Source organism: Apodemus sylvaticus, chromosome 9 (genome assembly GCF_947179515.1).
Source record: "Apodemus sylvaticus chromosome 9, mApoSyl1.1, whole genome shotgun sequence".
In the NCBI taxonomy this organism is placed as follows: Eukaryota; Metazoa; Chordata; class Mammalia; order Rodentia; family Muridae; genus Apodemus; species Apodemus sylvaticus.
The window spans coordinates 48,674,720-48,818,898 of NC_067480.1; the positions used below are offsets into that span (position 1 = coordinate 48,674,720).

At 40.4% G+C, this 144,179-nt stretch overlaps 2 protein-coding genes across 14 annotated transcripts; one reads left to right on the forward strand and one right to left on the reverse strand.

Moving 5' to 3' along the window:
* Positions 1–9,724: 9,724 nt before the first annotated feature.
* Mettl21a (methyltransferase 21A, HSPA lysine) lies at positions 9,725–21,501 on the forward strand. 5 transcript variants are annotated; one of them, XM_052193681.1, is made up of 4 exons: positions 9,725–10,093; positions 10,827–10,994; positions 12,062–12,173; positions 16,631–18,294. In XM_052193681.1, the coding sequence occupies exons 2-4, from the start codon at positions 10,848–10,850 to the stop codon at positions 17,026–17,028; spliced, it is 657 nt and encodes a 218-aa protein (XP_052049641.1). In that variant the 5' UTR covers positions 9,725–10,093; positions 10,827–10,847; the 3' UTR covers positions 17,029–18,294. The 5 variants fall into 5 exon arrangements, with proteins under 5 accessions (XP_052049641.1, XP_052049645.1, XP_052049640.1 ...); XM_052193685.1 differs by lacking the exons at positions 9,725–10,093; positions 16,631–18,294 and adding exons at positions 10,100–10,364; positions 21,380–21,501; XM_052193680.1 differs by lacking the exon at positions 9,725–10,093 and adding an exon at positions 10,100–10,364.
* A 191-nt stretch (positions 21,502–21,692) lies between these two features.
* Positions 21,693–92,712, reverse strand: Creb1 (cAMP responsive element binding protein 1). 9 transcript variants are annotated; one of them, XR_007979570.1, is made up of 10 exons: positions 92,522–92,617; positions 75,161–75,282; positions 68,515–68,661; positions 67,767–67,808; positions 61,301–61,401; positions 57,665–57,807; positions 53,693–53,875; positions 51,626–51,776; positions 27,021–27,430; positions 21,693–25,681 (listed from the first exon to the last, which is right to left on the reverse strand). XR_007979570.1 is itself a non-coding variant. In XM_052193676.1 (10 exons), exons 2-9 carry the CDS (start codon positions 75,272–75,274, stop codon positions 51,636–51,638), a joined length of 927 nt encoding a protein of 308 aa, XP_052049636.1. In that variant the 5' UTR covers positions 75,275–75,282; positions 92,522–92,617; the 3' UTR covers positions 27,333–27,430; positions 51,626–51,635. The 9 variants fall into 9 exon arrangements, 7 of the variants coding, with proteins under 7 accessions (XP_052049634.1, XP_052049633.1, XP_052049635.1 ...); XR_007979569.1 differs by having other exon boundaries at positions 26,821–27,430; XM_052193676.1 differs by lacking the exon at positions 21,693–25,681 and adding an exon at positions 52,703–52,758 and having other exon boundaries at positions 27,333–27,430.
* Positions 92,713–144,179: the final 51,467 nt, after the last annotated feature.

Sequence of the window (144,179 nt, forward strand, 5' to 3'; positions counted from 1 at the left end):
TGATGGGGGTTGGGCTGGGAGTAGGGTCGCTGGAACTCCATCTGGTTAGCCAAACTTCTGTGGAGAACTTCCAGGTCAATGAGAGACTGTCTCAAACACAAGTGGAAAGTGCCTGAGGATTGCCACCTGGTCTTCACATGCACTCCTGTGGAAGCTGTGCACACATGAGCACACACACATGCACATACACATATATATACATATACACACATTGGTTTAAGTAAAATTATTTTCTTCTATCCCACTGCAATAACTTGCCACAGTAACTTGATATTTATAATCATGTGACCTTAACCTAGAAAGTAAGCTATGGGTGCAAAGTTTACAGTTTAGAGACTGACAGCTGAGCTTTGCTCAAGTACACCACCATGCTTGATTTAGGCATATATTTAAAGTATTCTAATGTTTTTAAAAGCTATGATCCTAAGTGACAAATTAGAAACAATTAAAACAAAACAGTGATTCAGCATTATTATCCACTAATACTACGAGTTAATCATCATAGAGTCCAGTGGAGTAAGTGGTTATTGTGTGTAAGGTGTTCCTTCCATGTGGCAATTGACACATTCCGATTTGTCATCACTTCCCAGTTCTCCAGCGATGTAGATGTTGCTGTCTCATGTTTTACAAAGGTGAAGAAGTGATCCTGTGACTTAAACCCAGACACTGATCCCATGTACTTGAACCCTGGCCTATGTCTGTTTCAGTATAAAATTATAGAGTTTAAACAAATTCATAGTTCATGAATATTTTCATTGAATTGCTGTCCTTTCCTGTTTGTCTTTGCAGTTTGGGTTATTGGCTGTTTTGTCTCCCTGCCTCAGAGAGATGCAGAGAAGTCCTAAGAACCCTGTATCTGTTATATTTCTGTTGCTGTGATAAAATATCATGATCAGGCTGGAGAGATGATGGCTCAGCAGTTAAGAGCACTGACTGCTCTTCCAGAGGTCCTGAGTTCAAATCCCAGCAACCACATGGTGGCTCACAGCTCACATCTGTAATGGGATCTGATGCCCTCTTCTGGTGTGTCTGAAGACAGCTACAGTGTACTTACATATAATAAATAAATCTTAAAAAAAATCATGATCAAAGCAACTTACAAAAGAAAGAGATTATTTAGGCTTATGGTTCCACAGGGAGAGCCCATAATGGTGGGAAACATGGCCACTGGCAGCCAGAAGAGCTGACAGAGCATCTCCATCATAGATACGAAGCAGAGAGAGCAAACTGGGAGTAAGACTCTAAACTCTCTAAGCCAGCCCCCAGTGGCGTAGGTGACATATTTCCAGCAAGGCTGATCCTCCTAACAGTTCCAATACCTACTCCAAACAGCATCACTAACTGGAGACCAAGTTAAACACTTGAACCTGTATGAAAATTTTCTCATTCAAGCCGTCACACACTCAAATCTGTGAACAAAGCATTATTTGCAAATATAGATATTTCTTAATGTGTGGGGTTTGCTCCCTATACAGATCAGTCATAAGTTGAAAATATTTTAAGTCGAAATGCTTTGAAGAGATGACACGGTGGTATAGGCCTGGAGTCTCATGACATGAGAGGCTGAGGCAGGAAGTTCAAGTACAAGGCCAGCCTGGGCTAATAGGGGCTAACCTGGGCAACTCAGTGAGACCATCTCCATGTCTCCAACAAGTAAAAGAGGGCTGGGATAACTCAGCAGTAGAGTGCTTGCTTGCTTCCCTTAGTACCAGAGAGAATACTTGAATAATACCCAACCTATGGACTATCATAGCTTGCAGAACAATGCACTGGTGTGTACACTGTTTCTCCTTAAGATCAAGATGTTGACTGTGAGACACTGGCCAGCATCTCAAGGTACTTACCAGATACTGCTAGCCAGGGAGAGGAACAACTGAAGTCGTTTCCCTTGCATGCACGCTGCTGTCCCCAATGCTGTACCCGAATCATTGTAAGTCAGGGACCATCTGTACTTACTCACAGATATAACCAAGTAATGATGAGGTAATATGGGGTTCAGGTGGGTCTGAAGCCCAGTAGCTGGTGTCCTATAAAAAGAGGGGGCTTTGGAAACAGCTGTAGAAGGAGAACACACATGTGAAATGGGAGCTAGAGCCTGGGTTTCTCTTGCTACAGTCCAGGGACACATGGAAGGCCACCAAGGGACACATGGAAGGCCACCAGAGACAAGGGAGGACCCTTTCCTAAACCTCTGGAGAGACCATGGCCCTGCTGATTGTGACATCCAAAATTCTTTGTGTGTACATGTACATGTTTTAAGCTAACTTGTTTGTTGTCCTTTTTTTTTTTTAAAGCAACCCTGGGAATTAATACAGTGGCTTGCTATCCTGGAGCCAGTTGAACGTAAGATCTGGAGGACAGGTCATGACCTTCACTGTCCTGCTGTGGCAGGATCAAGTAGATTTTTCCGGACAGATTGCCATGGAACGAGCAGGAGCTAGAATGAACTGAACTCATAATCTGATGCTGTATGACTTTCCTGGGAAGACATAAACACCCCACCTAGGGCACTGACGACAGACACAAGGAATGATTCCCCCCAAGTTCAGTGCAGAGAAGCAGTGAGATTTTTGGGCTTACTCACAGGAGTGTGGGTGACTCAAAGGCAGCTGTTACTAGAAAGCCCACCCCAGCCTGAGTGGTGATTCAGGAAAACCACATCCTGGGAGGTTGTGGTCCAGCTGGAATGCAGTACCCTGCTGAGAGACTCCTCTCTTAAGAAGTCTTGCTGCTTTAATAACCTTGAGAAGGGACCTTTACTAATCTTGTAAATTTTGTTTGCTCTCTGGGTCTTACTAGGTCCCAGGAGGGGGCTGGGAATGTTTCATTTTGGAGGAAATAGCTGCTCGGCATCTGGTCCTGACTGAGCGGATTTTAATGGTGTAGTTATGGAGTGAGGTCATTGAGAATCTTAAAACAGCAATGAGATATTGCTTCGGGTGTAAGGTAAAGAATGGCATATATAGCAAGTTCTTACGATTGACAAAACATGAAGGCAATGAGGAGCCCCTGAGGAGAACGACGGGCTCCTCATTGCCTTCATGATGGTTTTGTCAAAGGTCCCATGAAAGAGAAAAAGAGCCAGTTGTTTAAACGTGTTTCCCTGATTCTTGTTTCTGGTCTGGGTTAGGATCAGTGCGCTCTGTGCTGTGGGGTGGGATTTCCTTACATTGCAAGATGGACCTCATCACTAACCGTCCTTTCCAGAACAGGAAACAAGCTCAAGGAACTTTAGTGACTTAGAGAACAGCACAAGTTCAGGCCCTGCCATATCAAACTCCCTGTTCTTCCCGCGGCAGCGCTGCCTGTGGCAGAGGACTTGGAACAAGTAACCCAGGTTTGCAGGGTTGTAGGGAAAACCTAGAGGCAGCACGGAGGAAGCAGGAGAAAAAGGCGAGACCAGAGACAGCTGTTCCAGATGTCCCAGAGGAAACTGTGAGGCCAGAAGGACCCCTTGGAGTTCTGTGGGAAAGTCTGAGGGAGAGGGGGCGCTGAGGCTGTGCCAGGATCTGGGGGCTGGCTAGGTTTGGCTCAGCACCTCTCCCCGCCCCCAAAACAAACAAAACAAAGGAAAAAAATCTGAGCCGGGTTCAGAGAGCAGAAGATAGACTACAGGTCGGGGACCAGGTCGCAAGAACTCCAAGGCAAGTCTGAGCCACTTCCAATCCCGATCATCTCGATCATGTCGGAAATGAAAAGAGCACAGGAGAGGAGAAGGTTGAGAGGACACTCGCTTGGGGGCCTGAAGGGAACAGGAAACAAGTTGGATTACACTTCCAACAGGAGCAGGGAGGGACAGGCTTTTGTGCTGGCGTGTGTGCTGTTTTGTCCTACACTGGATGGAAAGGTGGAACAGATCATGCTTCTATGCCACAAGTTTTTTATTTTATTTTATTTATTTTTTTTTGAGACCATCTCACTGTGTAGGTAAGATCCGCCTGGCCTGGAACTCCCTGTGTAGACAGAGATCTTCCTGCCTCTGCCTCCTGAGTGATGGGATTAAAAGCCTGTGTCGCCACACCTGGCAGGCTGAGCCAGCAAGCTTTTAGGAGCCTTTCTAACGCTAGCCATTTGCTGACTTTGTGGGAGGAATGGGAAGTCTTTCTAATACATATTCAGGGCAGGGTTGTTTTGGCAAATGTGACGTCCAGTTAGCATCACTAAATCATGTATGAGGAGCTGATAGAATGTTTGTGTTCTGTCTACATGATTTACTAAAAACAAAACAAAAACCCCACAATTAACCCATTTATTAGGATCCTGAGTAGCATGTATCAGACACTCAAGTAACATTACACAAAAGAAGGGCAGGCACTTTATCCCATTACCCTGTGCCTGTGGAGTCCAGTTGTCCACATGTGTCCATGGAGAGCTTAGGACTGACTGGGAATACCTTGGATCTGGCAGCTCTGCCCCTAGGTTTCCGCAAGCCTCTAGGTTTCTGCTTCTCTGATTATACAGCACTCTGACAACGGCCCCTACAAGTGTGATTTTATAGCTTCTTTCTTCACGGGATCAGCCAGATTCAGTGTATTAGGATTGTTTTCCTTCTTCAAAGCACACCACCAAAAACAACTCAAAGGGCTTAATCTAATTAAAGAATGTAATGGCTCACACAGTGGAAAGTTCTCGGTTGGCCGGATCCAGCTGGTTAGAGGTCACTAACAGAAGCTGCCTCTCCATCAGGACTGAAAAAGTGCCCTTTTTTTGTCTAATGTTGCTTGAGCGCCTGATACATACAGCCCAGGATCCCAGTGAATAGGTGAATTGTGTGTGTGTTTTACGTAAATCACGTCGGGGTAGACAGAACATAAACATTCTGAGTCCTCTGACCAGTTCTCTACCAGCTCAGTTCTCTTGGGATCAGATAACTGGTCTGATTCAAGGTTCTCTCCTTCACCAAGTCTGTCTTCTCGGGGTGCCAAAAAGCCACAGAATGGGCTCTCATCAAGCCTTGGCTTAGCCTCCCTTTCACTTCTAATCCATGTGGATTTTGGCTGGAAGGATGTGCCCAGAGGCCAGGCCCAGGACCAGTTTTAGAACTGGGTCCTAGGATAGCAAACCCCAAATATACAGTAATAACAGCAATTGTTGTATGCGGTGTCCTGTTTGGGGGAGCAATTCTAAGTAGGAACTCAGTTCCTTCTTCATCATCTCCTTATTTGATAGAAAACTGAGAAATAAATCCTCACGACTAATACAGTCTCCAAGTTGTAATAGTCTGACCTTGCGACAGTGTAAAAATGATGTGCATTTAATAGAAACCATACTTTGAGTTGGAGCTTTTCCCAGGCTGGTGATCTATGCAGCAGGGACCTCCCTTGAGATGGTGTGCAGGGCAGCGAGCTGCAGCTTCCAGTCAGCAGCACCATCCCAGCGAGGCGCAGCGGGCTGCCTGCAGCAGTCTGTGTTGCTAAGCTTCTCAGTATTTTCACTGGCAGTGGGCTTATGTGCACGTAACCACTTTGTACGTAGAGGGACATTTGTAAATTGTAGATTGGGAGCAGACTCAGAACTTGGACCCCAGAAGCTGGGATTTTGATCATTAGCAGGAGAGACCTGTTCCAGGAGAATAGGAAACAGACCGTGGGCAGGCAGCGAACGCAGACGCCCACAGCAACTCTGAATCCTTCCCAGGAAACTCAGACAGCCACAGTAACTCTGAATCCTTCCCAGCAAACTCAGACAGCCACAGTAACTCTGAATCCTTCCTTGTAAAGCCCCAGGTTGGGCTTCCAGCGTGGTGGGAGGTGAGGAGAAGAGTAAGGAATCAGGCTGTAGAAGGTGACTGCTGCTTCTGTAACCTCAAACATGGACAAATTCCAGAAAACAGGAAGGACAAAAGAAGTATCCTTCTCTGTGACTCTTCTTGAAGGTGCTGCGTGACCCATGACGGCAGCAGGCAGTTTTTGTTTTGTTGATAAGAATAAGAAGGTGTTGCAGGGTAGAGGTGGGGCCAGGGATGGTTCGTGGGTAAACCCACCTGTGAGGGATCCCAGTGTGAGGGATTCCCCAGGACCATTAAAGCCAGGTGTCTATAACCTCAGTGCTCTCACAGTGGGCTGGGACCCGAGGACTCCCAAAGCTTGCAGGCCAGCCGACCTGGCACAGGCAGCTGTGGACAACAATGACATCCTGTCCCAAGTGAGGGCTACACCCAGGGTGTTCCTTTGACTCCCAGAGGTGCCCTGGCATACATGCAGCTGAGCACGCAATACCCCGCCCCCCATCTCCCGTCCCTCTCTCCCTCCACCCACACACACGGGGGCGAGTAGCAAATGAGCCAGAGAGCTAGATTTACTGCAGCAGGGAGAGAACTTCCCACTTATCTATATTTAATAATCGTGTCTTTGAACAAGCTGACAGCACACAGCAGCAGAAGAAAAGGCGATCTTATTATATGCATGGGTGAACCTGAGTTAAGGAAAATGGAACCCCCCTAAGCCTCATGAGATCTGGAAACTTAGAGAGGATCCTGGAGTACAGAGAGCAACAGGAACACAGGCCTCCCTGAAGAGGATGAGCTGTAGAGGATGGAGTGCGGAGAATGAGCTGGGGGGGGGGGGGTAGAAGTACTTGTCTCCTGAGACACAAAAGCTCCTGAGAAAGTGGCTCAGGGAGGTGTCAGAGGGCCGACTCTGCCAACTGAGCATGACAACTAGCTTCTCTAGTTAGGCTTCTCAAGAGGGAGCCTACATGACCATCAGCTTCTTTTCTGAAAGCTACCCAAAGGGATGAAGGGAACTCCAGAGAAAGCCCCCAGTAATGTCAGTTGAAACTAGCATCCCCAGACTTTCCGCTTCAGCATGGCATTCCCTTCACTGTCAGGGACCTACCTACCTCTGGCCTGTTTGTGTGTAGCCTGCCCTGGGAGTACAAGGAAGGTGGCCAGCCACTACTCTGCGAAGGAGCACAGGTGTCTGGAGGGGGAACCACACTTGTCCCCTATCTGTTCCATAATATCCCTGGAAAAGACCACAGAAGGGAGTCCAGGGCATCTTTCTAGAAGGAAAAAGCACAATCATTATATTTAAATATGCTTTAGAACCACACTCAGACAATGTAAAAAGTAAACCCTTTTGCATAACTTCAGCAAGGCTGAAAGGAAGGCTAGGTATAGGTTCACACATATAATCTCATTCAGGAAGCAGAGGCAGGAGGATTGTCATGAATTCAAGACAAGGCCAGGCAGCAGAGCAAGTACCTGCCTAAAAGAAAACTGGACAACCAAAACCAAAGGAGACTGCCAGTGAGGTGTCCTCTTGGTTCTTAGAGGCACACTGTGATTAAGGAGCTGAGTCTTCTTAGACGACGCTTGTTGTGGTTTCGGCATCGATGTTGTGATCATAAAAAGAAAAAGAGGTTTAGAGAATGTGGTATATGGCGGTGTGGGGAAGAGGGTGTCCCAGGTATCCCTTCCCCCAAGGGACCAGACACACACAGACATGGAGAGAGTAGAGTTTATTCGGGGCAGAGGATGGGAGTTAATGGGGTAGAGAGAATAGAGAGTAGAGGCCGGCCATGACCATGTGGAGAGAGGGGAGAAGGGAGGAGAGCCCAAGAGGGGCAAGAGAGAGGCTGAGAGTAAAAGTAGCAAGAGGCAAGAGAGGGAGGAGGGGTTGAGCAGCCCTTTTCATAGTGGGCCAGGCCCTCCTGGCTGTTGCCAGGTAGCTGTGAGGAGGGGCAAACCTGGCTGTTGCCGGGCAGTTGTGGGGTGGAGCTTAGACAGAATCCTAACAACGCTGACACTTGGGAGTCAAGAGGATGAGAAACATCTTACAAAGACTTCCCACCTTACCAAACAGCTCACACTAAACCATGTACATACATCGTTTAAACTTGTCTAATAATTTTTAATTTGTTCCGTATGTGCACTGTATGTGTGCTTGGTGCATAAAGAGGCCAGAAGAGGACATCGGGTCCCTGGAGCTTAGATTATGAGCCATTATGTGAGTGTTGGGTACTGAACTTGCATCCTCTGCAAGAGCAACAGGCACCCTCAACCACTAAGTCATTTCTCCAGCCCCTCTACCTCACACCAGAAGTCTCCCGGTTGTCAGCACCCCGCTCTGGCACCACCTAAGTAATGCTGCAGCATGCCCCGTTCTCCATGATTATGAAGGTTTCTCTCACTCCTGTTTCAGTTGTGAAGCTCCGACCGGGGACCTGGTAGGAAAGAGAGCCTGAGTGTTAAGATACAACCTTTAATCCCAGCACTTGGGAGGCAGAGGCAGGCAGACCTGAGTTCGAGGCCAGCCTGGTCTACAGCCAGGGCTACACAGAGAAACCCTGTTTTAAAACAAACAAACAAAGTGCTGGTGTAGTGAGAAAGGCACAACTACACAGTTGCGAGAGGCTCTTTCACCCACATTCTGATGGTCAGAGCAATTTTTTTGGTCAAGAATGAACTAAGGATATGAGAATCCCCGTGAAGGGTCATCAAATCAGGTGTGTAGCAGGCTGAGCACTCAAACATGTACTCTCTCAAATACTCATTTCCCCCCAAGCATTAGACAAGTCTTTTTTTCTCAGATATTTAGAGGCTCACCAGTGGTTTATGTTTGTGCTCTCCTTAATGTCTACAGTGCTACAGATTTTCCTAAGTGCATGTGTGCCCTTTCTGAGCAAGTCGGTAACAATTACAACATTGGGATCGAAGGCAGGGCAAAAGGAATACCGTAAGTAAATGTAATGTTGCAAATGCTCTTGTTGGCGGTGGGCTGGAGAGCGCTTGGGGACGTTTTAAAGTCACACACACACACACATATATCTCTGCAATCCTCCCCTGTGTATGTATACATTTTTAGTGGAAAGATGGAGAACAGGGAAACAGAATGGCTAGCTAGATCCCAGGAATCTATAGAGGTCAATCCATTTAAATTTTTCAACGTTTTTCTGGCCACAAAGCCTATACATTCTTGTGCCTAGTGTAGGTCCCCAAAAGAAAGAAACGAGACAGAAAATACACGGAAGAAAGGTATTTCTTCTTCTAAGAACTACATATCAATGGGGTGTGATCTTTTCATTTGTGCTTATTCACTGATGAAATCAGATTAAGTCTCCTAATGCAAAAAATCCCAGCACTCTGGGAGGCAGAGGCAGGTGGATTTCTGAGTTCGAGGCTAGCCTGGTCTACAGAGTGAGTTCCAGGACAGCCAGGGCTATACAGAGAAACCCTGTCTCGAAAAAGCCAAAAAAAAAAAAAAAAAAAAAAAAAAAGTGAAATTTAATCAGAAAAGGAAAAGGGGATGCTGAGAGGCCGAGATTGCAGAAAGCCATGGGGCAAGTAAGGAGAAAACTTACCAAGAGAAAAATGGAGTGGAAGAAAAGACCCAAACAGAAAACTCAGCTCCCTGGTCTCCAGTTTCCTGCAGGCCACCTGTCCCCAGTGTCCCGCAGCCGGTGCGGGAATGCGGAGGCCAGGCGCGCCCCCTGCCGGCTGGGAGAGCCGAGGGCGGCCGCGGCTCCGCACGGTCCTGCACGCGGAGACCCTCGGGTGGCCAGGCCGGGGATAAGTATTTACAGCCGAGGCTGAAGGGCAGGATTGGGAAAGGTGGCCGCTTCGGCCAGCTGGGAGTCGGCGTGGAGCGACGGGAGCGCCCGAGTCGGAGTTGGCTGCACGTGGTCCGGCTCAAAACCCGGCCTGGGCGCCGCAAGTCCACGCCCCACCCGCGCCGAAGTTGGAGACTAGTGACTCCCTCTTCATTGCCACCAAACGGACGGCGACTACGCTTAGTACGCTTAGTACTTTGCTACATATTCTTGGGAGCCAACGTCTCCGACTAACTGTCCTCTTTAAGGTTTGCACAAGAGCTCAGCCGGTGCAAGGCGGTGGCCTTTCTCCCTCACAAGGCACCCCTACGCCCCTATGCACTCGCCCTCCCAGGCGCTCCACGCTCATAGGACCTTACGAGATAGGAACGATACAGCACGGGTCAGGGGAAAGAAGCGCTACTGGAGAAGCGGACCGGAAACCCGCGTCTCCCTTCCGGGAACCAGCTTCCGCCTGCTTGCCAAGCAAGCCTTTTAAGGCGGAGCTCTGCGCAGCATTGGGCAAGGCTAGTGCGCTTGCGCGGCACGGGTACCCGGAACCGTGAGTATTTACTTGGAGGTTCAACAGGATGGCCTGTGACCTGTGTCTGCGCGGAGCCTCCACCTGAGGGTTCCAAAGGAATCTCTGCGGAGCCCTGCGCCCACCCGCGCCGGGTTTTCGGGACTCTTTCGTGGGCGTGAGGAAAGCGCATCTGTGTCCCCGAGGTGGCGTGCGGGACGGGGAGTCCCGCAGCCCTGCTTTTTGTCCCGCGCGTTGTTCGCCAGTATTGTTGACTCCGGTCCCCAGAGTAACTCATCCACTCTGCCATAAGGTCATCTAGAGTGAAAAGGCAGGGCGAACCGTTAAGATTTAGCCGAAGTATACATTTAGCTCCCTTGTGCTTGCTGAACGTGGGTTTATAGGTTCAAAAACAAAAAAAATGAAAATTAAAAAAAATGTGGGAGCCGGGTCCGGACAGATCAGGTGCCCAGGGCTGTCACTGTCAGTTCGTGTGCCTTTATGTAGCTACAAACCCAAGTAGTAACAGGAGCCTGTAGGCTGCCTCGGGAGTTGGAGATGTCTAGGTGTTTCCCCCCTCAGAGTCATTAGTTGACACCAGTTCAGAGCCAATTTTCACTTCCCATAAGACTCGGAGGAAAAGCTGTTGAGGAAATTGGATGCATCTCAATCTGTTTCTTTGAACTTGTAGCTTCAACAGATCTTTCCAAGTTACTTAAGATACAGCGCACGACTTCTGACTCTGGTGTCACTCAGGATTCCGTTTGCATGACAGGTCTCAGCAGAGTTAGAAGAAATGGCCCTGGTACCCTACGAGGAGAGCGCGGCAATAGGGCTCCAGAAATTCCATAAGCCTTTCGCCACCTTCTCTTTTGCAAACCATACCATCCAGATCCGTCAGGACTGGAGGCAACTGGGAGTTGCTGCAGTGGTTTGGGATGCGGTAAGTCAGCACTGCAGGGTCTTGGGAAACATCCACAGTGCAAGACTGTATTCTAAAAAGGAAATTGATGGCTTTATTGAGATATGATTCATATATACTCTCCACCAATGTAAAGTCTGCAAAAACATTGGGTTCAGCACTTTCATAGCAGTACATCCATTACATTATTTAAGAGTTTTTCATGGTTTCTGCATCTCCTTGTCCACCAGTCATTCCCTCTGCCCCCTTACATATATTGCACTTTGCAAAGCTGAGGGAAGTGAAATGACCTAGTTAGTTACCCAGTGAGGACTGGAAGACTGAACAGTAAGCGGGGGCCTGATTGCATTGGGCGCTCATTAAGTTAGTTTCTGAATAGCCCACAAAAAATCATGTTTTCAGTTTTTCATGGTTTGAAAAGATTATTGCTTTTCTGCTTCTTATGAAGAGTCTGCCTTCAGCTGTTAAATAAATAATTGGCATAAAGACTTAATTATACCCCTAGGATATAGCTCTTGGTGTGTGTCAGGGAGTAAAAAATTATTGGATTGTAAGCAAGTGCTCATCCAGCATGTGAAGTTCCAGAACTTTAGTGAAAACCTACCTTCTGATGCCCAGAACATGCACAGGGTCCCTGTGGGACAGTGACAGCAGCAAGGCTCGCAGCTGTGAGCACTGCAGGGCTTCTTTCTAGCATGACTTAGGAAGCAGACAGTGCTTTGAAGGAAATCAGAGCTGCACGTCATTTCTTCCAGAGTTGTTTTGTAAACTTCATGGCGATGTGCTGAGACACGGGAGGAGATGAAGCTGGCCCACAGACTCCGTGAGAGGCTTGGGGGCACACTGGGCCTATGTTTGCACTACCATGCAACCTTATATATAGCAGCAGCAGCAGCAACTAAGTTCCTGTGCATTGGAAACTGTACTTTTCAGGCAGGCAGGGAGGGAGAGGGGAGGGAGGCGAGGAGAAAGGACGGGAAGAATATAAATATGTTCGTTCACCGTTTCTTCCTGCCAGCATTCGGCAGCTACACAGCTCTTCAAACCCTTGCTGACCCTGATTATGTTCACGTTGTGTTTTGACTCAGGCCGTTGTTCTTTCCATGTATCTGGAGATGGGTGCTGTGGAGCTCAGGGGCTGCTCTGCTGTGGAGCTGGGCGCTGGCACAGGGCTGGTGGGCATAGTGGCTGCCCTGCTGGGTAAGTGCAACGGTCTGGCTCACCCCTTCGCAAGCACAACTCACCAAGAGCTGCACTTACTGTTGCCTTAGCGGAAAACCTGTGCTTGGGACTCCCCTTTCGAGTTCACTTCTCTCTCCTGTATTCTAGACAATAACCCTTGAATACAGTCTCTTTGGTTTAAAATATCCCTAGACCCTTGAGGTAAGCACAACAGATAATCATAGTCTTTTACTGTTGAGGAAACAGCTGGTTTTTTCCTCCTAGGGAGGCTGGGCCCCTCAAGTATTCCCCACTGACATTCTAAGACATTATAAAAACGGTCTATAATTCTTAGTTAATACAATCTATCAGCCTTCATCTGATACAAGCATTGATTTTTCCCTTGCCGGAGATGGTGTCTTCCTTCCAGTGCTGGCTGGGCTGGCTTTGGTTTTGTAGTTCTCCCATCTCAGCCTCCGGAGTAGCTGGGATTACGGATGTGCTGCGCCGCTGTGTGTGCCTGCTGTGAACATTTTAAAATTTCATTGTTTTCTTTTTTCCTCACTGTTGACTTCTTTCTACAACTTCTTTCCCATTGTTTAAGTTGTCCGCGATAGGACAGCACCTGTCATGCCAACCACCTAAGTATTGTCACCTGGGGTTCTTCTTACGGTTGTGGTCTCTGATTCAGTGGCTCTGGAATGGGGCATTCGACCTTGTTTTGTAAAAAGCTCCCAGGCCAATTATGCCAATGCTATAGGTTCTCAGAGCACACTAATGGTGTGTGTGTGTGTGTCTGGAATTATAGAACTTTGAATTATTTGTGCTATACCCATGCCTTAGGCTCAACCCGAGCCCCTCTTGTCCTACTTTTTTTTTTTTTCTGATTTTTTTTTCTGTTTCAGTGCTGTGTTCTGTGTTACCTTGTTCAGTTTTGATTAGAGAGCATCTTAGAGGCCAGGGAGGTGGCTCAGTGCTTAGGAACCCTGGCCGCTCCACCATAGGACCTGGGTTTGATTCCGTCACCCACCTGACTACTCAGAAGAGCCTGCAACTTCACTGCCAGGGGATGCAGCATCCTATTCTGGCTGTGTGCAAACTCTGTGTAAATGGTGCACAGACACACAACCAGGCAACACACCTATACACATAGAACTTAAGGCTAATTCTTTTAAAGTACACATTGATTCTTCTGTCTGTTTAGAAGTAAAAGAAGCCATTGGTGAGACTCCTGTTGGCCGTGTGTCATATTTTACCCTCCAGTGGTCCTTATAAACACTACCATGGATGCCATATATTATTTTTAATTTTATTTTTCAACTGAAGCTGGCATTTTGAGATATTAAGTCACATTTAGTGTCCGTATCAGCAGAGATCCAGGACTCAGAGAAATGCCAGCTCAAACTGAGGCTCTTGGTGTGCTAGCCCTGCCCTTGCTTTCTACTCTAAGCATGGGCTTCTTGCAAAATGTTGTTGGCTAGTATAGAGACATGTTAGTGCGTACATTTTTGTCAGTGTGGGTAGCATGCAGTAAACAGACAGGCAGACAGCCATCTTAGGAAGCTCACGTATGTGAGTCTGGAGTGAAGGACAAGGTAAAGACAGGTAGAAGAAAAGGTTAAAAGACGTAAAGGGCGCTCTGCTGAATGTCAGGATTGGGTGTGAGGCTGTCAGCATGAAGGAGCAGTTCCCGTGGGGGATGACTGTATATTCAGGGTCATCAGAGTAGACCTGTGTCATAAGTAGGTTTGATCGTGAGTTCTCAAGTATCGACAAAGGGTTAGTAAGTAAGTCACTTTCCCAAGGTTGCAACCTGTGGATCATGGTGAGGCTTTGAATCTGACTTTCAAACTCAGAGCTTTAGTTTAAAGATGCCCTGGGAACTATTTCTAGAGGGGGAGGGGGGAATCCCTTTTCTGAAGACAGGGTTTGTTAGGTTGGGTTGGGTCAGAGTATTTGCATTAAAAAAAAAAAATCTGTAATTTGATGCCCAGTTAAATCTGGAGACCCTGTGGTGCTTAGGAAGGTCAGTTGACTAGCTGCCACTCTGTCACAGCTTCTGAAAACGAGCATCGCTCTCTGCCTCCTTCCTAGGACTCAGGCAGTACAAGACAAGTGAACATCTGAGGGATAGGCTGTGTATTTAGTCTTATTCTTTTATTTATTTATTTATTTATTTATTTATTTATTTATTTATTTATTTAATGCAAATGAGTACACCACCATTGCTCTTTTCAGACACACCAGAAGAGGGCACCAGACCCCATTGCAGATGGTTGTGAGTCACCATGTGGTTGCTGGGAATTGAACTCAGGATCTCTGGTAGTACAGTCGGTGCTCTTAACCACTGAGCCGTCTCTCCAGCCCTAGTGTCATCCTTATAGCAGCCTTCCGGGACAAGGAGACCTGATCGACTTACTGTTCTCTTCACGTGGGGTAGTGAAGGAGACCACAGAGTTGATGGATTGTGGTTAGATTTCAAACTCAGCCCCCCTGGCCTCTGTGGAGTCTGTCTTAACTATCTCTAATGCTGACTTCAGCAGACCATAGCCGCCTCCCACCTGGTCCTTCTGCTCTCTCAGACTCACTTCCTGGAGTAGCTGCCAGACGTTAATTAAAATGTACAATTAACTGATCTTGTGATCTGTGTTTAAACACATCTTTCTGTGGCTATGAACTCCATCCTGGGCTTGTGGGCAAGGCTTTGTAATCTCACTCTGAGAGCTTCCATGTTTTGTGTAGTTCTCAGGACCACACTGCTTATGCCTGGTACAGTTTTACCTAGAATGGCCCTTTCCTTTCCCAGCTCATGTGGCCCCAGCTTACACTTAAGTTCAGGTTCTCCTTCCTTTGGCCCCTCCCCCTTGAGTTCTGAACGCGTGCTTTCTGGTGCACTGCGCGCTCCTGCTGCTCCGCTTCCCACTGCAGCCTGCTTGTTCTTAGCTTCCTCACTCAGGAGGCTGCGCTCCAGCTACGGAGTTCCTTGCTCAGCTTTGTGGAATATGTCTGAATGTTTAATCAAAAGTAAAGCAGCATTTATAAACACTAAAGAACTAAGAGCGATGACAAAGACTTATACATTGTTTTTCCATTCCTGAGTAACAGCCCACCTGTGTCTTTACTAGGTCCATTTTCACTGTCATTTATGGACTAAATTAGCTTGCTTTTCTACTAGCAGTTCTTACCATACAGGAAAACATTTTATCCCTGTCTTCTTACTTGCTCCAACATCGTGCTCTTCCTACCTTATTCATGGGGCTGTAACCAACCTAGGTAAAATGCAGGTTCTCCTGCCAGGGCCTGTGCTGGGGCAGCTGTGCTGGAGTGAGCACTGTCCTGTATCTCCCCGGCTGGTGGAGGTCACTTAGATATTTGTAAATTGGTAGATGTTTGGGTAATATTCAGTTGACATTACAATCCTATGTCAGCTCCGGAATACCTTGTAAGATAATAGTGCTTAGTTGGTAGAGCTCTACTTGCTTTCCTCCCCAGGATAGGCATTAGAGAGGTTATCAGAGTTAAGTGCTGACATGACGCTTACATGAGTAGAGTAGACTGCATTGTATCCTGCTAAGAACTACACAGATATAAGGATACAGTCAAACCAGGAAGGCTGCCTGCAGTTTCATTATGAGAGAACAGTCATTGAATTCCGCTTATTGGGCAACACTGTCTATGAATCATTAGAGTGGTATAGGCCCAGGCTTGAAGACTCGGACAGCTTGGCAGCACCATCTGTAAACATGAGATTTAATTGCATACCACCTTAGTGTTGTATCAAGATAAGAAACACCTGGTGGGAGCGGCCACTGGAAAGGAGTTGGGATCCCTTGGGAGATTAGAAAAGAATGCAAAAAGATGCATTTTTTTTTCTTTTAATAACTTGTATGAGTACACTGTCGCTGTCTTCAGACACCCCAGAAGCGGTCATCAGCTCTCAATTACAGATGGTTGTAAGCCACCATGTGGTTGCTGGGAATTGAACTCCGGACCTCTGGAAGAGCAGATGGTGCTATTTCTCCAGCACCTGAAAGATGCTATTACGAAGGAATAAAACAATTTTAAGTTTCGGACTTTCTGATGTCAAAACTATACTTGACTCTACTTTTTAATGGTTGGATATGGTTCAGTCTTCTTTTACCCATATCTGTTTAAAACATATATTACAGTTCATCATCCAGTAACCCATAAAGACAGGCAAATAAAATACTGGTCCATCAATTTCTTCCTCTGCAGGTAGAATAGCATTTTGGAGACCATGAACTGCCTTCTAAGATGTTACCTTGGGCAAACAGTAGGTGCGCCACAGAAGCAAGCTGATGTTTATTTTTATTTATACAGCATAAAAAGTGTTCTGTTCTGTTTTGGTTCCCTGCCTGCAGAAGGGTGTGGTGTTCTGCTGGGTATTTAGACTGCCCTGTGTTAAGTAGACAAGACTCTCCGTCTGCTACGGCTGTATGATGTTCACCTTACTTTCTGTTTGTTCCACATTGTAGGTGCTCAGGTGACTATCACGGATCGAAAAGTAGCGCTAGAATTTCTTAAGTCAAACGTTGAAGCCAACTTACCTCCCCATGTCCAACCTAAGGTTGTTGTTAAGGAGCTGACTTGGGGACAAAATTTGGAAAGTTTTTCACCTGGAGAATTTGATCTCATACTTGGAGCTGATGTAATATACTTAGAAGATACCTTCACAGACCTTCTTCAAACACTGGAACATCTCTGTAACAACAACTCTGTCATTCTTTTAGCTTGCCGAATCCGCTATGAACGGGATAATAACTTCTTAACAATGCTGGAGAGGCAATTTACTGTGAGTAAGGTTCACTACGACCCTGAGAAGGATGTGCACATTTACAAAGCACAGAAGAGAAACCAGAGGGAGGACTTGTAGTGAGCAGCATTTTCTAAGGATTGAATGTGCCAGTTAAGGTCTTACAGCTAGGACCCTTGACCATGTTAATGATATGACTGACTGCAAGTCATTCTGCTGAGCTCAAGGAGCAAGGCACATGTGTACTTTGTAGACAGTGCCTTGCCTCATTGCTGTAACTGTCAGTCAGATTGGCTCCCTGCCACAGATGGACATGTGATGTTGGCTGGTGTTCTCTCCTTACTGTGTGTTCCCTTGGTAAGCAGTTCCCACTGATAAGAGAATGGTGTAAAAGTGTCAGTCATACATCCTGGGGTGTATTTTGTCTACTTTCCTTGTCTGATGATTGTAAATGGATTTATTACATGTATTCTCTAAAATGTTTGTACTGTTGGCGTCTCTTACTCTTTTTTTGTGTTAGATAAGACCTTACTCTGTGGTCCTGGGTCAGTCTGAAGCTGGCAGCCAGGCTGACCACAAGCTTACAGTAATTCTCTTCCTCTGCCGCCGAGCTGAGGGTTGGGATTACTGGTGTGTGCCATGCAGCTGGCTGACCATCTAGTTCTTAAGCACCTCGAGATGAGAATGGGTTTTCTGGGTCTTACATCCTACCTTTTTACCAGAGTTCAGGGGTAAGTATATAAGCAAAGAAATAAATAAAAATAAAATTTTACATTTGAAGTTATGTAAACTTGTAGGTTAACAATGTCTCCTAACCCCATGCCTTTGTTTGTGTCAGCTTTGCAGTCTCATTGTTGCTGTATCTATTTCTTAGGTTTTTTTTCCCTTTTAGTATGTCAGTTTTTAAAAGTTAAATTTCATTTCTTCACAAGGGTGAGCTCCCAAGGTGCAAAAAGTGTGCACTGTACCTATAACCACTCATCTGATTTCAGGCTCCCCGGGAGTTGCAAGCCGAGAGCTGCTGGGAGGCCTCTCTCTCTCTGCTTCCCCAGGGTCCAGTGAAAAGTGTAACCAAGTCATCAAGATGAATTCCAGTTAGAGGGAACTGATGTTTTGTGGTGCTAGGTATCCAAACCAGGGTTTTTCAGACGCTGGGCAAATACCATCCTTAGGTATTACATCCCCAGTCAGAGGTTACTAGTTTTTTCATTTTCTCTGGGTAGACTTTACGAATAATGTTATCAATACAAGCTTCTCCTTTCATATTAAAGCTCAAGCAGTTAGAGCATAGGTGTTATAACCACACAGTGGCATTTGGTAACAGAAATCTGTTGAATAGACTAGGACCTCATTTTTCTTTCATTAAATATTTTGGATATGAGAGTACCTGTCAATGTTGTCTTCTATATCTATTTAAAATGGTAACTGTATTATTGATCATGGTTGCCTCTGGGAAAACAGAAGAGTGTGTGTGTGTGTGTGTGTGTGTGTGTGTGTATTAGGGTACAGAGAGTTTAAATGGGAATACTCCCAAGATGACATCCCAAGAGGGAGAGTGAGAACAGCAGGCCTGGGATGGAGATTTTGTGTGGCAACTGGAAAGGCACTCTCCTTGATTTTACATTTATGTGTCCTGGTCATTGGCTGTTAAGGGCACAGCCATGAGCTGAAGAAAATACCCATAAAGGGGTGCAACTGTCAGTCAGAAATGGTATTCCTTTACATAGATATCAGAATTGTAATTCACCCAATTACAATGAACTGAATATTAGATTTTTAAAAATTGGTATTTTAATTATGTGTGCCTATGTGCAGATATGTGCATATAGTACATACAGAAGCTAGAGTTGTTGAAACCTGTGTAGCTAGAATTACAGGCTGAGAGCTGCCTGGGTGCTGGGAATTGAACTTAGTCCTCTGAAAGAGCAGCAAATGTTCCTTACCACTGCAGCCACCTCCCTAGGGCCTAACTGTTACTACTATTTCAGACAGTTGAGCCATGTCGCCAGGCTGACCAGGAACAAGTCCTACCACCACCTCCCTAGTGATGTATGCAGATGTATGTATGCCGTCACTCCCAGCTTGCCTGCGATCTTGTCTCAGCAGATACAGTTTACACTAGAGACAGCACACCACTGAGTTTTAGGTGGTGTAGGCAGCTTAGTAACACAACTGCATAAAAAAAACCCAACTCCATTCTGATTATCTAAATGTACCACCTTATGTCTGCGTTTCTCTCCTAATCCAATGTCTCAAGAAACAGATTCTCAGGCTGTTAAGATAACAAAGCATACTCTCAATCATGAAGTTACCTGAATGTGTATAAGATTTACCAATCAATAATCAATTCCATTTCACTACTATACTTTTCTTTGCCCTTTGAGATCTGGTCTCACTATATAGTTCAGGATGATCTTAAACTGATCCTCCTGCCTCAGTCTCTTGCACTTTGCTATATATACCCAGATAATTGTTATTTATTGGAAGCATTTTCTACTAGTTCTTTAACAGAACCCTAAAGTGCTTAAAACAAAACCAACCCAACACAGTATTGCCAAGTTGTGTTGGAATCCAGAACTTGAAGAAGGCATGAGTTTCTGTGTTGTAACCTTTCTGCTGCTTGTAACTGTCCCATAGAAAAGTAGCATTCAAGTTCTTTACAGAACAAGGGGTGTCACTGTGTTGAGAGGCTGCATTAGTAAGCTAGGGGAGTGTTCTCACACTTTAATAAACTGAATAATCTAGGCAGTCTTCAGTTGTGCCTCAACATTTGAAGACTTGTTAACTCATAGGTTCTTAATGCTGTAAAAGTGTAAATCCTTCTTGGCATAAGTCAGGAAAGGGTTAAGTTTTAAAAATCCCAACAGTCCCAGGAAAGAAAACCAAAAAACCAACCACTGTCAACATGGGATGCTAATTACGGGGGCAGAAGGGAAAACTAACAGACTAGAAAAGTCTATACACATCATAGCCTCGTGTAAAACTGGCTCTGCTATTCCAATTTTTCTTTCAAAACCAACAAAGAGTCAGACATAAAAGTTAAGGGATGCAGCTCAGTGTTAGCTTAGTTGCTTAGCGTGCTAGATAGAACCCAGGGTTCCATCCTGGCATATGTGAAGATGGAGGATGTGGGAGAACACTGGACTAGTATGAACAGGTACTGGGTTTAATCCCAGTGTCATAGAAACAGGTTTAATGAAAAAAGCTAGACACAAAGTCATACACTTATTATGATTCCATTTATTTGAAATTGCTAAATTCACAGAAACAGATTGTGGGCTGCCAGAGGCAGGAGGGAAAAGGGGAAAGATAACCATTTAGTAGGTGTAGGATTTTATCCAGATGATGGAAATGTTTGTGAACTGCACAGGAATGTTAGTTGCCCAAGTGTGTGAATACAAATGGTCCACTTTGGATTTTGTTAATCATAATCAGTTAAAAAGCAAAAATTGTATTCATCCCTGGAAATAAGTCTCCCTTTCACTTGATGTTAGTCCTTATCTGGAGAATGTTTAAAATGTGAAGACAATTCGGTATCAGGCAAGGTTATGGATGACTTGGGCCTGACAGTCAACTTAAGGGGAAGTGGCACAGTTTATGACATGGAAAATGCCTGAAGGGACGGATTTGGAGGAGAAATTTGTTCTGTTTGGGACCTGTGCTTCCCATGTAACAAACACATGAAAGTCTAGAATTCATTGTAGAGGAAAGGGATACCAACTATACAAAGATATATTCTTGGAGGAATGTTTTCGATTTTGAGAAGTACTTTTCTTCTGTTACTCTAGTCCCTAGGTCCTCAAATGAACGTCAAGTGACAACTACAGGAAGATGAGCATTATTATCTTTCTAGAGGTCCAAAGCTTACAAGTCATATGAGCACAGGACTGAACTGCTTGGCACACTTCTTGTCCTTATAAAACTGACATCTTCCTTTCAAGTTGTGTTTTAAGGTATCTCACTAGGCAGCTCTGGCTGTCCTGGAACTCACTATGTAGTCCAGGCTGGCTTCTGTCTCCCAAATTCTGGGATTAAAGGTGTGTGTCACCAGCCAGCTTCCATCCTTTCCCTCTTTAAATATGTCTTAGTAATTCAGTTAAGTGTGGTTGCTCTGCAGAAAGGAGAAATAGGAAATCCAATGTGAGCTTCAAAACCACATTTGACAAGCAATCAGGAAACATTACACAGCTTACTAATAAGTTCCTAAATTCCAGAAGTTCAGAATATCATAGGGATGTTATTCTTAGTTCTCTGGCAGTAATAGATACATGCACTCCAGGATTCCCTTGTTCACAGTCTTCCCACATTTCCCACAGGATCTCTACCAGACAGGCCAACCTAGCCTCTGGCTCTGCCTTCTGTCGCTGAGTCTGGGATTACATGGGCATGCTATCGTACCCGCCTTCCTTTTGCATTTTATACAATCATATAATTCAGAATAGGTGATCTGATTTTTTTATTGTTCTTTCAGAGCATGCACCCACTTCCTAACTGTAAGCTGCGGGACAAGTCTCCATTAGTTATTCAACCGGAGAACAGCACTTGGGAGTTTTAGAGCATTGCTCAACGTTACTGAAAAAAAAAAGTGCTAAAAATTCATTAAAATTGAGTGTTTAGATGTGTGGCGTGAATTAGTTTTCTGTTGCTAAGCATTACAAGCTTGTGAGTATTCAATGCAATCTTTGCTCATTTGACAAAATAACCTCAAGTCCAAGAAAATGAGGGTAATAAATACTAGCTTGGGGATGGGGTGGGTGTCCCAGACCCAAAAAAGAGACTTTACAGAGTTTTTAAAAGCATGTTTATGTGACTGCACATAAATGTCTGTGTAAAAAGGGCATTATGACAGTTGATACCACAAAGATTACAGTAAGAAAAGCACTTTATGACAATATTTCACAAATTCACAAGGATCACTTTAATATACAAAGTAACTGCTACCATTCTGAACACAGAGCAGCCAGTATATACATAGTGTTAATAGAATGCATGGTGTCTTGGTATTTTATTCTTTACACATAAAGCACAAAAAGATTTAGGTAAAAAATTTAAACAGGGACGTTTCTAGATTGTAGGGAAGGTTGTTAGAAATGTGTTTCCCATCTCATAGTTATTAGTACTCTACTCCAGTAGGAACATCAGAGTTAAAGCTGATACCCTGTTTTGTGCTGACAGTTCTGGGAGGTATTCTCTACTCCAGTACTCAAGAAAAAACCCAACAGCCAAATACCATTCTAGGACTTCCCTGGTTATTTTGCTTTTCAAAAGTTTCAAGTGACATGTCTAGGTTCCACTGGGGCATTATAACCAATGTGTACAGATCAGCTGAAGACAGCTTTACACTGAAAACTGCTAACTAGCACACTTCTTCACCATCCTAATAAATCTACACACACAGAAAAATGTTGACAAAGTTTCCCACTTTTAATATAAATAATTTTATTACATACACATTGAAGTGGCACCTGGGTAAAAATACGTCTATAAAGCACTTACCAATTCAATTTTAAAAAACATAAGAAAATAAAACTTCCCAAATATAATAAATCATTTCATGTGGCCAACATAGATTATGATCTGCAGTGATCTTTCTTCCCTACTGATTTTTTTCAACACCTCAGACTTACTTTTATCTCTTGAGATGTCCCTTAGACAGAAGCTTAGAAATGCTATACTTCTACGGGCAAGTAGTAAACCCTGCCTGGGAAGATAGGACTTTCCCACATCCTGACCCTTCTCAGATACTTCTTTTCTTGCTGGTAACAATTTAACATTTACCCAGCTGGGGCCGCCCCACTGTAGCAGTGGGACAGGCCAGCTCATAATCAGCTCTGCCTACTCTCATACTGTCAGCTCACCAACTCGCTTCCCAAACTTTGCTATTTTTTTTTTTAATTTTTCTTTTTTTAAAAAATAAATTTCAAGCTAAAACACCTGAAATATAATTCCTCCATTCAAATGTTATCTGGTCCTTGTTAAAGTTGCCTGCCCCTGAGGACACATACAAAGGCTTAAAACTACATTCACTAAGCATACCATGAGCAGATGAGTCAGCCGGAACTTCAGCACCCTGTTTGATTTGTTTGAAATTCTTCCATACTGACTCAACTTCATGATACCTTCAACCCCTCAAGGATTATATGCCTCTCTTGGCCATTGATTCTAGAAAGTCAAGGAAACCAGTTCCTAGTACATAACAGTGACTGTTAACTTAAAAAGTCAACATTATTAACATTGAAAGTAATCAAGACACACACAAGCCACCCAAAACTCTAGTTGTGCTTTGTACATCTCAGTGAACAAGTTTATTCTAGAATGATTCACCTATAGGCCTAACAAAGCAGACTTTACTCCCCCTCAGTCAGAAGCCAGTCAAGTTTAGGCAGCATTTCTTGAAAGTTAACAAAGCCAAATTAAAATGATTTAGTAACAATGATTACATGGTTTCCCATGATGACAATAAATTGCTTTAACAAGGTTTGTAATCTGAAATTTTTTTTTTGCATGCTCTACATAGAACTAAAGTTGGAGTGAGGATGAAATTTGAAATTATAAGTACTTATTTTTCCTTCAGTATTAGTCAAATCTAATTCCCAGATATTTAGCTTTTATAACATGCTTAAGGCTAGCTATGATATTGTAATCAATGAAAAGCTTCCATTAAGGAATCATGATTTGAAGAGGAGGAAGACAAAAGGGTCAGCTGAGAACTCATTGGTAAGGAATTTCCCAAGTTGCTGATACCCAAACTGGGTCATTAAAAAAAGTGCAAGTTACATTACAAAGAATTAATGTAAATACAACCCCAAGTAAATATACAACCTTTGTATTGGGCCCCGGGGAATGATATGCCAATAGTTTTCAGTGTTACAAAGGCAAAACAAAAGCCTCTGGAAGGAACTGAAAATAAAGCAGCTATTGGTAGAGAAACCAATTTGTGTTACTAGCTGACTGGAGTCGACAGAGAATCAAAGCTTCCTAAATAGGAAAGGCGACATTTAGATTGAAGTCACTTCAAGTAAGTAAAAGCATTCTGGGTTATATAAATGTTAGTTTCTAAGCCCCAATATTTGTACGATTCCATGTCACCCTAAATGGTGGAAAACAGTAGGGAGGAGTCCTGAGAGACAGAGACCACTTCAGCCAAGAGGACTTCTGATCGGACGGCCTGCCTGACTGGTTTGTGCTTTAGACATTAGCACTGCTTGCTGATCTACCATCAAAATACATCATGACAAAAATCCCTGTTCAAATGAAACACAAGAAGTCTTTGCCCAAAATGATTCTTGAAACAAGTCTCTTAAAAGCTATTTTCAAAATGTTCTTACCAATTTTATAGCTGCCAGAAACAAAGCAGGGGAGGGGGAAAGCTTTGGGGTTTAGGAGTTTACAAGTGACTGGTAACATACTCAAAAGCATCAAGCCAAACAACAGCATCAACAACAAAAACCTAATAAAAAACTGGAAGAAAAGAGAAAACCCAGTTTTGAGTGCTGGAGTAATACAGTCACTGAAACACCAGAAGAGATGCAGGAGAATGCAGAGAAGAGTGGAATCTCATCTGACCTCAACACGCTATAATACTCAGCATTCCTGACATAACAGCTCTCAGAGCATTTAGATGATATACTGTATGTATGTATATATGTACACATATATTACAAAATGCCACTTCCCCACCCACTCTATAACATCTAAACAAGCACAGCACCTAGGACAATATGATGGTTGCTAATATGGTACTTGCTTTTGATAAAGAACTTAAATTGTATCTCATATCAATTTTTTAAATATGAACATATTGGATCTAGCCCTTTCTAAACCATTTTTCAGTTAAACACTATCAAAGCTTGAAAACTCAGAAGAGTAATATATCAAAAATAAACCCCTCCCCATTTCATTTTTATTAGAGTTAATCTGTCCTATAGATAAAAGTGCCACTATATATATGCAAAGTGAGCAGTACCAAACTTGCTATTCTCTAGGCAAATCAGTAGCATATGTACAGATTCCTATGACATTCTCATTCCCTTTTGGCCAACAGGGAGAGAAAACATTACCGGTAATGTGGCCACATACAATTTTGGATATAAGAGTTTAAAAAAAATTATGTCATTTTCTTAATAAAGATTCTCCACGTAGCTCAAAAACAAGTTTGTTTTTTCCTTATTCTCATGTTAAAAAAATTCAACTTGCATTAAAGAGGCTTGATTTCTTTCTGTATCAACTGAAATTTTAAAGTTAGATTTCACAACACCATATATTTCTTACATTATCAAGTAATTGGTGTCAAACTAGTACAGTCATGCTCCAAGCATAAGAGCCCAGGCCTCTGTAAATTAATATCCATCCAACTAGTAAGTATGACTGAGACTGCCTTGGTCTCTAAAGATCACCAATTTCCTCTTTTTGTAGAAAGCCTCAACTTTTGAAGGTAGACACTTCGAGATTACAATTTCTACATACTAGGAAAATTTTCCACTTGTGACATTTAAAATGCTCAATCTGACATTCTAACTTAATGTGAAGCAATTCCAGTTTGTTGACAGATTTGTGATTCTGCTTCATTTTTGTTACACCAAGTTTAGCAATGATACATCTACATGCTGGTACAAACAATTTTTATGCTATTTCTTTCCCAGTAAGCTCAGCAGGACAAAGATCAAACTTTAGTCGTTTGAAAGCCTTCTGGAGAATCTGGTGAACTGTCCAGACTTAAGGATTATTACATCACTCAACTCTTAGAATGATGTTCCTTCACAAACTGTTCATCCTTGAAAAAAGACAATGATTTGTTACAAACAGATAACATTTACAGATAACCACCTAAAATCTTACTTTAGAAATGGGCCAAACATCTTACGCTCATACATATACTGACATTAACATTAGCTTTCTTAATATCCCAAAGCAAATATAAAACACCCTTCTGAGTTCTTCCTCAAACGTAAAGTAATCTAACATGCCAGTCTCCACTGTCCTCATATTTGCCTTTTAAAGAGGTAACCCTTAGATTTTATAAGGCTTAATGAAAAATAAAAGTTATTAGTAAGACTTATCAGAAACAATGTAACACATAAATGAAGACTATGAGTCAAGATTTAAGTAGAGAGCATCTTTAGCAATAGAACAGCTTTTGGATAGTTAAAACAGTACCACCTTTTTTGGGAGGAAAAAAAAAGTGTTTTTGCCAAATATTATACCACAGCACACACTCCAATGTCTGAAGAAAATGACTTTTCTTGTGTGCATTTAACACAATGTTTTAGAATCACATTCTTGTAACTTCTTTGACATAAAAAATTCCAAGAGATTTTCTGATAAAAATATGTGAATATAGAAAAGGTTGTCAATTTAGTACTTTCTGAGGCAATCACTTTGCTTGGAGGTTCCTGTTGGTTGCACAGCATCAACACAACAGTGAATTAGAAATAGCTTTTCAGGTAAATGAGTGACAGTATAAGATTTTGAAAGCAAGGACAAAAGTTTTTATTTATTAAAAACCTTATTGTATAACCCAGGGAGTGGCTTCCTGGTCAGCACCTGACCATTAAGATTCTAAGCACTAACCAAAATAAGCTTTACACTATGATTTAACTTAATTCAAAAGTCAACATGACACTTCCCATTCAGCTGGTCACTTCCTTTAATGTATTCAAATGCTGAACACACAGAAGGGAATTAAGAAGCAACAGCTGCCCTACAGAAGAGCTGTAGCTAATACCTAATGCTTCTCAGAACCAAGGACCCCCTGTCAGTACTGAAGAAGAGAACATGCATAGGAAGTTCACTCCTCAACATCACACTAAGATCCTTATTTAAAGGATGTCTTTAATAGTTTTACATAATTCACAATGAAAGTATAAAACCATCAATTTGGCAATCAACACTTCTTCATTGCACCTTACTTACTTTCCTCGTGTGTCCCACACATTACTTCAGCTCAGGAGGCTGGGTAATTGTCCCTAAGGCAATCATGGAGCTCAGCACAAACCTTGAAATCATTAAAAAGAAAAGAAAACAAACAAAACAAACCTAAAACAAAAATAAGAAAGCCAAGATTTCATCTTCCTCGTTTCCCCCCAACAATTTACAAATAAGCAAATGATTACTTCTTGAGGGCGATGGAGGTGGAGGGCGGAAGTCTCCTCATGATTCCTGGCGCTGCACATTTCTTGAGGGCAGAAGTGGAAGTAGTTGTTGGAACATTCACAGTTTAATGCAAAAGCAGAAATGAATGAAATTCTGTAGTTGCTTTCAGGCAGTTTTGCGCATAGAAAAAAAGAAATGTTTAGAAAATAAATGTTTATTTGTCTTTCTGGTTGTGGCCAATCCAGTCCATTCTCCACCATAACAGGTGAAAATTTAAATCCCAAATTAATCTGATTTGTGGCAGTAAAGGTCCTTAAGTGCTTTCAGCTCCTCAATCAATGTTTTGTTTTGGTTCTCAAGAACTGCCACTCTGTTCTCTAAACATTTCACATATTCCTTCTTCTTTCTACGACATTCTCTTGCTGCTTCCCTAAAAATGAAAAAAAAAAAAAAACACAAAAAAATTATGTTCATAAACTCCATTCCACTAATTTTAGAACAGAATATGTTTTCTAGAGATACAGCTGAAATAAGCAACTGTTCAGTAGTATACAATAAATGCTCTGAACTGGCCTGATGAGGTGGCACGCTGGCAATGCCCCTTAGTGCTAAGCTCAAGTGGAGCTCAGCCCCTGCCGTCCACATGGGTGAGGGTGAGCACCTACTTCTTAGTTATCTGCTTCCATACATGTGTACATGCGCGATGTAAAAACATATTCTCTATGCACTCACTAATAAGTGGATATTAACCTAGAAAACTGGAATACCCAAAACATAATCCACACATCAAATGAGGTACAAGAAGAAAGGAGGAGTGGCCCCTTGTTCTGGAAAGACTCAGTGAAGCACTATTTGGCAAAACCAGAACGGGGAAGTGGGAAGGGGTAGGTGGGAGGACAGGGGGAGAGAAGGGGGCTTATGGGACTTTCGGGAAGTGGGGGGCTAGAAAAGGGGAAATCATTTGAAATGTAAATAAAAATATATCGCATTAAAAAAAAAACAGAAACAAAAACATATTCTCTTGACTACCTAAAAATAGCTCAGTAGGCAACGTACCAGACGCATTAGCAGTGCTGGATTCACATGCCTAGCACTTAATAAAAGCCAATGTGGGCTGGGACAGAGGGCAGAAGGCTCCATGGAATTAACTGGCCATAAGGTCTTGCTCAATCCTCAAGCTCCAGATTTAATGAAAGACTTTCAAAAATGAAAGTTGGTGGGGCCCGGCAGTGGTGGCACACGCCTGTTAATCCCAGCAATCTGGGAGGCAGAAGCAGGCGGATTTCTGAGTTTGAGGCCAGCATGGTCTACAGAGTGAATTCCAGGACAGCCAGGGCTATGTCTCAAAAAAAAAAAAAAAAAGAAGAGGAAGAAGAAGAGGAAGAAGAAGAAGAAGAAGAAGAAGAGGAGGAGGAGGAGGAGGAGGAGGAGGAGGAAGAAAGAAAGAAAGAAAGAAAGAAAGAAAGAAAGAAAGAAAGAAAGAAAGAAAGAAAGAAAGTAAGTAAGTTGGTGGGAAGTTTGTAGGCTAACTTCAGATTTTCTCTTTTTTCCCTCTGTTCCTCCAAACCCAATCCCCGGTCTCATCCCCAGCTCTGCAGCAGAGTACCTGCCAACGTGTTCTTCGTTCAACACCTGCTAACCTCTCTCCCCAACTAATTACCTTATCCCAGACCCCAACTCTAACAGGAACTCCCTAGGAATCCACATGCCATTCTGACCAGGGAAACAGGTAGACTAATTTTTGATCTTCACCTACATTTCCTTTCTTCCAAACCCAATCCCCCCAAGACTCATCCATAGCTATGCAGCAGATCACCTCTGAGGTCTCCGTGCCACCTCCTGCCCCCATCTCCTTACCTCTCCCTGCATTCCTTCAAATCTAGTCCCCCCAGTCTCTCCTCCAAGTGTACTCCCCCAGTTTCAGCCCTCCCCCCCCCCCACTCTATAGAAGACTAATTGTAACTATGCACTCTAGCCTCATTCCCAGGGGTCTAAGCAGATCCTGGTGGAACAGCCTACTTTGGTCCTCCCTGTGCACCCCACCACCAGGACCATCTTAGATAAACTGTCAGATTCCAGAAGAATTTCCTGAGGCAACATACAGCAACTACACTATCCTAAGAACCAGAAGGAAACAGAAACCAAGGAATAAATCACCCTCACAACAAACACAAGATCAGGTATCAACACCTAGAATTACATTCTTCTCAAACCAGATTCATAGATATCATCATAAAAATAGTAACAGTCAGGGCAATGTATCCAGTAGGGCCCAGCAGACCTTGAGTATTTAAACATAGCTCAAACACAAGAAAAAGACTATAAAAATAGCCCTTATTACTATGCTAGAGGGCCTGAAAGAAGAAATGGATGCATGCCCCTCCCTTTTTTTGGATTTGTTTTTTTCGAGACAGGGTTTCTCTGTATAGCCCTGGCTGTCTTGGAACTCACTCTGTAGACCAGGCTGGCCTTGAACTCAGAAATTCGCCTGCCTCTGCTTCCCAGAGTGCTGGGATTACAGGCGTGCGCCACCACCGGCCGGCTGGACGAATGTATGCCTTAAAGACACCCATGAACTCACAAACAAGCAGTGGGATGGAAGGGTCAAACAGCTCAAAGCCTGAAAGTGGAATCTCAATCAATAATGGAAACCCAAACTGAGGGAAATCTGCAAATAAAAACTTTAAAATTTCAACAGGAATCAGGGAGGCAAGCCACACCAACACAATACAAAGATGAAAAGAGAATCTCAGGTTTTGAAGACAGGACAGAAGGAATTGATCAAAGAAAATGTTAAATCTAAAAATTCCCAGCAAAAGATATCCTAGAAATACGGAACACCACAAAATCTAAAGGAGGACAGGAAAAATAAGCAGTTTCCATCTGGGTCCTGGAGCTGACTCTGTGCCAAAACCATTCGCTCCCTAATCCTGACTGGAGAGAGCTGGTCTCCCAGGAATGCTGACACCTAAGATCACAGCTGAAACCTAAGGCCCCAATACCCGGGACCTGTGGGACCCAACCAGAGCCCACAGGACCCAGGAACCAGGGAACAGGATCCTTCTGGTTTCCATCTGCCACAGCTATCTGAATCCAAAATCCGCTGCTAGAGAGCTTGTCTCCCGGGAATGCTGACAAACCTAAGGAGGGGCAAGCTCCAGTCAGAGACTGCAAGACCAACTAACACCAGAGATAACAAGATGGCAAGAGGCAAGTACAAGAACATAAGCAACAGAAGTCAAGGCTACTTTTCTCCCACCACAGCAAGCCCTGGATACTGCAACACACTTAAAATGCAGGATTCTGATTTAAAATCACATCTCATGATGCTGATAGAGGACTTTAAGACAAACATAAACAACTCCCTTAAAGAAATATAGGAGAGCACACAGGTAAACAGGTGTTTACCTTAAAGAGAAAACACACAAGTCCCTTGAAGAAATACAGAAAAATGCAACCAAACAGTGAAGGAATTGAACAAAACCATCCAGGATCTAAAAATGGAAATAGGAACAATAAAGAAAACACAATGGGAGACAACCCTGGAGATAGAAAACCTAGGAAAGAGATCAGGAGTCACAGATGCAAGCATCACCAACAAAATACAACAAGAGATAGAAGATAGAATCTCAGGTGCAGAAGATACCATAGAGAACATTGACACAACAGTCAAAGAAAATGCAAAACGCCAAAAGCTCCTAACCCAAAACATTCAGGAAATCCAGGACACAATGAGAAGACCAAACCTAAGGATAACAGGCATAGAAGAGTGTGAAGATTCCCAACTCAAAAGGGCCAGTAAACAACTAGAATAAAATTACAGAAGAAAACTTCCCTAACTAAAAAAAGAGATGACTATGAACATACAAGAAGCCTACAGAACCCCAAATAGATTGGACCAGAAAGGAAATTCCTCCCATCACATAATAATCAAAACACCAAATGCACAAAATAAAGAATATTAAAAGCAGTAAGGGAAAAAAGTCAAGTAATATATTGGACCAGAAAAGAAATTCTTCCCATCACATAATAATCAAAGCACCAAATGCTCAAAATAAGAAAAATATTAAAAGTCAAGTAATATATGAAGCCAGACCTATCAGAATTACACCAGACTTCTCAACTGAGACTCTAAAAGCCAGAAGATCCTAGGCAGATGTCATACACACACTGAGAGAACAAAAATGCCAGCCCACACTACTACACCCAGCAAAATTCTCAATTATCATAGAGGGTGAAACCAAGATATTCCATGACAAAACCAAAATTAACCAGTATCTTTCCACAAATCCAGCCCTACAAATAAGAGATAGAAAAATAGATAACAGATAGAAAAGGAGGGAAACTGCACCCTAGAAAAAGCAAGAAAGTAATTTTCTTTCAACAAACCCAAAAGAAGATAGCCACACAAACATAAAAGTAACAGGAAGCAACAATCACTATTCCTTATCTCTTAAGATCAACGGACTCAATTTCCCAATAAAAAGACATAGACTAACAGACTGGATACATAAACAGAACCCAATATTTTGCTGCAAACAGGAAACTCACTTCAGTGTCAAAGACAGACACTACCTTATAATAAAGGGCTAGAAAATAATTTTCCAGCAAATGGCCTCAAGAAACAACCTGGAGTAGCCATTCTAATATTGCATAAAATCAACATATATATTAAACATTTTAGTATATATATATATGTGTGTGTGTATGTGTGTGTATGCGCACCATATTCTCAGCACCTCATGGAACCTTCTTCAAATTGAGCATATAATCAGTCACAAAACAAGCCTCAAAAGAAACAAGAATATTGAAATAATCCTATGTATCCTATCAGATCACAACAGATTAAGGCTGGTCTTCAATAACAATGAAAACAAGAGAAAACGCACATACACATGGAAGCTGAACAACTCTCTACTTAATGACAACTTGGTCAGGAAGAAATAAAGACAGAAATTACAGACTTTCTAGAACTTAATGAAAATGAAGGCGCAACATTCCTAAACTTACGGGACACAATGAAAGCAGTGCTACGCGGAAAACTCATAGCTCTGAGTGCCTCCAAAAAGAAATTGGAGAGAACATACACTAGCAGCTTAGCACACCTAAAGTTCTAGAACAACAACAACAACAACAACAAGGCAAATACAACCAAGAAGAGTAGACTGCAGGAAATACACTAGGCTGAAATCAACCAAGTAGAAAGAAAGAAAACTATACAAGAAACCCACAAAACCAGGAGCTGGGTTTTTGAGAAAATCAACAAGATATATAAACCCTTAGCCAAACTAACCAGATGGCACAGAGACAGTATCCAAATTGGCAAAATCAGAAATGAAAAGGGACACATAACAACAGAACCAAAGAAATAATAAAAAAAAAAAAAAAAAAAAAAAAAAAAAGATCCTACTACAAATGCCCATACTCAACAAAACTAGAAAATCTGGATGAAATGGATAAGTTTCTAGACATACCAGGTACCAAAGTTAAATCAGGATCATATGAACCATCTAAATAGTCCCATAACCCCTAATAAAATAGAAGCAGTCATTAAAAGTCTCCTAACCAAAAAATAAAAAAAGGGCTAGATGGTTTTAGAGCAGAATCCTATCAGACCTTCAAAGAAGATCCAATACCCACAATTTTCAACAAAACAGAAATAAAAGGAACACCACCGAATTAGTTTGATGAAGCCAGTTGTGCCGATACCAAAACCACACATAGACCCAACAAAGAGAACTTCAGACCAATTTCCTTTATGAATAATGATGCAAAAATACTCAATAAAATTCTCACAAATCGGGTTGGAGAGATGGCCCAGCAGTTAAGAACACTGACTGCTCTTCTAGAGGTCCTGAGTTCAATTCCCGGCAATCACATGGTGGCTCACAACCATATGTAATGGGATTCAGTACTGTCTTCTGGTGTGTCGGAAGACAGCTACAGTGTACTCACAGACATAAATCTAAATTCTCACAAATCGAATCCAAGAACACATCAAAACGTTTGTTCATCATAACCAAGTAGGCTTCATCCTAGGGATATAGAGATGGTTTAATACACAGAAACCCATCAACATAATCCACTATATAAACAAACTCAAAGGAAAAAAAAACACAGATCATCTCATTAGATGCTGAAAAAGCTTTTGACAAAATTCAACACCCCTTCATGTTAAAAGTCTTGGAAAGAACAGGAATTCAAGGCCCATACCTAAACATAGTAAAAGCGATATACAGAAATGAGTTGCCAACTTCAAACTAAATGGAGAGAAACTTGAAGCAATCCCATAAAATCAGGGACAAGACAAGGCTGCCCACTCTCTATCTATTCAATATAGTACCTGAAGTTCTAGCCAGAACAACTGGACAACAAAAGGAGGTCAAAGGCATATAAATTGGAAAGGAAATAATGGAATTTTTGTTGTTCCAGATGAATTTGAGTTTCTGTCTCTGAAGAATTGAGTTGGAATTTTGGTAGGGATTGCATTGAATGTGAAAATGGGTTTTGGTAAAATGGCCATTTTTACTATAAACCCTGCCAGTCCATGAGCATGGGATATCTTTCCATCTTCTGAAGTCTTCTTCAATTTCTTTCTTGAAAAGAAGCTAAAGCCATCCAGTGGATGACAGACAGCATTTTCAACAAGTGGTGTTGGTTCAATTGGTGGTCAACATGCAGAAGAATGCAAACTGACCCATTGTTATCTCCTTGTACAAAGCTCAAGTCCAAGTGAATCAGAGACCTCCACATAAAACCAGATATACTGAATCTATTAGAAGAGATAGTGGGAAAGAGCCTTGAACACATCGGCACAGGGGAGAATTTCCTGAACAGAACACCAATGGAATATAGACAAATGGGACCTCATAAAATTGCAAAGTTTCTGTAAGGCAAAGGACACTATCAATAGGCCAAAATGCTAACCTACAAATTGGGAAAAGATCTTTACCAATCCTAAACCTGATAGAAGGCTAATATCCAATATACACAAAGAAGTCAAGAAGTTAGACTTTGGAGAACCAAATATCCCTGTTAAAAATGGAGTACAGAGCTAAACAAATTATTCTCAACTGAGGAATGGTCAAGAAGCACCTAAAGAAATGTTCAAATCCTTAGTCATCAGGGAAATGCAAATCCAAATGACCCCGAGATTCCACCTCACACCACTCAGAATGGCCAAGATCAAAAACTCAGGTGACAGCAAATGCTGGAAAGGATGTGGAGAAAGAGAATATTCTTCCACTGCTGCTGAGATTGCAAGCTGGTACAATCACTCTGAAAATTAGTCTGGCGGTTCCTCAGAAAATTGGACATAGTACTACCTGAGGGCCCAGCTATACCACTCCTGGGCATATACCCCAAAGATGTTCCAACATATAACAAGGACACGTGTTCCACTATATTCATAGCAGCCTTATGTATGTATAATAGCCAGAAGCTGAAAACAATCCAGATGTCCCTCAACAGAGGAATGGATACAAAAACTGTGGTGTATTTACACAACAGAATACTGCTCAGCTATTAAAAACTAATTCATGAAATTCTCAGGCAAATGGATGGAACTAGAAAATAATTATCCTGAGTGAGGTAACCCAATCACAAAAGAAGACACATGGCATGCACTCACTGATAAGTGGATATTAGGAGAAAAGCTCAGACTTCCCATGATACAACTTACAGACCATATGGGAATACCCACAAAACAACTTACTGACCATATGAAAATCAAGAAGAAGGAAGACCAAAGTGTGGATGCTTCAGTCCTCCCATACCTGATCTTACCCCACCCAATCTCTCTCCCCTCCTCTCATCCTTCCAAGTGCCTCCTACACTATTAAATATTTATTTTTTTGTTCCCCCTGGTGATTATTTTGTCTTGGAAAGATGAGAGATGGAGAAGATGTATAGAGGGTCAGTAAATTGAACAGAGGTGTGTAGCATTGGGGGATGGGGGTAGGTAACAGTCCCAGACACCAGGAAAGCAAGAGGCTCCCCAGGACCCAATGGGTATGACATTAGCTGAAGTACCCAACAAAGCGGGGAAAGAACCTGTAGTGACCATATGGAGAGGTTAGCCACAGCCCCCAGTTGAGGGATGGGGCCACCTACCCTTCTCAAAAATTTTAACTCCATAGGAAGAACAACAATATCAACCAACTAGACCCCTCAGAGCTCCTAGAGACTAAATCACCAACCAAAGAATACACATGGAGGGACCCATGGCTCCAGCTGCATATGCAGCAGAGGATGGCCTGGTCGGATATCAATGAGAAGGGAGGCCCTTGGTCTTGTGAAGAATTTATGCCCCATCATTGGGGAATACTAGGACCATGAGGTGGGAGTAGGTGGGTGGGAAGCACCCTCATAGAAGCAGGGGGGAAGGGGGAAGGATAGGGGGTTGATGGTGGGGAAACCAGGAAGGGGGATAACATCTGAAATGTAAATAAATAAAATAACCAATAAAAAAATTTAAAAAAAAAGAAACCCAGATCAAAGACAAAAAGTATTTTCAACAAAATCCTAGAAAAAAAAAATGCCCCTAATCTAAAGAAGGACACGCCTATCAAGGTACAAGAAGCACACACCAAATAGACTGGGATAGAAAACAAAGTCCCCTTGGTACATAATAATCAAAACACTAAACATATAGAACCAAGAAAAAGATACTAAAAGCTATAAACAAAAAAGACCAAGTAACATATAAAGATAGACCTATTAGAATTATACCTGACTTCTCAACAGAGACTCTAAAAGTCACAAGGGCCTAGACAGATTTTTTACAACTCTAGGGACCACAGGTACCTGCTAAGACTAATATATATCCAGCAAAACTTTATGTCACAGTAGATGAAGAAAAACAAATTTAAGCAATATCTACAAAACTAGGCAACAGAAGGTGCTAGAAGGAAAACTCCAACATTTAGAAATTAACTACACACCCAAGAAAACACAAAGAATAAATAATCTTATCCAGTAAGTCAAGAGGGAAATACATTTCCCACACCCACACCCAAATCCGCAAAATGACATTTTAATTCTTAACACCTATGCACCAAACACAAGGGCACTCAAGTACATAAAAGAAACACTACCACAGTTTAAATCACATACTGATTCATACATGGATAGTGGGAAGACTAAAATATCCACTTCACCAACTTTTGTCAGTCATCAGTTTTGTCAGTCATCCAGACAAAAACTATAAGAGAAATGCTAGAACTAACTGACATCATAAACCAAATGGACTTAACATATAAGTTACAGAACATCCCACCCAAATGCAAAAGGACATTCTTACTTCTCAGCACCTCATGGAATGTTCTCTAAAACTGGCCACATACTTAGACACAAAGCAATCCTGATACAACACCACCAACACCACCAACAAAGAAACAACCCCGTGCATTCTATCTGACAAACATACATTAAAACTGGATATCAACAACAGAAGTAACAGAAAGACTGGGCAGTGGTAGTGCACGCCTTTAATCCCAGCACTTGGGAGGCAGATTTCTGAGTTCGAGGCCAGTCTGGTCTACAGAGTGAGTTCCAGGATAGCCAGGGCTACACAGAGAAACCCTGTCTCGAGAAAACCGGGACCCTCCCACCCCCCCCCCCCCCGAAAAAAAAGAAAGAAAGAAATAACAGAAAGATTTACAAACTCATGGAAACTGAACAACATACTATGGAATCAAAGATGGGACCACACAGAAATAAAGAAACTAAAGACTTCCTAGAATTGAAATGAGAATGAATACACAACATAACCAAACTCATGAGATATGATGAAGTTGGTTCTAAGAGGCAGGTTCATAGCATTAAGTACTTATATTAAAAAAAGAAATTGTAGAGATCTCATACAACGTAACTTGATAGCACACATGAAAGCTCTAGAACAAAAAGAAGAAATCCTACCTCTGGCCTTTTGGCTAATTTTGTAGGTTCTTTTCCTTCTACCCTTTCAACCCACTAACACTAGACAGGGGAGAAAAAGGATGGAGGGGGAAGTGGACATCATTACCTTCAGACTACTTCCTGCTGATTAGGGGCTCCAATTCCTTGGGGCAAGCTAGGTATCTGCTGACAGAAATTTCTTCTTTTTCTTATTTCTTCTTTGTGCATGACTAATAAGCAAACTGCAACCAATAGCAACCACTCAACAATCCACAACACTTCTTGGGTCCCTAGCATTTACATAGCCCAGAATTCTAAACATCGCACACTCACAGAAACTATCTATAGTTGGCAAAAACCATGCCTATGGTAGAGCACAAGGCAAATCATAAATGCTGTGGACAATCTGAAGCAGCTCCATATCTCCACACCTGGGATTAAAACAAAACATATTCCTGTGGTTTTTTTTTTTTCCAAAGAAACCAAAAATTTCAGAATTTTCACTATACACCTCAAAGGAGTCAAGAGAAAGAAATAATAAAAATCAGGACCAAAATCATTAAAATAGAAACAAACAAAACAAAGAATCAATGAAACAGAGTTGGTACTTTGAGAAAAATCATTAAGATTGACAAACCCTTATCCAAATTAACTAAAGGGTCGACAGGATATCCAAATTAATAAAGTTAAAAATGAAACATAGGGCATCACAATGGATCCAAGGAGATCCAGAGAATTATAGGACATACTTTGAAACCCTTACTCCACCAAATTGTAAAAGTCTAAAAGAAATGTGCAATTTTCTCAATAGGAAAATCAAGATCAGATATACAATTTAAACAGACCCAGTCTGTCATTCAATGTCTCACAACCAAAAAACCCCCCAAAAACCAACCAACCAACCAAACAAACAAAAAACAGGCCCAAGGCCAGATGATTTTAGTATACAGAATTCTACCAGACTTTCAAAGAAAATTTAATGTCAGTAATTCTTACAATTCTCTACAAAATAGAATCATTAACTCTTTATGTCATCCCTGATATCCAAACCACATAAAGACCCAACCAAAAAAGAGAATTAAGGACCAATTTCCCATTATGAACATGGATGCAAAAATTCTCAAGAAAATACTTGCAAACTGAAACCAAGAACAAATCAAAGAGATAATCTACCATGACCATGTAGGCGTCATTCCAGAGATATGGAGATGGATCAACATATGTAAGTAGATAAATGTAACCCACCATATAAATGAACACAAAGACAAAAATCACAAAATATTTTCATTAGATGTATAAAAGGCCTTTGACAAAATCTAACACCTCTTCACAAAGTCCTGGAGAGATTAGGGATACAAGGGACATACCTTAATATAATAAAGGCAATCTACAGTAAGCCTATATATATATATCCAACACCAATTTAAATGGAGAGAAACTCAAAGAAATTCTACTAAATCAGATACAAGACAAGTCTGTCATTTGCTCCATATTTATTCAATATAGTACTTGAATTTAGCTAGAGCAATAAGACAACTAAAGGAGATCAAGGGGATACAAACAGGAAAGGAAAAGCCAAAGTATCTTTACTTGGAGATGATATGATGATACACATAAGTGATTCAAGAAACTCCACCAGGAAACTCCTATAGTTGAGAAACACTTTTGGCAAAGCTGATGGATACAAAATTAACTCACAAAAATCAGTAACTCTTCTATCCGAATGACAAATAGACTGAAAAGAAATAAAGGATACATACACCACCTTTCACAATCGTCTATAAATAATATAAAATACCTTGGGGTAACTCTACCCAAGTAATTGAAAGGCTTATATAATAAAAACTTTTAAGACATTAAGAAATTGAAGCCCGGGTGGTGGTGGTTCACACCTTTAATCCCAGCACTTGCGAGGCAGACGGATTTCTGAGTTCGAGGCTGGCCTGGTCTTCAGAGTGAGTTCCAGGACAGCCAGAGCTACACAGAGAAACCCTGTCTCGAAAAAAAACAAAACAAAAAAACAAAAAAGAAAAAAAGAAAAAATAAAGAAAGAAATTGAACATATCAGAAGATGGAAAGATCTCTCATTCTCATGGATTGGTAAGATTAATACAGTAAAAATGGCCATTGTAGCAACAATATCCTCATCAAAATTCCAACACAAATCTGCACAGAATTTGAAAGGACAAGTTCCAGTTTTATATGGAAACACAAAAAAGCCAGGATAGCTAAAACAATCCTGAATAGTAAAAGAACTGCAGGAGATATTGCTATCCCTGACCTCATCTTGTACTACAGAGCTATAGTAATAAAAACAGCATGGTAATGGCATAAGAATAGACACACTAATCAAAATACTCAAAGACCCAGACATAAGTCCACACATCTATGGACACCCGATTATTGATAAATACACACTGAAACAAAGACATCATCTTCAATAAATGGTGCCAATCAAACTAGACAGCTACATGTGGAAGAGTCCAAATAGACTCAGCATCACACTGCACAAAACTCAACTCCAAGTGGATCAAAGACCTTAACATAAAATCTGACACACTGAAACTGACAAAGAGAACGTGGGGCATAGTCTTGAAATCACTGGCACAGGTAAAAGACTTTCTGAACAGAAAAACATTAACACTAAGGTTAATAATTAATAAATGGGACCTCATGAGTAGAAAAACTTGTCATCACCAAAAGGATGACATTTTTCAGACAAAGTGTCAACCTGCAGAACGTTGAAAGATTTTTTTTTTACCAGCTATACATCCAATAATAGGCTAATATCTAAAATATATAGAAGAACTGAAAAAATACTAGGTATCAAGAAAACCAATAACACAACCAAGAAATGGATCTGAGTGGGGATGGCACACACCTTTAAATCCATCACTTTGGAGGCAGAGGCAGGTGGATCTCTTGACTTCGAGTCCAGCCTGATTTACCCAGTGAATTTCGGGACAGCCAGGACTTCAGAGAAAAACCAGTCTGGAAAAACTAAAGGGGGTGCGGTGGGGTGGAGAGTATAAATCCAAACAGAGAATGCTCAAAAAAAAAAAAAAAAATTCAACATCCTTAGTAATCAGGGAAATGCAAATCAGAGCTACTTTGAGATTTCATTTTATTCATGTTAGAATGGCTAAGATTAAATAAAACAAGCAGAAGCTTATGCTGGTAAAGATGTGGAGTAAAGGAAGCACCCGTCCATTGCTGCTGAGAGTGCAAACTTGCCCAGCCATTGTGGAAACCAGTGTGGTGTTTCCTCAGAAGTTGAGAACCCATCTACTTCAAGATCCAGCTCTATCATTCTTGGGCATATACCCAAGGGACACTTAGTCCTACCACAGACATACTTGCTCAACTGTATTTATTTGGCTCTATTCATAATAGCTAGAAATTGGAAACAGCATAGATGTTCCTCAAGAGAATTGATAAAGAAAATGTGACATGTTTGTATTTATTTACTCAGCTGTTTTTTTAAAAATGAAATTTACAAGTAAATGGATAGAAATAGAAAAAAAAATCATCCTGAGTGAGAAATCCCAGAAATAGAAATATGGCATGTATTCCCTTATGCATGGATACTAGCTATTAAGTCAATGATAACCAAAGTACAGTCCATAAAAGAGGTGGAGTAAGGGACTGTGCAGGGGACAAATAGATCTTACAAGGAAAACAGAATAACTTTTGATTAATGGAGGAGTGTGTGTGTGTGTGTGTGTGTGTGTGAGTGTGTGCGTGCGTAGGCACACCAGAGCACAGCTGGAATAGGAGTATCATGTAGGGAGAGACAGCTAAAATTATGGGTCATTTGAGTACTACAGAAACCTAATATAGTTGTAGAAGCTTCCTAAAATATATACATATATGAAGGTAATCTATATGAAATTGCCAAATTATGAGGTGACAGAACCCCACCTGGACATCTCTTGTCACTAAATGAAGCTTCCAGTACAGAAACTGGATTGCATCTGAGTTGTTGGCCAAAGCGGTCCCCATAGAAGTTCCCCAAACAACTCAGTCCATTGGCCCTGCTCTCCACAAACTGGCAGTAGTGATTCACTGCTGAAACCAACATCTATACTACTCATTCATTCATTCACCATGTAGAAGTCAAGCTGATCCTACATGGAGCCTTCAGGATGCATTCTAGCATCTTTTGTACAGAAAGGTACTCTGTAAGCAACCAAAGGAGAAACAACATCAAAAGAATCACAAACCTTCCTAACTACAATGGTGTCCTGTCTACAAGATAAGCTAGAACAATGTGGTACAAATCCTGTGGGAGTAACCAACCAGTCTCTGATTTGACTTAAGGCCCACTCCTGGAGTTAACATAAATCTGGGACTAAATAACCCAGAAACTTAAGAGTAATTCCAAATACTACTGTTCTTTTAAAAAAAGAGACAATAAAATAATAACATTCAACTATGCTCATAGATCAGTGCTAGCTCAGCCAGCATCAAAGGAGATTCTTCCTGCAGCAGATACAAAATACAGAGAAAGATAAACAGCAGAGAATATACAGTGTTAGACCTTGGAGCACTCATTCCTAATTAGGATGTCTCTATCAACTCTGTGCCCTCAGGGTTCAGGGAACCCTGCAGAAGATGAAGAAGCAGAAAGACTGAGAACCAGAGGGAACTAAGGCACTAGGAACAAGGCCCTCTAAATCAACAGGATGACACACTGAATTCAGAGATGCCACATTCACAGGGTCTGCATATGTTCCAGGTCCTCTGCATATATATTCTAACTTCCAGCTTAGTGACTTTACAGAAATCCAGAATGTGTGAATGAGGGGATGTCTGGTGCCTTCTCTTGGGCTCTTTTTCTTCTGTTTGTTTTGTCCAATTCTGGTAATTTTTTTTAATCTTATATTTTATTATAATCGCTCATAATCCTGTTTCCAAATGAGAAACAGAAAGGGAGTGGATCCAGAAGGGAAGGAAAGTGGAAAGGAACTAGAAGGAGTAGGGGGAGGGGAAACTAATCAGGATATATGTGAGAAAACATCTATTTCAGTAAAAGGAAAAACCACCACCACCACCACCACCACCACCACCACCACCACCACCACCACCCACAATTCATGTTGGCAGGGCTAGAGAACTGGTGCAATGGTCAGAAGCACTGGCTGCTCTTCAAAGGACCCCGCTCCCACATGGCGCCTATTGACTCCAGTCCCAGAGGATCTCTGGCCTCTATAGATACTACACACACTATGGTTTGCAGATAGATACACAATTAATATACTTATATATATTATAAAAATAAATCAATATTAAGAGTAAGTTAAATAGTAATTAAAGAAAAGTCCTGATGCTACCCTTTACCCACCACACAAATGCATGTGCAAGTGTACATATACTTACAATAACATCAACATTCAAAGAATAAAAATAAGTAAATGCTGTTAGGAAAATTGGACATCCACAGGTAAAATAATGAAGTTTTCTCCTTGCCATTTAGCATATATAAAATTTAACTCAAAATGGATCAAAGACCTAAATGTATAACACTTTTACAACAAAATAGTTCTCAAGTTTGTCTTAGTAGTGATTTCTTCTGTATAACACTATAAACAGTCAAAAACAGACAATGAGGATTTCATCTCATTTAAAGTTTCTGTACATTTAAATATACAATAATCAATAAAAAAAGGAAGACTAAAATGAGACTATTTTTGAATAACAGAATTGACTAATTAATAATTATAATTTGACAATAAAATAATCAGTTTAAAAAATAAGCTCTGGGCCTGGAAGATGGCTCAGTTGGTAAAACAACTACATAAGTATGTGGCCTGCGTCTGATCCCATCTATGTAGGTGCACGCCTGTAATCCAGTGATAAGGAAGCAGTGACAGGTAGGTCCCTGGGGCTTGCCAGGTAGCCATTCTAGCTAACTGTCGAGCTCCAGGTTCAATGAGAACCTTTTCCAAAAACAAAAGTGAAGAATATGATTGGAGAAGCCACCTGACATCAAGCAAAGAAATACACATACACACACACACATACATACACGAACAAATGCATGTAGGCATGCACAAAATTTTAGCACAGACTTGGATGATGTACAGACAGCCAATAGGCATATGAAAGGTGCTCAATATCAATCACTAGGGGGAATGCAAATCAAAAATCACAACATAGTACTTTACAACTACTAGAATAGCTATGCTAAAAATGATAATCACTATCATAATAATTAATAAATTATTAATAGAAAGGATATAAAGAAACTAGCAGTTTTATCTACATTTGGTAATATAAACTGCTATAGCTGAGCAAACCTGTAGAATGCATAGCATTTATAAATGGCCCAATTTCTGCCAAGGCTAACAGAACAGAATGGTGTGTGTGTGTGTGTGTGTGTGTGTGTGTGTGTGTGTGTGCGTGTAGAACATTATGAATAGAATTAAGCATACAATTCATCAATCACACTACATCTTAAAGAAAATCTTTATACAGATGTGTCTATAAACACTCTTCACAATATCCCTCATGTACAAAAGCAATCCAAGTGTCCCTTAACAAATGGATGAATAAGGTGCTTACATACAATAAAATGTTACTTGGCCTTTAAAATGAATAAAACATTGGTATGAGCTATAATATGAATACTGATTTGTGAAGTAAGCTAGTCATAAAAGACAAAACTGTAGAATTCTGCTTCTAAGAGGTAGTTAGAGTAAAATTTTATAGGATTGGATGTGTCTGCCAAAAGACAGGAATGGGGGTAGTGGAGAACTGTCTAATTCAGAGTGGGTTTGGGGGTTCTTGTTTTGAGATAGGACCTCACTCTACATTCCAAGTTAGCAAGGAACTTACTATGTAGCTTGGGTTGGTCTCAAACTCATAGCAAATCTACCTTAATTACGTGGGTAGTATCCTCATGAATTTTAGGCATTACCATCAGGTTGAGTGTTTTGCAAGATAAAAATGTTCTGGAAAACTATTAAACCATGAGAGGAATATATATAGTAGTCCTGAACTGTACACTTAAAAATGGTCAAGATATTAAATTCTGCTGTTTTTTTTTTTAAGGATTAAAAGGGAGATTTGAAAAATCTTAACAAATTAAGAGGATAAAAATTTATTATTCAGCAAGCTTCAAAACAAACTCATAAACTCAAAAGCTGTGTCTATAGTTCAATAATCCTAGCAGCAGAAAGCAAAAATATCTTAGTTTTGTAAAACATGAAAAACGGAGGAATTTTACAGACAATCATTTGTAACTTACTTGGGATAGAGGCAACTAGATAACAGTGAACATGTTTTATCATTTCACTTTAAGTGATGTCTGCTGAGAAGGGTAGTTTTAACCTCTGCAGAGCATAGAGGCTGTAGGAATTTGCATGCTCTTATGGTTTTCTTCTCTAGGAGCCCCCATCAGGTAGTAAGGAAAGAACATAGCGTCCTAAGAATCCTATGTGGTACAGACATGGAGGAAGGAATGCAGTTGGCTGGGAGAATAAAAGAAATGGGTGCATTATGTGCACAACAGCCTGCTCTGTCTCAAAGTCTTGCTGAGTAGACTGGTTGGCTTCAAACATCTCAGTCCTTGGCCTGAGTGCTGTGACTTTAAAAACCCACCACACCCTGGCTGAGTAAGGGTTAAAGTGATGAAGGGAAGGGCAACACTCTTGGCCTTAGGATAAGGAGGAGGGAAATGTGGGTAGCCCAGCTCTTTTAGTGAGAAGTTTCATAATCTTGAGACTAAGAGAGAGAGAGAGAGAGAGAGAGAGAGAGAGAGAGAGAGAGAGAGGCCAGAGACTGAGCCTTAATCAGAACAGGCACTCCTAGAAAATAGCCCTAAATACAAACCCTTATGTAAGCCACAGGACAGAAAGATGACACCAAATGAAATCAAACAGTTATTGCTCTGGAAACTGTTCCTTACCCTAAAAACAAGCTAGTTCTCTATACGCCTGAAACCTGTGGTACAGTGACAGTGACCCTAACAGAATAGCCTAACTCCTCCCCTGGGCAGTAGTAATGCCCTCCTTCCACACAGGAGAAAAATGTGCCTACTTTGAGGTTTAAAAAAAATGACCTAACCCATCTTGGTATTTAAAGTTTTGCCTTGTGTCTAACTTTAAATTACTAGACAGATTTAAATAAGCAAACAAATTCATAAACTATGACCCAGATGTTGGAAATATTTAATAGAAAACACAGGTAACTGTGATAACACAGGCTAATGTTTCAGAAAAGATGCATGCTATGCATATCAGAGGGTCAGCTCAGCAGTAAAGTGGTACCTCACCGCAACAGGGATAACAGAAGTGTCAGAGCTGAAGAAAGCTCAGGGTGGCTAAAGACAGGACACTAGAAATTACATATACTGAAAAACAAGGGGAAAATAACCTAGAGCTGTCATGGTCTCAAATGTTCTAAAATGTGAAATGAGATCTCAGAAAACTATTTGAAATGCTATTGTGGTTTGTATATGCTTGGCCCAGGGAGTGGCGCTGTTGGGAGGTGTGGCCTTGTTGGAGTTGGTGTAGGCTTTAATACACTTCCCAGATGCCTGGGAGCCAGTATTCTGCTAGCAGCCTTCAGATAAAGATGTAGAACTCTCAGCTCCTCCTACACCATGCCTGCCTGGATGCTACCACGTTCCTACCATAATGATAATGGGCTGAACCTCTGAAACTGTAAGCCAGCCCCAATTAATTGTTTTCCTTTATAAGTGTTGCCTTGGTCATGGTGTCTGTTCACAGCAGTACAACCCTAACTAAGATAGCTATTAGGATGTTTCAGAATTAATTAGAAGGATAAATGTGGTAGGGTAAAAGAGTAGAGGAAGGGAAGAGGTATAATATGGAATTTCTAGAAATCAAAGATAAAATTGAAGATAGAAAAAGAAGGAGGCAAAACTATATTAAATGTGATAAAATATTTTCTCAAAGCTGAAAAGAATTCACTACCAATAAATATGTATTTCTGAGAAATAAACTTATAATTATGTTTAAGGAAAAAACAATATATTAGCCTAAACCATGATGTGTGAGAGAGAGAGAGAGAGAGAGAGAGAGAGAGAACTAAAAGATAAACATACTAAACTTTTCCAATTGTTTTTAAATATTCCAAATAGATGTCTGTCCTATGTCCTATGTCTGACCCATAGGCTGCTTGTGTCCCAGGGTAGTTATGAATGTAGACCAACATGTCTGTACATTACAATGTCATGTCACAATGTCAAAAGGCTGAATAGTCCAGGATTGGGATATGGCTCAGTCAATAAAATGCCTGCTGTGCAACCAGGAGAATTTGAATTTGGACTGCCCACCCCCACCTCCATGTAAAAGCTATGGATGAATGCACACATCGGTTTATAATCCTTATGCTGAGGAGGCGGAAACAGGAAGACCTCCCCAAGCTCACTGGCCAGCCAGTGTAGCCAATCAATGAGCTCTGGGTGTATACATATTTAAGGAGGACCTACACACACACACACACACACACACACACACACACACACACACACACACACACACACACGCGCACGCACACACACACACAGAGAGAGAGAGGATTTTAGTACTTTAGATGGATCAGTTAGAGGCAATTATAATTTTTGCTTATGCTTTCTAAGTTACTGATAACAAGCATACTTTACTTGCTTTTTTTACTTATACTGATTTGGAACCATGAATACATAATCTGCTTTTTTTTTTTTACTACAAAGAACATTCTAATCTCAATAAAAATAGTGAACTCTTATACAGCTAATGGTGAACTGTATACAGTTGGATAGATACACCTTAATATCAAATTTAGCTGGGTGGTGGTGGCGCACGCCTTTAATCCTAGCACTTGGAAGGCAGAGGCAGGTGGATTTCTGAGTTTGAGGCAAGCCTGGTCTACAGAGTAAGTTCCAAGGCAGCCAGGGTTACACAGAGAAACTCTGTCTCAAAAAAAACAAAACAAAACAAAACAAAAAAAAACAACAACAAAAAAAATCAAATACATAGTTTGCAATTTTTCATATTTTTTAACCATATCCACTTTCTGTAAATCTGCCAATCCATATCTTCAGCTCTAATCTGACAGTGTAAAAAGCCCCAGTTTAATGTTTAGTTTTCCTTTATTCTTCACTGAAGTAAGGTTTTAAATGTAATAATATAAAATCTATTTAGCGGTTATTACCTCCATCTTTGAAAACCCTATTTAAAGCCCCTCTACACTGTAGGCTATCAAACAGTAAGGGAAGTAAACTGTATAACTCTTACAATCATCCCCTCTCCATGGAAAGAATCCCCACCCACAGCCCACTGACTTTGGCTTGTCTTTCCCAGAGTTGTAGCCAGTGGACACAAATGGACATGGTTGTCATCAGAGCCAAAGCATAAAGACCAACAGCAGCCTGGGGAGATGTCTCAGAACATAAAGCACCCACCCAACAAGCCTCACTGTGCCATCCCACACCACAGCACTCCTAATGCAGAGCAGTGGCAGAAATGAGAGACTGTGCCTCAAAACAAGGGAGAAGCAGAGTGCCAGCTCCTGAAAAAATGTCTGATCTCTACACTAGGTCCTGTTCCTTCCCCATTTGCCACGGAAAGAAAGGCTAAATCTTGAAAGTGCTGTTCCCTCAGTGGGGATCCAGGAAGCAGCTGACGAGAGGATGAGATATGAAGGCGAGTTGACAATGCACAACTTATGATGAGAGGACAGGTCATGCTGTTCCAAGACGCGGACATTTTATGACTGTTGCTGTAGTAACAAAATGTTTGCCAATTATCTTCTCTTTGAAATAATTGACAACTTGTACACCACAGAATTTGGGGGGGGGCCTCAACTTTTTCCTCCCCAGTTCAGAGTGAGATGGGCTGTGTTTAGTGCATACGAGGGTCATTTATTCTGGTCAATGATACTCTAATTTGTTTCCTGAAGAACTTACAGTAACAATGGCACCAATATGGTGATTCTGGAGATACAGCTTAAAGCAACTACTATAGAATTAATTTCTTTTGAATTTATTTCCTCTTAAAATTGGAGTTTGTTCCTCTTGACTCTGAGCAAAATGGATATCCCAGGAAAGCATCTACAGTTATTTCCTGGTGCTATGTATCCCAGCACAGTGTGGTTTACTCTGATTAGAGGTACAGCAGGATGAAACAAGCTCATGGGATTTGTCACCAGACACAAGTTCAAATTGTCTTACAGATTTCTTAAAATACAGGACATCTGACTGCATATTCAGCTTTTCTCTGCTATTTGCTTTCTTTCTCTTCTGTAAAGTGGAATAAGATCTTATCTGGCTATAAGAGATAGACTACGTGTGAAGGTTAGTGCCTAATACACACTGTAACCTAGAAGAAACCAGAGAAACTTAGGGTACTGAGCATTCAGAAGCTGGCTAACCACAGAGGTAACAATAATTGAGAAGAGTATTGCTAGACTTGCCAGGTGTATGGGCAAGCCTGAACTTTTCTAGGCACATGGAAGTGATATGGTCAGAAGCCAGATTCTAGGAAAGCTTAAAAAGTGCCCTAAGAAGAGGAAAGAGAACTACTTCAGGGGGTAGGAAACTTCCCTTTGATGATAGTCTAACTAAATCTAAGCAAAAAACATCTTATTACGGTTCCAGCTTTTAAATCAGGCAGCTTTGTAGACCTCAGGTAAGCATCTATCTTTAGAACTGCTTTCCTAATTTGGTGTGTGCCGGACGTAGTAACAGTAGTAGATTATTGTTTTATTGGAATGCTCCTGAAAACGCTCGGCTGCTAATAAAACCAATGTTCTGAGAATTTTCACAATTATGAGGATCCTGACCTCATTTATGGATTAATCCATGGACAGGTTCATAACTGCATAGGAAGATATGGGAAACTTGGGAGGTAGAACTTAGCTGAGAGAAATGTGTCATTGAGTTATGCCCTTGAAGGCAAGGCCGTGATTTCTACTCACTTACAACAACTTGCACTTACTCATTCATATCAGTGTGGTGTAAGCATGTGTAATGTTTACATGTGCATGTCTGTACAGGAACAGCTGCCTCTGGAAAGCAGGTCCATGAGCTGTTTTCTATCACTTCCTACATTATCACCCTTTTACATTGACTTATTTTTGTGAGTCCAAGGGAGGTAACTGGGGGAATATATATATATATTCATGCCACAGCACACAGAAGGAGAACAGAGGACAATTTTAGAGTGACTTTCTTTCCATTGTGTGAGATCCAGACATGTTTTTCTTCTGTGCCTCTGGTCTGCTAAAGTGTGAGCCCCTCTGTTCCACAGAGAGGGCAGGCTCCTGGCCATGATGTCCTGCCTCACCATGAGACCAAAATCAGTGGTCCCAAGTAACCACGGACTGCTGAAGCCGAGAGTCTTTGGATAATGCTAGTAGGTCTGACTGGCCCAGCTTGTAATCTCAGCTACTCAGGAAGCTGAGATACAAAGACTGGAAAAAGTAGCCTGGCTACTTTTTTTTTTTTTTACTGAAGCTAAGCTTGGCTTCAGGATCCCAGAGATGGGCTAGGAATAGGTATGTGTCACTGGATTTCAGGGTGAATTCAGTCAACCTGGATAACAGTAAGACTGTCTGGAAGTTTTAAACATTGTAAAAGGGCTGGTGGAGTATAAATCAATGGTAGGGCTTGCCTCGCAGAAACACGGCCCTCAGAACAGTGCCCAGAACTGCATGGAAGGGAAGGAAGAAGGAACCTCGTGCTGCTTCCCCCACACATGGTCCCACAGCCCCTCTGTCTTTCTCTGTAAGATGAGCCTTTATTCTACAGAGTCTTATTACGCAGACATAATCTCAAGTCTTTAAAAAAACATTTCTGATTACTGTGTGTCTTTAGAATTGTTTTCTTTAGTAAGTGCTGCTGTCTTAAATTTTATAAGTACGTCTTTCCTTGAGACTTCTTAAACACCATTGTTTCTTATTTTAGAAAAAGTCAACTATTTCTTAACAAATAGTTTAAAACTGAACAGATGAATGTGTAATTTAATTTGTATTTCCAAACAACATTTAAATAAGAGTTAGGCAGTACATTTCTATTATAACTTAACTACTTATAGTTGTTTGGTGCCCATAAAGGTCACAAAGTTTCTTTTCAAGTTTCCCCTAATATCTCAGAACAGGTTTCTCCTTTTTCATAGCTAGATATAATTTACTAAGACTATGACAGTTAAGACTCTTTCAGGAACAATGATGCTGACCTACCAAACATAAAATTGTTTGAAGAGAAGGAGAAGTACAGATACCATGTGCTATCTTACCTGACCCTGAGAGCCAAACTTTGGGTGCAAAGAGGGACCTTATTTTACTCAAAGGCAGAAACCCAAGTTTAGGAAATTAATGTGTTCTTCCAAAATCATAGCTAAAGGGTGAATGCAGGACTTGAAGTTAGGTCTTTTAACTTCAATTTCTGTTTCATTTACTTTATCATAGTATTTATACTCTTGGGGTAAAAAGAAGAAATTTGTCAATTTCAAACTGTTTATTTTATACACCTTGATTCTCTTTTAGTTTTCACCTCCCTCCCCCATCATAGCCCCTGGATGTTTTTTCCCATGTTTGTGTGTGTGAAGGTGGTCTTCCTTAATCTTGCTTTCAGCTTACTCTTGAGACATGGTTTCTTTCAACCCAGAGCTTACAGCCCAGCTTACCCTGGGAACCCCATCTCTGCCATCAGACTGGAATCACAGGGCCATAGCCAGCATTTTATATGGGTTCTGGGGATCTGAACTCCAGTGTTCTTGCTTGTGTGGTGAACATTTTAACCAAGGAGTGGCCTTGTTTTGCTTTGATCATTTCCACATTAATAACTTCCATTTGTTTTTAGATGGCAAAACCACCTAAAAATATCTGAAAGCAAGTACGTTTCTAAGAAAGGCTTTTCTATGTTCTATGCCTCCCTTATGTAACACTTTAATTTCTGAAGACTAACATTAACTGTGCATTAAGGTTTTGTCAGGAATACCTTACTTTTTAGAATTACTCTATTTTAAAAGTGTCTGGATGTTAAATCATTATTCTGAGTAAAGAAAGCACATACCCCTTAAGGCCAGGCATGGCAGCACAGGCTTGTAATCCTAGCACTCACAGAGGCAGGAGGATCAAGAGTTCTAGGTCACTCTGTCCACACTGCGAGACTCTGACCCACAAACAAAGAACAAGCAGGTAGCTGACAACCACCTGCCACTCTAGTTCCAAGAGATCTAATGCTTTCTTCTGCCCTTTGTGGTATGAATGTGGTACATGTACAGACATATAGGCATTCACACCTATGCATAAAACATGCACAAATAAATCTTTAAGAGTATAAAAATGCAAAAGAAAGTATTCATTAAAACACAAATGGCTACCGTATTGTTACAAATAAACTAGAGTCTAATGTCAGTATATATGACATTTTGATGAATAATTTATGAAAAAAATTTTAATTAACCTACCCTATTGGCTAGAATAAAGTACAAATTCATTAAAGCTATGTATTTCTCTTATGGAAAATCTATGAAAAAAATTACTTCTTTGATTGAAGACTGACCTAAAGTCAGTTTTATAGTCCTATTAAAGTCAGTCTTATTAGCCATCTTATAAGTGCAACTTAATAAACAAAGAAGGTTTAGCAAGATCTACTAATTCTACCCGAAAAAGAAAATCAATGCACAGAACCTACTGTTTGCAGATGTAAAGGCACGAATAGAAGAGTTTAGAGACATACTTGACCAACAGCCTTAAGTGTCTGGAGTATCTATACCTGTTCTTCATTAGCCGAACCTCTCTCTTTCGTGCTGCTTCTTCAGCAGGCTGTGTAGGAAGTGCTGGGGAGGATGCCATAACAACTCCAGGGGCAATGGTGCTAGTGGGCGCTGTGCGGATCTGGTATGTCTGTACATCTCCAGAGGCAGCTGCAAAGAAGAGCGAACAAGGTATAAGACACAGAAACACTACAATTTAATTCTACTGTGTCTCAATCAATATAAACATACTTAGATTACAAGGGAAACAGAGAACATGATTCTAGAAAAAGAAGATCCCAATTTACTGTACTACTAGTACATGTACAGGTCAGGATGCCTTAGTGTCTCTGCTAGGTCTTCTATTTATGTTGGAATGGAATGGAGAGCTATTCTGTGGTTGACATGCTTGTCAACCTTAAGTCTAAAAGGGGCCCAGCATAGATGGTCCTCCTAGATACAAGCCTCAATGTCTTCCCTTGATTTGAAAAAATTCACATTAAAAAAAAAAACACTCAAGTAGACTCTTGCCACGACATAAAAACGACCATGATTTTTCACAAAATAGCAAAATAGAAGAGAAAATAAGCATACAAAAACTATTATAAATTTCTAATTGAAACAAAATGCAAGGCATGAAAAACTGGACATTTTTGCCAATCATGGTATATGTAAAGGTCTTAAAATACAAGTGATTATAAGTAAAAAGGTAAAAGCTGGATTTTTTTTTTTTCGTTTCAGGTTTCTAAGATAGGGTCTCACTATGTAGCCTTGGCTATTCTAAAACTCACTCTGTAGACCAGGCTGGACTGACTTAGAGACCCACCTGCCTCTACCTCTGCCTCTACCTCTGCCCCATAAGTGCTAGGATTAAAGGTGTGTGCCACCTGACTCAGCTTTGGATACAATCTCCATATATGAAAAAAAAATCACTATTTGTCCACTATTTGCTTCTGGAAACAGTGTCATGCTGTGCTTTAATAGGTAGCCTAGCTCTACGTGAAAGATGTTGAAGGTCTTTATAAAATCATCTGTATCAGTTAAAAATATCAATTACATCGTTTGAGGGACAAAGATTTATATACTAAACATGTTACCATATCAAACTGACGTTGAGAATTCACTGACATCTGCTTTACAATTTTTTGAGAACCTGCATGTAAAGTGAAAAGGTGTTTTACTCCCACTAATAAGCAAAATAGTTTTTCAAATATCATTGGTCTAAGAACAAGATATATAGTATAAATATATTAGGAATTGTTAAACAACAGATGTTCTACTTAGTGTTTTGGTATGATCCAAAAATAATTATCCATGGTCAAGGGATATAATTCATTAACACAGACAACATTAGTTATTATTAACAAAAATATTTTTAGAAGCAAATATTTTCTTAGTCTATAAATTTTTAATCTGGTATAAACTATGAATTGTTCGATGAATTAAGGGAGAATAGTTAACACTCTCCAGACTCCTGAAATTTTTTGGGGAAAAAAAAAGTCAAAATCCTCTAGTCCATGGAAGACTTAAGGACACCTTGTTCTCCAATGAGAAAAGGTCTGCATAATGACTCATGTTCTTTTGGAATGTTTTTAATCCAAAGTCAAAATTGACGACTTTAGAAAAACTCTATATTCCTTTTAAGTAAAAATTAAAAAAGTAAGGCAAAACAAATCAAACAAAGAGCAGAATCCACTAGAACCCTTTAATAGTGATGCAGCACACGATGAGTGGGAAGAAAGAGGCCCAAGGGAGCTGGCGTTGCTTGAGGCCGTTCAGCCTGGGTACAGCTTCCTCCGTTCTCTGACACCCTGGCTCTCCCAACCCTGACTATGGAAGGCATTGAAGATAGGTAGCACCTTTTTTTAAGCTAAAAGATAGTTGTTTTTATGCCATGACATTTTTGTCCAAGTGGAAAGTTTCATGAGAAATATTCATGTATTAAATACATATCTAAATTGTTAACATCTAAATCTATACTAAAGAAAACTATTCTAGTAGTGCTTTGCAATATACTTACTTTTCATGAGTACATACATTAATTTTTAAAAGAATGCACCATATGTATGAATTCTTAATTCTATTACCTTGAACAACAACTTGGTTGCTGGGCACTAGAATCTGCTGTCCATCAGTGGTCTGTGCATACTGTAGAATGGTGGTACCCGGCTGAGTGGCAGCTGCATTGGTCATGGTTAATGTCTGCAGGCCCTGTACCCCATCCGTACCATTGTTAGCCAGCTGTATTGCTCCTCCCTGGGTAATGGCAACTAAAACCCAATGAATTTTATTGTTACAAGTTTAATTTATACCACATATGACTTTTAAAACACACTAAACTCATGCAATTAGCAAAGCATAATCTAGCAGAAATTATTCTAGAAAGTAACATCACCAAGAAAGACTTGGTATATTCAAGTAACTGTTTACTGAGGAAACCATATCCAATTTCTGTGAGAGAAGTGTACTCAATGAACTATACTACAATAAATAATGCATGGTAACAATATAAAAGGTGAAAATGCAAACTCTTTTTGAACTTATTTAACTCCAAGGAGGGCCTGCTTTACAAGGATATTTCCTTTACAGCACTGTGAACTTCCTCATATGTTTTTTACTATCTGCTGCTTTAACTGTAAATACACTTTTGTAGGTAGAAAATTAATATAAGAAGCACCCAATAAATATTTGTTAAAAATATAACTAATAAAGCCACCTCTCTGTGAATTATATTTTCTAACTCTCAGAGCAATTTACAAACCCTGTCAGTGGTGCACTTAGACGCCATGTGAAAGCATGACACTTCTCACAGGGCTAAGGCAATAAATAAATAAATAAATAAATAAATAAATAAATAAAATCACTTGAGCAAGGAGTTTAAGACTAGCATGGGAAAAATAGTAAGACAGCATTTCAAAATAAATAAATGAAACCAGTAATATTTAAAGAAAGAACAAGAAGAATCAGTAATACATCAATGTCCAACGCCCTGGGTTCAGTCTCTAGCACTGACCACCCATCATACCCACCAAAAATCTCATCAATGAAAGATGTGAATACCCCTGGAGCTCAGTTATTATGAGTGTCTCATGAAGTTTAAAATTAGACCCAAGACCCTCATTTAGATGCACCTCATCTAGTCCTAAGACCCATGTCTGGTCTTTACAGAGTCTTCTATTGATTGATAAGTAAGCACACTAGCTACTATCTGGCAAATGAAAATTAATCAATACCCACCCAAGTTACCCTTATACAACAGTACACAGAAAAAGTTACTTGAAAGTTAAGTTCTTATCTTTTTTGGAATACATAATCTTTAGATACCAGAACTGAAAAATATGATTGACTCCTTAGATAAATATAAGGGTCAGGTTTTCCAAAAAAGACAAAAAAATTATAATTTTATCTGCTCAATTTCATAAAAGTGTGTATGTGTGTGTATATGCATGGGCAAGTGCTGAGAATCAAAACTTCGCTTCGCTTCGCTCATGGTAGGAATGCACCCTACTGATTAAGGTTTGTTCCCTGCTTTCCGTGAGGAGTTATAATTGCATTAAAAGGAAAGTAAAAAAAAGTGTGGTATCAATGTATCTAACTATGTTACTGTTTAACAGAAGTGAATTAGTTTAGGACTATTAGTGAGCTCTGGGTAATTATACCATCCTGAGTGGTGTGTGCACGGAAAATTGATAATTCACTGTTCAATCAAGAGCTATGAGTCCATTATTATTTAGTCACTTTATCAAGGTGATAAATTTGTGGAAATTAACATACTAGCATATATAATCCTCCTATGTCAGCTAATTGCAGATATTACTATCTTAGACGTTAAAAAAAGTCTAAGAATTGTTCTACAATTAATTTTGTAAGATCACTTGGAAAGGTCTGGAGAAATGGCTGCTCTTTCAGAGAACCTGGGTTCTATTTCCAGCACTGACAGGGAGGCTCACAGCCATGTGCAGTGAGTTCTAGGGGACTGGAGAGCCTCTTTTGTCTTTTGCAGGCACTGCACACATGTGGTGCACACAGAAAACATCCATACACATAAAATGAAGTACACGAGAAGGATGGGGGAAAGAGGACCTTAAAGAATCAGAGGGCTAACAAAACCTCTTCATCTCTCATAGAGGTAATTTGCAAATTCAAATGTATTTAATTAACACTCTACTTTTTTCTTGATTACACAGCAATAGGCTCAAAGTGAACTGAAGGAAAAAAAAACCTACACAAGGAAAGATGTAGGCTACTCTGTTAAGATCATTTGATTTTGTTATTTTTTCCTAGAAATGTAAAAACATCTGCTCTTATGTAACAGATATATAGTTGTTTTAAATACTACACAAGCTCACTTTCTCTCTTTGTCTCTCTCCTCATACACACATACAATTCTTTAAAAATAAGAAATAAGTATTATCTAAGATTTAAATATATTTTTAACTATGCAATATTTACTTGTACATTTGATTACTTTAAAAGTATACGATAATTTTGACAAAACCAAATTCATTAAAATAAGAAACTCATTATCTTTAGGTATAACTAAATTACTACCAAGAAATATGAACAAGGAAATATAATTATGTTAAATTTTAACTTAAATAATCTAAATACAATTAAACTGTATTAGCTGAGAATCTGTACAGGACTGCTTTTAGAAAAAATAGACTAAAAAAGGAGGGATATACACAATCCTTCCTGGTGGGAAAGGATAAGAAAAAGATTTTCAGCTTATAGATATTATAAATACAACTCTTAAAGTTTGGCAACCATGTTAACTTTACAAGTTACAAAATATAGGGCTATAAGAGATGACTTAGAGGTTATGAGCATTGACTACTCTTCCAAAAGACTCAAATTAAATTCCTAGCACCCACATGGTGGCTAACAACCACCTATAATTTCAGTTTCAGGGGATCCAATGCCCCCCTCTTCTAGATTTTATAGGCTCCACATACATGTGGTGTTGATACACATGCAGACAAAGCAACCACACACATAAAAGTTTTTTTAAAAATTAAAAATAAGTTACAAAATAAGTAGTATGCCATACATGTGAGCATCCACTATGCTGTTTCTTAGTGGAAAAGAAAAATCAAGAACATAATGCTAAATCAGTTTTATACAAATGCATGTATAAAAAGGATAGTACATAATGAATAAAGGTTTAAAAACAATCTCAAAGTACTAGCACATTTAAACTAAAGTATCTAAGGGAACGGTAGGCAATCCAATACTTCTCCCAATCAGCTCCTATATGTCTTTCTAAAAATTATCTCAAACTAAACACACGCGTACACACACACACACACACACACACACACACACACACACACACACACGACATGGAGGTGGGGTGGGAAAGATGCACCCTTTTACAGTCACCAATAATTTAAGGGGAAAAAAAAATCCATCTAAGCTTATTTAGCTCAGTAATCATATAAAGACAGTTTATCAAAAATACCATCCCCAGGGCTCACACAGATGATGCAGTGCCTAGGAATGCTTAATCCTCCTGTAGGGGACTTTGGCTTGGTTCCTGGCACCTATGTTAGCTGGCTCACAAGTGTGTGTCACTCCAGTTCCCAAGGATCTGATCCAAAGGCTTCCAAGACCTGCTACACACATGTGATGCATATAAACTCTGGCAAACATACAAGGCAGGCACACACACTCATAAATTAAAATAGCAAATCTTAAAAAATACCCTTCCTTATAAACAATACTAAAAGTTTCAGTGTTGGAAAAGCTAAAAATTTTGCTTTAAGAATCTACTTTAAATAAAGCTGGAATACAAATTATAGGCTGGCAAGCCAACATCAATGCTAAAATTAAAAATAGTAATTTGTGTGTGAATCATGTAAGAGACATGGGAGAAGGCAAGATAGGGTAAAGACAAAAGAAAGTGACATATCCATAAATGCCTTTGAACAATTCTCTAATAATGTCTGACAGTAGGGCAAACAATATTGGCAGCAAAAGCCTTGGCATTTATCACTTTCTTAAAGAGAATCTAACAGTCTTCCTTCTCATTTTTCATAATAGAAAAACGTATTACTCACTATACTGCCCACTGCTAGTTTGGTAAATTGGGGTTGGCACTGTTACAGTGGTGATGGCAGGGGCTGAAGTCTCCTCTTCTGACTTTTCTTCTTCAATCCTTGGCACCCCTGGTGCATCAGAAGATAAGTCATTCAAAATTTTCCTAGAAAAATAAGGAACTATTTTAATTTAAACAAAAAAATTCAGTAAGTACAAATAAAGTTAGAAAATTGCTAATGTATAGGAGAAAAATACAAACACATGAATAAACTCCAAACAAAGTAGGAACTTCAAATGCAAGAATTGTGTGATTGTATTGGGAGTGGGGAGGGGGTTAAAAAATAAAACCACATATGTAATTTAATTTTTTTATTTTATGTGTTTAGGTGTTTTATCTGCACACGCCTGGTGCCAGCAGAGGCCAGAAGAGGCCACTATATACCCTATGACTAGAGTTACAGATGGTTGTGAGATGCTATGTATGTCCTTGGGGATTGAATCTGGATCCTTTGTGTGTGTGTGTGTGTGTGTGTGTGTGTGTGTGTATGCATGTTTTTACTTTTTTTTTTTTTTTTTTTTGCAAGACAGGGTTTCTCTGTGTGGCCCTGGTTATTCTGAAACTCATCCTGTCATCCTGTATAGCTCAGGCGAGCCCCAAACTCAAGAGATCTGCTTGCCTCTGCTCGCTAAGTCCTGAGATTAAAGGCATGCACCACCACCACCTGGCTTATTTTGGTTTTTAAGACAGTATCTTATGACTCTCAGGTTGGGAAGATCACACTCCTGCCTTAGCCTCCCCAGTACTGGGATTACAGTTACAGATCTTGCATGCTTGGCTCTAAACATACATACATGTATATATACATACATACATACATACACACACACACATATATATGTATGTATGTGTTTATGTGTGTATGTGTGTGTGTGTGTGTGTATATATATATATATATATATATATATATATATATATATATATATATATAAATTGTAACATGAAGAAATATTCCTTATTTAGGATTATGGTTGAAGCTTAAATATTATCAATTTAAGTTTAGTCTCAATCTAATCTAGCCCCCCTTTGTATGAGAATCCAAACACACAGCTAAGACATTACTCACATTCTAGTTCTGTTTGCTTTAGATCATACTGGCTAATGAGAATAAATAACTGTTTTTCAAATAAATTCTTCATCAATAAATCTAGAACCGGATATTTGAAAAACTGGTTTATTTTGTAAGTGGTTTTAAAGATTTTACAGATGTCACTACAGTTTCACCTTATTTTTTCAGCCCACTTCCTTTGCCTTCTGTGATTTTTCAAGGTACTCAGGCTCCTAGCACCAGAGCACTTTATTAAGCCTTATGGTTCTATCATTTGCAAATCTGATATACATGGCTTCTGGTTTCTCAGAACAACTACTGGTGAAAATATCAAGTCACATGAGACTGAATGGAGCACCTTTCTGCTGTATACAAATTAACTGCTTTATTATGATAGGTTGTTCCAACAAAAATCCATTTTGTATAATCAATTTCATTTTTCTAACCTTGCAAGCATACTATAAGCATCTGTTAAATAGCTTGCTATAATCTAATATAAAGGCTACATTTCAGGAACTCATAAACTCATACAAATAGTATCTCAATGTGAAAGTTTGACTATAAAGTAAGGTAACATTATCCTTTATAACCCTTTCTCTACATATTTTCTCTCGAGAGCTTTTATTTGATTAGTAAAGCATGGTTGATTTAAATAACACTTTCTGGGATTTTGGCCAGAAAAATATTAAGGCAAACATAAAGCTGGTATTTTTGTGGGTTTTATTTGTTTTTTTAATTTGTTTTTTTAAATGTGAATGTGGTAGGAGGTACATGTGTGGCGGTCATAGAACAACTCTGTGGAGCTGGTTCTTTCCCCCCCACCCCTCCCCGTGTGCGGATGAAACTCGGGCCACCAAGCACGAGCAAGCAAGCTTATCTGCTAGAGCCGTCTGGCTGACTGGCAGCTATGATTTGCATCGGATTTAGGAGAAGTCATGTGACTTGCTTAATACTTTGTTGGATTTGCTTCAGGATCAAAGGTATTATATATTAACATAAGACATACTTCAATGTCTCAAAATCTAACATATGCTATATTCAAAACAAAAGAGAAGAGCTGGAGATATGGCTTCAACTCCCAGCAACATTAGCAGCTCACACTGTAACTCCAGTACTGGAGGACCCAACATCATTTCTAGCCTCATGCACATGGTGCACAGAAATACAAACACTCATATACACAAAATAAAAACAAATAGAAAAGATTATATATATATAAATGCCTATAATATATATCATACAACATAAAATTTCTTAAATCCTCAAAATTAATTCACTAATAATATTTAGGATTTATAATTGGGTGAGGATAAAAACGAGCTCAGAAGTAACTATACGTAAGTACACAGAGGAAGGTAGGGCAATCAATCTTTTTAAAAAAGGAGCAAGGCTAGAGAGAAGGTTCAATGGTTAAGAGCACTGACTGTTCTACTGTAAGACCGTTTTATTTTTGTTTTTGTTTTTGTTTTTTGTGACAGGGTTTCTCTGTGTATCCCTGGCTGTCCTGGAACTCACTATGTAGACCAGGCTGGCCTCGAACTCAGAAATCTGCCTGCCTCTGCCTCCTAAGTGCTGGTATTAAAGGCGTGCGCCACCACTGCCCTGTAAGACCGGTTTTGATTCCCAACATCCAGAGTGATTCACAACCATGGGTAACTCAGTTCTAGGAGATCCAACATCTTCTTCTGACCTCTGTTGATACCATGCACACAACTGGTGTACAGACATATGCAGACAAAACACCCATATACATAAAACAAGACAAATCTAAAGAATAAGAATTTATATAAATAGACATAAGTTAGACATAAGACTAATGCAGAAGGCAACTGTAAAATTCTGAAGTTTACTGAATTCTTAAGTAAGCATGAGATTAGTAGTTATGTTGTTTCTTGATATACTTAACATGGAACCAATCAATATATGTACTAAATGTTTCTGACCATCCTTTGAGGCAAGGCATAAAGTAAGTAGGTAGCATCACAGCTGAACTCAAACTAGAGGATTCTAGTGAAAAATTACCCTGAGAACTATTAAATCCAGCTGTCTGTTAGTCACCTGTAATGTGTAGCTCAGCAGATCAACAGTGTACCAAGAGCGATGCTGATGCTAACACCCCAAGCTTTTTAAAGGAAGAGCAGCAGTCAGCACAGCTACAAAAAAAGAATGAGGGAAATGTCCTACAACTGCTAGAGCAGTGCTTCTCAACCTTCCGAACGCTATAACCCTTTAATACAGCTCCTCATAGTGTGGGGAACCCCCCAACCAGAAAATTATTTTTGTTGCTACTTCATTAACTGTAACTTTTCACTATTATGAATCATAATGTAAGTACCTATTTTTCCAATGGTTTTCAGGGATTGCAAACCACAGGTCTGAGAACCTCTAGTTTAGAGTAAGTAGTCTGATTTTGTACTGTAAATGTCAGCTTATTGAGAAGTAACTCGACTCTGCAAAGCGCTTGCTGGAACAGCTCTCTCAGTGTCCTGACACCTCTGCTGAGTCCTAAGCCTCCTGCATGCCCCGCCTCTAACTCCTCAAGTCACATACCTGTAGGAAGGTCTCCGTGAAAGGATCTCCCTTCGCTTCTGGGAGTCAGTTACACTATCCACAGACTCCTGTGAATCTTCACTCTCTGCAATAGTTGAAATCTGAAAACAAAGAATAACTTTATCTTGATTATCAAATTTAGTTCCCATAACATATTTAAGTCTAATACAAAGTATATATATAGATAGATATAGATATAGATCTTATATGTACTTCAGTTTTTAATGGAGACAACCATACCACTAAAATTCATCTACAGACTAAAATGATGCCATGGAGACAAAAACGTTTGTCCAGAAAATGTTTTTAATTTCTCCCAAGCAATCAATCCTGAATATATCACCACGGCAATGATTTCTCGCAGCTGTTACAACTGCCAAGCAAAATAAGGATTCTGACATGAGTTAGCCCTAAGTCTATAATAATATGATTTCCTGTATTTGTTGTGCAAACACAGATTTATAGTTGTATAAGTAAGTCAGTGATTCTTTATCAAATAGTAGACTGCTGGCTAGTTTTATGTCAACTTGACACAAGCTAGAGTTATCAGAGAGGAGGGAGCCTCAATTGAGAAACTACTGTAAGATCTGGCTGCAGACAAGCCTGTAGGGCATTTTCTTCTTAGTGATTGATGGGGAAGGTCCAGGCCATTGTGGGTGGTGCCATCATTTCATACAGTAAGCATCTGGTACCAGATGAGTCCTGGTCCTAGGTTCACTCAAGGCAGAAGAGCTAAGGCACAGCAGGACAGGCAGCTCTGTGGGGCCACAAAGCTGAGGAGCATAGCTCCTGCTCATAGTCAGCACGTTCACTTTAGACTCTACAAGCATTAAAACCCTGGTGGTCCCAGTGTCAGTGCTGTCACAGCAACAAGCTTTATAGCACTTTAGATCATTCTGGATTCAAAGTCTGTGAAATTTATACTGCCAAGTTTTTCTAGTCTATACTACAGGGGCCTCATGCACTTTCCTCCATGTGACATGATGCTGTCACACTACTCAGTAGTGTCTTAAACAAGAGGGCCTGTGTGTGTTAGCATCACCTCAAAATAGTCAACAACAGCAACATGTAAAACCATATTCAGATAAATTTGAGAAATTCCAAAGGAATTCCGCATGCAGTCTAAGCTCAAGGACTCTCAGGTAGACACACATGTCTCTTGACAGTGCCGCATGCTTCATGTGCTCACTGCAGAGAGAAATAAGGAACGCTCTAGCCGCTATACCCAGCCCACTCTAGTGTCTCTATATAAATGTTCTAATGGATAAAGAGAAGATCAGAAACTGGAGAAAGAACAAAAACCAAAAAACTTAGAACGAGTCAAAAGCCAATAAATATGTTCATAGAGGGCACCACTATGGCAAATGTACTTATTTTGGCTAATCTTAGTTCCCCCTTAGCTTTCTACCTCTGCTTGACTCTCACACATGATATACCCCATCCTTACAACCATCTTAATAGTTTTCCCTCAGGGAAAGAAGAGGCAGATAGCCTTTCCTGGTCAGCTAGGCTGGCCTCAAACCTAACCCTGTTTCTAAATGCTGGAGCTATAGGTATGTACTGCCACGCCTGACTCTTAATAACTATCAAGATCTTAAGGACACACACTGATGCCTCAACCACGTTGAAACTCAATAAAACCAGCTCTACTCACTAGTTTCTTACATACTGGACTTGGGGATGTAGCTCGGTTGGTAGTGTTTATTTAACATGAACAAAACCCTGGTTTGGTTCTCAGGACCATATGGAAGTAAGTATGGTGTCTTATGCCTACAATAGCAGCACCTGGGAGGTGGAGACAGGAGGATCAGTAGTTCAAGGTTATACATACCATATATTAAGTCCATAGTTAACCTGGGCTATGTGATTCAACAACAACAAAAAATAAAAATATATAAATAAAGTACAGATCAGTTTTGAAATAAAATTCTGCTTTTTTAGTTGTAACTTTGTTTCTTACACCAACTCAGTGGATTTTGTTGCCTTTCTCTAATCTAAAAGATTTTGTCATTTCAATCAGAAAGTATTAACTAAACTGACAAAAACCTACATCGCATGGCTATAAAGCATACCAACACTGAGAAGCCTGTGTACCATCTTACACTTGGGCTTAAGTGGTTATGATGCAGCAGTTCTAAAAAAAATGTAGCACTCTGGTGTGTGGGGGTATTAACATGGAAAAAGCTACGCATGTGGGGGCCAGGAATACATGGGAAAACTCTGTGACTCAGTTTTTCTGTGAATCAAGCTGCTCTTAAAAAATGATCTCTTAAAAAAATCATATAGGATACATGCTTTTTATACTAATAAAAATATCAAGATTCAATTTTATAACTATTCATAAATGTAAGAAATGAAAAGTAATTGCTGGGCGGTGGTAGCGCACGCCTGTAATCCCAGCACTCTTGAGAGGCAGAGGCAGGTGGATTTCTGAGTTCGAGACTAGCCTGGTCTACAGAGTGAGTTCCAGGACAGCCAGGGCTACACAGAGAAACCCTGTCTCGAAAAAACCAAATCCAAAAAACAAGAACAAAAACAAAAACAAAAAAAGGAAAAGTAATTATTTAAAATTAAAAACCTAATAATATAAGTTTCATAATTATCACATTCTAGTAATAGAAATTCTCCCTCCTGTCCTCACACCTCCTGCCATGTCTCTTAACATCTGTTTCCCCAAATTCCTTAAAACAGGTTTTTACCTTTGGCTGTTTGTAATAGTCTGGATATTTCCAAAACCCAAGCCATTACTTATTTTTATAATTTGAAACTTTAAGAGAACCAAACGGTGACTAGAAATTAAGAAATGATAAAATATTATTAAAACTATACAATCCTTTGCAAACTTAAGTGTTTTGCTTGGCTGGGATTAAGACTCCTGGTTTAGATAACTTTTCACTCAATGGATCAAAAAAGCCTAGAACTTAAAACTTGATCTGCTATCTCCCTTACAAATAAGAAAACTGGGGGGTTGGAGAAATGGCTCAAATAAGAGCATAAGCTGATCTTCTGGCTTCAATTCTTAGCACGTACATGGAAGTTCACAACCATTTCTAATCCAGTCCTCAAGATACCTCCGTTCTGGCATCAACAGGTACCAGGTATGCACATCTTGTACAGGCATACAGGCAAACAAATAAGAAAATGGGCATATGCGTTTATTTGTAAATTTTAAAGAACAATGTCATTAAATATTCTTCATTAAAAGATCACTAACAACCAGGCATTGGTGACACACATCTTTAATCCCATCACTCAGGAGGTAGAGGCAGGTGCTATCTCTACGGGTTAGAGGCCAGCTCCGTCTACAGAACTAGTTCTTGGGACAGCTAAGGCTACACAAAGAAAGCCCATCTGGAAAACCCAAAAGATCATTAGCATCTTTCAACAGTGATTCAAGTCAAGTATGGAGGTGCATGCCTTTAATCCCAGCACTGAGGCATAGCCTTTGAGGGCTGCGTATACAGTAATACTTACCCTGTCCGCCTAGGTCTACATTTTTTGGAAATGTAGCTGGATATCTACCAATTTAAGAGAACTCTAAATGTAGAGACACAAAACTAAGTGCCTTTTAGCTGTGCTTAGGAAATAATTATTTTCATTTACATGTATCAATGAGGTAAGTACCAAGATATATACAATGTATTTTAATCACTGGATCTAAGCTGGTATTGCACTCTAGCAAGAAGATAGGTTTTTTTGTCCTTTTGTGCAATAAGATCTTACTATATAAATCTCCAGTGGCCTGAAACTTGCCTTGTATACCAGGCGGGCCTTTAACTCAGAGATCCCTGCCCCCTCTCTCTCCCTCCCTCCCTCCCTCCAACCCTCCCTCTCTTTTTCGGCTATTCCTACCCATGCCAGTGTTAAAGATGTGGTCTCATGCCTGGCTAGTTTCATGTTTTACACTGTTTATCATGAAAAAAGTTAAGAAAGCATTTTCAAAATTCTCTCCACAATTTCTTCTGAAAACTAATAATCCTTTCATTTGTGGCTAAAGCCCCTTCCGCCCAGTGATAGTACAAAGGGATTTTCTATTACGTCAAATATCCCTCAAAGCCCTTGCTTGCCATCACCAAAATCAGAAATTTTGGAATACTTGGACTAGCAAAACAAAACCCAAATATCCCTCCCAACACCACCCCCCAAACACACTTCTCATTCTTAATTCAGACACAGCAATGCTGTATGATAGCCAGAGAACAAAACCACTAACTATGTTTTAGAAGGCTTTAACCACCGTCTCCTCCATATCAATCCACACTGAATGGGGCTCCGTCGGTCGCCTCCCCCTTCTCACTCACTTTCCTTAGGGAATCAGCAGGAACATGCTACTCTTTCAGATTCCAAGCGTCCTCATTTCCATATCTCTGCCTTGGCTTCGCTGCCTCTCCTGCTGTCTGGCTTCTGCTCATTGTGCTCCCGACAGCACACTTCCCTCTGCATCTTGCCCTACCCTTTCCCCTGTTTTATTAACTGCAGCACTTATCCTCACCTGACATATTTTATTTTTTCATAGTATGTCTCTCTTCACTCAAATGTGATCTTCATGAGAACAGAGATGTACTGTTTGTTCACTGCTGCCTTTCATAGCACCTAGAACAATGACTGGCACATAGCATGTGATCAATAAACATTGTTGAAGAAATGGATTGTAATAATTTACACTCATAAAATCTATGAATCCTTTTGGTACATTTAGACAGCATTATATTGAAATGTGGCCCAAACTGGTAAGTGCCACTACTAAGCCTGTATACACTGTGAAACTGCTGTCATTTTTGCAAGAATTCTCACATCATCCGTGAGATGTGATTTATACACGTAAGAATAAAGGTAGTAAAGAGGAGCTGTACTTAAAATATTAATACAGCGCAGTCTCCAATTACTAGGTTGACATATATCAACAGATGTCCTCTATTCTTGTTCTCCCATTAGGAGAGACATGCCTTGTATTTTTGGAAACTTTATACATAACACTAACATTCTACCATCTAGAAGTTTGAGGGATATTTCCACCCTGTTTGATAACTTATTGCAAACCTTCCTAGTTATTAACACTAACCACTGCTAGCTGGCTCAAATAACCATCAAAGTTGAACACATTCTGGTTTAGAGTATTTAATGAAAAAGAAACACACATTTACATCTCCATATAGTCCAGGTTTCAAAGAGTCCAAATTTTCTTTTTCAAACATGTATTTTTAAAGTTGTAAGCATAGCTCACTGTGATAAAAATGTATTCTTAAAAAGACAAACACAGATTTCTATCAAAGTTAAGGATATTTAATACTTGAGTTTAAATTATTTTACCCCAGATAAGATTAAAATTAAGAATAAAGGCAACAATTAAATATCATGTTTTATTAATTATAAACTGAAATATGTATTGTGTAGCCTAACTTTACTTTTTAATAACAAAAACTTTCTGTAAGTGAAAAAGAGAAAGTAAGGGCCATTGTGCTCAACATCACATGACCTATTACTATCCAAACCAGGTCTGATCTCTAAAACTCCTGACTAGCAGGCCAAGTTCTAGAGAAGAATTCAGGTACGGAATTAATGTTGAGATCATATGGAGGATGGCCAGGTGGCATTCCTTGAAATACAAACTAAGTCACAGGACTACTTCTTATCATTGTGGATTCTTAAAAACAGACCTTGATTTGGCTAATACTGTCAAGGCTTGTTAATAATGTCCATTCCCAGTATCTTAGGGGAATTAGTGACTTCAGGATTTCACATGACAACAGTTCTCTACCCTATCAGTGCTAAAGCAAATCAGATGCACAAAGAAAAGAAAAAAGTAGAGGAGGCAACATCAACTCAATAGCTTGGCGAAATGCTGACGAAGTGTCATGTGAGGTTGGTAACAACAATATAATGGTTCCTGGACAAAGGAGAAAGCACCTTTCCCCTTTGCAAAAATATTAATCAGCTCTGGCTACCATACAAGGGAAACATAGCAGCTCTCATCTAGAAGAAAACAGCCAAGGATGAGCGAGAGAAATCAAACATACACCATATAGTAAATGCTGAAGAAAAATAGAAGCTCGTGGAATCTAGAAAATTTTCTGTACAGTAGGAAGGGTGAGGGGAAAGAAGAGAAAGGAAGAAGTTTGACAGAAACGAGTTGGATTTGCTTAGTTCTTGGGGTCACCAGGTCCCAATGGAAAGGCATACTCGGGCTAGCCACACAGCACTTCAGCAGTTAGGCGTCATGTCTAATTGTGCCGTCCTCAGGGGCCTCCGCTTCCTTTTCTCAAGGTGATGGCTCATGCAGTTCTGGGCTACCAGCTGGAGGAGAGCTGTGAGAGACTGAGCAGTAACTAGGCAGTGAGCAGTACAACAGAGGTGTAGCGTTTGATTCAAACCCTGAAATTCCATGTTCACAGAGAAGGACAAAGACATAAATAAATGTCTTTCTTTCTAAAAATAATTTTCTTCAAATCTAGGACCTAGGACTCACCTGAGTTCCGGAGAAAAGTCTTTTTAAGTCCTTACAGGAAGACTGTGAAGTAGAAAATATGAAACGGGAGGCTGGGGTTATGGCCTACTTGCATGAATGTTCAGTCTTTGTTTTTTCCTTCAATTAGCTGATTTGCAAAGAACTATCCTGTTACTGCTCTTGGGTCCCTAGACCTAAGTAGCTACCTTCAGACATCTAGAACGCCTTTATTCCCTTTACCCCAAAGAAGCAAGCTCTTCAAAGAATCAGATATATGTGGTACAATCAATGATCCTTATGATGTACCTTCTGAATATAGTATTATTTCAGAGTTATAAACTCTACCTAAAAGCTCAATAGGCAATATGATGTCTGATGTGATCTCTATCAGAGATAGAGATCCTATCTCAGGTAAGGCTATTAATTAATTTTTATCAACCCTTTCCCCATACAAATTTAGGTTCATTTTAAATTAATTTTCCTTAACTGAAGTACATCAGTCTTAAAGTCTTTTCCCAACATTTCCATTTATCACATGTATTTACTATCTCTCTAAATAAATGCTTTTTCTTTTGAAGCTTAAAAAAAAGCAATTTTCTTTAGATCTGACTTGGCATAATAACAGAACTATGCAGATACAACATACTCCTTTACTGTCAAGTAAAATAAATCTAAACTAGATGTGTCCTTATTTTCACAACTAATGAAAGGAGACAGAAATGGCTATAAACAAGTTACTAAAGTACATTCAGAATGCTTATCCACATACCTGAACTGTTTGGACTTGTGGAGACTGAATCACTGACGGCTGGGCCGCCTGGATAACTCCATGGACCTGGACTGTTTGCCCATTGGGCAGCTGCACTAGGGTTACAGTGGGAGCAGATGATGTTGCATGAGCTGCTGGCATGGATACCTAAAGAAACACAGAAAGCAATGACCACCACAGAAACCTCTGTGGGACTACTCAGGTTTAATATAAAGTGACTTTTAATAAACAAAATTATGACCTTCCTGCTTGAGACATATTTTAACAATGTATAAGATTAATACTCTTAAAAGAAAAAGTTCACACCTTACACATCTCTCCAGCCCCATATAGAGAGGTATTTATAAGTAGACCATCGAAGCCTTTTAGAACCTCTGTTACTTTATCTTTGCTTCTGACATTAGCACCAGTGTATGTCTTTCCTCCATTTTATATACACACACATTCACATATACATATGTATGCCTCACCTCTCTATATGGGGCTGGAGAGATGGCTCAGAAGTTAAGAGCACTGACTGCTCTTCCAGAGGTCTTGAGTTCAATTCCTAGCAACCACATGGTGGCTCACAACCATCTGTAATGGGATCCGATGCCCTCTTCTGGTGTGTCCAAAGACATCAACAGTGTACACAAAATAAATTAAACAAACAAACAAATAAAACCCACCAAAACACACATCTCTCTATCTGTCAGATTAAAAAAGCTTTCAAGCCAGACCTAGTGTCTCATGCCTTTGAGCCCAAGACTTGGGAGGCAGAGATAGCCAGATCTTTGTGAGTTTCAGACAAGCCAAAGGTGTAGTGAGGACCTGCCTCAAAACAAACAAAAATCTTGCATTTTAGTCAGTAAAAGTGGCACATGTTCGTAATTCCGATACTAAAGATACTGGGGCAGGACTGCTGTAAAGGCCAAGCAACGCCAACCTCAGCCACTCAAGGACATGTCTCAAAAACAAAACTTCATTCATTCTGAGACTATAGGAAGAATTGCTGAAGGGTTTTTGGAATAGCATGTTTGCATTTTAGAAGAATCACTTTCGTGGTTGAATGACTGATTTTCACTTCAGAGAGAGGAAAGTGGAGGTGGTGGACCGTGGGAAAGCTTACACAGTTAGAGTAGGATGCTGACGGCCAGGAAGAGGGGAGTGGGTGGGTAGTAGGGACAGGTCCAAGAGAAGCAACCTGTATGAACATCCAGAGGCAGACCGAGGGCTTTCTGAATGGCTGTCTGAAGAGAGGAATTAAAGATGAGACAGAATGAAAGAGGGGCAGGGTTTGGGAGAGCTGGGGTTGTGGCTAAAGGTGTAGTGCTGAATGTCAGTTTACAGACATACCCAGCAAGATCTCTTGAAGACAAGTTCTCACACAGATCAAAACTAGAAGTTTCCTTTCCTTAGACAGCCACAAAATCCTTCTGTATTAGTCCTATTTTCTCTGGTCACTTTAAGTCATGTTTCATTTTACCTGGTTCTATAAAGCCCTATTACGTTTTGCTTAGGTGCCAGGATTATCTGCAGAGTTGTGCACGTTGTCCTGTTTGTAATGACAAAGAGGAAATTAAGGACACTGACTCCTCAGGTTTGAAAGGTTCAGTCATAAAGTTATTATGAGCTGAGTGCCTCATCTTAATTCCATAGGAAAGCTATTGCAGTACTTGAAGCAATTACGGTATCAGTGACTTCTTCCCTTCAGCCTTTACGGTGAATATAACAAGCTAATCCTGTGATTTCTACCCTAGTTATTTATCAAAGCTCCTTAAAGTTTATATAGACACAGAAACCAAAGAAAGTATTAAATAAGCCCTCTTTCATGTGTGTATGGGTGGGTAGCAGACAAGTAATCTAGCATGAAAATATATCACCAGTCCTCCTTTTTTTCAGTTTTAAGACAGTGTCTCACTTGATTACCCAGGCTGATCTTGAACTTATGGTCCTCCCTTTTCAGACTCCCAAGGAGCTGTTATCACAAGCCTGTCCAATAAGGCCTGGCTAAAATTCCCATCTATCCCAGATAGTAACCAGAACTATTGTGGCATTTTTGGGGCTTTTGAGCTCTTTTATTCTGTGCCACAGATTAAACTCCGGGCCTTGTGCCTGCTAGGCAAGCACTTTCCTATCACAGGTGTCTTATCTTTTGATGTTGTAATGTTGTCACTTACAAATGTGTTGGGTCATATTCACAACTATCTTGGGAAGCATATGGCCTGGTAAAAAGTGAGACATGCTTGACTGATGTTTGTTTGTTTGTTTCTCTCTCTCTCTCTCTCTCTCTCTCTCTCTCTCTCTCTCTCTCTCTCTCTCTCTCTCTCTTTTTGTTTTTTGAGACAGAGTTTCTCTGTGTAGCCCTGGCTGTCCTGGAACTCACTCTGTAGACCAGGCTGGCCTTGAACTCAGAAATCCGCCTGCCGTGGGCCACCACTGCCCAGCTTGACATATGTTTCTTAAGACATACAGACACTACCATGGAACCAATTTTTTTGGTTTTAAAATATATTATATCTTTACACAGTCTAAAAATATGGCTACATAGTAGAAGTTCGTTATTTTTGTTTGATTATTTATTGCTTAATAAAGCCCTATTACATTTTGCTTTGATTTATTCAAATGTCACATTCTTATCTGTGTGGTACTAACCACCTGCAATCACAGGACTGAGGAAGCTGAGGAAGGACTGCTCCAAGGGTGAGGCCAGCCTTTATAATCATAAAGTTGATCTCCTTTACTACTTGCTTTCTTCCCCCTCCTATTTATTGGCAAAATCATAATCATTTTGCCTTAGCTTTACAGTGTTTTCCTAGTATTTAAAAACCAGCATTAAAACGTTATCTGGAGGGGCTGGAGAGATGGCTCAGTAGTTAAAAGTACTGACTGCTCTTCTGGAGGTCCTGAGTTCAATTCCCAGCAACCACATGGTGGCTCACAACCATCCATAATGAGATTTGACGCCCTCTTCTGGGGTGTCTGAAGACAGCTACAGTGTACTTACATATAATAAATAAATAAATCTTAAAAAAAAAAAGTTATCAGATTTAACAAGAGGTTGTGTCAACATCTATGATATACACCTCCCTCAAGGCTCAGGGAACACTTTAAGAGAAGAGCTGGAAGGAATGTAACAGTCAGAAGGGGAAGGAATGCTGGGAAACTCTGGTGGAGTTCTGGGCATGACACTGCTGTTAACAAACTGTTACAACAACTCTGATTACCTGCATAATACATGTATAAGATGGGGTCTGTAACATTCTACCATGGATGGAGGTAGGACTTCATAAGCTCTCTGAGGAACTATTAGCAGTTAACGGTTGCTGGGAGAGAGACAGACACTGTCTTCAGTGTTACGTAACTCCCCACTCGCGCTCATGCAAGCATCCATAATTACACTCCGTGGGTCATAACAACAAGAACAACCAGAAGAAGACAACAAAGTAGAAGGGATCTCAGAAAGGAAAGGTCTGGTGGGAGCAAATGGGCACAGAAGTGATACACATGACACAAATACATTATAGACAAGTATCAAACTCTCAAAAAATAAAAGATAATTTTTTATTAGTGTGGTGTTTTTGTCAAGGAATTCAGAAGAATAACTAAAAAGTAAAACTCTAACTGGACAAGAAGGAAAAAGCTTTCTTAAAATCCACAGTCAACTACACATTCCATTCTGAGTCTTCCACGCTGAAAGGCCGCTTAATAGTAAACGGAACACGTTTCCTCTTGAATTCCGAGTTATATTTCATGAAATTGATTTCACTTCTATATGCGCAATCATGTAAGTGCAGGGACTAGGAAAGGAGACAGTGGAGTCTTGGAGGCTGGAGAACAGATGGGGCGACAGTAACCAACTAGGCAGGCTACAGATGGTCCAATCTTGGAGGAAGGAAAGCCTGACTTGCATCACACAAATGCAGATGCTCAGGATTCACACCACTGGAAACGGAAGCATGAAGAGAAGGGTTGAAAAGAAACAAAGGGTGCATGGAAAGCTCTGCAAAAACAAATGAATCCTTTCTCAATCCCTGCAGAAGAGAAGTCTGCCTGCGGTGAGAGAAGAGTGCAGAATTACACAGACAATGAGTCTTAACCACATCATACCAGGTTTACTAAAGTCACTATAGCACCCCAGCCCTCTTCTTTCCTGTGGCTCTCAGGTCCTTTATATATAAAGAGGGAAACCTCTGGGGACCTGATCAAATTCAAGATCTAAGACTACCACTGTTCTGCAGTCAAGTTCCTGGTTTGGAGCTGTTGAGCTATAAATATATCCCAAAGCTTCCAAAGTAGCTTCTTAGTCATTTTATATCTGCCTATAAATCACTTAATGTTGGGACACGAGCGAGCCCAGGGCTTTACACGTGCTAAGTACATGCTCTACCATTAAGCTACGATCCTACCCCCTCATCTCCTTCTACTTTAATCCTGAGCAGACATTCACAGAGTATTAAGCATTTGATGAAAGCCACTACTAGGAAAGATGGAGACTAAAACAAATGGAAATGAAGATGAAGAGTTATGGCCATGTGAGAAATAGAAACTCAAAATAAGTACCAAGTAAGGTAAAAACCACCCCCTAAACAAACCCCTTTTTCTGAGAATAAACAGAATACTTATAAAACACAGGATACTATATACCAAAAGACTACCCAGGGAACAAACAGAACACTCTTGGAAACATGATAGCAATTTAACAGTCAGGGGCTCGAGAGATGGCTCAGAGGTTAAGAGCACTGGCTGCCTTCCAGATGTCCTGAATTCAATTCCCAGAAACAACAAGATGGCTCATAATCATCTATAATGAGATCTGGTGCCCTCTCTGGGCTGCAGGGATATGTGCAGGCAGAGTGCTGAATACGTTATAAAATAAATCTAAAAAAACAAAACAAAACAAACCGTTGCATTGCATGGCTTCTTAAGAAAACAAACCCATGTTTTGTAAATGAACTGTTTACTTAAAAAAATTCAGCAGGCAGGATGGAGTGAATACACTCCTAGGAAGTAGAGCAAAGAGGTTTAAAAATTGCAAGGAAAATGAAGAAACAAACAAAAACACGCCGCCACAAAAACAGTCCCAGAAGTATAACATCTGGATCACAAGGATCCTGACAGACATGAAGAACAAAACCACCACCAACTAATTCAAAGAAATTTCTTAAACAGAGGGTGTGAACAGTTTTCATCCTCCAGAGGAAAAAAAATGAACTAATTTATTAGTACTCCTTGTAAGGAGATGTAAGGTATTTTATAATATATCAGATATAAGAAATGAAATTAAGTCTTCTAAAAATGTGTAAACAACACTAAGTGTACCATAGAAAACTTCCAAAGAAAATGTCTTACCAAGAATTCTTAGCCCAGTTAATGTTTTATTTTCAAGATTATGCTACCTATATGTTCTACCTCAAAAGCCATGAGAGCAAAAAGAATTTCCAAGATGACTCTATAAAGTCAACTTGGGGAACAACCAGGCCGGAAAGAATATGGTGACCAGGACAGAGGGCATGCGAAAGGCTGGCATCATCAAGGAGACTGCTCAGCTAAATGATCAGATGAGCCCCAATTTCTCTGTGCCTGTTTTACTAAGCTTGTGTTGACCAAGTGCTGCCTCATCTGATATAACTCCAAACATATGTGGTGCTGCCTTACTCGTGAGATCTGCAGGGAACCCTGTTCTAGGAGAGGGGACAGTCAGCTTGCTTACTCTATCTGGCCTGGAGCTCCGGTATCTGACTCACTCCCACGCTCATCCCAGTCGTGGTGAAGCTGTATGTCCCAGGACTTATTCTAATCAGCCACTTCCATTGGAGATTTTTAACTCCTGGAGAAACTGAAGATAAGCAAAGCAAAGCTTTGCCAGGATTATTTTTCTTTGGGAGCCTTCACTTCAAAAACAGCCAGGCATGGTACTACACACCTTTAATCCAGAGGAAGGTGGGTCTCTGGGAGGTTGAGGCCACCTAGGGCTACAGTGACATTCTGTGTCCAAAACTGGTAAAAGGAAATACCACATTCTTACCCTAGCAGTTTAATATTTATTTGGTTTTTCTATTAAGCACTGTTTTCACTTATATTTAAGCAAAGATGTTAATAAAGAAAAACAGATGAGAGCAATACAGCAGGCACAGAAATGTCAGCCTTAAGGACAGGATGCTTAAAACAAAATCAGACTAATGCATTTAAAAGGCATAGAAAAGAATATCTGCAGTCATCCTTAGGACTGATTACCACATTAATTTATTTGTTTATTCTGCATTTTAGTATCAGAATACATAAACCTAGACTTTTAAATCATCTGCACCTCCAGGCCCCAAAATAAGTCTGTGTGGTATTTAAAACAAAAATAACAAAACAAACAAACAAAAAAACAAGGCAGCTGTTATTATTGCCTTGAGAGGGTCAATTCATTTATTAATAAAAAAGTAATTATTTCTGAATCATGTCACTACATACACACTATATTAATGTTTAATGATACACTTTACCAATATGTTAATTTCATTTCTAAACATAAGCTAATGCTAATACTGAACAGGAATTCTGATATTCTTAAGAAAATTTCCACTCATTTTATATATTTTATTAAAAATTAAATTCTCTTGGAAACATATCACTTTTAGAAGAGCTACAGCTTGGAATCTCTCCATGTATTGTATACCTGGGCTAATGTGGCAATCTGTGGCTGGGCTTGAACTGTCATTTGTTGATTTTCAGCTTCTGTTACAGCAGCATCTCCACTCTGCTGGTTGTCTGCTCCAGAGTCCATGGTCATTTAGTTACCTACAATAATATGGAAGAGTGTTACAAGCACTACAGTGCTTTGTACTTGCGTGGCTTTAAAGGCAAACTTCAAGTTACAAATAGGCTATGTGGTGGTTAAGTTAGTAAATGCACTTAGAAATCTAGTTAAAACAGAATGCAGCTGACCTTTTACTCAACTTGCTCAAATCTGATTAGCTAACTTCAAATAACAAAGACAAACAATGAAGAAATACAGAGTTTTCTCTGGGTGCTTCTTCCTCATAGGAAATGAGAGGTAGTCCCTGTCTTGGTTGGTCCTTTACTAGTGAGGAGGTCAGAGGTGGCAGCGAGGCTGATTTTTCCAAGCTGCACCAGCCCGGTTCAGAAAGAGTGTAGAAAGCAGGAATGAAGTCAGGTCTAAGATTCTGGCTTCAGATCCCTCTAGGTATTTCTTCCTATCAGAGCAAGAGCAACTGTAAGTGGCTCCCTAGTAGGTAACTGGTAATAGGACAAATCAAAAGCCCATGTAGAGGGGCACAGAGGTAAAAAAGTAAAATAAACGGCCAGACCTTAATCAGAGGCTTCAAACACTGAGACGGTCATGGTGTTCTACTCCTCACTCACAGCAGAGTACAACACAACACTACACACACAGAGAAGCAAAACAACTTTTTATGTTCGATTGTAAAATTCTGGGTCAGTCAATATTGGACGCTTGCACTTTTTAGACCTGTTTTGCATGCCTGTGGAGTGCTCTAACACCTCACAGCAGCAAGAATCGAGAGAGAAGGAAGAGCTTCTAGGTGCAGAAGTTACATGCGGATTTTAGTAAGCTTTCAGATAATGGGGGAAGCAATCCTTTCTTGTCTTTTTGGGGACACGAAAAAAAGGGAATACTTCTATAGTGTATCCCTCTTATAGCTCAATACTTATATATTACCAGACAAGATGAATTTATCATGAGTGGTGTTTATACTCATCTCTCAAATACAAGAAATCTCAATGCTTTACCAAACAACTCTAAAACTAATCAAAATAGACATTCATCCTTATGATCATTAAATATTATCAAAATGTATCCAATATTTAACATGCCATTATTTATAATACTTTAAAGATAAAATGCTATTTCAGAAATTAATATAAAAAGTTAGAAATACCAGTATCCATAAAACATAGATGACAAAGCAAAAAAAGATCACCAGACTCGACAGCATGGTTATTTAACAGTCACAAAGCTCCAGAGAAGTAACTGCCAAGACCACCACAATATCATGCAAAATGCAACTATGAGTCAATATGAAATTCTCAACAGTTAGTTTAAAAAAAAAAGTAGTTCAAAGGTATCTGGTGCAGAATTCTTTTTTTAATTGTTTTTAATACCACAAAACTAGAAACATTATTATTATTATTATTGGTTTTTTGGATTTGGTTTTTTGAGACAGGGTTTCTCTGTATAGCCCTGGCTGTCCTGGAGCTCATTCTGTAGACCAAGCTGGCCTCGAACTCAGAAATCCGCCTGCCTCTGCCTCTGCCTCCAAGAGTGCTGGGATTACAGGCGTGCACCACCATCGCCCGGCTTAGAAACATTATTTTTAGAAGGGATATAAAAATAATGTAGTAAAAAGAAGTCTGTCTACAATGTAATGACATTAAATACAGTGGAATCCCATTTATAATTAAAAAAGAAGCCTGAAGGTGTGAGGAATTAAACACTAAGCTGGAAGTGGGATCTACAAAAATCTTTTATAGGACAGCAAGTCTCATCTTCTGGTATGCTTTTTATATACTTTAAATATCAGTACTGGTTGGAGACTATTTTCCTTCTAGAGAACATAGATTCAGAATGTTTGTATAGTTTAAGAAATAACTCATCAATATCAAAAGTTATGAATATTTCTGAATGAAAACTGTATTTCAACAGTGATTTAGAGATATGTACTGACATAATCTCAAACCTCACTTTTTTAAAAAAGGTACTTAACTATTTTTATATGCATTTGTGTTTTGACTGCATGTATGTCTGTGTGTCAGATCCCCTGGAACTGACACACAGGCAGTTGTAAGCTGCCATGTAGGTGTTGGGAACTGAACCTGGGTGGGTCCTCTGGAAGAGCAGCCACTGCTCTTAACCACTGAGCTATCTCTTTTGCCCCCTCACTTTTTTTTTAAAGTAAAAGTACTTATTATGGCTAAACTGTTTACTCTGCATTTATAAGTGAAGTAAAAACAGAAATAACCTAGTTATGAAAATTTATAAAATTATCATACAGGTTATACTAAATTTTTTTTTAAAGAAAAGCATGGTATGCTAAAAAATAAACCAAAAACAATTAAAACAAGTTGGCTATCCTAAAACGTATCCTTTGACCTGAATGCAAATGGCATGTGTAACAAAGTACTCATTTCAGGAGCAATAAAGGAATACCTTAATACCTCCTGTGCAGATAAAATATACATGATCATTTTAAGACTTCCTTCCAAACCATACCTTTTCAAAATTGTTTACTTATGTATCCCTATGCTACCATCCACGCAGTTTCACTCTACCATTTGATCAAAGGTCATCTACAGATGGGTCACATCCCTTGTTTCTATTGAGAACAGCCCGAGACTACTTGCTTTTTTTTTTTTTTTTTTAAATTTAAGGTAGAAGGCTTCTTGATGTTTTTGGTTCAGGAAACAAGACTACTAAATCATAATAAAAGACCAGAAAATTTAAGTAGTTAAAGCTGCAGTCAAAAGGGGCTATGATTTTCACACCCCTCCCTGCAACTAGCTAATATTCTCTATCACTGGAGACTGGTATTTCCAACAGCAACAAGTCCTCAACTAAACTGCTAGTATTTTATTACCACTTCATGTAGGTGGTTACTGACCCTTATTCAGGGTAGGAATCAGCCTTAAATAGTTAAATTTTAGCTTAAACAGGTGCAAACCAAATGGGCAATGGCACGAATGGTGCCTTTTCTAAGAAAACAGTGCTAGTAAGATTACACGACAGATGAGACAGTTCTTGGACTCAACTACAACACTCTTGGTTTTCACCTTGAAGACATTACAGCACCATTCTGCCAGTTGGCCTGAGCCGACTTTTGAAGCAGGCGCATTTCACCTGTTTTTCTGCTCGTATGGGAAGAACAGACTGTAGAGCATGTGTAGGATCTTCAGTTTTTCTATTAACCCCAGTGTCAATCAGTCCCCGGGGCTGAGGCAATGGCTCAGCAGGGGAAGGTGCTTGCCATTCAATCCTGGCAACCTGAGTTTAATCCCTGGAGCCCCCTCAATGGCAGAAAGAAAAAAACCAAACTGACCCCAAAGTCCTCCTCTAACCTGGTCACTGCCACACCCATCATACACATAATTACATATTTTAAATCAGAACTCTTCAAGTTACTGGACTTAGAATAAAACTGCAATGGGCTAGTTCACAACAAAATAATTTCCTTTACGAATATACTTTACTAACAATAGTCTTAAAGTTAATCAACTTACATTATATGCATTATGCTTCTACATGCTAAACACTGTTCAAGCTATTGAGTGAAACTGTAAACAACTTTCTTTTATAGAGCTCAGTCTGCTGTGCAAGAACAGCACAAGAGAGCAGGCAAATAAAATGTCACGAAGTCAGAGGGTAGAAGTGTGTAGGAAAATTAGCCTAGTACAAATAGTGGCAATATTATGTGTAGCATGTTATCCAGTATTAGGAAGGCTGACCGGTGAACCTGTCTAACAGGCTAGCATTTAAATTCCCCTAAGTAGCACCTACACAGAAGTGTGCTGTATTGGAAATAAATTTGGCAGCATTACCGCCCTGTCTACCCCAAGTTAATACAAATTGTCATCAAACAGCAAATTAAAGCCCATCAAAGAAAGCCAAACTGCCACTTTCATAATCACTAAGTGAAAGGAGATTGTATACCTCCACTTCTTTTTCCTAAAATATTTTGATTTTCTTAAGAACTTCAGTTCTTAAGATCTTCAACACTCTACAAGTTTTTGAGAAATAAACCTATCTTCAGGGGGCTGGATATGGTTCAGCAGTGTACATTGTTCCTGCAGAATATCCTGCTCCTGCAGAGCACTGAAGTTTAGTTCCCACCCTCCAGAGGCAGCTCACAATAACCTGAAACTCTAACCCCTGGATCCAAGGCTAACTCCTGGCTTCTGCTAGCATCTGCAGAAACATGCACAGTCTCACACATGCATACATATTTAAAAATGAAATAAATCTTAAAACAAAACAAACCCATCCTCTTTATAACCTGGCTATTTAAGCCCTTAAATTCAAGTTTAATTTTTATAAAGATGCAAGATAATACTTCAAAGAAATGCTTTCTAACTAATGGAACATATGCTGTTTGTTAAAATGGAAGTAACCTGTTAGAAAGGAGAAAAAGATTTTCAGCATACTCATGCTCAACTCTTAAAATTCCAAGGATTTAAGGAACCCACATAATCAGAACTAAAGTTTCTAGGGCAACTTCAGCAAAAGATGTATTTGGGTACATAATTTAAAAACTGATGAGGGCTTGGAAAATGAGTCAGCAGTTGAAGAGTGTGTATTGTTTTCCAGCAGTCATATGTCTAGCAAGCAGCTCACACTCACACTTAGCTATAACCCAGCTCCAGAAGGATCTGACACCTCCAGCCTCAGCAGGTACTTGCATGTACACACACACACACACAGACACACGTTCTGCAGAAGTATATCCAACCTTACATGGGGTACAATAATTTCTAGTTCTTTTGTACTTTTTAGTTTTGGGAAGATTAAAAGCCTTGTCAACCCATCTTTTCACCTCTGATATATGTTCCTTTTAAGTGTCACTGATGAGGGGCAAAAGTTTGGGTTCTGTGTGATAGACATTTCATAATCAATAACCTTGTGGGACTGCCTGCACTCCTCTACCTTATCCCCTTGCACAGTTCTTTCTTGTTCATCTTGAAACATTTGCCATTAGACATTTTGTGTGTCTAATCTATCAGAACTGAAATATATGTAACCAACAGAAACTGAGCAATGTTCCAAAATTTTGAGAATAGTCTCCTGGTGGTAAATAGAGCATCCCTTCATTGAAACCAGGTAAGAAAACAGCATATTCGGTCATCATATGCATACATCATTTACATACATACACAACTTAATATTTAGTAACCTCAACTGTCTAAACCTGAGATTAAGTCAGACTGATTATGTTCTAACAAAATGGAAGTGTTATAAGTATATTTTGAAAGAACAAGACAATGAAATCAACTAAATGCTATCTATACCAAGTTTATTAACTAGTCTTCTCAAATTTTCTGAGCCCTTATAAGGCCATTTTTTTCTTTTTGGTTTTTTGGATTTGGTTACCCCCCCACCCCCCCCCCCCCAGACAGAGTTTCTCTGTATAGCCCTGGCTGTCCCGGAGCTCACTCTGTACACTAGGCTGGACTCGAACTTAGAAATCTGCCTGCTTCTGCCTCCCAGAGTGCTGGGATTACAGGTGTGCACCACCACCGCCCAGCAGCCATTTTCAAACAGAGAATGAATCTATACTTAAAGTCTCTTCTCTAGATAACAAAGGCAAGAAACATAACATGAAGGTGACTGTAATGACTAGAAATAATTCTAGGGGCTGGAGAGACAGCTCATAAGTTAAAAGTGTTTGTTATTCTTTGATAATCAAGCTTTGGTCCCAGCACCTACATCTCAGTGGTTTACAACTGCCTCTAACTCCTGCTTCAGGAAATCAGACACACTCCTTCACACCTCTGCAGATACCCAAACAAGGCCTTAAGTAAATTCCAGATACAAAGGAAGACTTTTCGGTTTTCATACTTTCATAGATATTATGTACCAACAGTAAACACCAGTGTAACCTAACCACCACTCCAAATGGAAACAGCAAATAGCAAAATTGCAATGTTATTTAATAAATCCCGATTTATTTGCTTAACTCAGAGAAGGTTTATTTTAGTATTTAATGGTTTACTGTAATTTTCTAATTATCAGGTTATTGGAATGGTAGTTTTAACAAGTTTAACATGTAGCACAGCTTAAGAAAAGGGCAGTTCTCAAAGCAAATACTCAGCAAGAGTAAATTAGGAAAATGTTATCTGATTTATGTAAATGCTGTATAACTTATGACATTAATGAATATCTCATAAATAGTTTCTTTCAATACAAAAATTGTCAAACACTATCAAATCCAAGTTTTTTTGTCTTGTTTTCAACATTTTCTTGCCTTATTTTCTTTAAGGTGAGACTACACATGGTTCTAAAAACAAGCTTTCTGCCATCTGGTAAGCAACTGCAACTATATAGCTAGCTAGCGCTCGCTCTCTCTCTCTCTCTCTCTCTCTCTCTCTCTCTCTCTCTCCACCCACCCACCCACCCACCCACCCACCCACATCTTTTATGATGGCAGTAGTGTCTTATTTAAGATTTCTTTATCATGTGCATGTATGGTGGTCAGAGAACACTTCTGTAGTGGATTCTTACCTTCCACCATGCAGGTTCCTGGGACTGAACTCAGGTCACAAAGCTTGGCAGCAAGCACCTTTACACAACAAACCATGACACTGGTCTTTCTGGCAACATTTTTATCCCACTTCTTTCCAGTGAACTTTCTTTGCAAACATCCACCTCACACTGAGCCTTGTTAGAAAGCCAACACTTTAGGCAGTGTCTACGTGTAAAGCGCTATAAAATGGACCTTGAAGTTCATTTTTAAAAAAAATTTATTTATGTCTGAGTGTTCTGTGTGTATATATGATGCTTGCCACAAGAGGGCATCAGATCTCATTATAAATGGTTGTGAACCACCGTGCAGTTGCTGGAAACTCAATTCAGGACCTCTGGAAGCGCATCCAGTGCTCATAGCAGACGAACCATCTATCTCTTCAGCCCTGGAAACTCATTTCTTAAAAATTAAAAGCACTATACATCTTCAATAAGTAATTACTTTTATAAAAGTAGTTTTCACACTGAAAGAGAGAGAAGCTGTCTTTAAGTTCTGCTTTATATCTGAGGTAGTCAGCAAATCCTAAATGACTGTGTGAGACTACATTTAATGGACACAGAATGCCTATATGTTTTGATTTTGTTGTTGGTAGTTTTTTTTTTTTTAGAAGAGTTCTGTAAGTTTAAGCAGCAGTGTTAGTGATTTTGAACTAGGTCTTGAAATTCTTGATGAAATATTTACAAGCCAGATAGGGAACAGTGAAAACTCAGCTTCCTGAGGTGGGACTAGTCAACGGTCAGAGAGCACACATTCTGGCTTTAACCAGACAACTGGAGATGTTGAGAGCTCTGTAAGGAATTTATAAATTTCAAGGCTATACTCACTGTCTTCAATATTATAAAAGTAGAGAACTGTCTGTATAGTCAACAATGAAGCTCTACAGAATAGAAAGAAATATGCAAGTCATTTTAATATGTTGCTTACCAGTCTGTCAGCAAATGAAAAAAATATAAGATATAGCAGACTACATTAAAAATAGCCTACGGATAGTCTATAAAACTGATAAATAGCATGCAGACAATGATACAAACTTTATGTACTTTTATTGTATTTATTTTTTACATCAATGCTTATTCTTGGTACTACACACTGAATTTGGACAAATGTATAATGATTTTTTTCCACTATTATAGTATCAGACAGATATTTTTCTTTATGTATAGTTTTGAGTGGAGACTTATTTTAAGTTCAGTGCTTTTATCTTTGGTTTTGAAATAATCAACACCAAGTCCAACCTTCCAGGGAGACATACTGCTTTACTACCGTGACAGACTTCTCAAGAAGGTATTTTGATGAACAGTCTCAGCACGATGTTTAGGCTTTAGAGGAAGATGCCACTGTGTAAAGCATAAGGATTAATGAAAATCCAAAGCATAGAAGACTTTAAGCTACTAAAATAAACTTCCTCTTTATCTTTAAAAACAACAACAACAACAAAACCTGCAAATAAGCAGGTGGCACACACCTAAATCCCAGCACTTGGGCATCAGAGGCAGACTCATCCCAAGTTCAAGGCCAGGTCTACAGAGGAACCCTGTCTCAGGAACGAAAAATCAACAATTATAGTAAACATGTTTTGTCTGCTTCCTCTAATCTGTACAACTCAAAAAGAATATTGCTAACCCTTTCAAATTTATGGCCCTAAAAATAATAAGTTACTAAAGAAATGTTCTGTTTCCTGCACAGTGGATGTCCAGGAAGTAACAGATTAAAATATACAAGAACATCCTCTTAAAAAGCTTACAATCTAGTTAGAAATGAAATATTGTATCAAAGGAGACAAGTATAATGCAATAGTTATGACCTGGTTACCTATAAATATTCCCTCTAAACAAGCATTACTATTTGGTAAGTTATTGAAAAGCATGTGCATCCATTTGGAAATGACTGGGATATAAGAAATTGGGGGTGGGGGACATAACCTCTCTACTGATAAAGATCTGATTAATAAGGAAATTAATGCATTTTCCATGGCCTATACTAGAATATTTCCTTCAAGTGAGCTATTTATAAACTAAAGCTGATACTGCTTAGAGACAAACTTTAGGAGTTATAAATAAAACAAGAGCCTTGAAAACTTTTTCCACAGAGATAATGCAACAAAAAACAAGCAATCTCTCATGACAGCAAGAACATCATTTACACTCCACAGGGCCAGTTCAGTCTTCTTCAAACAAACAAACAAACAAACAAACAAACAAAGGCACTAAAATTTTCCTCATGTCTAAGTTTATAAAAACTTCCAAAGTTATATATATATTTCTCAAGTAGTTTATAAGTAATACACTACACCTACTGACACCATAAATTTACTAAAAAAAATTAGCCAATTATTGTGTTATATAGTCAAAATTGCCACTTCTTAGTTTCTCATCTTCATTTTCTTATGTAAGTTATTCCAAAAAAGACGTAAGGGCTCAGATTAATGGAGAAGAGCAGAAGGAACACAGTCCTGCATCCATTCAGTTAGCTGCTTTTCATTAGGCAATGCTATTGTTTGCTGGGCTTTCAGTTATTTGGGGAAAAATGTGACGTTTAGAAAAATAAAAATAAAATTGACGAACCAGAAATAAAAATAAAGAATGTCATGCCTCAATTAAAAGGTGGTGCACACTTTTAATCTTAGAACTTGAGAGGCAGAAGCAGGCAGATCTCTCTAAGTACAAGGTAAGCATGGTCTACAGAGCAAGTCCAAGGCTAGCCAGAGCTATATAGTGAGAACCTGTCTGGGAAAAAGATACACAAAACAAAAAATAAAATGACAAGCTATAAAGCGGGAGAGAAAAATATATAAGATGTACCTGGTAAGGCAAAAGATGTAAATAAATATATTTTCAAAAGATATATAAAGGACCAATAAACACATTTGAAAAGATGCTTGATAACATTAGGAAAATAATACTCAAAAGAACTTCCTTGCCACCCAAACATAATGGAAAAGATAGATTATAGCAAGTATTAGTGAGGACATGGAGACATTAAAACCTTTATATACTGCTTATAAAATATGTGCGGTAGCTTTAGAAAATGACCTGGTAGTTCCTCAAAAATAGCTGTAACAGGGTTAGCATACAACCCAACACTTTCTTTCCTAGGTATCTATACAGGAGAAATGAAAATGTTTATATTGACATAATTCAAGTCAAAAAGCCCAGTATCCATGAACTAACGAGTAAAATATTAAGTATAATATGGACTATTATTTAGCAACAAAAATTAAAACTGATAAATACTACATGGGTGGACTTTGAAAACATTATGCTAAGAAGTTCACCATGATAATATACCATGAGTATACACTTATTCAAATGAAATGTCCAAAAACAAATTAATAAAGCACAAAGCAGGTCAGCCGTTGTCTTGAGCTGCTGTCTGAGAAGTTTAAGAGGTGATGGTTTCTTTCCGAGGTGGTGAATATGTCCCAGGGCTGACTGTGGCAATAGATGCACAATTGGCTAACAACACTGAAAATCATGGAACTGTACCTAACAAATGGGAAGATTATATATAATAACACTTCAAAAAAGTTGATAGAGAAGCTATGGTATCCTTTACAATACAATACAATACAATACAATACAATACAAGTCAAAAAATTGCATTTTAAGATTGTCATTATGCCGGGCAGTGGTGGCTCACGCCTGTAATCCCAGCAATCTGGAAGGCAGAGGCAGGAGGATCTCTGAGTTCGAGGCCAGCCTGGTCTACAGAGTGAGTTCCAGGAAAGCCATGGCTACACAGAGAAACCCTGTCTCGAAAAAAACCAAATCCAAAAAACCAAAAAAAAAAAAAAAAAAAAAAACCAAAAAATATAAAACAAACAAAAAAAGATTGTCATTGTATTGTTCATATATATATATATATATATATATATATATATGTATAATACATACACATGCAAATGTTTCTTATATAAAACTTGTGTCATGAGGACTCATATTCAGGATTCCTTAAAGTGTCGATCTGTAGCTAACCTAACATTCTCGTCACCAATCTGTGTATGTATCAAGTTCATTGTACTTCAGTGCCCTCCTCTGGTTTTCCATTTTACTGCCTATGATATACTCTTTTTACTTCTACCTATACAAATTCTTCAATACTCCATTTAAATGCTACCTGCCAATCAAGATTTCCCACGTGAATTCTTTTCTCATCTAAACTCTATAGTTCTTCATGACAGTAGAGACTTGTCCTTCCATCACCATACCCTATAGTATGTACTGCAAATTCTTTGTAGGTAAGAGACATTATTTGGACTTTTTTATTTATAACATCTAAACATCTTCATGTAACATCCAGGAATTATTTTCTTAACTACCTCAATAAATTTTCTTGTGATTTGATCATCAACTATGAACTGATGATCATCAAATGTTCCATGACCAAATTAGATTGATAAAAAGCAACACATAACAGCAGGATATTACTATTATTATTTGCAGTGAACTATAGGCTTCTATTGATTCAAGAAAATGATACCACTTTTAACCCTAGCACAGAAGGTGGAGGTAGGTATATATAGCACAGCCAAGCCACAAGGGAAGATTTCTGTCTCAAAACAAACAAAATCACACAAAAAAGAAAAACCCTAAGAATAAAAATGCTTCAAATAAGCAATAATTATCACGTTGGTGATAAAAAATAAGAGACTTCTAAGTCTCTTTTTGTCAGTTGCTAAAACAAGCAGGGATAAATTTCTGGAAAATGTTTCATTATATCCTGGCCAAATTAAACATTGTTTGTTACCAAAATCTCACATGCAAATAGCCAGGTTATTAGGATACAACTAAAACCGACTGAATAAATCTTAGTTTCAAAGAGGATCCATTAATGTTTGGGAAAGAAATTTTTATCACTACTGGTACTGGTCAACTTACCCCACGAACAGTAAGTAGCTATTTTATTTTCCCACTCTTCTTGAACCAAGTATCAATCTTTTCTCCTTTTAGGAAAAAAATCTCTATCAATCCCCTAGATCGCCTATCATCAAACCTTGCTTTGATCTATTTAAGGGCCTTGTTCATAACAGACAAGTGCTCTCACTGAGTCACATGACCAGTACCAACTACTGCTTTGATATTTATGAAAATAGCGTCAAGAATTAAGTACTTTGTTCCAGACAATTTTTCATAGCTAGACTATCTAATGTGTGCAGAAATTATAGATAAGTTTATCTCCTAAAATGAAGGAGAATATGAAAGACAATTTAGGTAATCCAATAGATAACCAAAAATCTAGACAAAATGATAATAAAATATTAAGAATTAAGAGAACAGAGCTAAACAAAATCAGGACCTGAGACAAGACTGTGCTCACATTTAAGGGAAGAAACACATTTGAGTGGCAGAGAAAACTAAATCGCTACCCTCATTCAAACTTTAAAACCTACATTTATAGATGAAGTAAGTTTACACTTACTTTATTTGTAAAAATAAATTCAGCATCTGTGTGTATACAACAATTATTCTACATCAGCAATGCCTTTAATCACAACATCTGAGCAGCAGAAACAGGTGTATTTCTGAGTTCAAGGCCAGCCTGTTCTACACACAGCACAAGTTCCAGGACAGTCAGGGCTACATGAAGAAGCCTAGTTTGGAAAAAACAATCAAACAAACAAACAAACAAACAAACAAAATAAACCAATGATTTGAACAAAATATTAAGTTGAAGGGAGACCTAAAGACACCAAAAAACCATGTACCTTACTGATAGCTTGCAAATACCTACAAGTCACCTGCTTTGATAAACTTCAATCATCTACCCTATTCTTATCAAATTTATACAGATGCTTTGTGCACACCTAAATTATGCAGCAGGTAAAAGTAGCATGTTAATATTTTATAATACTAAAAAAAAACTCCAAATAGCAGTAAGAGTAGTCTTGAAAAACTGTAGCCTGAATGACAACACTGTCATTCTCAACTTAAGCCTTTAACCATACAAAGTTAACTCTATTGTGACAGCTTTATTTAGTAACTAAAAGAAAACAGTGGGATGCACTGTTTAGAAAATCTGTAGCATGTACTTAAAATCTACTATAGCTTTAAGCTGCTTTGAAGAGCCAAGAGGGAACAAAGAGCTACTGAGACTTGTTCAGTGCTGGGGCTGAAATGCATTTTACATTGTCCAGCTGACTGAGTAAGGGCTTTCAACAATTATAAGAAGCAGTACCGTATGATTCCCAGGAGATAGATGGGCGCCAACCTACTTGTTTTCTATTTAAGCAAGAAATACAAAACTCTCTGATTAATTACACCAAATTTAAAAAAAAATACTGTAATCTCAGTACACAAAAGGCTACAAGCTAAGGCAGAACGACTTTAAGTCTGAGACCAGCCTAAGATACATAATGATAATGAGCTCCAGGATAGTTGAGACTACACAGGACCCTCCTCAAAGATCTCCAGGATAGTTGAGACTACACAGGACCCTCCTCAAAGATCTCCAGGATAGTTGAGACTACACAGGACCCTGCTCAAACAACCAAAGCAAACAGAAAAGAGCCAAACAAAACACTGGACTAAATTAACCATTCTTTTTTTTTCTTTTCTTTTCTTCTCTACCAGTAGAGAAAACTTCCAATACTTTTTGGTCAAAATAGTAATTTAAGTCAGTCAGTCTAAACTCATAGCTTGCTTGTCCCTATATACATCTCAATCTTTTTAACTTAAAGCTTTTATAAAGTAGAGCTAAAAATAAGGCAGTTTAAATTAAACCTCAACTTCCTCGTATAAACTATTGCATTACTTTTCACTCAGATGAGTGTTAAAGTTTATATTTGAGACTAGGTTTCCCTATGAAGCCCTTGCTGGAACTTACTTTGTAAACAAGGCTGGCCTTGAATTCAGAGATCAGTAGCCTTTGCCCCAAGTGCTGGGATTAAAGACATTACAATTTAAAATGGAATGACCTGGAAATAGAATCAGCTTACTAAAAGGTTAATAAATTTAAGTATGCCCAAATACACACGCTTCTTTAAAGGGGCCAGTTGGAGGGACAGCCTGGTGGTTAAGAGTATAGTGCTCTTGCAGAGGACCCAGGTTCTGTTCCAACATCCACATGGTGGCTCACAACTGCAGTTCCAGGGGATCCAATGTCCTCTTCTGACCATCTTAGGCTCCTACACAGACACAGCACCCATCCATACACTCTAACATACACACATACACATACAATTTAAACTTCTTTTACATGCGTATACAAACCAATTGCTAAGTAATTATAATATGTAGCCTGGGAAATGAGTGTCAAACAGGTAAGGGAAGCCAGAATTCAAGACAGATTGTATGGCATGTCAGATTATATATTATTTGTATAAAGAGCGAGATACACATACACATTTACTTGTATATGGACAGCATCTCTGAAAACATGTGGGCAACACAAGATGGCACAGAATATAGGATATTTTGCTATACCTTACATTTTATACTATAACCACCTGATTATAAAACTAATTAAAAAACTAAAAATAAAAAAGACTCCTTTTCAGTCACCAAGAGTGTTCTCTTTCCTTTGATTGTTTTCTAATGATAAATAACTGTTCCCAACAGTTTCTTAAGCATAAAGACAGTAATTCCTCATTGGATTTGTTGGTCTTTCTGGCCAATTGTATTAAACACAGAATGTTTGGAAAAAATTATGACACCTGTAGTAAGCCCCAAAAGGTAAAAGATGAACAGTTAAACCCACCTTAGGAAAAGTACTTTCTATTTATCTTAAAACCTCAAGGAGTATATGCTATTATTTTAACTTTACAAGTGAAGAAACTGAGGCAGAGATAGCAGACAGTGTCCCATGGTCACAAAACTCCCCAAGTGCAGGCATATGACAGGACTGGAAGTGTGAGGATTCAGACCCACACTCTGACTTCCCAAACCAGAAAGACGTACTTTTAATGTACTGCCTATCACTGTGAGTGTTAAATATTCATATTACCAGTGACTACTGTCAAGTGTTCAGCAGGGTAGTCAAGTTCACACATGCACAAGGAATAAACTGCTAAAGATATCTGTTTTCTATTATATTCTTAAGCTCAGATTTGAGCTCTACCTATTCAAAATAATGAAGCTCCCACTAGAAGCAATGCAGCAAGAAAGATGTTCACACGAACATATACCAGGCCAGTTTATGTGGCTGTATCTGCTAACCTACCTGTTTATAATTAATATTTTACTTTTTAGTGACATAGTGTAAGCACTGTCACAAGTAAACCATATTCTCTACTGTTTAAAAAAAAGGTGTATGAGATAAAAAAAAAAAAAAAGAAAGAAAGAAAGAAAGAAAATATACTAACAAACAAAACCAGGGGCTTTACAAGTGGCAAAACTACTCTAAGAAAACTAAAATCTCTAATTTCAGAGCTGATAAATAAGTGTCTGAAAGTAGAAAAAAGAATATTATGGTGTGTTTCTTCAGGCCCTTGTGTGCAATTCTGTTCAAAACTGTTTAACACTAGTTTTAAATTCCAAAAGAAATGCTAACTTAGTATCTATTAGGTTACGTTATTTGAAATAATTCATTAGCTTTCTAAATTCACAGTTCCATCAAAAATAAAGAACTAAGAGAAAGAGGAAGAAGAGGAGGGAAGCACAAGGCGCTCTAACTTTCACTGACTTCTGCAAGAGAGAATTATAATTTATTGCTAGGTTCCAGGTGAATGCTTAAAAATTAATGCACACAAAAAGTGCTCCAATTTTCACTTGCAATTGCTGAGAATCCATTTGATTCTCCATAAAAGATCCCATAAATAAAATCTAAAGTATCTTTTGGTCAACACTGAAGAAAGGACACATAGGAAAAAATTTTTTTTATTCTCACAAGGGAAGAATCATCTTCATATATAATCTCTATTGGCTTATAGAAAATCTTTTGAAAAAACTATTTTACCATCAACTTTACCATGTATAACTTCTTCACTGTGTGGAAATAAAATCATCTTCTCAGTCCTATGGAAACACTCCTTCTATTGCATCTTAATTTTCTTGACAATTGCAAATTGAAGTGCTAAAGACTAGCAATGTAACCGTCATGTTCAGAGTTCTGACACACAGAAAAATCAAACACAATGGTTCTATTACCAATCAGTATTTATTCCTAACTGAAAGCCTTGTATTGACCAATCACAATTCAATGGTACAATAACTGGTTGTTTTAAAAGACCAACAAAACAAAACAAAAAGCAAAAATAAAAAAACTGTGCACCTTTCAAAGCAACTAAAATTTGGGGCTTTGCTTTTCAATTAGGAAATGATTTGTCAGGGGCACAAGATTTCAATAGATGGCCCAAGGGTATCTTATGCTAGATCTTTTGAAGGCAGATGTAATGCAAACTGAGGCTAGGATCAAACTATTAACTTTGAGAAGATATGGCAGGTTTAAATAGGTCACACTGCAATGCCCTTTAAAAATGTCTTTCGATCTTTAAGGTGTCAATGACTTTTGACAGTCCCCTTTGCAGATGTTCTAGGTGAAGGGAAAAAAAGGAACACCACAACCCCTACTGGCTTAAACTGTCATCAACCTCAGACTGGGATTACCCACTGCAATATACAAATAATGGATAGTTCCAATAACTATTTTTAGAGTGAGAATTATATCAATCCTCCATTAAAGTTCAGACAGAAGCGTGTGAGAAGCATGGTAGTTGAGTGAGCAATGCTAAGGGGAGATCCGGATGACTCAAAAAACCTTGGCAAGACTGCCTCCCCTCAAATGATATAAAACGAAAAGTGCCTCAGCTAATATTCGTTTCTAAGGGTTTCAGAATGATTGACCCCAAGTGATTATTATCTTACTGGAAAGGGTTAAAACTGAAACTGTTTTCAAGCACCAGCTTCCCTTTTACAAGATCCCAACAGTTTCTGCAAAAAGTTATTACAAATATGTTTTCTTAGCACCTCTTTCCTTCCCAAAAGAACGCATTCCCATGACTACTGAGTTGTTCTTCATCTTCAAAACCGAGGGGTGAGGGAAACAGTAAAAAACAAAAACAAAAACAAAAAAAACCAAACCAAACCCTTAAAAAAGCCTAGGGTAGAAAACAGCATTTTTCTCCAACCGCGTGGGAGCAGGGGAAGGGGGCAAGAATAAAATACAGCACCAGAGAAAACCTTGGGTTTCGAACTTTATTGCACAAAGAGCGGAGAGGAAAAGCAGGTCGGACGTTGCAGCTCGCCGAGCGGGCACCGCCGCGAAGGCGGCAGCACCTTCACCTCCTCTGCCCTCAACTGTCTCCTTCTTCTTCCTCCTCCTCCTCCACCCCCCACGGGCACCCAGGCGGCGGCCCGGGCGGCTAGCCCGGCACAGCCGGGACGAGCGAGCGAGCGAGCGAGCAGGCGGGCGGCGGCAGCGAGGAACGGGGGGCGGCGGCGGGCGGCCTCCCCCGGGGCGGCTCCGCTCCGCTCCGGCTCCGCGCCCGACCCGGCCTGGCCCGGCCCGGCGGCGGGAACGCGGGAGCCAGCTTGCCGCGGCCGGCCGCCCGCTCGCTCGCACCCCGCCCCGGCCGCCCCCCGTCATGAGCGCCGCCGCTGGCTGCAGGCAGAGTCGCTGCCGCCCGGCCGCCGCTGGCTCCAGTCCGCCGCCATTATTCTTTGTTCGCTGCGAGCGGCGGCGGTGTTGTGGGGCTCGGGCGGAGGCTCCATCTTTACCGCGGCCCCTCCTGCGAGGGGAAGGCCCCGAGCGCGGGTGTCCGGCGCCTCCCCGGCCCCCCTCTGTCCCCCCGGCTCTCTCTGGCTCCTGCCTCCTCCTCCTGCTCCTCTTACCGGTGGTACAAGCTCCTCCGTCACTGCTTTCGTTCGCGGCCCGGATCTCGCTGGAGTTTTATTCTCTCCCCCACGTAACACACCGCGTCAAACTACACCTCCGCCGCGTCACTCACCAACACTCCGCTTCTCCCAGCCGCCCGGGCCACAGGCAGCAGCAGCCGCCGCCGACTGAGGAGCCGCAGCCAGGGAGCCAGCCAGCGCCGCCCAGTGCCGAGTGCGCAGCGGCCACTCACGGAAACAGCCGAGCTCGACCCGGAGCCGCTCGAGAGGCCCCGCCCCCGCGCTACTTGCGGAACCTGCCGAAGGCCTTCGGCTTCTTCCGGGAGCTGCGAAGGGTTTAGTAGGGGAAGGCGTGTGTAGGCGGGTTAAGACCCGCTCTAGAGGAACGGTCTAAGCCTCACTTTGGCGGGTGGAAGCTTCGAACGCCAGCTGAAGAGATTTGGAGGAAGCGGGGTTTGTGTGTGGCCAGATGGGGGGATTCCCGGGGTGGCGGGGACTTGCTGGAAACCCCCGCGCGGTCTGATCCCGCGGCGGAAGCCGACCGCCCGGGAACTTTGACGCGCCGCGAGGGCCCAGAGCCGCGCGGGCGGCGCTGGAAGGTTGCAGATGACGGCCGCCGGCCAGGGGAATCTGCCGAGAACTCTGCACCAGGCTGAGCTGGGAAGAAAGCTATGGCACACGTGGCATGGGCGATTCAGCTCCGCTTTGAGGACAGCCAGAGCCCCTGGGTACAGGGTACTGTCCTCCCTCTGAGGCTGATCAGTCATGCTGCTGTCAACATTTGAAACAGACCCTCACCCTACCTGCCCGCAACATCCTGTGTTGACTTTTCTCAGCCCTTTCTGCAGAGATGCCATTCTGCTGGCGCAGCTTCCATCTTTTGCACCCTGGAACTTGACAGTGTGACTTCTGTAGCCTCAAAGCTACCACAACAGCTCTCTGAGTTGCCCCCAACTACCAGCTCTTTACCTTAAGTAGCTGCTGCTGTTGTGCTGTTGAGCCCTCTTTCTAGTTTTGTTCCTGCTGGACGCCAGCTCTTATTAATGTTTTGTCTGAGTTTGCCTTCATTCAGTGTGTCTTATCCGTTCCGCTTTCCCATGGACATTACACTGAAGAGTAGCTTAATTTTACTTTAGTTTCTAACCAGAGCTGTTTGCATGCTAACACCTCTCCCTCTCTTTAAAAAGGTTCTTGTGGCACTGGTAAGATGGATAAAGGCCCTTGCCACCAAGCCAGATAATCTAAGGTCCGTTGCCAGAACCCAAGTGGAAGGAGAGAACCAGCTCCTACAAGTTGTCCTTTGACCTCAGCACTTACATCACAGTAGTATGTGTGGGCAATAAATAAAATACAGAAACTTCCTCCATAAGCCCCTTTCCAAGTTCCACCTGTCTCTTACCGTCCCTCTCCATTTGCAATGACTCCAAATTATCACATTCCTCCTGTGTAGGTAGTTTTGAATCTTGCATTTACAAGGCCATCCTAGCATTTGATGCTGTTTGACTCTTCCAAACACACTCTCCCCTCTTCTCTTGCCAGTTTTCCTTTTAACCCTACTCCCCAACAACTAGATTCTCCTTTATCTATCTAACTCCTGTGCTGGAATCATCTGAGCCCTGATCCTCCACAATCCTACCGTAGTCTCTCTCTTTCCCCTAGGTGGTTCCATCCCCTTCTAGTGGCTTTAAATGCCTTCTCTCAGACTCTCCAGTCTTAGTTAGGTCTCACCCTGGGACTCTGAATTCCTCTGAATTCCTCTTCCCAGCATCCTCTGCAACAGGTCCACGTGGCTGGATGACCAAGGAGAGTATGTAGTTCTACTCACTCTGAGTTTTCATATTCCTTCCTAATCTTCCTCCCACAGTCCTTAGCTCAGTAAAGGGTCAGGACATCTCTTCAGGAACCGAGCCCACTTCTGATACCAATTAGGCGCCCCTGGATGGTCTGCTTCCTGAAAACTTGGGTGTCTGAGCTGAGCTGTGTCCCCGTGCCTTCTCCACCAGTCTTTTAAGCTGCCTTCGTCTCCTGCTTGGAGTCCTGCAGTGACCACTACCCACATCCTCTAAAAAGGTCCCTGCCCCACTCCAGTCTATTTGCCAGTCTGCTGTCAAATGATTTGTAATGACACAGGTCCTTCCTAAAGCCCTGCACGCGGTTTCCTTTTGCTTCATGAACACTGGCAAAGGCTCCATTATCTGGACTTGTCTCTCGTCCCCCGTCTTCTGTCTCCTTTACTCTCTGTTCTCCAGGCATATTTCTAGTCTCTTCATTTACAGGCGCCTCTCCCCCTTTCCGTCCTAGGTCAGGCTCTCACCTCGAGGCTTTGCTCATCATCCTCTTTCCCCAGAACGCTTTGCTCTTACCAAGTAAACTGGCTCTTTCTCTTCTGATTCTTCATGCCTGTGATTATTTGTTTATTCTCGCAGTGTGTATGTATAGGGCACGGGTCCCTCTACCTTTTAACTGCCTGCTTTTCTTCTTTCTCATCCCTAGGAACATGATGTCTAGAATATAACAGTGCTCGCTAAATAGTTGTTGAACAAACAGTGAGTCTCTGTATGGTTCCAGATTATTTTTTTAATAACATCTTTGGGTTCAAATCCTGACTCTTAGTGAGCATGGCTTGTTATAATAAAGCATTTAGACTTAGCAGCCTGTAAACAAGTTTCTCCCAGTTCTAGAATCTGGAAGTCTGAGAGCAAACTACCAGGCTGGCCCGGCTCCGAACGTGCCCATCGTCTGGAGTGCAAATGGTCATTTTCTCCATGTAGCTTCACAAAGTGCAAGAGGTCAAGAACTCTCAGGTTCCTTTTGTAAGGGTGCTGATTGGGCGGAAAGATGGGTCAGCAGTTAAGAGCACTTGCAGGGGAACCAGGTTTCTTTCTAGCACCCACATGACAGCTTGCAACAGCCTATAGCTCCAGTCCCAGGGGATCTTATGCCCTCTTCTCCCTCAGCCTGTACAACTTTACAGTTGACCTGAGTGGGGTGACAGGACATGAAGAAATGACGGGCACAGGGACCGTCAAGCTGGGATGGGCTAGGTCTGTGCTTGGATAGAGATGTACCGCCAACAGCTGGGCCACAGCACATTTACTGTATACATCACGAATGAGGAGGCTGGTAGAGGGGCAGGCTGAGGCTGCAGTCATGAGGAAGCCGTAGTAGCTACTTTCTGCATGTACTGGTCTTAGCTAAAGGACAATCGTTTGTCAGTGAAAAGGACATGGGGAAGGCCTTGCCACTCCTGTGGGTCTGAGGCTTTGGTGTCCTTGATATGGCTGTGCTCCCGTCAATAATACATACACTCAGGATTTCACTCCTCGCTCTCTTATGGCTTCCACGGGCACCAGGCACACACATGGTGTATATACACACATATATGCAGGCAAAGACATATTAAATAAGTCTTTATGGATGTTATACTGGTTAGTTAGTGCTTGTCAACTTGACACACACCTAGAAATATCTGATAAGAGAATCTCAGCTGAGGAACTGCCTCTATCAGACTGCTCTGTAGGCATGTTTTTGGGGCATATTCTTAATTAATGATTGATGTGAGAGTGTCCAGCCTACTGTGGGCGGTTCCATTCCTGGGCAGATAGTACTAGACTGTGTAAGAAAGCCAGCTGAGTAATATGTTGGTGGGTAAGATTTCAGTATGAACACAAACATTCGATGCGGTGTACTAGTTTAGCCACTTATCTAATGACTCTGGGTAAATTGTTTACTCTTGTGACTCAGTCTCCCCATCTGTAAAATAAAGTAGCGCCTACATCATAATGCTGTCGTGAAGCTGGAATAAGGTAATTAAGGTGTACTAAGCACAGTTTTCACATGTCTTGAATTCATAAAAGTATAGGATACTACTAATTTTATTTGGCTCTCTTGTCCTTATGTCAAACTTTTTTAAAGCATTTGGGTTTGTCATCATCCTGATATTTTTCTTACTCTGGCCTTATATATAATGCTAACATCTTGCAATTGCCTGTCCATGTCAAATTACCCTTTGGGATCATTTGTTTTGTTTTATTGTCAGCTTAACACAAGCTAGGATCATCTGGGATGAAGGAACCTCAACTGAGAAAATGGCTCCATGAGATAGTCCTATAGGCAGCGTTTTCTTAATTAACGGTTGATGGGAAGGGGAGGCAGCAGCCCACTGTGGGACAGTGTAACCCCTACTCAGGTAGCCCTGGATTGTATAAAAATCCAACCAGAACAAGCCGTGGAGAGCAAGCCATTAAACAACATTCCTCTCTGGCCTGGGCTGCAGTTCCTGCCTTGAATTCCTGCCTTCTCTGTTGAACTATTGACCTGGAAGTTGTAAGCTGAAATAAACCCTTTCTGCTCCAAGTTGGTGTGGGGGCAGTGTTTATCATAGCAATAGATAAAGTGCATTCCAACAGCAGGCCTGTCTGGTCTTTTCCACCTGCGTCATACCATCAAACAAATGGGACTCAAACAGTTAAATCTTGTTGTTTTCTGTCTAGTGGCCTCTGTAACCAGACGAACTTATTCATATAAGGCAAGTTATTTTGCTGTACTTTTGGGCACAATCTAAATTTGAAATCTAGTCTCCTCATGTATATCCTGCTGTAGCTTCAGTTTGTATACCATAGATGTAAAGCAGGAATGCTAACCTTTCAAACACACAATTTGTGTTTCTGGGACTTGAAGTCACCTCTATTTTTCAGATTCAGTCTCTTGGAAGATAAGGTCCATATTAGGGGTGAAGAAAGAGATGAAAATAGGCCATGTGGATACAACTTGACACAGTAAAAGATGCAGTATCTTCAAAGAGGAGCAGGAGGGGAGAACATCCCATGAGATGATTATAAAAGGCTTCAAGCAGAAAGTAGACTTGAGAGCTTTTCTCTAACCACAGCTTCCTTTTTCTGTTATTTTCCTCTCTTGCTTCTGCTCTTAGACCTAATTTTCACCTTCACGAGGTTCAGGTTCCTTGAGCCTGCCTATTCCAGCTCATCACGTCTATGGTTTGATTTTCTTTCCTATCTAACCCTAAGGCCAGGATGATTTACTTCAATCAATTTAAAATTCTCTGTTGAACACCAACTTTGTGCCATGCACTTTTCTAGAAATTGGAGGGACAACAGTGAATAGAACTTACTGTCTCTGCTCTCACAGGGACCAAAATATTTAAACTGCCTGCTTTTTTTTTTTTTTTTTTTTTTTTTTTTTTTTTTTTTTTGGTATTCTCAACCAGTATCATGGTGGTGCCCATTGCCCATCATGCCTACCAGTGTCTCTATTCACAACACTTAAGTTTTCATTTTATAAAATCACTTTCCCAAACTGTGACTCATTTAAACAACCCCCCCCAACCCCAACATATCTATTCATTTAGATATTGTCTTAGCTTATGTTAACTCCCAGGAGGCAGAACTTGAGGCAGAAGCCTCTGTACTATTTTCTTAGCAGAATCTCAGGAAATCAGAGAAAAGGACAGGTCAAGATTCAGTCAAAGGCATGCATACCCCACTCTCCCTCCACCTCAGTAATCACACAAACTTCTGTGTGGATGTCCTGCTCTTTCAAGATGTGTCGCCTAGGCACAAGGCAGAGTGCTATTGGGTCTCCTGGCAGAGGTCAGTTGTCCAGCAGCAGTAGGACAGTAGTCAAAAGGCCCCAAAGAATCACAAGCAAGGCTGGGACCAGCTAAGGTACAGCAAATGGCTACTAGTCTTTAAATTGAAGCTGTTGAAACTACAGTGGTTAGTAGCTACCAGGTAGCTTCAGCCTTTTCTGTCTTAATTAGTGAGGTTAAAATGTTGGCTGACTGAGAGAACCTATCTTGGTTCCACATCTCTCCCAAAATGGAACCTCATTGGTCTCTTAAAAAGATATCCCCAGATATCTTTTTTCACTGACCCTCCCTAGTGCACAGGAGTGTGGTCAATACCAACCTTCATCTCTTTTCTGGATTGTTGCAAAGCATCTTGAGACACCTGCCACAACATCCCTTACTTCCTGCTTTTGGCACATTAAAGTGTTCCTTTATACTTTATACTCAAACGGTTTGTTTTTCAGAGAGCGAACACTGTCATATCCTTCGAATCTTTCCACCAAGTGGGTCTGAAGTTGTACTGAAGCTTTTCTCATACAGCTTAAAATGGCAACTTGACACACCATACGTACATCAGTTTTCTGGAATTCCTTTGCTTTGTCCCCCAGCTCTTGTCTTAATGAGATGTGACTTCACATGTACGCCTTAATTTGCTTCATTTTGTGTTTAATATTGAGTAGTCTAAAAGCTAATATCTAGAACCATTCCCTGACATAACAAGTGCTCTATATGTTGTCAAACAAAATTGAAACTTGTCTATTTTGAGTCTGTTTATTTTCTTGGTTACTTACACAATCAAATTGAAGACAAGTAAGGGATTTTTCTTCTAATTTAGTAAAATTTAAGTACTAATATAACAATTTAAATCCTAAATATTTTTCTTTAAGAGCCTCCACACCATGAATAGTACAAATGTCACAATGAAACAGTAAATCATGTAATTCACCATTGCTTCTTATATCTACAATGTCTTAATTCTATATGAACAATGTCTTAGTTACTTTTTATGTTGTGAAGAGACACCATGACTATGGCAACTTATAAGAGAAAACATTTAATTTGGAGCTCACAGTTCCATAGAGTAGTAGAATTCATGATCATCATGACAAAGAATATGATAACAGACAGGTAGGCCTGGCACTGGAGTAGTAGCGGACTGACAGTGTCTGTTACTGTTGTATTGCTGAGAAAGAGACACCATGGCCACAGCAACTCTTATCAAAGGAAGCATTTAATTGGGGCTGGCTTACAGTTTCGGAGGTTTGGTCATTTATCATCATGGTGGGGAAGATGACAGCATGCAGACAGACACTGTGCTAGAGAAATAGCTGAGAGTTCTATATCCAGATCCACAGGCAGCAGGAAGAGAGAGGCACACTAGGCCTGGCTTGGGCTTTTAAAACCTTAAAGATTAGGAACTTGCTCCAAGGCTGGCCCTGAACTCCAGAGATTTGCTTTTCTCTATCTCCTGGGATTAAAGGCCTATACTACTTTGCCTGGTCCTCAAGATCTGAAGTGTGTGTCATACTATGTCAAGATCTGGGTCAGAAGCCTGTGTCTTCAGCCTCAAGATCTGGAATACAGTCATGCCCTTCATTTCTGGACTGTAGTTCATTCCAGATGTAATCAAGTTGACAACTAGGAATAGCCATCACACTTAGATGTGTCTGTGAGCTGTTAATTAGAATATTCTCTCTTTCTCCTCAGGTTCCGAGGCCTGTGCTCCACAGAGAGACCCTTGTTCTTACAGACTGTCGGGAGCTGACTCTTGTGCCCTTCCTTCTCCCGTCTCCACTCTTCTGCTCAGTTTCTCTGCTTATATGACTTTCCCCGGGAAAATATGAACAAATCTTTTCATCTGAGAGAGAAGGGGGGAGGGAAGGAAGGAGGGAGGGAGGGAGAGAGTGAGAGAGCTTAAGTCTAGCTTGGTGACCTACAGGAGTGTCAGTAATCAGAAGGCAACTGCATCATTAAGAGCCATCCCCAGTGTGGCTGACAGCTGCGGCTTCAGGCACCTCCCCCATACCTGTTCACTGCTTATATAACCTTGGGGAGCAGCCTTGTGAATCTTAGAAATTTCTGAGTTTCTCAAGCCTTGCATGTTTCCTTAGCCTCTTGAGTCTTATGAGCTCCTGGCTCTGGGAGGCTATGTTTCAGTAGCTACACAACACTTGCTTTCTTTTTCTTCATTGTATCATTGCTTTCCAGTATTCTCTATGTTAATTCAATTATTGTTTATTGTTTTCATTCTCCAGGATAGGCACTACGCCACAATTCCTACTTTATCTTTAATATCTAAAAGAGTGGCTGGTACATACGTGATACGCAATTATTTGTTGAATGAATGAATACAGCTAAAACTCTAACCTTCTGGCCATCTGGTGCACTCAGTAGGTCTCCCTCAGATAGCTCATGCCTGGCCTGGGTGCATCTATATTTTCTCTATTGCAGCCAGAATCCAATTGGCTCTACCAAGGCATTGCCTTCTTGAGGACCTGATTTTAACACATATTTAGAATGTTTGTTTCCATCCCATAAAATGTGAAAGATAAGACCTCACTGAAGTGTTTTAGACATCTCATGTGTCCGAGTCAGAACTACAGAAGTAATCAGCGAGATTCTGGTTGCTTTGCAGTATTATTTCAAGTATTATTTCAGATGGTAATATGCAGGTGCTGTTGCCTTCTCTGCTGTTTTTTCAACTGAAAACAGTACCTTAAGTAAAGCCAAATGGTTATCCTTCTTGAAAATTCTTAAAAGGCCAGTGGCTGGCAATTAAAACAGTAATAGTAACAACTAAAGATGCACTGGATGTCTTCTTTGTGCCAGCTACTGCTCTAGCACTTGTAAATGTATTATCTCATTTGCTTGTCATAACAACTGAGTGAAATAAAATAAAATAATGATACTGGGAATACTTTACAGATGAAGGACCAGAGGTCATAGAGGAAGTATGTCTGGATCCTTAGAGTTGGCACATGACGGTCTATAGCTGCAGTCTATACACAGCTCCAAGCCCTGCTGGTTAAATGCAGCAGGAGTAGGGGAAAGAGAAGCTTGCCTTGAAAGGCAAGCAAAGTAATCCCATGACTTAGATGAACCATAGAAACTGAAACGCTGTCTTCTCAAGTGAGCCCTGTTGCTTTTTCCCTGCTTGATACCAGAAGCAGGTGAAAGACCTCCCAGAGACCCTGTTACTTTTCCTAGCAAAGAAGCAGGTTGCTTGAAACCCTCTTCCCAAGCTCTTCCTCCATCTTGGCTGCAGGAGCCCCCTGCTCTATGGTTGAGTTCTGGGAGGTGTTGGTGACAGTGAGAACCCCAACCTAAAATCCATCCCCTGGCCCCATGCCAGCCAGCAGTTTACTTTGGCTTAGATGCCGGAACTCTATTCCCATCAGAGCTCCTGCCATGGTTACTTTTTATGGTTTGCCTAATGTAACTCTAAACTCTGTGAGGGCAGACAGCACACATGCCTTATTCATCATATCCCTCAGGCCTAGCATGGGATTGGCACATAGGAAGAGTTTAGCAAATTCTTTTTAAATGAAAGGAAGGGGTATTTCTATAGAATATCTGCAATCATACTTAGATGTTTCACATTTTCTGTGGCTAGACTAGTCCCGCCTTTTTGTGAAACAGTGAATTATTTTAGAAACAGTGAAGCTCTTCTTTAGGCTGCCTTTCTAGCTATTGGGTTTTCAAATTGTGGCCTCGTTGCCAATGGCTTTGGGCTTCAATTTCCTCTTCTATCTGTGAAAATACTTAACAGACTTGTAGGCGATCTGACTGTGAGCTTGAGAATTAAGATCTGAGTTTAGAACTTGCAGCTATAAATGACCTTTTTAAAAAAAAGACTTTAAAATAATTTATGCATATGGTTGTTTTTCCTGCATGTATGTGTATGCACTGCGTGTGTGCCTGGTGCCTGGGGAGGTTCCAGGAGGGCACAGGATCCCTTAGAACTAGAATTGCAGGAGTTGTGGAGCACCAAGGGCGTGCTGGGAATGGAACCAGCTCCTCTGCAGGAGCAGCAAATGCTCTTAACCATTGAGCAGGCTCTCTAAAAAAAAAAAAAAAAAAAAAACTGTCTTGTATCATTCCATCTTTTCTCATCCTTGTCTGCTGCCTCACAGCTAGCACCAAGTTACTAAGTGATGCGTGGTTTTCAGAATCTTTGCAGGCACTTCTTTTAAAAACACGTTTCATTTCCGTTCTTTTTCCACTTTTGCTCGTGTTCTTCTCATTTTTACTGTCAGCTTCTTCCCCAAACTCTAGTGGGGTTTATAAAAACATTTCTGGGGACCAGTCATGACCTCATGAATGGCTTGAGGGCTTTATTGAGATTGGGTTATTTCTATTATGATATCTATGCTCTTAGTATATTTATATCAGAAATAGATGTGAGAAGAGTCTCTGTGATTGGGATCAGGACATACACTACTTGGGCTCCTGGTCAAGCGAAGTGATGGATTGCATGCTTTTGGTCTGTTTTTCCTGACCTTGTGTGAGGCAGGATAGTGGTCTCCCTGAAGATAGTGCTGAACAGACCCAAGGCTTCAAAAGCCTCATCTATACATGAAATAAGAAACTGGAGAGTTCCACATGGAGTTTGGGTATCTTTCAGTACTTATGCAGTCTTCAAAGCAGCCAGGAGACAAGGATCCTCATGGTCCTACAAGCAGCAGCAGCAGCACCACTCCCACCACCACCACCACCACCACCACCATCATCATCATCATCATCAGCAGCAGCAGCAGCAGCAGCAGCAGCAGCATTATACAAATGCTGACCCAAAAGAGCAGGGTCCCAGTGGCCCACGGTTTAGCTTACTGTTAATGGATATATATATGCTGTCTGCTGGGCCTTTTCTTGCTGCTCACTCCATCTTCTTCAAAAGGAGAGAAATAGCCATTCAAACACCTCCCTCAGGAGCTTACCCTTAGAGTCTGCAGAACACTTTCCAAGGACAAGGTCACTGTGTCTGCCTCAGACACTGACATTGGAATGTTCCTCACAGACAACCATGTCCTAATTGCTAAGACTTCTAAATATTTATGTTATCTGGTAGAAAATATTTTTGTAGATATGATTAAGTAAGGACTTTGAGATAGGCAATTTTCATTGGATGTGTGGCTGGACAATCGCAACGATCCTTATAAAGAAAAGGAGGAGTGGGGGTTAGAGAGGAGAAATCAGAGTTTGCTCTCCTGCTGGCAGTGGAGATGAAGCATGAGGCCATGAACTCAGAAATCCAGCTTCCAAGGGTTACAAATGCCAATAGAAACAGTGTCTGGTAGAATTTCCAGAAGGTGGGCAGACCTGACTACTTCTATCTTGGGTTTAGCATAATGAGATGAATTTTGACTCCAACCCTCCAGAACTGTAACTAATAAACATGTTTTGCTTTTAAGCATTAAGTCGGTGTTAATTAGGTACACTGTCAATTGGACAATAATGCAAACCCCACTCCATTCACATGGGAGCAGGAAAGGAAATAAGGAGCTACTGAGACAATTTATCTCTTTCAGAAGATAGGAAGTGGATGGAGGAAACACAGCAGGCCCAGCAGAGCAGGAGGCCAGTGCCTGAGCTCGTGAAAGGAACTGGAGCCCACAGCTCCTTCGGCCCATTCCCAGGTTCAGGGAAGGAGCACACGAGGTGGGGTAAGGAGCATTCACTTGAAAGTTAGGGATTCAGCTAGTAGAGTGCTGATGGTGGACATAGTCTCTCCTGTTGTGTGAGAGGCACAAGAAAGGTGTTCCAGTCGATGCTTCTGCTCACACCCCAGCTTCCTTCAGTGATGTCCAGTTGTAAAGTCCTGGTTATGCACACAGATCACCACCGGGTCACCATAGGGCCTTGTTCTTTCTTATTTAATTAGTATTACGTTTTGTTTATTTTTATTCTACGTGTATGAATGTTTTATCTGTGTATATATAAATGCAGTATGTGTATATAGTGCCTCTTCTGGAGGCCAGAAGAGAGCTTTAGATCCCCTGAAACTGAAGTTAGAGAGAGTCACCATGTGAGTGCTAGAGACTGAACCCTGGTCCTTTGTAAGAGAGCAAGTGTTCATAACACTAAGCAGTCTCTCCAACCCAATCTTACTTTTCCCCTCTGTATTAGTTTGGGTTCTCTAGAGTCACAGAACATATAGGCAGTCTCTATATAGTTAGGGAATTTGTGGATGACTTACAGTCTATTGTCTGACTCCCCAACAATGGTCAGTAGCAGCTGTGGATGGAAGTCCAAGGATCTATAGCAGTTGCTCAGTCTCACGAGGCAAGCAGGCAAGGAAGAGTGAGTCAGTCTTCCTTCTTCCAATGTCCTTAAATTGATCTCCAGCAGAGGGTGTGGCCCAGATTAAAGGCCTGTACCTCCATGCCTTTAATCCCAGATGATCTTGAACTCAAAGATCTCCTTGTCTTAATCTTCTGGAATTCATAGCCAGTATGCTTCAAGATCTCCATGCCAAGATCCAGGTCAGAAACTTATATCTCTGAGTCTCCAGATTAGGATCATAGTTAAGCCTTCCAGTTCTAGATTGTAGTCCATTCCAGATAAAGTTGACAACCAGGAATAGCCACTACACCCCCAAAAGATTTATTTTTAATTTTGTGTATCTGTGTGTGTGTGTATTTGTGTGTGTGTGTATCTGTGTGTGTGTGTATCTGTGTGTGTGCGTATCTGTATGTGTGTGAGTGTGTTTGTGTGTGTATATCTGTGTATGTGTGTGTATGTGTGTGTATCTGTGTGTGTGTATCTGTATGTGTATCTGTGTGTGTATGTGTGTGTATCTGTGTGTGAGTGTGTGTGTATCTGTGTGTGTGAGTGTGTGTGTATCTGTGTGTGTCTGTATCTATGTGTGTGTATCTGTGTGAGTATGTGTGTGTATCTGTGTGTGTGTATTTGTGTGTGTGTATCTGTGTGTGTGCGTATCTGTGTGTGAGTGTGTGTGTATCTGTATGTGTGTGTATATGTGTGTGTGTGTATCTGTGTGAGTGTGTGTGTGTATATCTGTGTGTGTGTATCTGTGTGTGTATATCTGTGTGTATATGAGTGTGTGTGTATATCTGTGTCTGTGTATCTGTGTCTGTGTGTGTATCTGTGTGTATGTGTGTGTATCTGTGTGTGTATGTGTGTATCTGTGTGTGTGTGAGTATGTGTGTGTATCTGTGTATGTGTGTATCTGTGTGTGTGTATATCTGTGTGTGTGAGTGTGTGTGTGTATCTGTGTGTGTATCTGTGTGAGTGTGTGTGTGTATTTGTGTGTGTGTGAGTGTGTGTGTATCTGTGTATGTGTGTGTATCTGTGTGTGTGTATGTGTGTGAGTGTGTGTGTGTATCTGTGTGTGTATCTCTCTGTGTGTATGTGTGTGAGTGTATGTGTGTATCTGTGTGTGTGTGTGTATGTGTGTGTGTGTGTGTGTACCTATAGAACTATAGAAGCCAGAAGAAGATGTGTAATCCACCCCTGCTCCAGAGCTGGAGTTTTTAATTGAAGCATTGGAAAATGAGAGAAAATAGCCAATGATTTCAAATATTGTCTCAAGTCCAACATTCTATTACTTTCAGAGAGTGAGGTTTTGCTGATTATAAACTTCCTTTCAAGAAACTACTAGGAGCTTTGCAACCCCAAAGCAGAGAGTACATTGAGAAAAGATCCAGGAAACAAGGGTCAAATCTGTCACCCTAGGCTATAATTCAGTAACGAATTACACAAGTATTCTACAACTCATGTTACCGTTTATTTCTTACCCACCATGTCTACATGCAGGTAATTCTCTTTGCTCTTCTCATAATGGAATCCAGGCCAGTGGATTTTGCCTTTGCCTAAGACATTGCTAATTTTGTGAAGGGAAAAAGATAAATTATATAATCTGTCTCTTAAGCTTATATGTAGAATTGACAAATCATTGGCCAAAGCAAATCACATGGTCACTTCTGAGTTCCACTAAACAGGGACATCGAAAGCAGGAGCAAGTCTAATATCATGGAAGAGAAAATGCAATTCACACAAAGAAAGAAAAGATGAGTATTTTGAACGAAATATAGTCAATCTTAAAGGGAACAGAGAAAGAAACAGCCAGGACATCTGTGTAACAGGTTCAGAAAGGGCTTGGCATGGAGTGGGAAGCACGGGAGTTCAGAGGTGCAGTATTCCCGTCTGCAGGCCTGGCTCCCACACGGCTGCCTTTCTGGTGGGCACTGGAAAGACGAGAAGGGTGAAGTAGGAGATGGCCATTTTCCAGTCGGCTTTCATTTTCATTAAGTGAGTTTTCATCTTACCAGCCACATGATACAGTTGTTTACACGTGCTTCTCATCCGCCACCCTGTCCCTTTGCTAAGATGTCTGGAAAGAAGTCAGAAAGCCATGAGCCAACAGTGTTAGTGACCCTGAGATGTTGAATTTTGCAACGATAACATGTCTACCATTTTATAATCCTATACATACTCTGCTTAGGACCATGCTATTCTCAGTCTGAAGCTGGTAGCCAGATACCCAAGGCTAGTGGTTATCACACACAGCAAGAGAGAGGATCTTGCCTCAGGCTTTATCCACACCACACAATGTTTCCTGAAAGAAAGCAGAGCGCTAAGTCCACATTGATTGCCACCGGGATTGGAGAACTGCTACTTTACACTGATCGGTATAAATCAGTTAATCATGGGATATGTTTCGGGAAGACCAGAGAATATTTAAGAATAGTTGAGATTTCTTTCAGTATGTAAGTAAAGAAAACTGATCAAATGGTCAGTGTCTTAGTTTGGATTGTATTGCTGTGAAGAAACAACATGATCATGACAACTCTTAAAAAGGCAAACCTTTAATTGGAGCCAGTTTACAGTTTCAGATGTTTAGTCTGTTATCATCATGGCAGGAAGCATAGCAGCATCCAGGCAGACAGGGTGCAGGAGAAGCAGGACTTCTACACCTTGATCCACAGGCAGCAGGAAACTTTCACTAGGCCTACCTTTTTAAAATTAAATGTATTTATTCACTTTACAACTAAATATCATCCCTTCCTCTCTCCCCAGTATCCCCTCATATAAGTTCTCTACCCATTCCCCTCAGAAGGAGAAGCCCCCTTGGGTGCCAACCCCCCCCATTCCATCCCATCCCCCAACTCCCCACCCTGCACATCAAGTTGCTGCCCACCCTCTAGACACAAGACTAGGAGTAGGCCCACCTTCTCCCACCAAGGCCAGACAAGGTCATCCATTTAGGGGTGTGGGATCCATAGGCAGGCAGGTAGGCCACAGGCTCAGGGACAGCCCCTGCCCCAATTGTTTGGGGGACCCACATGAAGACAGAGCTGCTCATCTGCTACATATGTGCAGGGGCTGAACATATCTTGAGCATAGGAGACTCACCCCCACAGTGACACACTTCCTCTAACAAGGCCACACCTATTAATAGTACCAGTCCCTGTGGGCCAAGCATTTAAACACATGAGTCTATGGGAACTATACCTATTCGAACCACCACAGGCAATAACACAGGAGTTCATGTGCCTCCGGATAAAACGGTTCTGTGCTGGGGTTTGTTGGCATCACAGATGTTTTAGTAAAGCTGGAAGACAGATCAGATTCATGCCCTAGCAGGAATTCTGATGAGCCAAACCCAGGTATGGGAGACCACGAAGGAAGACACTGCCAGGCTCTGCACTTGAAAGGGGTAACATTGTGCTTAGCCTGTAGTGTTTGTTGAGTTCCAGGGTTTCCTCTAATTAATCATATTAAGGTAGCTAATGTATGTGTTCAGACACTTAGAGAGACGGCAAGTTTTCATTTTCTGATGCCTTTGCACCAGCAACATCTATGAACAGAGTAAAGGCGAGGATCATTGTAGTTAAAACTCCTCCCACCAAGACTTGGCTCCTCCTCACACTCCCTTTTGCTGCGATTTAAGAGACATTGTTCATTTGTGTAGTGACGATAGGAAGGGAGAAATACATTTTTATTTTGTTTCTACTTTGAAACTTTATTTCCGTTGATATTAAAATTCTGAAGCATTACATCTCTTTTGGGATTTCTCCCCATGCTTGTGAGGGTAAAACTGACAAATAAAAATTGTGTATATTTACAAAACAGAGAGGGATGTTTTGACATATGTGAATTGATTCAATAAGCTGTTAGTATTTTCATTACCAAACATTCTTTTTTTAAAAAAGAAATTGTAGTGAGAACAGTTAAGATTCACTCTGCAGTGTATGGTACATTATTACTAATTCCAGTCACCATGCTGTGCAAAACATTCCTAGAACTGAAGAGAAGTGTTTTTAATCTGCCCACTTTCCTGCAAGTGAGAGTAAGAACCTGTAACAACAGAGTCTTGAGTATAAATGTCCTTTCTCTGTGCAGATTTGTCTTGATCTGCTTAATGGGTTTTTTAATGTTCTGCTGTTTGATATATTTTGTAAAGGAGGCTTGTCTAAAACGACAATGATTTGGTGCATGTGTTTGTATATGTTGTGTAAACTACAATGTCTCTTCTTCTGGGAAATCTCTTCTTAACAACCAGATGTAGATGAGAGCTTGTCTATGCCTCCTCTGTATAAGGGCCTTGCATTTGGGAATCAGATCAAAACACTTCTGATGAGAAGAAGGCTCATCCTGTAAAAAGCACCTGTCACCAAGCCTGAACCTAATTCAAGCCTCAGGGACCAAGTAGTAGAAGACAATCGACTCCATAGAATTGTCCCCTGAAGGCCACATTCATTGTTGGCACATGACCCCACTCCCAAACAAGAAAACAAATGTTTTTAAAAGTCTGTTTAAGCACAAGCCATTGCTTGAAACAGATACATCCTCGGTTCTAAAGTCCTTTTAAGATAAGAGACCCTTTGGCACATATATTCTCAAATATGAATGAAGGTGATTGTGATGGTTTGTATATGCTGGGCCCAGGGAGTGGCACAATTAGAGGGTGTGGTCCTGATGGAGTAAGTATGCCTTGTTGAAATAGGTGTGTCATTGTGGGTGTGGGCTTTAAGACCCTTATCCTAGCTGCTTAGAAGCAAGTATTCTGCTAGCAGCCTTCAGATGAAGATGTAGAACTCTCAGCTCTTCTTGCACCATGCCTGCCTGGATGCTGCCATGTTCCCACCTTGATGATACTAGACGGAACCTCTGAACCTGGAAGCCAGCCCCATTTAAATGTTGTTCTTTATAAGACTTGCCTTGGTCATGGTGTCTGTTTACAGCAGTAAAACCCTAACTAAGACTGATAAACAGCCTTCCTAACAAATCTCTGATCTTTTGGATTAGACTGTTCATGAACCAAACCTGCAAATACATTACTGTCTAATGCTCTGTAAATGTTAATCTCTTCTATGTCTCTGGCACGGTGTTAAGCATTTTGTTTTTTAGCTGAGGCTTTGAGCTGGACCAGAAGAAAATGCCTTTGTAACGGTGTATCAGAATTTCTTGTGCTTTTCACAGGAAGCTGGAACTGAATCATCGTCAGAACTTTTATATAACCTGGTCTACCATCTTTAGTTCAAGATTAAATAAATACCATATGCTCTCGTGGCCTACATCATACAAGATGTGAAAAGCTATAACTGAAACACTCCCTAAGTGGGTCGCTACAGCTAGGGATTCTTACTGGAAAGATTCTCTCTTAGAGTTTCTATGGCTGCAACAAAACACCATGACCAAAAAGTTCAGGAGGAAAAGGTTTATTGGACTTAGACTTCAGGAAGCCAGGACAGGAATTCAAACAGGCAGAAACCAGGAGGCAGGAGCTGATGCAGAGGCCATGAGGGAGTGCTGTTTACTGGTTGTTCCTCATGGCTTGCTCCGCTTATTAGCTTATAGAACCCAGGACCACCAACCCAGGGATGGTTCCGCCCACAATGGGCTGGGTTCTCCAGCATCAATCAGCAATTAAAATGCTCTACAGGCTTTCCTTCAGCCCAGTCTTACGGAGGCATCTTCTCAACTGAGGTTTCCTCTTCTCAGATGACTACAATTGTATCAAGTCGACATAAATCTAGCCGTCACAGATCTGTAATACAAGATGAAGAAGCCAAAGAGTTGAAAATACACCCTTCTCTTTCCCTCAGGGCTATTGTTCCTTCCATGTCAGAACTTGCTGTACCACAGAGGCAGGGCATCTATCATGTATGTTCACTGTTACCCATTCATGCAATTGTCTAATACATACTCTATAAGTACCTCAAAAATAGGAGCAAGCTTTTCGCCATTTTAGCCTCAGTACCCTCTTTGGTTCTAATATAGCCTTTCTCTGTTCATTGGCCTGAGCAGAAGGGAGGAAAACCATTGAACACAGGAGAGGCTGACTTAAGTAGAGAGTATCTAGATGTGGGGTGACAGATGGGAACAGGCAGGGAAGGCTCTCACTACGGATTTGTTTGTTCTCAGGCCAGGAATTCCAAGGTTATCTCAGTTCAGTGTACTATACCTATTTTATTATGTTTTGAATTCACCTTAAGTTGAAGGTGTGTGGCAGTCCTTTGTTGAGTAAATGCATTCAACCCATCTTTCTGCCAGCTCATTTTTTGACTCTGTTTACATTTTGGTAATTCTCACAGTATTTTCAAATGTCTTCATTATTACCTTATCTGTTAAGATGAACTACAGTCAGTGATCCTTGATGTAACTATCAGAGTTGTTTTGGGGTGTCCAGCTCAATCAATAAACATTGTATTCAGACTATTTCAAAGATCAGCTGTTCCCCTATATTCTCCTCTCCTCCAGCCTCCTCACTCCCTGAGACGTGATAACATTGAAATCACACCGGTTAGTTGCCCTCCAATACCCTGAAGGTATTCTAGGGAAAGGAAGATTACTGCATCTCTTGCTTTAAATCAAAACCTAGAAATCATTAAACATTGGGAGGATGGCATGTAGAAAAGCCAGGAGAGGCAGAAAGCTAGGCCTCTTGCACCAAGCAGCTAAGTAGTAGATATAATGGAACCAGTCCAAGAGTCTCCTAGCCAAGACCTATCCATAGTGACCACAGTGGTCCAGGTGAAGACTCGACCTCTCTTTAGTCCTACAAAGGCAAAGAGAAGGGAGGAAGCTGCAGAAGAAAAGTTTGAACTTACCAGGAGTTGGTTTGTTTTGGGGCCAGTAGGAGTGTGTGCTCAGGCTTGGTTTCCAGCCCCCACATGAGCCCCTCGTGGCTGCCTGTAACTACAGTTCAGATGAAGATGTGCACAAAGCCCATGTTGCTTTCACATCTGCTAACACAACAACTATTCTGTAACCGTAAATCTAAGAATAATTCTGATTTCTAGAAACATATCAAATACATAGTAATTACTCTGATGGATCTGGGCGATATCAACTGAAAACCTCTTATGCTTATTTATCCATGTAAAATGTATACAATAAGAGTAAATCAGGGTTGCTATATTTTGCTACTCTTTATGGTTCACGAATATGTAGATGAAGGGCCACAAATCTACTGAATACACATTCCTCTTGTGAAGAATAGAAATGCCGTGGGTATTTTATTTGTATTTATTCATGGAGTATGTATATCCATGTACACTATGCCTTCTAATATTTTGTAGTCTGACCCAACTAATAATGTCAGAGACACAAATTATACTTATCAATTTGGTGACATTTTTGGTGTTAGCATGATGAATCAGTAAGTTATGAGGTGTAAAATAAAGAACCAATGAGAAGAAACTATTAAGGTGAATTTATTCCATTAACATGAGGAAAGTCCTCACAGTTGACTGTGAGGCAGTTGAAATTTCAGGGGAGGAAGTCACTACAGATGTATTGGAAATAACAGCCCAAGTAAAAAGCCTGGAAATGGAACTGGATTGCTGCAATCTTATGATGAAAATATAATGGATAGTGAACTGGCTGGTTCTGTGTGTCAACTTGACACAGGCTGGAGTTATCACAGAGAAAGGTGCTTCAGTTGAGGAAATGCTTACATGAGATCCAGCTGTAGGGCATTTTCTCAATTAGTGATCAAGGGGAGAGGGTCCATTGTGGGTGGTGCCATCCCTGGGCTGGTAGTCTTGGGTTCTATAAGAAAGCAAGGTGAACAAGCCAGGGGAAGCAAGCCAGTAAGTAACATCCCTCCATGGCCTCTGCATCAGTTCCTGCTTCCTGACCTGCTTGAGTTCCAGTCCTGACTTCCATTGGTGATGAACAGCAGTGTGGAAGTGTAAGCTGAATAAACCCTTTTCTATACAGCTTGCATCTTGGTCATGATGTTTGTGCAGGAATAGAAGCCCTGACTAAGACAGATGGATTTTATGGATGAGCAAAGAAAATAGTCTCAAGAGATTTATCTCAAGAAGTTTATTCCTGGGGAGAGGGGAATATTGCAGGAGGGGGTGACTGGGAGTGGGAGCAGCAATCTGGATGTAAAGTGGATAAATTAAATAAAATAAAAAAAGTTTATTCCTGGTGAAGATGTTGAGAGCTATGTTGAAATGATAATACATTTGAATATTAGATAATCTCAGTTGGGAAAACAGTGATAGGGTTTGATAATATTGGCTTTTATTTTGGAAAAACTTTATATGGTTAAAATTACATATATAGTTTTATATTTATTTTATATTTATGTGTGTCATATATAAATATGCATTTATATTTTGTAATATATAATTATACATGCATGCATGCATACATACATATATATCCAGGTGTGGTGGCACTCCCTGTAATTCCAGCACTTGAAAGATGGACAGGACAATCAGGGGTTCAATGTTACCCTTAGCTATTCCTCCGTTTAAGAGCAGCCTGTGTTATTTGGAAGGATCAACAAACAAATGCTATCAAACAACCTCACAGGGTACAGAAGTAGTTCATGAAGAAGGAAGAGTTAATATTTTCCAGACTTTTCTTAAGTTTTATTTGAAGAAATTTCTGTATCCACCCAAGTTTCAGCAAGCAACTTACCAGTCAGCAGCCTTCAATATCCAGGCAAAACCTTCTACCAGCAAAAAAGATTACTATTTGCTAAAGACTCCGACGATGGGCAGCCATTTTGAACAATGAACTACTTTAAAATTAATGCATTATAATTAATTACTTGGCTTTATTCGAGGAAAAAATACCTGGCCACTACAACTCAAGGGAGGGAGGTTTGTTTTGGTTCACAGTTAGAAGGTTCAGGCCACAGTGTCTGAGAAATGGTCTGGAGGGTGGCAGGAGCAGGAGGTGGCAGGTCTATTGCAGTCCCAGTCAGGACCCCGAGAGAGAAGAACAAAGGGGCTCAGCTCACGGTCGTCTCCTTCTTATTCCATCTAGGACGCTGGCCCAGAGAACGGAACAGACCATTTTTAGGGTAGGTCCTTTCAACTCCGCTAACCTAATCTAGAGAATTTCTCCTGGCCATGTTTAGTGTTCTTTTTAAATCCCATCAATCAAGATTAACCACTAAAAGTATGTCCGTTTTTTATTTCTAGAAACAGTAAATTGGCACACTTGTTGTGTAAACATGACTCTTACTTGCTCTTGGAAACAAACCAACAAACAAAAAACCTGTGGGATTTGCTTTATGCAGCATTAACTTTGATGAGGTAGTTTGAAACCAAACCCCCAATACCTGATTTTTTTCTATTAAATAAAACTGACATATTTTTTAAAAGTACAAAGATCATAAAGAACATACAGAAAATGTCTAAATTTCCTCAAGGGGGAAATTATGGTAGTGACATTAACGGATTGTTTGAGGGTGAAATGAGAAGACCCATGGCCAGTGCACAGCACTGCCCCCTGCAGGTGACAGGGTATACTAGGTGTTGTGGTTTGAATATGCTTGGTCCTGAAAATGACACTATTTGGAAGTGTGGCCTTGTTGGAGTAGGTGTGTCACTGTGGGCCTGGGCTTTAAGACTCTCATGCCTGGAAGCCAGTCTTCTATTTGCCTTCAGAACAAGATGTAGAACTCTCAGCATCTCCTGCACCATGCCTGCCTGGATGCTGCCATGCTCCCACATTGATAATAATGGACTGAACCTCTGAACCAACCAGTAAGCCAGTCCCAATTAAATGCTGTCCTTCTAAGAGTTGCCTTGGTCATGGTGTCTGTTCACAGCAGTAAAACCCTAACTAAGACAGTAGGTGTTACCTCACCTTTGTATCCAGTTAAATGGATATTTTTGTATCAAGAAAAAGTTAATTGTCTTTTCAACTGTGGCATGGGTTCTTGTCACCAAAATTATATTTATTGATAAACTTCTAGAGTTTTTTGCATAGAATTGTTAACTCATAAACTTTATTTTTGTGCAATATATAAAAAGACAAGTATAGGCAAATCATTTTAAGCAGTTTTGGAAGTTTTTCATGTTCAGAGTCTAATTCTTTTAAATCACTTTTAGCCACAGAGACATTGGTTTCTGTGCTTTCCCCCCCCGCCCCCTTGTTGCAATGTTGCTGTTCTGTCAGGAGTGCTGGGAAGAAGCAACAAGCATATCTGAAATGCGCCCCTCAGCTGAACTCAGAGTTTCTTTCGGTTCACAGACACCCACTCTCCTTGTGCTTGCTCTGTCTTACCAGAAAGTGCCAATGGAAGGTTGCCAGGCAACCACATTTGTATTCTTTGCTCATGTCTTGCTATTTGCATTCTTAAAACATTTTTTTTGAAATTTTAATATAATTACACTATTTCCCCCTTCCCTTTGCTCTCTCCAAGTCCTCCATCTGTGTAGCCCTATCTTGCTCACTTTCAAATCCATGGTTTCTTTTTCTTTAATTGATGTTACCTGTGTCTGTGTATATGTATATATATATATATATATACTGTATATATACTTTATATGTATACATATGTGTGTGTGTGTCTAAGGTATAGGTTATATATATGTTTATACACATACCCACACATATATCCTGCTCAGTCTGTATAAATGTTACCTTTATGTATATGTCTTTGGAGCTGACCTCTCTTTGCATTCTTATGTCCTCAGTTCATGACAACTCCAATGTGTAGCCTCTCAGAAAGAAGTCTCTGACATCATTCTTGCCTCTTCTCTGTCACTAATCCCCATATCCCACCCAGCAAGGTCCAAAAATTTCAGAATCTGCCTTCCGCTGTTCATACTATTTTGGCCGGCGGCAGCAGTACTATCTCTCACCTATAATTACCCCTTAACAGGTTTTTCTCCTTTTGGCTTGGCCACACAGCAATTCTATTCTCAACACAGTGGCCAGAATAAATCTCAGAACAGTTAGATCATGGCTCTCCAATACTTATACTCCCACTACCTGCTTCATGCAGCATAAAAGGCAGTCTCGGCCAAGTCCTGTAAGATCATGCTCCTGCTTCTCCTCTCCTCCTCAGACCCTTTGCCCCACACCTCCTGGCTTCTTGGACCTTTCCGTTTCTCAGTCAAGCAGCGTGTATTTCTGCCAGAGGGTTTTCATTCCAGTTCTTCCTTCTCCATGGAAGTTTTTTTTTCCCCAGCACCTGGACAATTAACTCTGGCCTGGTTTGCTTCCTGTCAGTGTAATCAACACTGTGGACGACACCAACTTGGGGAGGAAGGGGTTTATTTCCACGTGTAGGTTACAGCCATTTAACAAGGGAAGCCAAGGCGAGAAAGAACTCAATGCAGGAACTTGATGCAGAAAACACAGAGGATGCCGCTGACTGAAGGGCTGTCGACCTCTTGCTTAGCTACCTCTCTTATATAGCCCAGGCCCACCTGCCTGGGGATGGCATGGTCCACAGTGTACTGGGCCCTCCAACATTAAGCAGTAGTTAAGTAAATACCTTACAGAGCAGGCCAAACTGATCTAGGCAATTCTTCAATTGTGAGTCCTAGTTTCTATCAAGTTGACAGCTGAAACTATGATATTCCACCCTTGGTCAGTTTTGACATACAAACACACCACTTTAAACCATAACTTTTCTTGTTTGACTACAGGATCTCATATTAATAATGCAGTATAAAAAAACAGTCCAGTTTTTAAAGCCCCACAGTCCTTAAAATGTTCAACACTTTAAAAGCTCAAGGTCTCTTTAAAAATTCAAAGTCTTAGGCTGGAGAGATAGCTCAGTGGTTAAGAGCTAGAAGTGCTGAGTTCAATCCCCAGGAACCACATGGTGACTCACAACCATCTATAATTGAATCCAAGGCCTTCTTCTGGTATGTCTGAAGACAGCTACAGTGTACTCATATACATAAATTAAGTAAACATGTCTTTAAAAAATTTCAAAGTCTCTCAACTGTGTTCCTGTAAAATCCAAAATAAGTTACACACATTCTGCATAAAGGGAGTTTATTTCTGCTTGCAGGTTACAGTCCATGGTCAAGGGAAGCCAAGAAAGAAACTCAAGGACAGGGGTTTAAAAGGAGAATCCACAAGGGGTGCTGCTTAATGGCATGCGACCCTTACCAGCTTGTTCAACTATCTTTCTCATATAGCCCATGCTCACCTGCCTAGAGATGACACACCCCACAAAAGGATGGACCCTCCTACATTAATCAGCAATTACCACATTGTCTCATGGACTACATGATCACACAACCTGATCTAGTCATTATTATTATTTTCTATATTCTTTGTTTACATTCCAAATGATTTCCCCTTTCCCAGTTCCCCCTCCTCCTAAGTCCCATAAGCCCTCTTCCCTCCGCCCATTCCCCAATCACCCCCCCCTCCCATTTCTCTGTCCTGGTAGTTCCCTACAATGCTGCATCAAGCCTTTCTAGGACCAGGGCCCTCTCCTTCCTTCTTCTTGGGAATCATTTGATATGTTAATTGTGTCTTGGGTATTCAGAGCTTCTGGGCTAATATCCACTTATCAGTGAGTGCATACCATGTGTATTCTTTTGTCATTGGGTTACCTCACTTAGGATGATATTTTCCAGTTCCAACCATTTGCCTAAGAATTTCATGAATTCATTGTTTTTAATTGCTGAGTAGTATTCCATTGTGTAAATATACCACATTTTCTGTATCCATTCCTACATTGAGGGACATCTGGGTTCTTTCCAGCTTCTGGCTATTATAAATAAGGCTGCTATGAACATAGTGGAGCATGTGTCCTTATTGCATGCCGGGGAATCCTGTGGGTATATGCCCAGGAGTGATAAAAAAGGGTCCTCTGAAAGTGTCATGCCCAGTTTTCTGAGGAACTGCGAGACTGATTTCCAAAGTGGTTGTACCATCTTGCAATCCCACCAGCAGTGGAGGAGTGTTCCTCTTTCTCCACATCCTCGCCAACACCTGTTGTCTCCTGAATTTTTAATCTTAGCCATTCTGACTGGTGTGAGGTGAAATCTCAGGGTTTGATTTGCATTTCCCTAATGACTAATGATGTTGAGCATTTCTTAAGGTGCTCCTCAGCCATTCGAAGTTATTCAGGTGAAAATTCTATGTTTAGTTCTGTACCCTATTTTTTAATAGGGTTATTTGGCTCTCTGGAGTCTACCTTCTTGAGTTTTTGGTATATATTGGATATTAGCCCTCTGTCAGATGTAGGGTTGGTGAAGATCTTTTCCCAATTTGTTGGTTGCTGTTTTGTCCTTTTGACAGTTTCCTTTGCCTTACAGAAACTTTGTATTTTATGAGGTCCCATTTGTCAATTCTTGGTCTTAGAGCATAAGCTATTAGTGTTCTATTCAGGAACTTTTCTCCTGTGCTCATGTCCTCAAGGGTCTTCCCCAGTTTCTTTTCTATTAGTTTCAGTGTGTCTGGTTTTATGTGGAGGTCCTTGATCCACTTGGAGTTGAGTTTAGTACAAGGAGATAATGATGGATCAATTTGCATTCTTCTGCATGCTGACCTCCAGTTGAACCAGCACCATTTGTTGAAAAGGCTATCTTTTTTCCACTGGATGGTTTTAGCTCCTTTGTCAAAGATCAAGTGACCATAGGTGTGTGGGTTTATTTCTGGGTCTTCAGTTCTGTTCCATTGATCTACCTGCCTGTCACTGTACTAATATACCATGCAGTTTTAAACACTATTGTTCTGTAGTACTGCTTGAAGTCAGGGATACTGATTCCCCCAGAAGTTCTTTTACTGTTGAGAATAGTTTTAGCTTTCCTGGGTTTTTTGTTATTCCGGATGAATTTGAGAATTGCTTTTTTTTTTTTAACTCTATAAAGAACTGAGTTGGGATTTTGATGGGGATTGCATTGAATCTGTAGATTGCTTTTGGCAATATGGCTATTTTTATTATATTAATCCTGCCAATCCACGAGTTTGGAAGATTTTTCCATTTTCTGAGGTCTTCAATTTCCTTCTTCAGAGACCTGAAGTTCTTGTCATACAGATCTTTCACTTGTTTGGTTAGAGTTACACCAAGATACTTTATATTGTTTGTGGCTATTGTGAAGGGTGTCATTTTTCTAATTCCTTTCTCAGCCTGCTTATCCTTTGAGTATAGGAAGGTAACTGATTTGCTTGAGTGGATTTTATAACCTGGCACTTTGCTGAAGTTGTTTATCAGCTGTAGGAGTTCTCTGGTGGAGTTTTTTGGGTCACTTAAGTAGACTATCATATCATATGTGAATAGTGATAGTTTGACTTCTTCCTTCCCAATTTGTATCCCTTTGACCTCCTTATGTTGTCTATTTGCTCTAGCTAGAAGTTCAAGTACTATATTGAAAAGATATATAGAGAGGGGGCAGCCTTGTTTAGTCCCTGATTTTAGTTGGATTGCTTCAAGTTTCTCTCCATTTAGTTTGATGTTGGCTACCGGTTTGCTGTATATTGCTTTTACTGTGTTTAGGTATGGGCCTTGAATCCCTGTTCATTCCAAGACTTTTAGCATGAAAGGATGCTGAATTTTGTCAAATGCTTTTTCAGCATCTAATGAAATGTCCGTGTGGTTTTTTTCTTTGAGTTTGTTTATGTAGTGGATTGCATTGATGGATTTCCGTATATTGAACCATCCCTGCATCCCTGGGATGAAGCCTACTTGATTATGGTGAATGATTGTTTCGACGTGTTCTTGGAGTTGGTTGGCAAGAATTTTATTGAGCATTTTTTTGCATCGATATTCATTAGGAAAATTGGTCTGAAGTTCTCTTTCTTTGTTGGATCTTTGTGTGGCTTTGGTATCAGCATAATTGTGGCTTCATAGAATGAGTTGGGTAGTGTTCCTTCTGTTTCTATTTTGTGGAATAGTTTAAAAAGTATTGGTGTTAGGTCTTGTTTGAAGGTCTAATAGAATTATGCACTAAAACCATTTATTTGGTCCTGTGCTTTCTTTTGTTGGAAGACTTTGTATGACCCCTTCTATTTCTTTAGGGGTTATCGGACTGTTTAGATGATCTATTTGATCCTGATTTAATTTTGGTGTTTGGTATCTGTCTAGGAAATTGTCCATATCCTCCAGATTCTCCAGTTGTGTTGAATATAGGTTTTTGTAGTAGGATCTGATGTTTTTTGAATTTCCTCAGTTTCTGTTGTTATATCCCCCTTTTCATTTCTAACTTTGTTAATCTGGATGCTGTCTCTGTGCTCTGATTAGTCTGGCTAAGGGTTTATCTATCTTGTTGATTTTCTCAGAGAACCAGCTCCTGGTTTTGTTGATTCTTTATATGGTTTTCTTTGTTTCTACTTGATTGATTTCAGCCCTAAGTTTGATGATTTCCTGTCTTCTACTCCTCTTTGGTGAATTAGATTCTTTTTGTTCCAGGGCTTTCAGGTGTGCCGTTAAGCTGCTAGTGTATGCTCTCTCCAGTTTCTTTTTGGAGGCACTCAGGGCTATGAATTTTCCTCTTAGCACTGCTTTCATTGTGTCCCATAAATTTGGGTATGTTGTGCCTTCATTTTCATTAAATTCTAGAAAGTCTTTGATTTCTTTCTTTATTTCTTCCTTGACCAAGGTATCATTGAGTAGAGTATTGTTCAGGTTCCATGTGTATGTGGGCTTTCTGTTGTTTTCATTGCTTTTGAAGACCACTCTTACTCCATAGTGATCTGATAGGAAACATGTGATTAGTTCAATTTTCTTATATCTGTTGAGGTCTGTCTTGTGACCAATTATATGGTCGATTTTGGAGAAGGTACCATGATGTGCTGAGAAAAAGGTATATTCTTTTGCTTTAGGAGGAAACATTCTATATATATCTCTTAAATCCAATCAGTCCAAAGCTTCAATTAATTTCACTGTGTCCCTGTTAAGTTTCTGTTTTCCTGATAGGTCCACTGAGGAGAATGGAGTGTTGAAGTCACCTACAATTATTGTGTTAGGTGCAATGTGTGCTTTGAGCTTTAGTAAAGTTTCTTTTATGAATGAGGATGCCCTTGCATTTGGAGCATAGATGTTCAGAATTGAAAGTTCTTCTTGGTGGATTTTTCCTTTGAGCAGTAAGATGTGTCCTTCCATGTCCCTTTTGATGACTTTAGGTTAAAAGTCAATTTTATCTGATATTAGAATGGCTACTCTGGCTTGTTTCCTGAGACCAATTGCTTGTAAAATTGTTTTCCAGCCTTTTACTCTGAAGTAGTGTTTCTCTTTGACACTGAGGTGTGTTTCCTGTATGCAGCAAAATGTATGGTCCTGTTTACATATTCAACGTCCGTTAGTCTATGTCTTTTTATTGGGGAATTGAGTTCATTAATGTTAAGAGATATTAAGGAATAGTGATTATTATTTCCTGTTATTTTTTATGTTATTTTTATGTTTGAGTGGTTATCTTCTTTTGGGTTCGATCAAAGAAGGTTACTATCTTGCTTTTTCTAGGGTGTAGTTTTCCTCCTTGTATTGGCGGTTTCCCCCATTATCCTTTGTAGGACTGTGTTTGTGGAAAGATATTGTGTAAATTTGGTTTTATCATGGAATATCTTGGTTATCATGGATATTTCATGGATATCATGGAATCTCCATCTATGGTGATTGAGAGTTTTGCTGGGTATAGTAGTCTTGGCTGGCATTTGTGTTCTCTTAGAGTCTGCATGAAATCTGCCCAGGATCTTTTAGTTTTCATGGTCTCTGGTGAGAAGTCTGATGTAATTCTGATAGGTCTTCCTTTATATGTTACCTGGCTTTTTTCTCTTACTGCCTTTAATATTCTTTCTTTGTTTTGTACATTTGGGGTTTTGATTATTATGTGACAGGAGGTATTTCTGTTCTGGTCCAGTCTGTTTGGAGTTCTGTAGGCTTCTTGTATGTTCATAGGCATCTTTCTCTTTAGGGTAGGGAAGTTTTCTTCCATAATTGTATTTTTCTGTATTTGCAAGCTGCATCTTCATGTAGCCATCAACGGAGACCAGGTAGCCTTTGTACTCCATGCCCCACTTAAGTTTTACCATCACCAGCTTTCCTGTAAGTCCATTAAGAAAAGGTTTGGGATTGAGGGGTAAACTCATTGCAAACACCCGCAAGCACTGCGCCCCAGTAGCCGCCGACCCTGACGATGCCTGCCCCTTGTGACTGGAACAGCTGCTGCGACACCGAACTGACCAGTGCTGAAAGAAATTGAGGATCTCTCTTCTTGTGTTACTCTGTTTATGTCAAGTTGACAGCCTAAGGTAACTATGACAACTTCCCCCACTTTCTTCTAAAACTTGCTTCAGTCTCCAGTCTTACCTGAGACACACTGTCAGGGTTCTCTAGAGTCATAGATTTTATGAAATGTCTCTATATATTAAAGGAAATAATTAGACTGACTTACAGTCTGCAGTCAAACTAACCCAACAATGGGCAACTGAATGGGAAGTCCAGAAATCCAGTACTTGCTCAGTCCCACGAGGGTAGGGTTTATTTTGTATAAACTGGGATCCTGAAGAAGTAGGTTCCAACAGATGTATTGGCAAGTAAGTGCAAGCAGGTTAAGAAGGCATTCCTTCTCCATTGTCTTTATGTAGGCCTCCAGCAGAAGGTATGGACTGTATTAAAGGTGTGTATCACCACACCTAGATTTGGAACTTGCTTTGTCTCAGGCTGGTCTTGAACTCAAGAGTTCTGCTTGTCTCTGTCTCCTGGGATTAAAGATGTGTACCACCTTGCCTGGGCTTAAGCTTTTCAAGGCTGCTATGGCTCAAGATCTAGATCAAAAGCTTGTCATCCCATTTCAAGACCTGTGTCAATAGCCTGTGTCTTCTAGTATCAAGATCTGGATCACAAGTGTGTCCTCCATTTCTAGATTGTAGCTCATTCCAGATGTTGTCAAGTTGACAACCAGGAACAGCTATCAAATACACCTTAGTCATCTTATTGAAGACTAGCCTAGGGGCTAGGAAGATTGCATACAGGATAAAGTGCTCGACTATGCAAGCTTGAGAAGTTTAGAGAACCCCAGCACCTATGCAAAAGCTGAGTGCCATAGCACACAGGTAGCTGTAGAATGGTAGAAATAGGAAGATTTCTGCAGCTCATGGGAGAGTATGAAAATGGTCCACACAGAGCAGGTAAGAATACGGAGTGTGTTTGGGTCTTAGCTGAACTTTCAAGAATAAAATGAGGCATGTGGAAGAACCATGCAATACAACAAAAATCACAGATGTAAATACTTCGTTGTGGCTTGGTCACAACGTTGTGGCTATAGTAATAATAACAAGTGTCATCATGCGTAACAAAACATCATGAGTCGGTGGACTTAAGACTCTACTTCTCATAGTTGTAGACGCTTCTAGGAGCCCAAAGCCAAGTGCTGGCCTGGCATCTGAGAGTTAATGCCTTCCTCATGGTATCTCCTGACAAGCAAAGAAAAATCTCTGGGGTCCTTTATAAGACCACATACTTATTCATAAGGATTCCACCTTTATGACCTAATTACCTCACTACCTTCTCATGCTGTTATATTGAGGGGTAGGTAGGATTCTAGCATTTTGGATTGTGGTAGCAGGGTACACTCAGTTCATTACACTTGGGTCTTTTTCCACGTGGTTGTTTAATTTGAGTACTTCCCATTAATATTAATTTAAATTTGAGAAGTCAAACTCAATGAAAATACCCTTTTCAGAAATGTGTCCTCAAAGCCCAATACCAGTGTTGTTCTGTATGAGTTACCACATTACTGTTAAAAAAGAAAAAAAAAAGCAGGAATTTCATCTTGACTGGCTATGGTACCAAGTTTGTTTAGGATAATATCTTGTAAAGAAAATGCTATGTCCTGCCAAAATATAATTTACATGAGGCTAGAGAATTGGCTAAATCACAAATTATGGAAATTTGCATTTGGTGTAATTAGAGGAGAGTTCTATGGCACATCTTGCTAACTGAAAGTGTTCTCTTAGCATAGAAAAAGTGTGTACTTGCCTTTGTTCTGTTGGCACCTCGGATGAGACAAACCCACTCTTTTTTTTGTTTTTTGGATTTGTTTTTTTCGAGACAAGGTTTCTCTGTATAGCCCTGGCTGTCCTGGAACTTACTCTGTAGACCAGGCTAGCCTCGAACTCAGAAATCCGCCTGCTTCTACCTCCCAGAGTGCTGGGATTACAGGCGTGAGCCACCACCGCCCAGTGACAAACCCACTCTTGAATCAGCTTTCAGCTTATAATGGTTGATTTATCTGTTCCTAACAATAGGTACTATCTGTTAGCTTCATTGTAACTAATTATTCCTTCTAGTTAGATGTCAAGCCCAGTTGCCTTCAGTTGTCGGAGGATTGCATGTGATGGCAACATGGAGCTATGACACATTTTTAGAATAGTGCATGCTTGAGAAAGTTCGCTTGCGACCACTCTTAAGCTTCAGTGGACAGGTACAACCCCCTCTTCCCTCTAAATTTTGACTGGAATTTTGCACACAGAGTCACTGAAACTCAGTCCCTTGCTGAAACATAACAATCAATTCATGTTATGTAAATGACTGGATCAAATAAATTTAATTCAGAGGAAACATTTAGGCACATGCCTCCAGGACTTGGGGGAAATAAATCTTAAGGTATCTGTGAAATGGGTTTCATCACATATTGGTCTTTATGAGACTATAAATTTATATGATAATCTGTGACACCCTTTTGTTGTCAGCAAACACGTTATTTGTTCATTGGTGTGTGCGAGCACATATTCATGCCTTGGCATGAGTGTGGAGGGTAAAGGATAAATTATGGGAGTTGGTTCTTTCCTTCTACTATATAAGTTCAGGGGTATCAAACTCAGGTGGTCAGACTTAGTGACAGGCATCTACCTGCTGAACCACCTCACCTGCCCCAGTAAACTACAATTTAAGGACAGTTTTAAACTAGCTGAACAAGTGTTTAGGTACTATGGAGATTCACGTGTCCCCTCTCTGCCCCACAGAGGGCGTAGCCACTGTTTCCCTTTTGATGACAGACTGCTGATAATGCTAGTCTAGATCACATCATCATTGAGAGTGTACTTGTCATAATGAACCAGTTCAGATTACATGAGAATTATTGCCTAAACTTGTAGTTTCTGCAGAAGTTCAGGGGTTTTGCCTAATACTACTTTCTGGACCAGGATCCCATCTTGTCATGCTCTGTTGTCTTGTCTGTTTAGGTTCTCTTGGCTCTGACAGTTTCTCAGACTTTTCTTCTCCAATGAAGCTGAGCACTGTCATTGTAGGTGGCCTCTCCTCCATGGCAGTTTGTCCTAGGCACGTTTTAAGGCATCTACACTTGTTGGTTACTATTATTGTTGTCTCGTGTTCATAGTAAAATGTAGAATGGAAGTGTGATGTGGGTAGTGGAGAGTGTTAGAACAAGAGACTTATTTGGAAGCTTCTGCAGTTTATTCAGGTTTAGAACATGGACAAAATTTGGCTTGCCTGTATTCACCCTTCCGTTTGTCCAGTGAATTTGGCAGGTATTCACTGAGCCTCTCTTGTAAGGACAGAAGTGTGCCAGATGTTGGATTATTCAGTGGCAAGAGGAACAAACTGCCCCCATGAAATTTGAGGTCAAGTAGAGGCACAGTTAATACATAACTAGGGAAACAAACAAGCAACAACAATAACAAACACCTAACAGGTAACTTGTGACAAGTACAGAAAATAAAATATTCTTACGTTAGAGAATATCTCAGGAAGTAAGGGGAATGGAGACTAACTTAATTAACATGATACATTAGACTCTCCTCTTAACTGTGTGAGACATTACTTGAAGTAACAGGCAAACTAAAACAGAGCATTAGAATCAGTCAGTCCAGAGCTAATGTGACAGCTCCCCATAGTGTCCCAAACTCCTTCCATTTTGTTGCTCAGATATGCATGGATTCATTTCCCAATATCATTTCATGACCTAAGAGAGATAACAGGGCTCTAGCCATCACATTTCATTTCCTGCCAGATATAGTTAAACTGGGCAAAGATGTCCTATTTTCCAGTATTATGCAACTCTTAATGGCTAGAATGTAGTCAACTCCCCTGACTGCTTACCTAGTCTTCATCCAGGTAGCCACTTGTGCCTACTAAATATTAGTAGTTTTCTTGCTATAGAACAGAGGCTCACAAACTACAGCATGCACCAGAATTTCTTATATGATGTGCTGACATATGGGCTACTGGACTACATCTCTCATTTAGTTTCTCATTTAATAGGAAATCAAGGATTTTTTGCCTAACAGTTTCTGACATACTGCTGTGAATGCTAGTCTAGGATTATACTTTGGGTCACTGTCATCAAAAAAGAAAGCATAGGTATTAGAGTAGTATCTCTATAGTGGGCCATCATTTAATCTTTGATCATTTATATTTCTATACTAAAATCATACTTTTTGGGATCAAGTGTTTTATCTTTAAATTGTCAATTCTTTACACAATGTAAAAATTTGTACATAAGGTTTATGTTTTAGTTAGGATTTTATTATGCAGCAAATCTCTTCAACAGTGTCTTAAAACAGTGTATCTGTCTATCTATCTATCTATCTATCTATCTATCTATCTACCTACCTATCTATCTATCAATCAATCAAAAAGAGATTTGTTAGAGTGTTTTGCAGGCTGTGGACCAGCTAGTTAACAATGCTTTCTACCAATGGAAGGTCCAAGAATCCAGTATTTGCTCAGTTCACGAGGCTGGATGTTTCAGCTGGTCTTCTGTAGATGCTGAAATCCAGAGCAAGTAGGCTCTGATGCCAGTGAAAGGATGAACTTGCCAGCGAGTGTGAGGACAAGCAGGCAAAGAGAGGGAGGTCTGCCTTCTTCCATGTCCTTTATGTAGGCTGCAGTAGAAGCCATGGCCCAGATTAAAGGGGATCTTCCCACCTGCAAAGATGGGGATTAAAGGTGAATCTTCTACTTCAAAGATCTGGATTAGAAGTAGGTCTTCCAACTTCAAATGACTCAATTAGGAAAAAATTCCCTTACAGCTGTATCAAGGCTTTTGGGTTTTGGTGAATTCCAGATGTAGTCAAATGGATAAGCATAAATAGTCATCACAGGTTCACTCCTTGTCAAGTTGACACACAACCTTATCTCCTTATGCCATGCTTAATTTCCAAATGAAAATAATAATCAGGTTGTAATTATGACTAACATGATATAACTATCCCATATATAATTACAAATGTATTATATATTTAACCAGGTCATAATTATGCCTAACATGATATAACTATCACTTGTAAAACTGCAAATGTATTATACATTTTCAACAGTGACAGTGTCCCTTGAGGGACATTCTTTTCCATTTCAACTTAAATCTGATAACCACTACTATCTCTTCTTTATTTTGAAAATAATTTTTAAAATACTAAAATAAAATCTATTAAGATAAAACAAAAATGAACACTGAAATTGGACAAAACAAACAAACACTGAAAATAGCCCAAGAGAAAGAGCAATAATCAGAGACTCGCTCATTCACACACTCAGGAATTCTGTAACAACACTCTCTGGAAAGCCAAGATATGTATGCAGAGGACCTGGTGCAGACTCATGCAGGCCTTGTGTGTGCTCTGTGACTTCACATGAGTTTTGATCATGTTGCTTTAGAGGGCCTTGGATTTTTGGTGTTCTCCAACTCTTGGTGTTATTTCAACTTTCTTGTATTTGTTGAGACTTTTTAGTGCACACACATGTGACCAATTTTGGAGAACGTTCCATGAAGTGCTGAGAAGGTATAGTCTTTTGTGTTTAGAAGAAATATTCTGTAGGTATCTGTTATGTTCATTTCGTTCATAGCATCATTTAGTTGGTTAGCCCCAGGAGTTCTCTGTGTAGTTTTTGTCTGGATGACCTGTATATCGGCAAAAGCAGGGTATTGAAATCTCCCATTCTAAGTGTGTGTGAGAGTCAGTCAATAATGCAATTTAAGCTGCAGTAGCTTTTTTTTTTTTTCAGACTTGGGTGCTTTTGTGTTTGGTGCATAGATATTAAGAATTGAAATGTTATTTTGGTGAATTTTTCCTTTGATGATTTTTCCTTCCCCATCTCTTCTGATTAGTTTTGGTGAGAAGTCTATTTTGTCAGATATTAAAATGGCTATACCAGCTTGCTTCTTAGGATCATTTGTTTAGAATATCTTTTTTTCCATGTGCTTAACTTGAAGTGATGTTTATCCTTGATGTTAAGGTGCATTTCTTGGATGCATCAGAAAGATGGATCCTGTTTTCACATTCCCTTTTTTAGTATGTATCTTTTTATTGAGGATTAAGCCAAAAATATTGAGAGATATTAATGAGCAGTGTTTGATGACTCCTCTTTTTTATTGTGGTGGTAGTAGTGGTATGTGTGTGTGTGTGTGTGTGTGTGTGTGTGTGTGTGTGTGTCTGCCTGTCTGTCTATCTGTCTGTCTGTATGTCTGCCTGTGTTTTCCATCTTAATTTTCTGGTCTTAGATTATCATATATTCCCTATGGTTTTTTGGGGAGTAGTGCATTTAACATCTTTAAGTTGGAGTTTTCCTTCTATAGGGTTGAATTTGTAAATAGATATTGCTTAATTTTGACTTTATTATGGAATGTCTGTCTTCTTCATCCATCGTGATTGTAAGTTTTGCTGGGTATAGTAGTCTAGGCTGGCATCTGTGGTCTCATAGAATCTGTAGAATACCTATTTAGGCCCTTGTGGCTTTTAGAATCTCCACTGAGAAGTCCAGTGTAATTCTAGCAGGTCTGTCTTTAAATGTTGCTTATCAAATTACATGAAGCATACAGCACACCAATCAGACTGAACTAGAAATTACCTTCAGCACATAATAATCAAAGCATTAAACATAAAGAACAAAGACAGAATGTTAAAAGCTGATATCTGGTTCTGTCTTTGTTGAATGAGTGTTTTGTTCCTTGGCTTCTGTTCTCTTCTCTGATTCTTAGGGGAGTATGGTTGCTCTGTGTTGCCTAGTAAGAAATTCTTCTGAGATCCTGATAGGTGTGGCCACTGGGGTTCCAGGTAAGATGTGTTTCAAGGATCTTACCCTTAGGAATTGGGCTGGGTTAGGAGGAGGGGCTGAGGGAGGGAAGCAGGTGTTCCACCTGGATCTGTTTATTCTCTTAGGAATGGGTCTAGAGACAGAGGAGAGGCCACAGCAGGTGGTCTGCTACAGAGCTGGAGATAAAAGTGGTAGATTGGACTTGGACAGAGAGAGAAAGTGATGATCTGAAGAAGGAACCTATGCTTTTAGTCTTGAAGGGTCTGTGCCCTTTGCCTTCCTGCCCAGATTAGGTTGTTATAGTTTCCCATTGACTTTAATCATAGGATATGTAGCACTAAAAGGCATCCTAAAGGATCTCCTGCACTTCAGACATAATCTTTCTTACCTCCATTGTGGAGAAGCAGTCCATTTTCCCCTTGGTAATCTATCCGTCCCTTTTAACACTGTTTTTCCTTTCTTAGCATGTTGGTTTAAGAGTGCTGGAAGTCCAAAGTGGCCAGGGGAAAATCTGAGCTTCCAGTTCAATGGAGTGTTTGTTATGGATCCTGGCAGGAATGGTCCTCACTTTGGAACCAAATCTTCTAAGCCAGCAGAACTTAAGGTCACAGGGACAGAAAGCAAAACTTTCCCCAATAAAACACTAGGGGTGATGGTGAATGAAACTATTTCTTTTTCACACCTTGATTCCTGGATCCATGGATCTTGGCTATGGGAGAGACTGTACCATATATTGGATGTTCCTTCAAAGTATACATTTCCATTTGATAATTGATTGCTGCTGTGCACACCCTATTTTATGATTTGGTGGGTCAAATAACACTCAGCACATTATGGGCAGATTAGGTAGTGTGGTAATTGGATGGTCCATTGTCAAATGTTCAGTTCCCACTAAAGCCCAATAGCAGGCCAAAAGCTGTTTGTCAAAGGGAGAATGCATAGTCATTGCCCTTAGCAGATATAGAAAAGTCTTGCTCCAATATCCTAAATGTCTGTTCTGTCATTTACATCTGTGAACTGCCAAAGGCTCCAAACAATATCCTTGTCTGCCACAGACACTTCATGTATCTTCAGGTCTGCCGGATCATATCGTCCAAATGATAGGGCAGCTTGCACAGCATTCTAAACCTATTAAAGAGCCTTCTCCTGTTCCAGGCCCTACTCAAAGCTAGCAGCTTTCCAACTCACTTGGTATATGTCCAGAGTAACACACCCAAGTGAGGAATGTACTATCTTCAGAATTCAAATAGGCCCCATAAAAATTGTGCTTCTTTCTCGGTGATGGGAAGGGTCAGGTGCTTATAACTAGAAGGAATAATTCTGCATGCTCAACTCCACTGGATTCCTAAGAATTTTATGAGGGAAAAGGTCCTTGCATTTTGGTTGGACTTATTTCCCATCATCTGAGACACACATGTATTATGAACAAGTCCAAAGTGGTTGCCACTTCCTGATCTCTGGGTCCAATCAGCATAATGACTTCAATATAGTGCACTGATGTGTTATTTTTGTGTAAGAGACAAACAATCAAGATCTTTTTTAACTAAATTGTGGCACAGAGCTGGAAAATGAATATATCCTTGACATAAAACCATAAAGATATATTGTTTGCCTTGTCAACTGAAAGAAAATTGCTTCTGTTTTTTTTTATGGAAAAGTATTGAGAAAAAGCATTTATTAGATTAGCTGCATACTGGGGCTGGAGAGATGGCAGTCAGTGGTTAAGAGTACTGACTCCTCTTCTGAAGGTCCTAAGTTCAAATCCCAGCAACACATGGTGGCTCACAATCATTAGTAATGAGATCTGATGCCCTCTTCTGGTGTCTGAAGACAGCTACAGTGTACTTACACATAATAAATAAATAAATCTAAAAAAAAAAAAAAAGATTAGCTGCATACCATGTACTAGGAGATGTGTTAATCTGTTCAAGTAAGAGCACCACATCAGGTAGAGCAACTGCAATCAGCCACTATTTGATTGAGGTTTTGATAGTCAACAGTTGTCCTCCATGATCCATCTGTTTTCTACACTGCTCAGAGAGGTGAGTTAAAGGGAGATGTGATTGGCATATGTGTTATTAGCAAGTCCAAAGTGGTTGTTGCTACCTCCTCTTCACTTGGTCCAACCTGCACAATGTCATCAATATAGCGAACCAGTATGATACTTTTGTATAAGACACAATCAAGATCCCTTTGAACTGAATTTTCATCTCTCAAGTCCTTGATAATGGCACATTTCTTCAGTTCCTCCAGGGATGTGAAACTGTTTTTGTTGATTCACTGTTTTCCCTGGCAGAGGCAACTCTAAAGGTTTCCATTTATCCATTCCAACTATAAGAGCCATCACTCCATAGATCAGGAACCAATGTGAGAATTCTGCCAATTTCTAATAATATCTATCCCAATTATACATTCTGGGACTGGGGAAATAACCACAGAATGAGTTCAGAGACCTACTGGACATAACTGTGAGTTGGAATTCAGTCAAAACTCCATTAATCACCTGACATTCAAAGCCTGCACTTTTTAACTGGAGAGCCATATATTTTTGGAGGTGTCTTTCAGAATCAGCATCAATTAAGAGTTAGAATCCAATAGACCCCCAAAAAGTCTGATTATTTCCTTTCTCCCAGTGTACAGTTACTTTTGTAAAAGGTTGCTCTTGGGAAGGGCTGGGGAAAGACTAACAGTAAAACTATTAGGTATTTATCAAGATCCCTCCTTGGGGAAACCTAGCCACCCCTTCCTTCAGGCAGCTCTGGGTCTGAAAAACTTGCTAAAGTCTGGAAATTGGTTCACAAGCTGAGATTCTCTTTTTGCCTTGATCCAATTTGGACTTATTTCATTTGTTTGATAAGTTTTCTGATAATACAGATCAAACCAAAAATGCAGTAGTGCTTTTTATCTATTTCATACCTGGAAATACCATGATTGATTAGCCAGAAGGAAAGGTGCATGCAAGTCATGCCATCATAAAATTAACTTTGCCTGTGCTGACTGTCACAGGTCAGGCAATGATGGACATTGCGCTGTTTATGCTGCCCATTACAATAACTACACTGACTTTACCTTTGTCGATTCAGCTCTGCCACATGGCTCCTGCTTATTGTGGGGCCCAATTAAAACCACTGCATTTAATTCATCTAACTGAGCAGTAGCATCTCTAACCCTAAGGTTTCTCACAAGGAAAGGGGCAACAACAAAACTCTTCAAATGTGCTGGTGCCCCTCTCACCATTTTGTGTCTTATAGGATTAGTTAAGGGCGTGTCTTCTGGGCCTTCCCATTGAGGAGGATTAGGTTTTACACAGAATATCTCAATTTTCCTAAGCCAGCTGGGTGGTGGTGGCGCACACCTATAATCTCAGCACTCTGGGAGGCAGAAGCAGGTGGATTTCTGAGTTCGAGGCCAACCTGGTCTACAGAGTGAGTTCCAGGACAGCCAGGGCTATACAGAGAAACCCTGTCTCAACAAACAAACAAACAAACAAACAAAAAACCCAAAAAAACAAAAAAACAAAAAAACAAAAACAAAAACAAAAATCAATTTTCCTAAGCCTTAAAATACCTTCATCAACATGAAGTCAAGGGATACCAGGCATCTCCAACTCCTTTTCAGTAAGCCATTTTTTGAAAAATGCTTCAGCCAATCAACCATTCAAACAAATAAATGTTTGACCCTTGTGTGTGTGTGTGTGTGTTTCCATATTAAATCTAGAATCTCAATTCAGTGGGTCCCTATCAATTACTCAGCCTGATCTAGTATCATGCTCCTTCCACCATAATCCACACCCTTAAAATCCACTTTAACTACTGATACCAGCTAAGACTGGAATTTTCTCTGAAAATTTAGCCAACCTTACAGTGAGGGTTTTGGTTTGATTTTCTACAACTTGAGCTATGTGGCTGCTAGAGATGAGATTCTCTTACAGGGCACACTTAGAAACTTTTAGTGTTTACAAGCATCTGGAACTGGTCAATTTTATCCTTCAACCTATTCTCAGATGCTAGAAGTTGGTTAACTTCATCACAGGGCTCATTCCTTTCCTTTTCCAATTTATCCAGAGATGCTGGGAACACTTGACTAGCATCATCATTTTTCTTATTTTTCCACAAAATGTCAAAAGTCTTGTAGAGTCAGCGAATCAGTTGCCTCTGGTGAATCAGGATAACCAAATGCATTTGTAAATATTTATAAAATAGTTCACACCATAGGCTTTCAGCACTCTCTGAGATTCTGGGAGAGACTTTAGTAACTGGAAAGGCCTCAGGAACTCTAAGTGTTGGCAAACTGGAAAGACTATTCCAGATACTTAAAAAAATTCATTCTTATATTTCTACTGCTCCAAAACCATTCTGGTACTAAACCTGTAATCTATATTAGTCAGGGTTCTCTAGAGGAACAGAACATATGTATATGTTCTGTTCATATAATAAATCACACACACACACACATATATATATATGTGTGTGTGTGTGTGTGATTTATTATATGAGGTCCAGCTAGTCTAGCAATGGCTGTATACCAGTGTCTAAAGGGTTAGTGGAAGTCCCAAGAATATAGCCAAGAATATATGTTCATTCTATGAGGCTAGATGTCTCAACTGGCCTTCAGTATATACCAGAATCCCAAAGAAGTAGGCTCTAATTCCAGTGAAGGAATAGACTCAAGGTGAGGACATATAGGTTAAGAGAGCAAGTTTCCTTCTTCCATGTACTTTATATAGGTTGCTGGCAGAAGCTATGGCCCCAGGCTAAAGGTGCATCTTCCCACCTCAAAGGTCTGGATTAGAATTGGATTTTCTCACTTCAAATGATTTAATTAAGAAAACAAAATGTCTCACAGGTATGTCCAGTCATTTGGTTTTAGTTAATCCAGATCGAGTCATGTTGACAACTAAGAATAGCCACAATCAGTAATTTCCTCATTGACCCATGAGCAAGACAGAGCAGGAGAAAGCCGGCCTTTCCTCTACAGGCACTGCCTTGCTTTGGATGGGATGCATGGCCTAACATGACCATACTGCACTCTCCTGGGCTTGGTGTCAGCCAGGCAAGTTGGTGCTTTTCTGTACGACTTTGGTAGAATAGCCTCATGGGCCTTACCCAGATGGTGTCCATGAATATAGACTGGAATTCCCATGGCTTTCTGAGGTCTTAGCCTAGCAGTCACTCTGAGGCCCTTTTGCCAGATCCTACTGTCCAGAGCAAATCACAAAGTCACTCCAGATGAAGGCAGGAAGGAGGCCACATCACCACGGGTGGGAAGAGTAACGTGCCTTGTACCTTGCAAGCAGTTGTAGGTATTACTGCATCGGTCTCTCCAGCAGTCCACCAGTCAGGGGTGGGAACTGCAAAATATGGTCTGGACACAGCATTTTCCTCAGTGAGCTTGACCTCTACTGTGACCAGAGTAAGGATAAAAACATTTCATTAGTTTTCTGGAGTACTAAAGGAAGCATGGCCAGATCAAGCAGTGCTTTAGGAAGTTTGGATGTTGAGATATCCTCTCCCTATGCTTCTTTTTTTCATATACAAGATAAAACATAAAGACGAGCTGGGCATGGTGGCGCACGCCTTTAATCCCAGCATTTGGGAGGCAGAGGCAGGTGGATTTCTGAGTTCGAGGCCAGCCTGGTCTATAGAGTGAGTTCCAGGACAGCCAGGGCTACACAGAGAAACCCTGTCTCTAAAACACCAAATCCAAAAAACAAAAACAAAAACAAAAAAACAACAACAACAAAAAAAGATGTAGACTAATGGAAATATTTTTCATATAAATCTTCAACTTTATCAGAAAATGTTTTTAATTCCTCTTTCAATTAATTTAGTAATTTCTTTATGTTTACCATTTTATCTGCATTATTTTACATAATAATCTTCAATTTTAACATGTTTTCTATATATTTCCTCTATTATATCAGAAATGTTTTCCATTTAAATCTCTGATTTTATCACAAAATATTTTTAATTCCACCTTCAATTAATTTAGAAAGTTTTTTATGTCTGCCATTTTATTTGTATAATTTTCCATGATAATCTTCAATTTTAACATGTTTTTCTACATTTTTCTACAATTTTATCAGAAATATTTTCCATGTAAATCTTCAATTCTATCATAAAATGTTTCTACCTCTTTTTTCAGTTAATTTAGCAATGTTTTTTGTCTACCACTTTACTCTTTAATTTTCCATGAAAACTGTCAATTTTAACGTGTTTTTCTATGTATCTCTTCTATTTTATCAGAAATGTTTTCCATGTAAATCTTCAATTTTATCATAAAATGTTTTTACTTCCTTTTTCAATAAAAGAACATGCTTTTCAAAGAAAAAAAATCAAAGAAAGGACTTTGTCGGACACTGCTACTTGTTTTTCTCCTTTCCATACCCGCCAGACTCCCAGCCCAGCAGGAATCACCTACTGTACCCATGGTTTGCAGCCCAGGACATTCTCCTTGGGTGCTAACCTTGCCTCCCCCTCCCCCATTTCCAGCTCCTAGTCCTTACTTGTTGGTGCCTGGGGCATGAATGCCTTTGGCCAATCAGCCACTTCCCAGAAGTGCTCAAGACACCACATTCCAAAGTGGGTTCCCTTACAGAGCCCACAGTCTCAGCCGCTTCACACTCTGGTTTTGACTCTCACCCTCCAGCTTCTTTTTACCCGCCAGCCTGATCATCCCGGGAACAGGCAGCGGGACACCTGGAGACCGCTGCTGCAGAACTCACACAAGATTTGTAGCTAACAACCCTAAGTCTGAGCCGGGTGGTGGTGGTGCACGCCTGTAATCCCAGCACTTAGGGAGGCAGAGACAGGTGGATTTCTGAGTTCGAGGCCAGCCAGCCTGGTCTACACAGTGAGTTCCAGGACAGCCAGGGCTACACAGAGAAACCCTATCTCAAGAAACAAACAAACAAAAAAAAAAAAACAAAACACCAAAACAACAACAACATAAAGGCAAGAACAAAATTTAAGAGATCAAAATTATTTTTTTGTGAGGTCTAGCTTAAATACATGGTTATTTTAGCTTTGAAAGTCAGCATGTCAAAAAAACAACGTTATTTAGCCCACAGAATGTAAATTGCCACCATAAAAGTAGGCAGATTTATCATATGTGGTATCAGATTGGATGTAGATAAACTTCTACATGACTGAAGTTTTATTAGGAGTCATGAGCTGTTGGAGCATTGCTCAATTGCATTGGGATCTAACAAAGCAAGTACTTCTGGGATACGGAATGAATAATTCAGAGGAATACTCTTCCTGGACCAAGTCTGAGTGCCCAAGACACCTTTGGAGAAAGAGAATGTCAAAAGGCACAAGTTGGGTGAGGACAAGTTGGGTGTGGTGGTTTGAACAAGAATGGCCCCAGAGGTTCGTATATTTGAATGCTTAGTTCTCAGGAAGTAGCACCACTTGAAAGGAATTAGGAGGGATGGCCTTGTTGGGGTGGGTGTGGCCTTGTTGGAGGAAGTGTGTCACTGGGGTTGGACTTTGAGGTTTCAAACGCCCAAGCTAGGCTCAATGGCTCTTGCTGCTGTCTGAGGATCTGGATGTAAAACTCTTGGCTACCTCTCCAGCACCATGCCTACCTACACGGCGTCATGCTCCCAACCATGATGATAATGGTCTAAATGTCTGATACTGTAAGCAAGCACCAATTTAAATGCCTTCTCTTATGAGAGAAAAGAGAAAGCATTTCTCTGGTTGTCATGGTGTCTCTTCAAGCAATAGAACACTAACACAAAGGAGAACTAAGCATTAAAGTAGTAATCTACCTCATCAGCCCACTGCTTAGGTGACATGAATCAGGCTTAGGCAATGCTTCTGATTTCATGTAAGGCCTTTTGAGACAGAATCTTGCTGTGTAATCCAGACTGGCTGGTACTCAGAACCCTCTTTCCTCAGCTGCCCAAGTGCTGTTATTACAAACAGGCCCCTCCACAGCCATCTTTGTCTAATAATATGACATCTAAGTATACATTCACTTTTTATTTTGGATAAACATTTTTCCCTGCTTGGTAGTACTGTTTTCTTCATAAGGCTTTTTTTTTTTTTCCTTTCTCCTTTAAACAATTTCCCAACACAAGTGGTTTTTTATTCTTAACATCTTTCTTGTAGACAGTGTGTTTTGGAGCCTATCACGAATACCTTGAAGATGTTATGATGTTGCTATTAAGTTTGGAGTAAAGCTTTTCTTCTACTTTTTAAAATAGAGATATATTTATTTTACTTTAGTTGTATGAGTGCTTTGCCAGCATATGTGTATGTGCACCACATGAATGCCTGTTGGGTTCCTTGGTACTGGGGTTACTTATAATTGTGGGTCATATGCGTTCTGGAATCGAACCCACGTCTTTAGCCAGAGGAACAAGTGCTCTCAATTACTGAGCTATCTCTCTAGCCTCTTGCTTCCACTTTTTCCTTTGTACTCTACCTTTCAAGATCTAAAAGATGGCTTTGGCACTCACCAGGATCTCTGGGGCTGTTGGCACGTTGTGGGAAAATTCCAGGTCACAGAGACTGCTGTGTGCCCACTGGGCACGGAAGGCAGAGCTGAGTTGCCTGGCAGCCTGGGTTTTCTGAGCTTCTTTACTACTGTGACTTTCCTCAGAGGCAGGCCCTAGCTCCCTTTTAAAATTTATGCCTTTCCCCGTGAAAACTAAATCCAGTTCAGAAGTTGCTTTTGTTTGAGAAGCTGATACTGTTATTCCCAGACAGCAAGAGCCGGCTCCATGGCTCCCAAGAAAAGCTCCGTGACTAACAGGATTCTTTCATTTTTCTTTTTAGGAGTTTACTTCCTCCCACTGAGCTGCCAGGTCATCTCGTGATAGTTCTGTGTGAAGTGATTTATCACATAGTGCAGGAGAGATGGGAACTGTCAGGTTCCTTGTACTGCCTAGAAGTTGCACCCCTGTTTTTGTGACATGGGCAGGCGAATGGCTCCTTGCTAGGCTGAGGAGAGATTACCTGACTCACAACTGTTGTGGTTCTGGAGAAATCCTGAGCACACAGGGCTGGGAATCAGTCCATGCTGCATGCCTTGTGACGTGAAGGCAGTGCTTAGTTGTAGAGCCAGACCAGAGATGAAGGTGCTCTCGAAGCAGGCGTGGGAATCCGCTTGCATGGACTTGACATTCAGGCAGAATGAGCAGCAACTGGAATGAACAGACATTTAACCCTTGTCAACTCTCAGATTTTGCTTCCTTTCCTCTCTCAATAGGTTAGCCCAATCTTTACAGGCTGCTGAAAACGCCACATGGCACTTCTTTCCCCAGCTATATTATACAGACTAGAGAGATTTTGAAAAAGACATGGAGGTCTGCTATCTAGCTCAATTGGTAGATTGCTTGCCTAGAATGCCGGAGGCCCTGGGTTCCATCCCCAGACTGACATAAACCTATAGTCCCACTCAGGAGATAGCGATGGAAGAATCAGAACTTCATGGTCATTCTCCACTGTGCAGTGACTCTGAGGCCAGCCTGGAGTATATAAAGAAACCAATGAAACCAATAACAACTATAAAACAAAAAGCTAAGAACAACAATAACAACAAACCAAAAGCAAAGAAAATATAAGACATGGTAGTTTTGAGAGTCCAAAAATCTACTCAGTAGATTTTTGTTGTAGTAGTCACTGGGCAAACATGGTAAAGGTATCTCTAGGCTTTGCAGCTTTCAAAGCTCCAGCTGAGCCATCCACAATGACCACATCAGGGCAAGTAAGAGTTGCTAATGATGTGGACAATCAAGATGCCACCCTGTGGAGTGTAAGGGTCAACTCAGCACCTGATAGTCCCTGGGGAAAAGCTGTACCTTGAAGTTCTCCAGACTTTAGCTTCTGCCTCAGGCTCTGTGGTAGGCTTCCAATTGCCCCAGCTTCTCAGCCAATCATAACAAGCAGGGAGTAGGTCAGCATAGAGAAAAGAATGACCAGGAAAAGAGAAATGAGGCTGAGTGTTTGAGGCAGAGAGCATTGAAGGTAGGGAACTGGTTATTCAGGATATGGGAGGGCTCAGAAGCCAAACGGCGATTGAGGAGATCACCCAAGGACAGTAAGAGCAGGAAGGGGCTAGCCTGCTTCTCAAATGGGTCTCCAGGAAGGATGTTTTCATCTGAGAGGAGGAGGAGACCCTAGAATTTTCTGGCAGAAAGCCACCATGAAGTGAACTGGAGTAATGGTGGCACTGTCCAGATACTGTCTTAGAGGTCCTGCTTGTTTTTTTTTTTTGTCTTTGTTGTTGTTGTATTGTCTTTGTCATCTTGACAAAAACTAGGGTTATCTGTGAAGAGGGCATGCCTTAGCCAGAATACCTGCAGGCAAGTTTGTAAGGCATCTTCTTGATTGAGGATTGATATGGGAAGGCCCCACCCACTGTGGGTGGAGCTAACTCTCCCTGGGCAGTTGATTCTGAATTATACAAAAACAAAAACAAACCCAAAAAACGAAAACAAAAACAAAGCAGTATGAGAAAGCCATAAGGAGGAAGCCAGTAAGTGGTGGTCCTTCAGCAGAGCAAGCAAAGGGAATTTATTTTTCCAACATGTTGGGGTCGCCCTGCACATGGAGAGGGAAAATGATCACGTGTAGCCCATCTGGTGGACCTTTATACAGTTCTCAAGGCAGCAGCCATTAGGCACAATGTGATAGGCAGAACAGTATGACTTTTAAACTGATTGGTCTCTAGGGAATAAGGTCTCAGAATGTGTCCTTTACCCGCAGGTGGCTGGTGGGGGTGTGTGGTCTGAGGAATGTAATTAGCCCCTCCCTTCCGGAGGGGAGGGTACCTATGTTATTTATGACCTTTCTCTTCCAGGAGGGGAGGGGTCTGGTGGAATTTTCTAAGTTCCCGAGCTGAGCTGACCTCTTCAAATAGGACCTTTGAGGAGATGATTACCATGAATCGAGGTCACCAGGATAGGACCCTAATCCGATGAGGCTAGGTGTCTCATCAGGAGGAAAAGAAACCAGAAATGACTTTCTGTGAGTATCCAAAAAGACAGTGGACTTCTGCAGACACAGCAAGACAGTGACTTTCCGTGAGCACACAGTGAAGAGGCCATCTGAGGACACAGCAAGATGGTGGCCCTCTGTGAGGCAGGAGAGAAAAGTCTCTTCAGACACTAAGGCTGCCAACACTGTTCTGCCTTTTAACCTCCAAAACGACAGAAAATAAGCTTCCCAGTTTGCAGTATCTCTTATGGTGGCCAGAGTGGGGTTCTACGTGAGTTAGGTAGCTCACATTCATCTGTTTCTTTGTCTTCTTTGCTTCTTTACCTCAGAAAATAGAAATTCTTCCTCCTCACAGGATTTTGGGGAGAATTAAATGCAATATGAACTTAAAGCACATGACATGTGGTTAAGTGTGACAAATTTTTGTAGTACATAACCCTGAAATTTTGCCTCAGTACTTTTGGGCAGATGTCAGATTGAGCTTCTTCGTGTTTTCCTTAGGATCTACTCCCGACATCTCTCCCCACCCCACACAACTGTCATCTGAGATCCTAGTGACATTGCTCAGAACCGTGACCTGATTTTTTTCCAGCTGAACCCTCCTCACTTGTCAGTGTCATCTCTTCCCCGAGCATGCTATGACGGCACAATTATGTGCTCCAACTGAGTCATGTACCCAGTGGCCTAATGTTGAGTCAGCATCCTACCTGCTTTCTGCAATGCTCTCCCTTCCGTCCCTGGCTCTCTCTCACTAACCTGCGTACTCAGGTTAATTCAGCACACAGCTCCCTTAGCTCACCTATTGGGAGGAACTCTAGTGCTTTCTAACTAAAGTGCAAAAACGGACAAGGGGCAGTAGGCCAGCCTGTTTTGAAACTGCACTTGTAAAGCAAATAATGATCTGGGATCTATTCTTTAAGCTTATGAAACTTACTTGAGTTGGATTTTGGAGGGAATTCTGTGTGTTTGGGGCCCTGGTCACAGCAACCGAATCAGATCTCTTAGACTCCACCTCCTCTCAGCACACTGATTGGTTTTGAGCAGTGAGACCTGCGGTGGTCTCTCCGAAGCTGTTTCAGTGATTTGCCAGTAGTGCTTGTCAAGTTTCTAATGGATCCTTGTTTATACTGGTTTTATGTTCTCACAAATGACATAGCACAGCATATGTGCATTGTTTCAGGATTTCTGCAGCTTTTTAGCCTCTTCAAATGTCAAAATGTTTCAGGTTGTTATAAGAAGTTAAAAACTGAGGGGTATGTAATGTACACGAGACACATGTGGCTCTCCCCCTCATCGGTTCCAAATCTCCCCTCTAATATCAGCATTTCTGCAGGCTGGAATTGTGTCATTAGAAGCTGTGTGGCTTTTAGTCACGAGTTTCACACGCAGAGAGAAGCTGGTCTCTGGCTTTCACTTCCAGAAAAAAAATTCCCAAGAAGATTTTGATGGGTCTGTGTATCATTAAACACAAAAACAAAAACAATAAAAACCAACCACACTTGCTGCAGACTACAGAAACCCCAATCAAGAGTAACTTAAACAATTGGATTTTATTCTTCTCAAAGATCACGATGTGCAGCGGCTGCTCTGTGGTCCACTGATGCCCACGGGTTTCGATGGATAATACAGATCTACATTCCACAGGCTTGCTTGACAGTGTTTTAATTCTGTTGCCAAAGCAAGACCCAAGCCAAAGGCCTATGTGTAGAATACTGGGCTGTGGGGTGCAGGACCAGGGACCAGGAGGATGATACTGGGGGAAGAGAGGAAGCTGATAGAAAGGTCATTATGGACTGAGGAAGTGCTACGGTGCCTCGATTACTTTTGTCTTTACTGTGACAGAATTTCCGACAAAGCAACTTACGGACAGAAAGGTTTACTTCAGCTCACAGTCGGAGGTATTTGAAGACAGATGAAGATACTCCATCCTGGCAGGAAGGCATGGGAGCAGATGCATGAAGCAGTGGTCACCTTGCTTCTGTATCTGGGACGTAGAGAGCTCGTGCCCAGCTCACTTTCCCTTCTTCAGACAAGACCCATGGAACCGTACTGTCTCCTCTTAGGATCCATCTTCCCCAAACCAGTTAACCCAATCTACTGAATCCAAGCAAGTGTGCCCAGAGGCTTCTCTCCTAGGTGACTTTAGATCCTGTCACCATCACACTTAATATATTATATTCACCAGAGTGATGTGCTAGATTCTGCTGGGACCTCTTCAGAGGAAGAATTTTCTGACAACACTCCTGTCTCCTGACAGTGATCAGTTTGTAGCCCCTCCCTGTATGTATGTATGTATGTATGTATGTATGTATTCGTGTGTGCATAATTCATGGTTTGTAGCTACACAGTATTTCATTTTATAGATAATCTGCTATTTACCAACTAATGGGCACTTATGCTACATCCTATTAATTGTCTAGAGATGGGGAATTGAACCCATGGTCTCACACATGCTAAGTAAGTTTTAGCTTACTGAACTGTATAGTTCACAGCCCTGGTTTTATGTGAAGGGGCACAATTTTGGTGAGAGGTTTGAAACTAAAGCTGAGGATACTTCTTTAATCCCATTTTGAGATATGGCACTTTCAAAATATAGCCAAGTTTCATCTTGTCAAAGTACAATTATCTCATACCAACCTATTCAGAACAAAAATAGAAAAGAGATAAAAATAGCCCCTAAATAGTCAAAGAGATGCCAGACAGCCACAGGTCCCAGATGGAGCCCACAGTCACATGAACAGTGTCGCCATTGTCCTAAACCTCATGGACTTTTCTCATGAGAGAGTCCTTTATTAGGATTTCCTTCAACCTCATTTTACTGAAAATTCTAACAAGTTTGGTATCCTAGTTACTATTGCCACAGCAAGGAGAAGGGGAAGGAAGTTGCTTGAGGAAGTCTCACCAGCAAAACCCAAATCAGAAAGTGACCACATTCAGAGACAGGAGAGGAAGAGAAAAGCAGGAGCAGCTACCACACAGCAGGCGTGGCTGAGATGAGCAGAAGCCAGGCGTTCTAGCACGCCACTCTAGTGCAGTGGAGGAACTGGGGTTCACAGGCAGAGACAGCTGTCAAAGGTGCTTTCAGCACACGCTTTAAAAGGAAGGGAAATGAATAATTTATTTTGGGCTATTATATTTTTCCATGTGGTATTGACTGGATCCGATTATCTTTTCTGTGAAATATGTTTTTACAGAGATTTCCCAATAGATAGGTTTAAAAAGATGAGAAAAGTTGATTGTAAAGCTCCAGGGAATTTACTTTCCAAATGGTCAGTTTCCATGGAGTGTTAGCTAAGAAATCTCATTCAGCTAGACAGACTGGGAGTGCAAGTGGTGACTTCTCAACCTTTCCTTTGCGCCCTGTAGCATTGAGGGGACTAAAGAAATTAAATATTGTAAAAATATTTTCTAAAATATTTGATTACAATTTAGTGTGTGTGTGTTCGTGTGTATGTGTATGTGTGTGTGTGTGTGTGTGTGTGTGTGTGTGTGTGTGTACACAGGTACATGTGTGTGGCCATATGTGGATGTCAGGAGACAGCTATTGAAGTCTATTCTCTCCTTTTACTACACAGGTCCTGGGCATTGAACTCAGGCTGTCAGGTTTGGTAGCAAATGTTTTTACCCAGTGAGCCATCTTACCAGATGGAATGTAATTGAATTTCTGTTAGTCAGAAATTCAATCTGGCTATGATGATGGGGATGCCCACAGTTGCCTAGTTAACTATGGACTGAAATAGTCATCCACACTTATTGAGTACTATCTCTTTAATAATGAGACAAAAGAATGAATAAGATACAGTTACTTAATATGTACAAAGAGATGTCTTCACTTTTACTCTCATCAAGTCGGCCCCCACTTCAGTTCTTTCTGATTTCTTATACTCCAAGTTGATAGGTAATTAAAACTGAGGTTTTCTTCCTTCCTTTCTTTTTTCTTTCTTTTGTTCTATCTTTCTTTCTTTCTTTCTTTCTTTCTTTCTTTCTTTCTTTCTTTCTTTCTTTCTTTCTTTCTTTCTTTCTTTCTATCAATCATCTATCTATCTGTCATCTATCATCTATCTATCTATCTATCTTTCTATCTATCTATCTATCTATCTATCATCTATCTAGCATCTATCTATCTATCTATCTATCTATCTATCATCTATCTATTTTAGTATTTTAAGACTGAACTTGCTTTGTAGACCAGGTTGGTCTTGAACTGGCCCTGACTCCACCTACCTCTGCTTCCCAAGTACTAGGATTAAAGTTGTGTGCTAGGACCTCCTGGCTCTGGAGCTGAGGTTTTCAACCAGTGTGTGTAAATCAAAGCTTCCCTGAGCACTGAGAGGTTATGTGGAAATAGACTACTTAGGCCCACTCTGTATACTTTGATGCTGCAATCTGAAAAAGCTTTTGGGGTATCATTTCATGTTTATGTGTGCAAGGGTTCATGTAAAAGCTCTCAACATCATTTTCCCCTTGCTTTAGAGGGTAAAATAAATATGTCCCCCAAAAAAGGTAATAAAAGAAATCTGAAGTCCGAACTTTTTAAAAAATATAACTTGTAAAATGTTTTTTGATTATAAAATGAAACAATAATGAGTTAAGAAAAAAGAGCCACTCAGAGAGTTTGCATTTGGGAATTTACATAACATTTCCCCCAATACTGCTCTGAGTAAAAAGAGAGTAGAATCGTGAAATGTTCAGAATGAGAACAGAATGGGAGTGACAGATGTCAAGATGCTAGAGAGCAGCTAAGATGGCATTCAGTGGGAAACCTAGAGTCTTTAAATATTTACTTATGTTTATGTTACACATATGGGTGTTTGCCTGCCTATGTGCATGCATTACATGTGTACATGGTAGGGCTTGGGTACTGGATATACCTCAGCCCTCGTGGTTGCTAGGCAGTGCTTGCACACTGAGCTGTCTTAAATTGTGGGACTGCTT

Coding starts and splice junctions, on each gene's coding strand:
- Mettl21a (XM_052193681.1), top strand. CDS start 10,848: ATGGCCCTGGTACCCTACGAGGAGAGCGCGGCAATAGGGCTCCAGAAA. Junction 10,995..12,061: donor CTGCAGTGGTTTGGGATGCG/GTAAGTCAGCAC, acceptor GTTTTGACTCAG/GCCGTTGTTCTTTCCATGTA. Junction 12,174..16,630: donor CATAGTGGCTGCCCTGCTGG/GTAAGTGCAACG, acceptor TCCACATTGTAG/GTGCTCAGGTGACTATCACG.
- Creb1 (XM_052193674.1), bottom strand. CDS start 75,274: ATGACCATGGACTCTGGAGCAGACAACCAGCAGAGTGGAGATGCTGCT. Junction 53,876..57,664: donor AACTAGCAGTGGGCAGTATA/GTGAGTAATACG, acceptor ATTGGGTTTTAG/TTGCCATTACCCAGGGAGGA. Junction 27,431..51,625: donor GTTCGGCTAATGAAGAACAG/GTATAGATACTC, acceptor TTTCATTTTTAG/GGAAGCAGCAAGAGAATGTC.